We start from the raw sequence: 121,896 nt of genomic DNA on the forward strand, positions 1-121,896 counted from the left end.
TTTAAATCTCTCTTAATTAAATTGAATTCAATTTCCAGTTTAGAATCATTGAATGAAAAAATTCAGATTAAAAAAAAATCTTTATGATTCTCGAGGAATGAGAAGCAAAGAGAGTAGTAGAAAAAAAAACTCCAGTTATTGTTCTTATTACAAGATTGTGACTGGGTCAATGCATGTTTGGTAAAACAAATCTACGAGAATAATAAAAAGGAGGAAAGTATTCATTTGAAACATGAAAACATGATTAAAGTTGTCATTGTTACTTTTTAGTATTAACGTGGATGGAAGGAGAAGTTTCTCGAATTCTATTTATTTTTATGTTTTTAAAAATATTTTTAAAAAAAATTAAATTTTTTTATTTTTTTATTTTAAATTAATATTTTTTGATATTTTTAGATCATTTTGATACATTAATATAAAAATAAATTTAAAAAATATAAAAATATATTATTTTGATACATTTTTGAGTAAAAAGTACTTTGAAAAACAACCATAATCACACTTTCAAATAAAAATAATTTTAAAAAAACTGAACGAGAAGTCATATAAGATAAAAATATCATATAAGGTTTTGTAGTGCGGTAAAGATGATTTTGAATATTAAAAATTAAATTTTAAACAAAATTCAATGTTTAAAAATAATATAAAAATAAATTTAAAAACAGTAGCTTTGCCTTGATACATTAAAAATAAGAAATTAATGTTAAAAATAATTTTTTAAAATATTTAATTACTTGCTTTTATCGCTTTTATCTCTTTTGTTGGCAGCAACATGCATCACTATTGGAACCTCGACCACACCATCATCAAAACATTCTTCTCTTATCTTTTCTTCTTGTCCCATTGTTATCCTTGAATTTGTGGCTGGTGTAGTCGTGAGAAAGTAGAAAGGTATTAGAATTTGATTTTATGAATTATTTGTCGTGATGCCAGGGAATAATAATTTGAATAGGATGAAAGTGTTGAATGTAATATATAAAATAAAATGAAATGAATTCAATAATAAAAATATATTCAAAACATGAAATTTTTTTTTTTAAAAAAAAAACTCCACTCAAAAAATGATTATTCGCGAGTTGCAGCACATAAAAGAACACAAAGTATTGACGAGCACGGAACAGGGCCAAGGGAGATTGAAATTCACGCCTTCAAAAATGACATCTGATAAATTTCCAAGATGGAAATTCAAAATTCGAAAGTTCTAAATAAAGTTTTTGGATTTTTGAATCAATTTACTTGTTTATTTTTATATTTTAAAAATATTTTATTAAAATAATTTTTTTTTATTTTTTCAAATTTTAAATAATAACCACCGTGACAATAACAAAATTATCACAAGAATACAAACACGAGCGGTGGGCTAGGGAGCCAGACAGCAAGAAATTTTTTTTGGAATCTCATCCAGCACATCATATGACCTGTTATACCAGACTTAGTGTCAGTCATGGGTCCTGATCACTAACACTTTCTTTCCTTCTATAATTAAATAATTTTAACGTCAAACAAGGCAACAAAAATGCCAAGCAGGACTTTTGTCACAATTTACATCATGGCTAGGCGATGAGTATTAAAATTTAACATGCTTCGTAATTAGGTTGATATAAAAAATATAATATTTAATAAGTTAATAGTTATAATAGTAACATGTAATTAGTAGCTGGTATTTGTAAAAGATTTATTTTTATAGATGTGAGGATTTTTTATGGTAAAACCAATAATTTTGATGACAAAGATATTTAAAAAATATAAACTCTAAAAATAAATATATTTAAAAAATTTAAAAATAAAAAGATTTTGAACATTTGAATTTTGAAATTTCTATTTCATCAATCTTATCATTTTTTTATATTTTTTATTTTTTAGAGAGTTTTTATATATCTATTTTATTTATTTTCAAGGAACAAAAATAGAGTAATTCATTTTTTAACTTCTTTAATTGAAATATTGACATTAATATATTTTTTAAAATTATTAATTTTTTCCAATACATCATGTTAATTAGAGAGTGAATTCTAAGATTTAATCTTGATTAATATGTAAACTGGTATGAATATACTATTATTGTTAAGTAAACTCAAGGTTATTATTATTTTAATTTTCATACCCTCCTTTCATCTAATAAAAGCAATTAGAAATTATATCAAAATTAGCTAGGAGTACAATAAATATGCATGGAGCATTGCTGTTGAGATTAAAGGCAGTCCAAAGTTTGGTACGGACATAAACTAAATTCACGGTGGATGAATATCTTTAAGATTTTATTAATACTCGTATAATTTATTTACTTATTTCATTTTATATCATTACTTTACTAACATACCTCTTTGATAACTGGAGTCTTTTCTTCTATCTATTCACAGAAAATGGAAGTGGAAAGGTATGTTTCCAGTGAGAAACTAATTAGTTTACAATACCATGTGATTTTTAATTTAATTTTTGATGTGTATTTTGTGTTTTGGATGATTTATGCCTCATTTTTATATATTTATTGTTTTTAAAATGAATTACCAAATGATTTTTACTCTTGTAATGGAAAACTATAATAAATTACATGTTTTAATTTCAAGCTTCAGTTAATGGTAAAGTGTTGTGCAATTTTATATTTTTTTAACACACTGTTTGTAAAATTAATCTTATTTTATAAACTCCATCTATCTTTTTATATAAGAAACAAACATTAACTCTTAAATCAACAAAAATAACAGAAAAGAATAATAAACATGGCGTCCCTCCTCTACTCTGTCGAATGGGTTTAAGTTAACAAAACCCGTAAAAAAATAGAAAAGAGAAAAACACAACAAAAGGCCCATAATAAGGAGCCTAATTATTAGGCCCATGTACACATCAAAGTTCAAACCCGCTATTTAATTTATCCGCGCGCCGAATATGATCACGCTCTAACGAAACTCTCATTTTTAACTGCCTGAAACCCAGAGAGAGCGAGAGGGAGAGGGAGAGACAAACGCAAAAAACAATGTCCACATTTGCCGACTCGTTCGCACAAAGTGAGTCAACTCGTCCGTTTGACGACGACGATTCCTACGCAGGTTACAATTCACAGCCCTTCGATGAATCATTCGCCACCGGCGACGATGTTTTCGAGTCGCAGCCACAGATCTACGGCCAGTTCTCACCTCAAGAGAACGGAGAGTTTGGTGGATCGGAGGAGGGTCGGATTTCTCTGTCACCGTCGGAGACGGAGGCTGAGCAGGGACTTGCTCTCATAGAATGGAGAAGGTACGTCTAATTAATTTGATTTATTTTTTTTGGCCTTTGTTTGATAATTTCTGTGTGACTCCTGAGAAGATTAGAAAGGAAAAACTAAAGGTAATTCGATTAAAAACTGTAGATATGTTTTAATTCGTTCTGTGTAGTGAAATTTGAGTGTTCATTATAATTAGGAGTTCTGATCACTGAAAATAATTTAATACTTGTTTCAATCAGTGAAACATCAGTGATTTTTACTGATCAAGAATTATGTTTGAAATGATTAAAGAAATCTGTAATTCTTTTTATATATTTAATTGTGTTCTTGTATGATTCAATCTGATGAAAGTGCGTGCGTGTGCGTGTTTGCTTAAATAAAGATGATCTTAATTAATCATGGTTGCTGGTTTTTTGAAACCAAGGCAAAATGTGATACTATTGGAGGACAAGGAGAGGAGGGAAAAGGAGGTATTGAGCCAAATAATCAAGGAATCTGAAGATTACAAAGTTGAATTTTACAAGAAGAGGCAGTTCACTTGTGAGAATAATAAAACCACTAACAGGGAAAAAGAGAAGGTCAGGTTTTCTCTGAGCAGATGTTGCTGTTTTCTTTGTTCTTTGTTTGAGAATGTTTGCATCTCGGCTCTGTTAACTTTTGGACCCTGGAGTGGTGCAAATATTATTTTTATTGTTATTTAAGCTTTCATTTGAGCGTGCTGTATATTCCCGGGAATGTAAAGATGTTCTAAATCCACTTTAGAGGTGTTGTTATGTGGTATAGCATGTGCAAGAAAGAGCTTGGTTAAACCATTTTTTGGTGCAATATGCCTAAAAGTGTAACGTGGCATGTTTGTTTTGTGCTTCTGTAACTTCTATGTGGCTAGGACTCTAATATGATCATCGGAAGAATTAGAAGTCTGGAGTAGTTGCATTGGATGCATTCAGGTTTTGAATTATTGTGATGATGTCATTCTCCGAGAGTAAACATAGTGCAACATGTAACACTAAATTTGCTCTCCTGGTAGACAATGTGAGTTAGAATGGGATAAGAAACCAATTGATTCCTACTCAAGGATAGCTTGTTGTGACTCGATTGGATTCCTGAAGGGCTAAGCAAATTAGGATCTTGTGCTCAAGATTCATAGTACTATATATTTGAAATCTGGATTATTATTAATTTAAAACATCTATGGTAAAGGAGGTAGGGCCTATATAGTTTCACTCCATCATCATTGAAGTTGTCCAAGTTATTATCACATCTGTAGGTGCTACTTGTTTCCATGCCAAAATTTTCTATCAACTAATCCATAGTCATTTATCAATTGGTTCATACTAGTCATGTAATCTTTTCACTGAGGTCCCAAATGTAGAATAATACATGTTAGTTCAATATTGTCAAGCAATTGATTTTTACATGTGCAACCAATTCTTGGCAACTTGAAAGGAAAAGGCCATGTTTATAAGCAGAAAGCATCTAACAAGGTGTAGAAACTATGCACACCGATGTAGCATGGTCATAATATAATCTTCAGAGTGATCAGATTTGATATTTTCTCCCAAAAAATAAATGTATATATAAATATAAGTTGTCTATCTAGCCTTTTCACTTTTGAAGATTCTGTTTGGCATTTTCTGGGTCCACAACTTCCTTTGCAGCATGACTACCAAAGCTACCATCCTTGTCCTCGAAAGCTCATTTTATGCTGCATAGTGAAAGTAGGTTACCTGTTTTTGATTTTATAGATTATACTCCATGCCCATTTATTTAGAAGGGCACTGATCTACTGCAAACCGGGAAGGAAAATGATTGAAACTAGTATGGTAGAACTTGCACTTTTACACGCATAACTTTTGGAAATTGATATATTAAAATAGATAAGTGGATGTTATTTCCATGGCTAGGTTGGCTGCTCAGTGCTTAACGTGCTAATGAACTTAAATCACCATTTCCTTTGGCTGAAAATTGAGCGGTGAAATTTGCTGTTGTTAGGAAATGCTGCACTGCCCGTAAAGTTAGTATTTTAAATAGAAAGTCTTGGTTCTGATGTCTGAAGAGTAATTAAACAGTGAATAATATTGTTTTCTGACTTGCATCTTCTTCTTTGTAGTTATTTCTGGTCAACCAAGAAAAATTCCATGCTGAGGCTGATAAGAATTATTGGAAGTCAATTGCAGAGCTCATTCCTAATGAAGTGCCAACTATAGAGAAGAGGAGAGGGAAGAAAGATCAGGAGAATATTGCTGTGATCCAAGGCCCAAAGCCTGGGAAACCGACTGAACTCTCAAGGATGCGGCAAATACTATTGAAATTGAAGCACGATACACCTCCTCACCTGAAGCATTCCCCAGCAGCAGCAGCAGCAGCATCCACTGCTAATGCTGCTAAAACCTGTGATGCCACTGGAGTAACTACTTCCATCAAGGCTAATACTGTGGTGACTGCTCCTGAGCCTGTAGCTGTTGCTTGATAATTGTGTTGTTGCTTTCATTCTCCATTTATTGAAAGAGGTGCAAGAGCTCATTAGAATTTGGTTAGTTTGGCTAACCTTTTTAGATATGGTTCCAGGTTATAGTAGACTGCTATTTTATTTTATTTTTGGCTTTATTGTGCACACAACTAGGGCATTTGAGCAGGTTTATGATTTGATACATTGCTTATAAAATTTCACAACAGCTTTTTCTAGCAGTATGCTGTTATTCTGAGGTTGGAGACTGTAAAGCCGGATGCCCCAGGAGCACGAAGTTTGGTGATTTCATGATTCCAACAATCCAGTTCATCTGTTGTCCTACGCGGTGGATATGTGTTTGAGCTTGAAAAGCTCTTGGGGGCGGTGCAATCCTGTTTTTATCATATGGACGTTGGCAAGCTAATGAATCTTTTAAAGCAACCATGGAAAATCTGATGTGTTGGGCCGCTGGGTGGCGCTGTTTTTGTGGTCCGACTATTTGGTTTTTATTAGTTGAGTTATGTGGTCTTGCTACCGAACGACCTTATCTGGAAAAAGAAGATAGTAGCTTCCGAAGACCTATTTCTTTGGGGATTAATCTTTACTTATATCTCATGGCTATGGGTACATGAGTAACATTACTGCATGTGGTCCAGCTTCCAAGCGCTGGAGTTGGAAATGACGCTGCTTGCAAAGCTTGACCCCTTTATCTTCTTATCCTAGTCTCTTTTGTACAGCTCAAAAGTGTTCTATTTGCCTGCTTCGGCGGTTTTAATCCCCTACTTCGCACTTATCGTGGGTTTTTTTCCTTGAAAATGATTAGTTGGAGGAATGGAGTTACAAGCAACTCCATCTATTCTGCAAAGTTTGAATCTATGCCTCGCCAATGGGCTGGGAGTTGATGCTCTCTGGTTACGTCTATGCCTACCTGCAACTGGACCTGGAGTAGATTTTGCCTTAAAACTCGTCCGAGTAACCGCAACCCAGACTAGGCTCACTCGACCACAAGTTCCAAGTTCGATCCCGGGTACCCTGGAGGCCCAGTGCCTCCAAGGAGCATATGTTATCGGTTTGGATCCCTGAAGGCTTTGGTGGTCCAATGAGTTCAAAGCATGCCATCTTCAAATGCTAACATCCTTGGACAGAAGGCTCCAATCAGATGCCGTTGAGCCATCCAAACCTCAGGACAAGATGGTACACTCAACATACTGTTCTCTGGTTAAACATGCTATTTGTCATCAACCAAAGGAACAAAACATACATGCATCTAAATGTGAGCATGCTTGTACAGGTGTCATCTCAAGAATCGGTCTAATAGTCATCATCAACGGTTCGCAATCTACCACGCCTAGATTGAGGACAACTTTCACAGTGGTCAACTACATTTCTAGGTATTTGTTCCAAAATAGTTCAAAATTATAGATGATAAACGTAAAGACCACTTTATCTATGTACGGTCACACCCACACGGATCCAAAGCTATACACATACACAACCTTGAACCCACAAAATAGGTATTTCATTCCTTTCTTTTTTTCAACCTTAAATATTGTTATGCAACCTACACCCACATATACAGTCTTACAAAGTTTCTCTCTTTATGGATAAAAAGCAATTATCATCGTCGCTGCGTCACTACCCCTCCTCTCCAAGCATCCTTACCACCACAACTATAATTATCATCACCTCATCGCCCACCTCTACAAGCATCCTCACCACTACCACTACAACCACTATCACTACCATCATTTTATTAACTTAATAACATATCATTACCATTCTCTCACCATATTTATTTCTGCAGCATTGCTTACCGAGCATCCTAAATTTTTTTCCGTAGCAAAACAAACGCAAATGAAAGGCATCGAGCATGGATAATGATACAGCATTATTAACCTTCAGCGTTAGTCACAAAGTAGGTAGGTAAATGTGAGCCCACTTACCCAAAAATTCTGCTGTCATTTTTCTTGACAAGAGTGCTGAAATCCAAAACCAGTAAGCATCAGAAATTTCTTATAACCTCGTTCGTTCTATTCATATTGGAATGCCAGATAAGGTACACAAAAAATATTGAGATTAAGCAAGGCAGAGGTGGAAGGGGGGAGGTGGTTTATTCAGAATACCCCACCTGTAGAAAATTAGCAATAAAGACTGTTCTGCTTATAACTGCTTTTCCTAATTATACAAAGGCAACGGATTACATAAAACTTAATCGCCAACCAATCTAGCAAACTTTACATCAAACATAGAAAGGCTCTGGTCAGTTTTTTTACTTTTCTTTTTTCTTTTCCCTGGAAATAGGTTCCTCTTTTAAGTGTCAAGCTGGTTGAGGACCCAGAAGAATACACGTGGTGATTAGAATGGGAGTTCATAAATCAAATGTTTAATTCTGAACATCACCTGCCTCGTAGAGGAGAACGCCCACCTCTCCCACTGCCAATATCATTTTCTAATTCAATCCCATCCAAACAAAGACCATTGTTGTTGACACTCACTTCTGAACTAGCATTACTGCTTGTGGCAAGCGGAGAGTCTGAAACACTAACTGTTCTGCTTCTTGTAGGCCCTGATCTCACACTGTACATCGAAGATGCTGGGATATTGGTCATCAAAGGCCGTAAATTACCAGGAATGGTGCGCCTTATGTCCTGCGCAGACAAAACAAAATCAGAAAAAATAACTGGATAAATAAAGCACTTAGTTGCTTGACTCGATCTCTCTATCACTTTGGATGAATATCGTCTCAAGGAACTGAGAGAGATGTGGAATAAAATAAGAAAAGAAAAGAAACTATGTCAAATTTTGTTTGACTTCATGAAAACTGGAAACAAATCAACATATAGAAGAAATGAAAGATAGCTATCTCGTGAAATATTGATGCAGTAAAAGGATTAGAAATTATCCACTTGGAAACACTTATGTTCTACTTCTACTTCTACCACCTAGGGTTCTTGTCTCCAGTTCAAAATAAAAAATAGACTAAATGGACTATACATACCATATGTCTAATGGCCATATCCAAAGATTTCTTTGAGAGTGTTCTTCCAAAGCCTGAGCTGTCTGGAGATGAAGACTTTCCAGTCAGAATACGAGGAGAATGTTTGTCATCTTGCTTGGGAGGTGCCAGCTTTCGCATATTTATCACTCTGTCAACCATTTTGGTTCCAATGACGACAGGGCTAACATTGTCATTAATTTTAGAATGCCCACGACTAAATGCAGGAACAGAACTCCCACTGGGGTGCATAATGCCATTGGGGCCACGTCCTCTTGATGGAGAGCATGATTGTCGTCTTGGACGTCCATTAGGAGTAGGCTCAACAGAGGAAGATCGAGCACTGGGTGCTCCAGGCCTACCCCTAGTAGCTGAAAGTGGCCGTTCAGGTACTGTAGTTCTTAAATTTGGAGGAGCATCAAGTGAAAAACCAGGCATCTCTGAGGGCTTCCATGGCCTAGATTTCACTGTTGGTGAAGAGCCACGTGATGGGACAGGATTTCTAGCAACTGTGGGAGCTGACTTGGTAACTGTAGGAGCTGACTTGGTAACTAAAGATGATGACTTAACAGGAGGAGCAGATAGGCTTGGTGAACTAGATGGAGTGGATGGCCGTCGAGTTGGGGTTGCAGCCCTTGATGTCGACTTAGATGGGGGTATAGAGGGCCTTGCAGTCGGCGTTGAAGATCGTGTTGTAGACCTTGATGGTGTTGAGGATCTTGCAGGAACTGTGGACTTCATTGTAGATGTAGTCGATTTAGCTGCAGAGACGGTTGGTTTAGCTGCCGAAACTGTGGGCCTAGATGAGGACAGAGTGGCCCGAGAGGTAGGTGTTGATGATCTTGAAGGTTTAGAACCTGCAGTCAGCGTGGGGCGTCCAGTTGGTGTTGAAGGCCTAGATCCTGGACCACCAGATGATGAGGGCCTGCGCATTGCTGCACCTGAAGAGTTCAACCCAGGGGAGGAAGTGGGTTGTTTGGATACCAAGTTGCCCCTTCGAACAGGATCTGGCTGATGGCTAGCTAGCTATGACCACAATGAACAGAATTCACTTAGCATATTAGTTGTGAACTCGAGCATCATAAGACCAAAAAGTTTCTAAAAAGAAGATAAAAATGAAGACCGCTTTCATGAATTTTAAGTAACTTTTACTTCATGAGAGGAAACACCAAGCATAGCTATGGTTTCAAAACTCTTTAACAATTATCTTTAGTGGTTAATGTTCAAAACTCTTTGTTTTCTTCCAAAATTGGATGTTTAAGCTAACACGGTCTAGTGAAATCCAGAAACCAAGAATTCAAGGCAAGTTTGTTGTTTGTCAAGGAAACTGGTCAAATAAATGAATACCAGAAGCTTCAATTGTTTCATAATAAACTTGCATAGTTTGACTAGTTGATAATAAAAATGGATATGGAGCAATAAATTCTATGCAATTCAGATGCTTCTAAACACAATCTTTTCTTTCAACTAAAACCATGACAACAATGCACTGTGCCTGTTTTTCCTTTAACAAAGTGGATTGCATAAATCAACTTTAGTAACATGCAACTATATGAACAATAGTGCTCTTACTCTAGATTTCAGAGCAGTCGGGCAGGCCTTTGGAGTGCCAATCTGACTCATAATGGTCTTTTGTGATTCCACCTCCAAAGAAGGAAAAAGAGGGGTACCAGGAGGTGTTAGGAGCCTGAAAACAGATGATAAATCTAATTAACATCAGTTTACTGGCACTGTTTTTAGCTCATTACATCTATGTGAAACAAGGAATTGAATTTTTAATATACAAGCTCCACCTATGAAATTTATGTTGCGTAGTTAGGCAACAGAATATGTCTATCTACTGATTATACAATTGTGGCAGTTTATCAAGAAGTCCACAAGCTGCTGAAATAAGATCAAACTCAGAAAATAAATTGGAGAAAATTGATAGTTTGCCTATTCCAGAGAAGCATGATCAATCTTTGAAAATATGATTGGAGATCTTGAATTTTACTTTCTATAAATAATGAGAAACTGTCAGCTTTCTCCACCTTACAGAAGCCTATCCTCCAGAACAAGAAAATGGTCTAGGCCCAACCTCCTCTAGGATTCATTTTGATGTCCATACAGCTTATTCTTCGAAAAGATAGCAACTTAGATTACCACAACTCCAGCAGTAAGATTTTTGCATCGGTTTTGGATTCTATAGTAGAAATCAAATTGTCACATTCCTTCCACCAAAAACTTCGGATCTCTCTTTATTTCCAATTAAGACAGGAATAAGAGGGATAAAATGCATCGTACAAACTTTCTACATCAACATGCAGCAGCATTCAGCAGTCATAATTAAGACACTCTATTGAAGGAGATACATGAATATTATCAAGTTGCAATCAGCAAGTTATTATGAGTTTAACCAGAGTATTATTTCAACAAAAAAATAATGTGCTTCTATCAATGCTTGAGGATGGCAGGAATTTCTCCAACGATATGAAGTATTGCAAAGTTATCATCAGTCACATCTACAAAGTGCATCCACTTGAAGGAAAAAGCACAAATTATCAATAACTAAACGCGTTTTCTTCCTTTCCCATCTCTTTTTTTTTCTCTATAGATAGTCCCTTTCTTTCAAATCTTTTCTTTATAATAGACCCGAGCTAACCAAAGACCAAGTAAAACCAGAGCAAGAAAACAAAATGGAAAAGCTAATACTAAGCAACCAAAAAAAAAAAAAACGGAGGTCCTTGAAGATTTCTAGCCCTAACAGTTTTATTCAATTCTATTTTCTTAATAAACTGATAATGACTCTTGAAGCTCGCCGAAACAAGACTTGGAAATCATATGAATCCACGAATTAAACCTTTTAAGAATACATCAAGACCAAGAAAAGGGAAAAAAAGAATGAGCTTCTAGCTACCTACCAGTCATAGTCATGTTTATCATTCTCGGAATTGAGAAAATCATCAGCTCCTGTTTTCCTCGCTGGCGTTGAAGAAATATTAAATATCGGAGAAGTTCCGTGTCTTGATCCTGCAATTTTTATTTTTTTTTGGTGGGGGGGGGGGGTTAGCAACATCCAGAACATTAAATTAATTAAAAATTTGAACCAAATAAACATCTTTCACCAAATCAAATCCACACAAAAAAAAAAAAAGAATTATTACCAAATGGTGCTTCAAAATCTTCAGTATTGTTGATTAAAAACAAATTATTCTGCTCTTTTTCACGCTTCTTCATTTCTAAAAACAAAGCAAGCTCTTCTTCTTTTTCTTTCATCATTTTAGCTCTTAACTGCTGTCTTTGCTTCACCACTGCTGCTTGCATTTGCATTTGCGCGTCCTGTGCCCTAAAACTACGATTCATTTTTTTCAAATCTTAAGAAAAAAAAAAGTTAGAATACCTCTCCAACCAAAACACACTCAAAATTTCACGGATCGAAAGCTAAAAACAAGCTTCGTTTCTCATACACGCCTTTTAGATCTGAAATTGCATTCGAAACGCAGCATTTTGAGGCAGCTTCGCTTCACAGAGCTGAAAGCTACAGAGACAGAGAGCACAGCTTCAAGAGAGCTCCATTGTTAAGTCAAATCCCTGAGAGAGAAAGCTGAAGCAAGTAACGTTGTTGTTACACAAAAGCTGAGAAAAGAAACACTTGCAGAGAGAGAAACACTCAGAATTTCTAGAGAGAAAATTTTGGAAGAGAATGAGAGCTGGAGAGAAAAAAATGAAGAAGAAGGAGAGACGATGGAGAGAGAAACGGGTGAGTGGCAGTGAGTGTGATTAAGGGTAAATGTGAAGGGTGAAATGGTAAAAGAAAGAAGAGAGAAAAGGTAGCGGTTTTTTTAATGATAATGGGGTGTGGTGTGGTTGGAAGTTGGAGGTAGGAAGGAGTATGGTATACACTTTTTATTTTAAAAAGAGTTAAAATAATATTTTTTTTTATTTTTTAAATTTTATTTTAATTATAATAGATTAAAAAAATTTTAAAAATTAAAAAAATTAAAAAAATTAATTTACAATAAAAAAGGTTAAAACTCACTTAAAATACACTTTTAAAAGAAAACAACTGTAACTATAATAGAGACAGTGAGGGAGAAAGGACTGCTAGTTGTTGTTTCTCTTTTCTCTCACTTAAAGCCTACGTTTCAGATTTTCTTTTTTGTTTTTTTAATTTTTTTTAGGTGGGTGGATTATCACGATATTACCCCGTCTTTCTTTAATGTTATCGCTTTTAATCTCTCGGATTGGTGGGTTTGTTTTGCAGTTGTGCCCTTGACTTCTTTCATTGTTATTGTTAATGCCTTTTGTTTGGGGAGCATTTTCTTTTTGTTTTTAATTATAGTTATTTCTAGATGTCTTTTTTTTTTTTCCTTTACTGGAATTATCAGGAGCATTTACATACATAATGTAAGAAATAATAATTTTATGAAACCTCGTAGTTATAAAAATAAGGATTAATGTAATATAAAATCAATATGAAACAACTATTTACATCGTAAGAAGTTATTTTCAGTGATCATATACATTAATTTGTTCGTGATCATTGATTTTTTTTTTAGTGGAATTTTATCTTGTTTCGTTTGCCAAGTAGTAACTGCATAAGAACACCAACTATTGAGTGTTTTTTTTTCCCAGGAGGAAAGAAATTGTTTAAAAAAACTAGTTTGTATACTCCTTTTATACGTGGAGAGACAAGATATTTTTAAATGCAAAAAACAAATGTTCAAGTTCCAAGAAACTCTTCAATGTTATTATTAAATATGAAAATTCAGTCATTTTGAATAAATCTTTTCAATCAATGTAATTTTTTTTTATTAATGCATCTCATGTTTCCCTTAACGAGCTCAATATTTTAAATTAAAATCATTGTTTATCTAAAAATATAATTATTTTACATACCAAATTTGTTTTAGTTGAGCATAGAAGCCTACCGTAGTAACCAGACAACGTCAATTGTCAATCCTCCAGCTAGTACATGTCCATTACCATTGTCGATGACACTTGTAGCTGAAGTATCGTTGTTGTTTTTATTATTATTATTAGCCTGAATTTAGTTTGTGTATATTTTAATTAATTTTATGGATTTTAAAGTTAATAATTATATAAATTTTAAATAGTTTTAGGTTTGTGAAATTTAAATTAGTAATTTTCAAAAAAAACTAATTTAAAATATAATTAATTAAACTATACATTTTAAAATTAATGAGGTTATTATACCTATTCCTATAATGGAGAAGTTATCATTGTTCCTTGAAAAATATAAAACTGGTTGGCGAAACAGTTTACTCGAAAGAATCTTCATGGAAAAAAAAATAGTATTTGTGGAATAATATTCTTGATATGAAATTACCGTAGCAATCAAGTGTCTCCACTTTAGTTTGTTTTTACCTGTTTTTTTATGATTTGAATTTTTTTTTGGAGATTATATAATACTATCAAAAGTCAACCACACAAATTAATTTGACGTTCAATTTTAAAATTCCAAATAATCAGATAATATAATGGAATTTGATGCTGATCATATGAATAATCAAATCCCATCTTTACAAAACCCTCCACGGTCTGTTTCCTCGCACCTTATTAAAAATCAGAGCGGACTGCAAATCAAAAGAATTTAATGCTTTTTTTTTTCTTTTCTTTTCTTTTTTAAGGAAACCTCACCCCTTGAAAAATGTATTTTATGGGTCCAAATAAACAAATAAAACCCTGATTATTCTAAACTTTTACATAAAATAAACGTCTAACTCAAACTCAAAATCTATTATACAAATCTCAAGTCTTTTATCATCATGTCACGTTTCCTGCGAACAAAAAATCACATTTGATGCTGATCATATGAATAGCATAGTTGGTGCAAGGCTAGCATTTCTTACAGGAAGAGCAATAAATACAAGGGTTGAATGAGCAACCCTTTTGGTTCTCATGCCTCTCACTGCAGCTAACGGTGGAAGTTTGAAGACAGCAAGCAATACCCATTTTGATTTGTCTTCTTTGAGAACGAAACCTGAAAAAATTGAAGCTGAAGGTGAAGAAATAGTTAATAAAAATCTTGTTTGAAGACAGCAAGCAATACCCATTTTGATTTGTCTTCTTTGAGAACGAAAGCTGAAAAAATTGAAGCTGAAGGTGAAGAAATAGTTAATAAAAATCTTGTTTGAAGACAGCAAGCAATACCCATTTTGATTTTTCTTCGTTGAGAAGGAACCTGAAAAAATTAAAGCTGAGGGTGAAGAAATAGTTAATAAAAATCTTGTTTGAAGACAGCAAGTAATACCCATTTTGATTTGTCTTCTTTGAGAACGAAACCTGAAAAAAATGAAGCTGGAGGTGAAGAAATAGTTAATATCGCCATCGCCGAGACCATCGGTTCTATTGCTCTCTTCAATCTGTTTATGTATTTTGCTTCTGTTAACAGAAGGCTATTTCCAGCATCACATAAATAGAATCCATCCACCAGCCCAAGACATTTCTTCAAAAAATTTGTATCGTATAGATTATTTAATCATTAATTTCTTATCTAATCTTGGACGGGTTTCTTTTTCTTCTCATCCCTTTAATTATATTTTTAAAATATTTTTATTGGTATCGCATCCTACCTCCCACGACAATACTTTTTAATTATGTTTTCTTGTAAAAGCATACAGAATATAAATAATAAAAAAAATAATCGTGCTGTTCTGTGGTGAGTAATTTTATCTTTCAATAAATCATTAAGTAATGACATCATATTATTAGTCAGCTGTTTTTTATTATACAAGGTCAACATGTGATTTTTTAACTTTAAGAAATAGGTTTTTATATTTTATGTCATTCTAATTAAATATAACAATTCTTACAACAACAAAAAAAATGTTTGAGATTGTTAGTTCAATTTTTTAATATATTTCAAACAGTATAATTAAATTTAATTGTGTGGTTTAACATTTTATTCTAAATATAAAAATTATAGTAAGTTATTAATTAAATACTAATTTATTTATGAATTTAATTTAATTGAATTTTATATATGATTTGATTCAGAATAAGGAGAACGATAGTGGACAGTGGAAAACTTGAAGTTACAGTATTAGTAGATAGTTCAAGTTGGCCCATTTCCCTTGAGCCCAAGAGCTGTGCTACAAAATGCACAATCTAAAGCTTAGCCGTGGGGGGAGCGGACTACTTCCGGCCAGGCCTTGTCTACTGGTACTTGAACTTTCAATTAATCGGACAAAGTACACTTTAAAAATACTGTGTAAATTATGTTTTTAAAAATTTTGAAATTTTTTTAAAATGAATTTTTTTATATTTTTATATTTTTTAATACGTTGATATCAAAAATAAGCCATACGAGCAAGGACAGGATCTAGATAGCGATGGAGTGGCAAGCAAGATACACCGTTGAGAGGCACCTTCCTTCTCAGGCTTATAGATTTGCTGGGCTTTAAATCCCACGTTCCAGGACCCGTGCTGTGCCTTTTATGAGATGTTCAATTTTTATTTTTAGTTGAATATTTCCTCTATCAATTTTTAGTATGAATTAATTTAATGTGTGAATTAATTTGATCTTTATTTTTATATATATAATTCTTGAAATTTTATTTTATTTATTAACCTAGAGAAAAGTAAGAAAAAAATTGTTGTTAATAACTTCTGAATTAAATGAAAAGATTGTTGTAAAATTTAGAATTCCTTATCTAATGAGTTATGAAAAGTGACTTTTGCGTTGAGTTAAAATGATTTTCATGCTAGAAGTATGTCCGGTAAAAGTTGCTCGCTGTAAGTTTTTGAATGGTAGATATGATACAAGTTAAAACTAACAAATTAGAATTTTATAATATTTTTTTATTTAAGTTAAGAGTTAATTTAATTTAGATATATTTATGATTTTTTACACATCAGAGATTAAAAATTGCTTAAATCAATGTACAATCGAGTATGTAACTCAGCTGGCAGCAGAGAACTCCTCTCTTCAATAAATCTCGTGTTCGAGTCTCTATTTTATAATAATAATTAAAAAAGAAGAGTATTCTCCATGTTTAAGTTGTTCGGTTGGAGCACCAAATGCATTTGTGTTTTTAAGCACGCAGCAGCCAATTGATTGCCTTGTTAATTCCGCTACCCTCACCTTGCTGTCCTAATTAATGCTGTCACTGCTCATTACGAGTTGTCGGTTACACTGCACGACCAAATTGTTATTATTGAAATACTTGAAGGGATGCAGCTGAAATTGCTGAAATTTGATGGCCCTATCATTCATGGCAATTATATCGAGTCTCGTGACTGCTATCACCATTCGAGTTATCAACTACACGGCAAAATCAGAATTATAAGCTTATAGTGTGCTTGAATTATAAGCTGGTTGTATCAAATATTTCTTTTATTTTTATTTAACAGATAGAGAAGTAAAGGGATATTTGATGATTTTATTCTGTACTGAAATAAAAACTAATCAACACATGTAAAGAAGGAAACTTGAAATATTCAGAAAGTCACGGAGAATTTTTTATCAGTGTTTATATGGTTTGTAATTATATCCTCAAAACTTTACATGTTTGATATTTCTGATTCATTAGCTTCTCTATAATGTTAAAATTTTGTAGGCGTTCAAAGCAAAAATCTTAAGAGATACAAATCTATAACATTTTTGTTATGAATTGTTTAACAATATTATTGACATGTAGCTTAATGAGTTAAATGATCATTTTATTGAAACAAGTATTGAGTTACTTCTTTGTGTGGCATGTTTAAATCCAAGTAATTCTTTCTTTATTTTCAACAAAAAAAACTTATTCGTCTTGTTCTTTTTTATCCCAAAAAATTTTTCTACATTGAACCTTATTGTATTTGGTGACCAACTTGATACTTATACTATTAATTTACACAGTGATGATGAGTTTTCCGGTATTGAAAGTATTGTTAGTCTTGCAGAGAAAATGATAAAAACAAAAAAGAATTTGATATTTTCATTTGCTATGTATGTTTATCAAATTATCATTACTTTTACCGGTTGTAACTGTTACAGTAGAAAGAGTTTTGTTTTGCCATGTATATTATTAAGAGTAGATTGCAAAATAAAATAAGAGATAAGTGGATGAATGATAGTTTAGTTGTATGCATTGAGAAAGATATCTTTAACTAGCTTGACAATGAAGCAGTTTTAAAATATAAAAACTCGAAAATAATAATTATAATGTAAGTTTTTTTTATTTTAAAAATATTAAATTAATTTCATTTGATAGGAGTTAGTACATATATTTCAAATTAATTTCTCTATATAACACATGTCTACATAATACATGATATCAAGTATTTGTTAATAATTTGTTCTTTATTTAAAAAAATCTTGGTTTCACCACTGACGACCCCCCTCCTCCCGAGATTGGGTTTGAATCTATTATTGTTGGGTAGAATAGGTTATTCACATTCTAGCTCAAAATACCATAAAAAAGATAAAATTACATTCTAACCCCCCTTTCCACTAAATGACAAAACTCGTGAACTATAAATATATACCATGAGATATTTAAAACAAAGATTCACAAATTTTCATTATCTACTACATATATATTTTTAGAACATCTTTTTCTCTAGAATATTATTATATTCTCTCTTTGAAAATATATTAATTTAAATACTGAAGGGTTCTTATCTCCATCAAATAAGATTTTTTGCATATATAAATTATAGATCATATTGACCTACCAAACATCAAATATAAATTATCAATTATATTAATTCAAAAATAAATATAATTATTAGAACTAACTAACTAACTGATGATTTGATTTCTAGATTATTTGAATTTTTTTAACTTTATGAGCGACACCTTCCGTGTAAAAAAATATTTAAAAGCCATCAGTTTTTTCCACAACATGCACATACAATATTGAATACGACAACAAAATGCTTAAGATGAACCTTAAAGCAGGACCGCACAGAGAGAAAAGTTTCACCATTAACTTAACACGGGCAGCATCAAGTGATGTCATCATTCATCCCCCCAGACAACACATTCATCGAACTAAAGTAATGGAAAATTTATCGAGGTTTTTTTTAAAGTCGTGACATACGGGGTCTGTTTCTCATGGAAAATGGATATGGAAAAATAGGAGAATAGAAAAGGAAAATGATGGATACATACTGATCCATTTAATTGTTTAGTTAACAGGACCGGAAAAAAAATAAAATTCCGTCTAGTTTAAAGTAAATTGTAGATTATAAATGAATGCATTAAATTTCTGTCTCAAAAAAAAAAAAAAAAAGACTTCGCTGGAACCTTTTTATCTATACACACACGTGTATTTGATATAATGATATATAATATTTTTTTAAAAAATTTATTATTATTTTTTTTTTTAATAATAACACGTTAAAATTATAAAAAAACTAAAAAAAATATAAATTTAAAGCAAACATTCTTTCTACAAACAAGCTAACGAAGTCCAAACGGAGGTAGCCAAAATATATTTAAATATCAAAACAAAAACGACCTAAAAAGAAAACAGCTGTACAAGTTGGATTTCCAATTCCAAATTCACTGCACCTACGCATACGCGTACCTTTTCTCGCATTTGTCATTCATTTCTCTCTGAAAGAAAAAAAAAACCAGTAAAAAACGAAGAATCTTTGAGAATTGAAGCTGATACAGAGACAGACAAACTTGATCGGGCAAGATAGACAAACGGCGTCGTTTCATAGTTGATAGTCGTGAATTTGGTTTCGTGACCAGGGGGAATGGAAGGGAACACGAAAAAAAGCAACGCGAACAGCAGCAGCGGTAATAATAATCGAGGAGAATCCGTCGTTTATGATTATGGCCGCCTTAAAAATTCCTGTGGTTATTGTAAATCCACTGGTAGCACCAGCATCTTTCACGGTTTGTGTTTCTTTTTTTCGAGCAATTGATTGACGAAGTATGGATTCTTTTGAATTGCCTGGATTCTAATTTTCATCATCGTTTTTGTTAATTTAGGCCGTTTTCAGATTGTTTTTTTTTTTGCTAGATATATTTGATAAATTAATTAGCGTCTGTGCGTCTGTTTTCCTTTACAACTGACCAAAATATTAGCTCAGTCTAGTATGTAGTGACGAGGAGGTCAAAATTGGAGCTAGAAATTACTTTGGTTCGTTAATTTATTAAAGCTGGTGATTTCTTTTTAAATCCTTTTGCTGTACACTTAGCCGGGCTTTGTTAAGGAATGCAGTCTCCCTCTCTTTGCCATACAGAATTTTGAAATTCTGTTTTGTTTTCGCGTAACTACAGCTCTAATCCGTATTTATATGCTGTATGCTCGATAAGAGTACCAAATGAATTTGCTATATATGTATTTCAATCATAGCCGTTCCATATATAATTTTTTGCATCTGGATTTGATTAATGAAAAATCAAACTTACCTTTTGTCTTTCCTGTTTTCCATGTTGCAGGCTCGTGGGCAGACAGCATAACAGTCGATGACTACCAAGGTTAGTATATATGTTTTTTTCTAGTTTTTCTCATTATTTATAAAATTTGTTTTGCTGCCGCAATCAGATTTGATAGTATGTGATGTGGTAAAAGGTTATAAGGTGTCAGTTGTCATCTAAAAGGTGTGTTACTACGGTTTTTCTTCTTTTGTTTTTTCCGGTGGATATTCTAGTTTTGTTTCATTTGCCTCGTTTGATCCAACGCTTCCTTGTCAGACCTTCTTGACAGAGGATGGAGAAGATCTGGTTCTTTACTTTACAAACCTGAGATGGAAAAGACCTGTTGCCCATCTTATACTATCCGTCTGAGGGCAAGTGATTTTGTTCCGTCAAAAGAGCAACAACGAGTGTCTAGAAGAATGCAGAGGTATGCCTTCTATGTCCTAATTCAGTCTTTTCCTCTTAGAACACAAGAAACAAAAAAAAAAATATTCCAGTTTGTCAATTGGATTGAAGACAATTTTGAGCTATTCGGTCACAAGAGTCCAGAGTAATGTTGTCCACAAAAAGCATTGGGTTTATGATGCCCTTCATTAGAGTTACTGATAAAGGGAGATTCCAAAGTTGATATGTGATTGTGTCAAAGAACCATCTCAATTTAATAGTTTAAATTGTCAGGTAAGATCCTAAAATATGATTTATATTATTCTCTAACAGATTGAGATTTTATGGAATGGCTTATAAAGCTCAACTTTTTCATTGGCTAATCAGTTCGTATGATATTCTTAGGATAAGATGTGTTGAAAGCACTTTTGATTCATAAATCTTAGTTCCTTATTGAGTAGTAACCATTCTACATGCCTAGGTTTGTAGATGGTGCATTGGATGTGAAAAAATCAGTGGAAGCTGTAGAGGATCCCGGTATTTGTGCCAGTGCCTGTAAAGAAGTTTCAAGCTTAGGAACAAAGGAAACCTCGTCTGTTACAAAAAAGGAGAAAAATATGGGAGACCACATTACTGATTATTTGTCAGAACAAGTGGACAACGTGGTTTGGACATGCAGAGAAAGTGGGCAATTTCCTTGCAGTGTTCAATTACCAAAAGCTTCTGTTAAAAAGGTTTCACAAGCCAAAAGAAAACTGCTAGTGGAAGGAGCAGAAAATCTCATGTATTCTAGCAACATTGCATTTCAAATAGCAGCCACAATAAGACAGGTGCAATCAATTGCTAAGGATGCAAGTCAGAGTGCAGAAGATAACCCTCTGCCTCCAAAAATTATCGCAGAAAAATTAGCTGCTTCTTTAGATCAACTGGAGAAAACTAACAGCCTGTCAATCAGAGCTTGCAATGGGCATATTAATTTTTATACTGCAGCAACTCAAGCTTCTTCCAACAAAGATAGTCATATTGCTACGATCTCCCAGGAATCTGCAACCGGGAGAAAAGGCTGCTCTTTGAGGAATAGCTCCTTGCATCCTAAGGGAAAAAGGCGGAGGCTTGAGATTCGTTTGAAAAGGTCCAGTTTTGATCCAGAAGAGTTTGCATTGTATAGAAGATATCAGATAAATGTGCATAACGATTCTCCTGATGATATTTCTGAAAGCTCATATAGAATGTTTCTGGTTGATACTCCTTTAGTACCTGTTCAACCATCTGGTGATGATAGAGTCCCCCCTTGTGGCTTTGGCTCCTTTCATCAGCAATATGTAATTGATGGCCACCTAGTTGCTGTTGGTGTGATCGATATCCTTCCTAAATGTTTGTCGAGTAAGTATTTGTTTTGGGATCCAGATTTTGCCTTTCTATCACCAGGCAAGTATTCAGCCTTGCAAGAAATAGGATGGGTGAAAGAGAATGAAGTCTACTGTCCCAGTCTTCAGTATTATTATCTTGGCTATTATATTCATTCCTGCAGTAAGATGAGATATAAAGCAGCGTATCGCCCATCTGAGCTTCTTTGTCCCCTTCGTTACAAGTAAGTTGCTCTAATGAATCTTGCAACTAACTAGAAAAACAATGGGGCATGGAAATTTCTCCTTCGTTTTTAGTTTCTTTACTAGTGCATTAATCTGAAATCCACTTTGTCACTGTTAATGGAATTTGGACTCCAGAATATAAGGATTCCTTTGGGCATGATGATAATAGATCTCCTAATCTTACTCGCAATGCAATGATGAAATATAAAAATTGTATATATTTCAGCCTGAAGATATCTTAGGTAATCCTTCTCTTCCTTTACTGTATTTTTTTTTTTTTTTGGTTTTCACAGCATGTTAAATAGTTTTGAGCATTAAAGTTCAATAGTTTTCTGGGGTCATCATTCGAGAGCTTTTTTATAATATTTATTCTGACATCTACCGTCACTCTTAACTTTTTAGCAAGGATGTATGTTCCCTGTTATGAGAAGTAATAATATTATGGTAAATTATAAGCTTTTAAATAAGCTCCGGTACCCAACTTATCTCCTATCAATTTAGGATCTAGAACCTGTTCGTAAAAATAATCTCCTACTCTGCTTGAGAACATTCCTGAAAATGGTTTGTATCAGAGAAAGAAAAGTTGGATAGCCAAAAAGATTACTTGGAAAGGAACTTTTGTTATTGACAAATTACAGTCAATATTTTCGTGCTCTACACGTGGTCCATTTATGGGTGTTCAACTCTCATTCTACACTTACACTGCAAGTGCAAGTTTCAATTATGAGGCTAGACTTTTGGTTTCCTGCTTATTTATCATTAGTTGCCTATAGAACTTAGGTTGTTAGTCTGCTGGTTATTCGCAGTCTGACGAGCTGATGTCTTATCTCCAGATGGGTTCCATTTGAAATAGCACAACCTTTGCTTGACAAGAAGTCATATGTTGTCTTGTCAGATTCTGTGCTTTTACAAAGTGGAGAGTCGTCACAGCCTCTTGTCTCCGGAAATGTCATGGAAGAACAGGATGATGACAACTCTAAAAATGTTCTGATAGATGTTGAATGATAAATTGACTGGACCTGAATTTGAAAGTTCTGATGATGATTCAGTCCGGAAGCCTTTGGTCAGGCATCAGCTGAAGAAGACGAAATTTTTATGTGTTTGGTTAACTTGTTTTTGTAAGTGTTTTCATTAATAAAATTACCAAAAAGAACATGTTAAATTTGAAGAAGAGATGGGTTACAGTGTTTATGTTATCTGATGGGGAGGCAAGTAATGTACAAGGCTGTAAAAAAGAGCAATTTCATGCTGGTTTTTTATTTTATTTTGGAACAACTTTTTACATCAAAAACATATAAAAGGGTGGTTGGGAGAAAACACAGGAGCCACCACTCTGCCAGACACCCTCTTAAAAGTGAAATTTAGATTTTAATTTCAGAAGAAGGAAAAAGAGCAAGAGGAAGAATTACAGTCACTGTTCCAGTAGAGCCATGCTCCTCCCATCAAACGACGACTTGGATCGAAAGACAGCTAGCCGTCCCCCTCATTTGAACGAGAATGCTGTATATCTGTACCTTAATGCAGTTTAACATTATTATAGCTTTTTTCCCTTTTGTTTTCCCACCAGATTAGCTTCCATGAATTGAAATTCAAATTCATGTAGTGTGATTAGAAGATTCCTGGGAATTTTCTTTCTGACAACAAGAGATTTCACGATTTTGAACTGTGATGGCTATAGAGAGGACACACCTCTTTTTCACAGCTTTTACCTGTAACTATCACAATTAATTTTTTGAAACTGGCACAACGTCAGGTGCATAGGGTTAACTCCCGGTTTGATTATTCGTCTTCCAGGGAAGCCTCTTTTCTTTTACCTTACTTTCTTCTCTTGGAAATTTTATATTATACTCTACAAAGTGGATCGCTTCTCATTTTTTTTTTCCAGGAAATTGCAAGAATAATGGAACCTTAATATAATTACGAAAAAGGGCTTTCTACAAGAACCCTTTTTATCGAAGCAGCTGGGTCATTTGTTAGATGGGCTGCCGGGAAGGAAAACGCCATGGAACAAGTTGATTATTTTATTTTTGACAAGAACATTAATTGAATTTTAATTCTACATAGTTTTTGACATAATAACTAACCACATTTTTAACAGTGCGACCCATGCGATCAATTTGTTCTCATGGACCTCAACAATTGCTATACATGAACTGACGTACGAAACTGGAAATGAATTCATCAGAATCAACAATCCATGTTTAGAATCAATTATTGACAGCTGGTTGACAGAGCTGTCCAAATGAGGAATTCAGTTTTTCATAGTTCATGGTTAAATAAGATCAGAAGAGAAGAATGTACAATATAAAATGGCAAGACAGACGATCAAACATCGTCTGCATCACTTCCACCGATGTGGTGGTGTTCATGATTCACCCAGTAATGGCTTCCATCAGGACCAGACACCTTAAACCTGCTCAACAACAAATCAAAATGCAACCTTAATTTAGAGGATCATTTCAACCCAGAATTAGAACTTTCTCCTAATGTAGTTATCCACTGACCGCTCAAGCACAGATTTTCCTTCCTTGTACTTCTGACTCCTTTCATGTGCAGTCTCCTGAAAGAAACCATCCAATTAACTAATCGCAACAAGAAACATTCAGAAACACATTGAATTCTTTTCGAATCTTTGCCTTCTAATCTTACATATTTCCAACCCACAATTGATCCACACCCGACACAGAAAATGTCAGCAACGGTATGCAGCCCGGTAATCATCATTCTCTCTTCCTTCTCTCCCACAAATACATTCGCTCTGCCATACAGAGTAAGATGATTTAAATCTGAAAGGACCATGAGTGTGAATATATAATGTCTTCTGGCTCATTCTAGCATGAAACAATGTGTCTGAGGATGCTCTGAAGATCATACATAATCAATCTAATTCCCCATTCAGCAAACAGAAATAATAATTAAATATGATCACCGCAGGCAGCCCAAGTATGACATTCATCTGTCTTGCTCTGTTCAGTAATACCCAGTCTACAACAGCATATCGAGGACAAACAGTTTAATGCTTGGAGAGCAATTATGCTTCTCTTCTCACTTGGTGAACATACATTTGAAAGCAAATTTTAGACTGATTTCTAAGATGTTTTACATTGCCCCCTTAAAAGGGCCTAGACTAAAGAATCCATCTCAGATTGTACTATTTTAGTTTGCCATAAACCGAGCACTCCACTCCCCTTTCCCACGGCCACAAGTAGAAGCCCATGCCATGACAAGGCAAATGCCAAGTGCATAACTACCAACAGATGTCCTGGCAGACTCAATGTCTGGTTCAGATGTTACTTTCAAACAGCATCATTCACAAAGAACAAATAATATATATATTGAGGCACTTGGTATGATGTGAGTGATCGGAATCTTGTGGCATTGACTTTAGGTTGTTGGTCCAACATAGAATTATCTCCATATTTAATGAGTGTATTAAAAGGTGCCCGAAGCCCAGAAAATAAAGAAAAACTTACACCTTATTGAAGAGATAAGCTTTCCCATGCCTGCAGTGAAAAGACTGAATAAAAGAGCAGAGGCAAAACATGTAGTCAGAGCACTTGCATCCCATTAAAACCCCAAACAACATTTGCTGGACAGAATGAGAAAAGTAAAAGCACAATACAGCCCGATATGCTGAGCTATCATCAAGAAATATTTTAAGCACATCACTGTCCAAGTCTCACTTTGACAATTACCAAAATATAGAAAAATGCTGTTTGTGATCTCACTTAGAAGACTTATCTACTGTCATATAATAATCCCTGTGACAACTTATAGGCATGCAAATACAGACATGCACATAAGCTACTTGATTGATCAAGGCATCCGAAAATCAGTCACTTTCCATGGACAAGGATGCCTTCCCAAGTTCTCAAGCTACTTGAGAGCATCATCCATGATACTTATAGAATGTTCCTTCTGCAAATGGTTTGGGGTGTGATAAGCTTCGCCATTTGCTAAAAATGCCTTTAACATACATCATATGCCATCCAAGGATGAAGTGGACAAGCTCCACACTTGGTTGCCTGGTTGGTTCCTTTATACGAGTATGGTTTTGAACCAAGCAGAGCAAAACGAGAGCAGTGTTTAAACAAAATGGAATATATACATTTCAGTTATATGCTGTCAAAATTTTGTCAATACCAAAGGGGATACAGCATCCAAGTAACTCGACTTTAGTGAAGCTTGAATGCAGAAGAGGACAAAAAAGAATATCATTTTAAGCAAAAAAAAAAAATCATCGTGAAGACCAACAAAATATAATCATCACAAAGTGCCAAACAATAAAGATGTTCATACATCCCACCACATTAAGCAACAAATTCAATCACAAACCAAAAACAACTGTGAAACGCATTTTGTTTTCCATAAATAGATCATACACAATTGAAATCCTCTTTACATCCAGATATGGCATCAAGTGCAGGATTCTAAATGGTGCAACATGTGAAGCATTACCAAGCTTCCAAAACAACATATATTCAACAGCCTAACCAGCCTAAGATCCTAACTAACATGTTATGGTGCTTATTTAACGGTTTCAACCATTAAATGATAAAAATTGCTCCACTTGCAGCAGCATCTATTCTTCGTTTATCAAGTCGAGGCAAAAGGATTTCACCAATTAAGCATCATCCAAATAAACTCGAAATGCACTATATATACACTCTTAAGTTTTTTTTTTTTTTTTTAATATTCTCCTAATGAAAACTGGGATATCATTACAATGACTAATCGAAAACCCCCTTATCCAATCCAATCCAATTCAATCCATTCTTCATATCTAACAAACGAAACCTCTTAAGATAACTTAATTTAAGATCATCATAACTTAAACACAGTCAACCGTCAAAAAGCACCCAAATTTTCAAAAAAACAAAACAAATTCGCAAAACCCAGATAAAAATACCACGAGATAATCACGAAACATAGAGAAATCAATCAATGAAAGGTCGAAAAAACAACCCTTGAAACAATATCGTCATAAAGAGCAAGATGGGTCCTGCAGTGCTTGCAACTATATATCTTCCCTTCAAGTTCCACAACAAACAGCCTCCCCATCCTCGCAGGCAGATCTTACACAAAAATCTGTGGACTAGTAGTATCAATAGGGAGAAGAAATTCAAAATCCTGATTGACTGACGAGAAAAAACAGAAGATTCCTTTTTTTACAGGGGGAGAGAATGGAAACGGAATGGCTAATATTAATGTTTTGAATTTGTTTGATTGGATTGGCTACCTCTTTGTTTTTTGCTTCTAATAAAGTTGTTGTTGGTGCTGCTGCTGCTGCTGCTGCATGCCTTCCAAGAATCGTAGACCGAGAGGAAAAGAGAAGAAAAGCTATCTACATTTCCACCATTATATTACCTTTTTCTGCTGAAGTCGAACCTGACAAGACGTGTATCTACGGTTTTTTCCCTTTTCTGCTTTCCTTTTCCTTAGACAACTGGGAGGCGTTTCGCATTTCGGCGAAAACGCTGTTGGCACATAACATGAGTTTTTTCTAAAAAAGAAAAAAAATAATTTTTTTTAATATTTTTAAATTGTTCTCATGGTTTAAAATTAAAAATAAATTTTAAAAAAAAATTAAAAATATTATTTTAATAAATTTTAAAGTAAAATTATTCTTTAAAAAATGATTACTAAATAGACTCTATACTACTTAGCGCTTAATGATTTTTTTTTCATGTTTTCTATTTCTAATATTTAATTTTAAGGTTATTAAACCCAATTAGATTTTAGTATAGGGTAAGTTCTGTATTATAAATTGGGTGAGTCATAAATCAAGTGAGTTGACCAACTTAAAAATATCAACTTAAAATTAAATATCAATTTTAATTTTAATTTTAATTGGTTTAATTTCATCTAATGCTAAGAATGCCTAAATAATAATATATATTTTTTTAAAAAAGACATAGATTGTATGTGATCGTTTTATCGTGATATTTGAAAGAAAAATAATCTAATCTTGATAAACAATTAATTAATCTAAACATACACTTATGAGATGGTTAAGCTGGTCAAGGTCAATTTAGGCTTGTATTTCCAATCATGTAAACGTGTGCTCATTCAAAAAAAACGAAAAAAAATGATCGCTTAAAAAACGCAAACACTATGTTGACGAGGTTTGAGAGACATACCCAATCCATCTTCATAGCAATCAAGTTAGCTCTGACATGGCATATAATGTTATTAAGATTATCTGTTAGACTCGAACTGATGGATAACGTTATTTGATATCGCTGTCAGAGCTAAATAATCGCATATTGTTTATGATAAATAACAAAAAACCTTTTCTTTCAACCAAAACTTACTCCATGGTTGTCTACTTTTGCTACGGTTGGAAGGACACCGCTATTTTTAGCGGCCATTTGGTGGCTGTGGCGCCAGCGCAGCATGGTGGTGTATGCTGAACATTATGCAGGGGATGGCTGGCTTTTAAGGAAAATTTATGAGATGGAGGGTGATTGCGTTAATTTCTTGGCTTGCAGTGACGGCACTTCAAAAGTTCAAAGATTGGTGACCTGGAAAAAACCAGATGATGGGTTTGTTAAGTTGGATGTAGATGGCAGCTTGCTTGGAAATCCAGGGAGCTAGGTTGGGATTTGGTGGTCTCCTCAGGAACGATAGATCTCGAATGATTGATGCAAATGGACTTCCGTGCCAGACTCGACATTTGAAATTATCCATCAACTAAAACAATGAAGGTTGTCGTCGGCGAGGCCTGTTGATTTGCTGTGGTATGCAGCAGCTGCGAAACGATGATCGGTGATTACCAAGAACTATCCATTACCAGGAGAAAGCCAACTTGAGCTTTTTCATTTGCGTAAAAATGTACCATGAATATAAAAAAACTAATTAATGCAATGTGTTTAAGCAACGAGACTTTAATTAAATGTATATATATCCAAATATATAGGTTTCGAAGAAAGGAAAGAACGTGTGATGATAATTAGACCGCGGCATTTTTCTCCTCAAAGTTTTATAGAATTACAGAGATCAGTTGTTGAAGGTAGCCACGAAGCTAATGGGACCTTTTCCTGTAAAAGCAGCTTGAATACCAAATATAAGGAAGGCCACCATAGCTAGCCTTGCATGCTTAATCTCCGCCAGTTGAAGGTTCTCTATCTTTTCAGGATCAGATGCTAAGCCAAGAGGATCAAAGTAGCCACCAGGATATAGCCTTTTCTCTGGGTCAAGCTCTGCATTTCTTTGGAACTCGATGTACCCAATTACTATCACCTCAATCCATATCAACGTCGTCAGGGAGAAGGGAAGTGGCTGGCCAAGGTAGGATGACCCCTCAATCAGCTCCACCTGGAAAATCAAATCACCGAAAGAAAAAAAAAGTCATCAATTTACTTAATTAAATTCATGAATTTATCACATCGTCAGTCGTGTCAGTTTTGTTGTTATCGTGATCAACACTGTCATGCATCTTGCTTGGATAGCTAGAAGACACGAATAAAAAAACTGGTTGTGTTGTTGCTGTCCACATCGTATTTCTCGAGTGTTTGTCTGGACCTCTCACAATATTTCGAAGAGAGCTACAGGTTAATAATATTAGTGTAAATTGAGCTACAGGTTAATATTGGATTATGCTAGTATTTTTGATGGATGTGTATGATTTTTTCAGACTATATATGTTCTGTTCAGCCATACTTCTCTCCCATGACCCCATCTCCATTCTTACGTACTAACTTCATTTTCAGCATCCTGTTCATTAAAAATGAAAATCATATACTTTCAAGGTTCTGCCGGAAAAAAGTACTGTACCGGTGGACAAAATCAACCGGAGAAAAAGAAGAAAAAAGATCAGTCCATATTGTTTCATCAAAACATTTATCACTGCATACTCCAATTTTTTAGAGTTCTTAAAAATCAATTTCTTTCTTTCTTTCTTTATTTCGCTAGAAAGAAGGAATCTAAATGATTTTATCAGTTAAAACGTACTAACACTATATGAAAGTTTAAACTTAGAAAGCTGAACGCTAAGTGCGTATAAATTTCATTGAGTACTAGCACGCACGTACCTTTCCTGCATCTTGCCATGCAACACCGGTGAGAGCCTCCACAGCAATGGCACCAAGAGTACCCAACATTGCCCACCTTCCATGAATAAGTTCGCATTCTCTAAACCTCTGCAGCCCAAAAACCTCAGAGTATGGCTGGAAGGGTGTTGGTTTCACCTCCGTGGCATCTACCCGGACTCCAATAACATCACCGGCCAAATTCTTTGCCAAGTTCTGGTCCAACGAATCCAAATCAAATTGCAAGTACTCTGCGGGCTTACCAAGAGCGAATGGGTCAAAGCCGCGGTCTCCAACCATGGTTCCATCAAGCCATTCAGGTGGGGTTGCACCAGGGAACCATACAAGCCGCTCTTCAAATTGTTTTGGGAAGGATTTCTTTGGTGGAGGAGGAGGAGGCGATTTCTTGGTTCCAAACCCAAACAGGGCTTGAATTTTTCCTGGATTTTGTTTTGTGTATTGAGTCCGGGTCCCCAAAAAGTAGGACGCGGCAACAGCAGTCGTTGCAGCCATGTTCGGGTCTAAGGAAACTGGCGTGTGAAAATAGAAGTTGTCCTAATTTTATAATGGATTATTTGTTTAATTTCAGGCGAAACTGCGCGAGGAATTAAGTTTTTTTTATTTTTATTTTCTTTGCCAATGGATGTATGTGAACCAGAATTGCCTGGGCCTTATCCTTATCCTCTAGTGAGTGATGTTGGATGGTTGATCGTTGATGGCTTCGACACCTTTCTTTGTAGGATATTGGAACCTGGACGTGCGTACCTAATTCTTAAAGCCAGTGGGGTTAGCTACAAAAGAAATTAGAGTGGCTCTCTCTTCCACAATGAACAATTTTATGAAGTATATACCCTTCATTTTACATAGATATACCGATAATTTGATCTTAAATTAAAACCATTAAATACCCAAAAAAGAAAAAAAGCGTCAAACCCAAGGTATAAAAAGAAAAAAATCACATCAAACGTAAAGATAATATACAAAATTAAATGTTATATAGAGCATTCAGTTGAGTTTTGGATTCTTTTTAAGAAAAATAGATAGATATTTATAGTTATTAATTCTATAATTTTAGTTAAACCATTAAATGCTAAAGTTACTGTTGGTGCTGCATTATACTCTATAAAATTACAAACAATATATAAATTATTGATCTCGGATACATAGCAATATTTTCAAAAATAAAATTTAATTTATATTAGTCTTTACAACATTAAGTTTTTTAGATTATGATTTTTTAGTAGAGTGACTTTCTAAAATAACTTTTAATCAGAAAGAAAATTTAATTTGTATATGTCTTTAATTACAACAATAACTTTTAGATATGATTTCTTATTAGAGTGACTTTCTAAAACAACTTTTAATAAATAAAGTGATTTATGTAACAAAGTCTTATTCTCATATATATATATATATATATATATATAAAAGTAAAAAATTCCCTAAACATTTTATAACGTTACAGTTAATATAATAAACTTTAATCATGCTTAGAAGCAACTTTAAAGAAAGGGTTACTGTGGCTCCTCGACAAACTCAAGAATGAGAATTTTATCACAGAGAGAGAGAGAGAGAGAGAGAGAGAGAGAGAGAGAGAGGGAGAGAGGGAGAGACAGCTCAAGAGGTAAGAACAACACCACCTTAGAATTTAAGGATAGCGCGATATCATATTGAATGATTGGCCTGCGGAAGGAGTTGGGGAAGCCTCTCTTATAAAGTTATAAATTAGGAAGAGAGGGCAAAGAAAGAAGAAACAAAATTCGGAAGAAACAAATTTTATCAGGAGTGTTTGGACCGATTTAAAGCACTCGAGGTTGGAAACACTTAAGAGCTGAAGCAGGTCTAATTAAAACATTTAGAGTTGTTTGAAACCTGTGAAATAAATTTAATTAAGAGAGTTATATGAATTTTTGTGTCTTGAACTTTTTGAGAGTATTAATTTTAACTTTAAATAGAATTTAATTTATAAAAAAGATGTAAAAGATAAATCGCATGCAAGAACCTCTAATTTACTACAATAATCTCTCTTAAAATTAATATTGAAAAAAACATTCCAAAATCACTCACATAATAAAACAAACCTTATCTTTACTCCTTTTTCTGTTATTCGCCTCTTTCTTTCCTCTCAAAAACTCTTGGCAGCAAAATGTTCTTTATTTCTCTACCTGGCATCAATTTTCATCAAGATATTTTTGTTTCTCAGGTATGTTAGTGATTTTTATTTTTTGGTTTTTGCCTAAACCTTGCATTTTCCTTCTTCTTCTTTTTTTCGGTTTTACTAAGTCAATTATACGAGGATGATGTTTGATTGATATATAAATGTGTATAAATTAAAAATAAATAGAGATTGAAAAGTAATATTTCAAATTATAGCAAGTATATAGGAACAGAAAATGTGTAACAATTATTGATTACTTTATATTTTTTAGGTAAATTCTATCATCCATATGAAATCATTTATATTATCATGGTATCATTTGCTTATCTAGTATGTGGCTTGTAAAATGATGGAATTTTTTTTTTAACAATATATACAAGTTTTCCAAAAAGATTTGAACAATTATTTAATAAGAGATATGTTTATTTATATCTTCTATAAAATGCCTATATTTTATAAAATTTTAAATGAATGTAATGATCCTTATAATAAAAATAAATAATTTATGTAACAAAAATGATTTGTAAATTAGAAGCAAAATAGTTGATATTGTTAATTTAATTTATTTCTATTGGTGTTTTAATCAGTATAATTAAATTCAATTTTATGATTTAATATTTTATTCCAAACATAAAAATTATAATAGATTATTAATAGGTAAAAAATGGATAAGAGGTAGGAAAATATACCTAACAATTCATTGAAATTCCCCGAGATTAAATGCATTTAAAAAAAAAAAACCCTTTTCAATGCAGTAAATATTTTTCAATTATTAAAAAAAAATAAAAAACTAAGGTATTAAAAATAAAAAAAATAAATAATATCAAACAAGGCTAGCACGTTTTAAAAATGAAAATAATAGGAAGATTATGACAATAACTTCAAATAAATCTTGTTTTTGAAATCTAAGACAAGCTCGTAAATTAAACTTGATCTTGATCCGTACTTTTCCTCCATCTTCTCTCGTATAATTTGGAGAGGTTAGATTTCGGTGGAGCATGGTAGAGTTTCCTCGGTACTCTCCTTCCCTTTAACTTTCTTTTATTCTTAGAAATAATTTAAAATGTATTCCTTCAATCTGTCCCAAATTCTCTCTCCACTCTCGGAAAAACAATATTAATGCAAACCCTTAATAACTATAACTACAAATTCATAAAAAATAAGAAAAAAAATTAATATAATGACAATATTTTGAATTATAATGTATATAATTTATGTATTATGTTAGTAAAAATATTTTTTAATACGATAATTTATGCTAATTAATATAATTAATTTTATAATGTTGCTTTTAGTGTATATATATAAAAATTTGATATTAGATCTCGCATCGATGCAAAATGATATTAGGGTAAACTAATTTTAGGTTTTCTAAGAAAGTTTCAAGACTATTTCAAATTAATTCTTCATTACTAATATCTCCAGTGGGAGGCAGCCCCTTCCATCAGACAAATACCTGATCGACACAACACGTATGTGAATGATGAAAGGAATAAATAAATAAATAAACTACAATACCTGATGAAGAATTTTGTGACGAATAAAACAGAAAGTAGATTGTACTGTACAAAACCCTGACTTGGACTGAACATCACATTAACCAATCAAAATCCAGGTATCCCACTCACAGCCCAGACAAAACATTTTCCTCAACTTCAAGTTCTGTCAGAAAGTTTCCACGTGTCCACTCATGGGGCCCAGTACAAATATCTTGTTGGCATCTCTCTCTCCTTACTTTTTAGGACTGTTTTTTTTGCTCTGCTTTTGTTATTCGTATTCCTTTGTTATCGTTCCTCTCTTCCACTCATTAAAGAGGTAAGCGATCCTTTCTAGATAGCCTGTTCTTAGTTTTTCCTCTCTCTGTTTTTGTTTTTTTCAGTCTTGGTACAGCTTCTTTTCTTTTTTTTTCCCTTTTGAACAGTTTTGATATAATTTCTGATTCTGGTTCATTAGTTGTTAATTGGTTTTTCTGTTCTATTTTTTGTTTTCCAGTTGAGTTTTCTTTATGATCATTTGAAGTAGTGAATTTTTCTAGTTGAGTGTTTTTCCTTGTGGGTTTTCTGTTATCGTTTTGCTAGTTTGTGTCTTGATTCCTGTACTGTATGCATCGTCTGTGTTTGCTTATGGGTGAAGTAAACAACGCTTGAAACTTTATGGCTTGTGTTTTGCTTTAGTTTCCGAGAAAATGGAATTAATCTTAAATTAGCGTCTTAAATTCTGTCAGCGTCAACCAGAAAGTTTTCTTGTTACCAAAGTGGGTATGCTTTGTGAAAACAAGTTTCTTCTTTGTGGGGAAAAAAGTGTTAGCAATTCTGTTGTAACCCCTATTCTTAGTCTGCCAATTAGGTTAATTATGGTTTGAATAGAGTAAAATGTTTTTTTAATCAAATAATGTTATTTCTTAACATTGTTAATAGCCATGAAAATTGCCAAGGGCAAGGGGGCAGCGAGGACGGAAAAGAAGGAAGTATCACTCCCAGTTGAGGACAGGTAAATATTCTGTTTAGTTATAGCTAATTCATTCTTTTCTTTTCTTTCCTTAACCAATCTTATATAAGAATCACACGGCTGTTATTCGTTATTTGTTTCATTGACTGGTTATGGTATAGATTTTGAGTGAATGGTTTGTCATGTATGCATTTATTTCCTCTTTCAGGAAGATTGGAAAGCGAAAGGCAGCACTAAAGGCTACCGAGAGTAGCAAGAAACGAGCCACGAAAGAAAAAATCACCAAGAAGGACCCTAACAAACCCAAAAGGCCTCCGAGTTCTTTCTTTGTTTTTCTGTATGTCTCTCTAAATTTGATGTGGTTTAGCAATTATAATATCATTTTGAAAATCACCTTATGGTTATGCAATGTAACGAACCGCAGAGAAGAGTTCAGGAAGATTTACAAACAAGAGCACCCCAATATGAAGGCTGTCTCAGCTGTAAGCAGCTCTTAAACACCTCGTGTTTATTACGATTGTGGACTTCTTATAGCTGCTGTGATAGATCAGTTAATGTAGACTGGAATTTTGACTACTGGATCATGTGATTGAAGGTGGGGAAAGCTGGAGGAGAGAAGTGGAAATCCATGTCTGCTGCAGTAAGTCCTAAAACCTTCCTTTTCAGATTCTTGAATCGAGTTGGGTCTTTGAAAGACAATGAATTGTGCTGCTTTTGACTGGATAGAATACTTTAACTAGAACGACGGTGCGGATTCTGTTTGTTAAGGTGTTGCAAAAACCTGGAACTGTGGCTCCCACTGGACCTGGCCGTGCACCACGCACATGTTCGATGACTTTGGAACTTTGTCTGGTTAACCACACCAATGCCGGTGTGGTGTAGACTGCAGGGGCCCTAGATGTTGGTACTTCTAGGGTCTGAAGATTTAAAAGGACTGAGTGGTGGAATTCAGATATGTTTCCCTTGACTGATGTTGCAAGTTGGACATGTGCACATTCATATATATATATATATGATTGTTTGAGTTAGTCAAAATAACTAGTGTGCAAAGAGTATTTTCAGTTTTTAGTAAGTTATATTCTCTGTCTACTGATTGCTTCCTGGCTTTACAAATGGCATGCTGATTGTATTCTTACCTTCCTCTACTGGAATTGGATTTGGCAGGAGAAAGCTCCATATGAAGCTAAAGCAGCAAAAAAGAAATCAGATTATGGGAAGCTTATGACAGCCTACAGCAAGAAACAGGTGAATCTTTTGAATGTTGCTTTCTTAAGAATCAAACGAACTTGCCTTTTCTTTTCCCAGTCTCATGACTACATTATGCCTCTCCCAGGAAACGGATGATGGTGGTGCTGACGAAGAAGACGATCACAAACATTCTCACAGGTCCAAATCTGAAGTCGATGGCCAAGATGACAGCGACGAGAGTGTAGGGGTAATCTTTTGTCAGCCTCTGATATCTCACACTATCAGATATGTTAAATATTAAGCAACTCTTGCACTTGCACTGCATTTCCATCCCCGTAGTGATATCATGAGAATGCACACTTGAAACTTCATAATTCAGACATCTACTCATTGTTTTTACACGGTTCAATCCGTTGTCTAAGTTAATCGACACTGTAGATGCCCCACGTTTAAAGAGGCCAGGTTCTTTGCTCTAAGATCCATTTAAAATACAATGCTTTTCCCAGTCCAAGAGAGTTAATAACTGGTTCTTTTTACATGCAAATGTTCTTGTGCACTAATTCCTGTCAACAACTGGTCAAGATTAAAAGAAGACCTCATTGTTCCACGTGCTAGTATGCTTTAGGTTATAGGGATTAGATTATTCGTTTTAGGTTTCACCTGCTTGGGTCCTCTGCTCCTGGACCTTATAATTTCCTGAACTTGTCAGATTCTTACCTCGTTAGTTTTACTGAAGAGAATCATAGCGAGATTACCTGAGTTCCAGATAGAGCCATTGATGAATTTGGCATTGTTCTATCTTCAATTACTTTATTTTTGTATGCGGTTGTGTGGGAGTTATTCTGCAATAGATGGTTTTTTCTTTACTTCTGTTGATATAGATCGACTCATGTCCTCCCTGCTGACTATCAGTCTTCAATTACTCATCAAATAAGTGCATTTTCTTTCATTCATACTTCTCTTGTTTTCTTTAAACTAGTCCTAAGATAAGTTGTAATTTCAATTTTCAGGAGGATGAAGATGACGAGGATGAGGACGATGACGATGACTGAAGTTGGCATGTGGGCTGATTTAGCCTATGATTGATCCAGGCCAAAAATCCTAGACTTAGTGATTGAAGCTTTCAGGTTATGTCTTGTCTATGGTGGTGATTTTCTGAAATTTTCCAAAGTTTCTCTGCTTTTATTGGTGCTGCTAAGTAGTCATGTAAGATTTACTCGTACCTGCCACGCATTTATCTGACTATCTCAGTTGAATCATGAATAGATCCTGAGCGCAACATACATTTTGCTTTGGTATGCTACCTGCAAATTCAGTATTGCCTGGTGAAGAATAGCGATGAATAGAATTTCTGTTTGTAATATGCGGGCTACCGGTATAACTACATCTCTACATATGCTAGGGTTTTGTTTTTTGGATTCTTAACTGCAGTCCATGGTGAACAGTCATATTTACCATCTCCTACAAGCAGATAAATATTTACCCTGCAGTTTACTGCACCGGAATTACAAGTTCCCTACCATCTCTGTACTTGGTGGTTTCTGGAACGATGCTGTAAGTGTCCATGTTCTACCTGTTTGTCTTACTCAGAGTAGCCTGGAAACCAGGAAAAGTAGTTCACCCTTTGTCTCCTTTTCTGTACAACTAATATGCGTTGCTTGACAAAATTGTAACCAGACCACAAGCCTTGATGTATCGGTTAAATTGCAGTTGCGTTGTATCTAACCGTTGCAGATAATTGACATTAAATCTAATCGGTCTTGTGCCAAAAAATGGGACAAAATGCTGGTTATTGCACTCTCTCTGAAGGGTATCAACTCCAGGGCTTCTGTAGTAGCTACGACCAGGAGGATATTTACCCACCTCTGCAATTGGTTAGAGCACACGCTTTAACACTTTTTTTTTTAAAAAAAAAACCCTGAAAAGTTACTAACATAGAGTCATATCTGGAATTTATAGCGATTTTGGTTTGAAAAAGATCCCCAATTTTTCAAACAGGATTATGGAGGACGACTTTCATTTTGATTTTGGGCTCCAAGAGAAGCCAACTGGACAGATTTAAGTGGACTAGAATCAAACCACCTCTCCAAGAGCAAGTGCTCATGAATATTTTCTTAAATAGAGAACTTTCTATATTTCTATAAAAAAATAATTTATACGAGGTTTGATTAAAAAAAAATGCTGCCGTTGACTACAAAATAAAGTCCAGATTCCTGCTCTCATTAGTGCATGGCTGTAGCAGATAACAGTCTGCTGTGTTTTTTTATTTATTATTATGGATGATTTCTTTTTCTAATTTTGTGTAGGATTCATATCACACACAATTTTAATCTCTGTACAATTCTTGGATCTAAGCTATTTCATCCCTGTACAATTTCACCTGTCAAAAATTAAAAAAAAGTAACCTGACGATCTCTCCAAGCTTTATTTTACCGCACTCGGTAGTAGAACAGTCCAGTTCTATTAAAACCATGTAGTTTTCATGGGCTGGAAAGAAAAGAACTTGAGATGGAAGCATGTTTCATACGTGTAATGTCGGAACATGTCGCCGGAAAGTGAAAAATGTGATGGTCACATGCTCGCGAGGGACACGCCCAAGTGGGACTACAATTGCCCGTCATTATCATCATTATAATCAACATCAACACTAAAAGCAACAAGTTGAATCTTAGAAAAGGAAAGCCATAAAATCAATGAATAGGTGCCCACAATTCCTACATGAAACCAATTAGCTTTCATCTTGGTGTTCTGGTACATGATTTTAATCATGGTTTAATTAGCTTTTGTTTTGGTGTAAGATGTTAATCATGGTTCAGCACATAACAGTACATAACTGAATTTTTTATTTACTGTTTGTATGGCATTATCTCCAACACTAATCATGTTATGATGTCAGTTCTCGAAGAATTTAAGGCCTCCGTTGTTGGTGTGTAATGAAATCTCTTTCTCTTCTTAATGATGTCGGAACTTTGTCGCGGTAATTCACGCATGCACGTGCATGTGCGGGGTAAAGATCATATATAGTTTGTTTCTTTGCCGTGTAACTATGGAGTAGATCTTAATTATACCAAAAAAAAAAAATTATGGAGTAGATCCGTGTACCTAGATTTTGATTAATGCTTGAGATATTCTACACTTACCCAAGTTTATTTAACTTTGCTTACCCAGTGATATCCTATTTATTAGGAAAATTTGCTCAGTTTATCCTTTGCCTGAATAAACCTATTAATTTCAATTTATTTTTATATTGTAGATCATTTTTCAATCCATCCTTATATTTTATATAACTAAAATTGAATTAAAAAAAGAAGAAGCTAGATCACTAGTTGATTAGTTCAACCGATTTAATGTTTTTTTTCTTTTTATATTAATCGATATATTAAAAATAAGCTTAGCCATTTAGAAAATAACAAAAAAAAAAAAAAAAACAGGAACAGGAACAGAAACAAGAACAACAGAATGAAAGGGGAAAAAAGGCAAGAATTCCCAGATTACAATGCAAACCTTACAAATCTAGTTAATTACTCCAAAGAAAGAGGTCATTTGCCCTTTGCACAGGTGAAGGTTGCTGTGTAACTAAAATTCCTGACACCTGATTTTAACCCCATAGCCAACCTGTGAAGAATGAAGTCAAGACCGATGGAAGGGTTCTGTTAAGTCACCGTGATTCAATTACAAGGTAGAGAAAAGTGACACTGCTTTTCAAACCATTCCAGAGAGTTGTTGAATCGATAACTAATAAAGAATCGAAATCAGGTAATTATCAACAAAGAGTTGAAAAATAGGGATCAGAAGTGAGCATAGCCGTCAATTTAAAAGGCTATGACTGTCACCTTGATCATCTATGAGCAGCAAATATCCAGAATTAAATAAAAGAACCTGCAAAAACCAACACTTAAAAAAGAGAGAAGGGTGACAGCTTTTTTAAAATCTTTTACCATGTCACTTTTGCTGTTTCAGCCTCTTTGTTTTTCTTATTTCAAGGTATAGAGATTATGAATGATAAATTCAGGGAATCGAGCTTATTCACAAACTGCGCCGGTCGATTAGTGAGATGATTGGTGGTGTGAAAAAAGTCTACAAATTAATGCCGAACCACTATAAGCTAAGATATGAGGATTGAAAGACAGCAATAAAGTGGGGTTATGTGCATTTAATTATCAATTAGAGACAAAAGTAAACAAGCACCAAAATAACCAAGGGGGATTTGGCCGGCAATATCAATCAGGATTTATCACTTAACAGGACTGCTTTTGTCGGTATTTTACTCGAGAGTTTTAGGAAGATTTTGCTACATCTAAACACCAATGAGGAAGCCTCCAATCATATCGGTACCAACTTAATTAGCACCATGCACCTCACCATACAAGAAAAACATCTTTAGAACATGTGGCCGGTGCAGCCGAGATTATATCAACATCAGGGGAAAAAAGTTATCTGGTGGGGCCGCTAAATTGTCTCTTCCACTAGCCATATATTAATTCTTACAATAGGATCTTTTACCTTTTATTTACTGATCCTTTGCACTTCTGATTCTGTTCCCTTGCGATTTTCACTTCTCTTTACACGCGCGTCCTCTCTTTCTTTTGGTTTTTTTTTCCCAGTCATGTTATAGTTTCTCTCGTCCTCTTCTGAAATCAACTGCAGCTTTTGGAACACTCTCAAGTAACATTCAAGCAATATAAAAGAAGGTGATGAGCCATGAGATTTAAGTTATTTTACAAAATTCATCAGGCCGCACCTTATCTAGGTTGCTAATCCCATAAGAGAAATCCTAAGCATGCACTCAACCTCTCTCGATCGATGGTCAAGTCCTTTCTAGCTACCACTAGGCCGCACCTTGGCCAAAGTCCTCTCCATGTTCGGTTATGCGTTCCTCGTATTGGTCTCCATCCCTCCTCAATATATGGATTGGTTGCGCTTCGATTTTGGTAGACTGCATGTGCAACCCTCCTTGCAGACCGGTCATGCATCTTTTCTCAAGCTTTATACTCTTGATCGTGAATTAGGGAACATATGATGTATGTTATTAATGCTACTGCGTATCATAACACATGACATTCTCTATATTTATCATATGATTACCTCGAAAACAAAATTATATTTTTAAAAATAGCTTTACAATAGTCTCATATATGTTTGCGATCTTATTCTTTAATCTTTATTTTGTCCAAATCTGCGTGTTATCTCCTCTGCACTTGTCCCACTACAAACTCACATAGGCTAAATTAAGCCATATAAAGGGCATTAAATCCCAAGACAAGGGGTCTTCTCCATGTCTCTCAATCTAACTCTCCAGCTAGAAGATTTATTCGCCTTAGTTATATTTAAACTTTGCTGTGAGAACACACGTAACCCAAAGTGACAGTTTTTTACTATCACAAAAATAACAGAATCCCTTACTATTTCAAAAATCTTCCCTTCATTCTATACGTCTTCCCTTCGAACAAGAACTTCAACTTCTCTGTAATTTCACTTCAATCTAAAATGGAGTGCATTAGTTTTAATAGATCTTTTTTTTCACATCCTTTCTCCAAACAGTCGCTGTCTTGACATTAACTGGCACCACACGTGCAACCTCTGACAAAATTAACCCACATCCTCATTCATGTGGACTGACCGGAAAATATATCGGGAAAGTGCTCACCCTAACACGTCTGAAGAAGAAAGTACATTCTGTCACAAATCTACATCTCCACAGCGCGCACGAGCGACTCAGACCTCGTGTCTCGTGGATGACCCCGGCCAGAAAATACATTTCAGTGTACATTTTTTCTTCTTCTTCGTACCATTAAGACTTTTCTCATCAAAATTGTCTGTTAAATTTTGTTGAATGCATATCATATGTGATTGTTAAGTTGATAGAAGCATGTTCACCAAATCTGCATAAAGCTCTTGAATTTATTTATAATCGGGTGTTTATATACAAATGTCTCCTGTATCAAACAATTAATTACTCGACGGAGGGGCAGATTTGTCTCCCCATATCGATTGACCGTTGTATACAGGATACAGGTGTACTTATCGGATAAGATTGACCATACATATTATCTTTTGTTAGGTTGCTCGAAAATATAGGTGGAGGCATGGCAAAAGCAGGGTGGGTTTTAGTCTAGGTTAAGATTATATCAATATTTTTTAATTAATTTTATGTAAAAAAAATTATAATTCTCAATTTAGTTGTCAAAAAATTCTGAAAATTTGCGTGAAGCCTTCTAATATGATGCTTTAGTTTGAGTTAAAATTTCAGAATATTCAAAGAAATTTAGAAATTTGATGAAAAATCACAATTTGATCAGTTTTACGTTATTGGACGTAATTTTCAATCCGTCCATTAGACTGAGTTGAAATTTTACGAGGGATCTTAAAATATATTTAATAAAATTTATTTAAGAGTTTAGGATGAACAGAGCTTGGTAATACTAATAAAAAAAGAACCATCAAATAAAAGCAAAATGACTCATTAAGAGTAAAATAGTTATTTGCCATTAAAAAATAAAACAAATAAGCTCCTCCTTCCTTTTATATGTTGCCGACTGAGCAGAAGCAGAATAGAAGAAAAAAGAAAAGAAAAGGCGAGAGAGAAATAGAAAAAGTAAGGAAAAAACATAAAAATATTTCAAAAAAAAAAATAAGAAGTGAGAGAATAACCTTGTAAACTAACAAAGTCCAACTTATAAAAAACTAATCTGAGGAAGAATCAAGTGAAGGAAGAAGAAATTAAAAGAGAGAAAATTTAATTACTTTGTTTTCCAGTTGACATGAGATTGTTAATTTATCCCGGTTGAGGGGTTGTTACAATATCGATTCAGATTCGATTATAGATGAATTATATTTCACAAAACATCGAAAGATGTAATTTTAATAGTAAGTTTATTTTTACTTTCGCTTTAATTTTATGTATTTTTCAAATTTATTTTTTAATATTTTAGATAGTGTATTTAAATTAAAACTTTACTATTAATTTTAAAAATTTATATACATAAGTTAATAATCCATCTTAAAAAATATTTATATATTTATTTAATAATTCATGATAAAAAAAATTTCTGCCCTTGCTCGAAAACCTACAAGAACTTTTTGCACAGTTCAGTATTTTTATTAACCACACCGGCATTGGTGATTAAAAAGATTAAAAAGGGTAGCAGTATACTTTTTTCTAAAAGCATGTCTGCTCAAGAAATTAATGCTCCTTAAAGGCATGGAGCCTGCTTGATGAAAGTCAATACTCCACGGTTGTCAATGGACGTGTTATGTACCGGATCCATGTATCGTTCAGCAGCAGGGGCAGTGATTGAACACGAAATTAGAAAAACAAAGTCAAATTTTGTATTGTCAAATCCAAGTTCACGCTGAAGCTATCTATGTTGGTAGGGTATTCTTTCAAGAAACGCAGCTTTTATTGAAAGGCGTCATCGATACTAGATAAGATGATAAAGAGTAAGTTTTTTACAAGATATTTTTGGTGGTTATGATTTTATAAAAATAAATTTTTTTAAAAAATATAATTAAATATGGTTAATTAAATTTAAATATATATTTGGTAAAAATTATGGTTGAGGTTTATATACAACAAAAATATATATATAAAATATTTAGTTATGATTATTTTTCAAAAGTGTTTTTTATTTAGGAATATATCAAAATAATTTTTTTTTAATTTTTTAATTTTTTTTATATCAACGCATCAAAATAATATGAAAATAAATAAAAATTAAAATAAAAAAATTTTAAAAAATACTTTTGAAACGCGAAAATTAATAGAGTTTTACAAAACTCGATTAAAAAAATATGTAAAAACTGTTTCACAAAAACTACGTTTCAAACTCAATTTTTTGATGAATCCTATAATATAAAACATAATTTAATATATTACTAAACATCTGACTGTATTTTTTACCACAAACACAAAAGCTAAGAATAAACAAACATATCCAAAATCATAAACCTGTAATATATTTATTCACATAGTATCATAAGAGGTGGTTCAAGTGTTTAACGAAAAACAAAAGATAAAAACATGCTGTTTAAATATGTCTCAGTCTCGAAGAGTATATTCTCTTTGGAGATTAGGAAAAACAACATTGTAAATTAGTCTGGATGGATCTTGCAAAATAAATTCACGTGATACTTGTTATACATGAAATAATCTATATTTCCATTATCCCTGTTATTTTGTTATCAGGGATCAATATTTTTATTGATTTTCTTATTTCACTAAAGGGAAAAGCAGATGCCTTCATTGAATAAATTATCACCGCTAGCGAACATGACACACCTTGAAGAGAAAAACATGATTTTGAATTGTGAGCTTTGAATCAACCGAAGTGAATCAATAGATTGGTCCCCTTCGCAGAAGAATTAAATAGGTTTCAAGATTTCTTAAGATCGCGTGGTCCTTTTTTTCATATCATATAGGTGCAGCAGTATATTTATCGCCACATGATTTTAACATATGATGCCGTGGACATTGTGGTCCAATGATTAACCTTCCTCAAAGTATATTTTCCTCTGCTCCTTGTTTTGTTTTTTTTCTTTTTTTCCTTCCCGGTTAAAACTTAAAAGTCACAAATTATTGACTTTAAGTCTGTATTTAATATTATAATAGTTTATATATTTCAAAGTATTATTTTTTATTTTTTTAAATTTTATTTTTTAACACATAACCAATAATATTTCCAAACATTTTCTAAATCGAATAAGAAAAGGAATGTTCAAAAGATTAAAAAAAAAAATACAAGTTGACATTGTAAATCTGTCACGTTGCAATTTGTAAGTAAGCTGGAGAAAAAGAGACGCTTGATTGAAATTCCAATATCCTCCCTCGTTCCTCACCTGCATACCTTGTAAACTGTAAACTATTATGTTTAATTAGTTGGAGAAATGGGTTTGCATATTGTAAAACTATTGTATTCATGCAAGCTCGTACAGTACCTCGTGTTTAATGACTGGTGGATGGTTAGAAATGCATTTTTGGTGAGCGATGCATGAGATCCAATTAAGGGTGATTATTACGACAATTGAATATACCTATATATATTGCATTTTAATCTATGGAATAAGTTTTTCTCTCTCTCCTGACATGGATAGAATGCTAGAGCCACGACGAGTATTATTAGCTGGCAAAATAAAAGAGTGGTTTTGCTACTAAAGTACAATGGATATCGAGCCAGCACCATAAAGTTGATAAACTATGGTAATTAATTAATAACCTTGTTGTGGTCTGGTGGGTATTTTATACTCCATTAATTCTCGATAGAAATAGCTTGAATTCGCAGTCTTTTTGCATTTGGTATGAAGCTTACTGTTACCAGACTAAAGATTAATTGGTTAGCTCTATCGATCCTCGTCTGCATTAGTGCCTCACTGTTCGATTAAGAAAACACATGGTGTGTAGCATTAGGAAGAAGGCAGTGAAACTTTCCTCTTTTCGCACGTAGTCTTTCCTTTAACTTTTCTTCCACGGAGAAACAAGTTCTGCTCGAGGAAGCTTCAACCCATCAAACCATGAATGATATATATTGCAAAGCTCGGTATGTTTTTTTTTTTAAAAAAAAAACTTTTGCTTTAACACAGTGACACGGTACTGTGATATGAACTCGTCTCGAATCAAAAATCCGTTAAACATACATTTTGTGTTAGTATATGTGAACAAATTTGGAAGGATATTTTCATAATATCGAAATAAAATCAAAGCTCAGGATATTAATTTTCATGAACTAGACTAATCGTATATAAACATGTTATAACATATCAAAGTCAAGACTAGAACTTAAAATTAATCTCAGGTTGAATAATTCGAATCTATATGTGAAGACACTGTAAACCATTATAAAAACAAAATATGCTTCTCAGAGCAAGAAAAAAGTAGTGGTTTACATTAATTCATCCTTACGCTTGATCAAGTAATACATTGTTTTATCGTAAGCTTGATGGAATGCATTAATTAATGATTGATATATACATCATGCAATCCTAATATTAATATACATGGTTAAGAAGATCTGTTGTTCTAATAATTTTAGAGTTCAAATTCTTAAATCAACACTGACAGTTTTTTCTTCTTAAAATACGACTAAATTTATATGATGGATACGGTATTAAATTAAGAGATCGTATAAAAAACATTTAATTTTAATCAAGTTACAAATCGATTAGAAAATAACGATGATGATTATAAATAAAGAGCGTGCATCTTAACTTTTTCAACAAATAAAATGTCGGCAGGGGAGTGCATAGCACACGCGAAAGCTAATCGATGGTGCTCTGCATGGAGAGCAATTAATTGAGAAAATCGTGCACTCTTAGATCTAGAAATATTCGATCTCCCCCTCGCCTTTATCTTTGACTATAAATGCCTTCCAATTATCATATAAAAGGATTTAACTGACACATCGAAGAGCTGAGAGCATGCACGGATTGCACCCACTTGGACTCGCTACATGTATTGGTGGGACAATCATTTTTGATATAGACGGACCAGCTAGCTAGCTAGCAGATAGTTATAATTATTGGTGTTGTTGCTCATGCATCTCCGGTCTCCCCTTTGGTCACTGAAAAATCTGGTTGTCACGGTGGCGATCTCTGCCGAGAAACCAAGTTGTGTATGATTTGGGCCATTACGAAGGACTAGTAATTATCCCCACCCTTCCGTGGACACGTCTGGCTCTGGCGATCTGCTGTCTTTTCTTCTGGGAATTAGAATGTATCAACTATACTCTTAGCAGGAAAAAACGAGAGTACATCCCCACTTGTTCATCTTCTATGCACATAGACATGGTCACATCAAACGTGGGGCGACATTAATTATTGATTTATCATACACTCCAATTCCTATCCCAGTCATCATCAAATTGGCGTCTTTTCAAATCGGTTATGAATTTTGTATTGTATAAATTCTAATGATAAGCACATGTGTATGCGAAAGAATCTAATTAAACAATTAATTGAAAACTAATTTTAGCTGGAACATCTACTGGATAAACAAAAGAAAAATTGCCTCGTATCTTCTCTTGGAATTTGAAGCAAATAATCAATTTCATGGAACACCAATTGATAATTAGCAACAGGTATATGATCTGAGGAGCAAACCAAGTAACACGCCAGTTGATAATTATTTTCGAGTTGCAGCTCGAAGATGGTGTTGGATAACTCAACAATGCATGATACTGGACAAACATCTTAATCAAATTTCATGACCTTAAAACAAATCCAAATTCTGTCCAGATCCCACAAATCAGGGTCCTCATATGTCTCAAAACAGCTAACCTACCTATGAACCTACTAGTAAATACCTGAGCCATCGAATCCCTTTTGCGTTAATGGGATGGTGACAAGGTTTGATCCATTTAGAGAGAATGTTTGATTTAATGTCAATTAATTGTGGGAATTAAGAGAATGCTTAACTGAAACAAAGGCAACGAGAGGTAACTTCAAATTGAACTGAATAAAAATTGATGTGGGTACTTGCTATATAGGTCATTATTTTATGGGTTGTCTGGTGGGTGGAAAGCTTTGATGCCCCTTATGGGGACCATGTGGATGAACATGGTATCATAACCTCATATTTAAAAAAATCAAACCCTATAATTGCATCATACTCGTCATTATATTTAGCCACGTGTCTGATGGATAAGCTTGCATTGCATTATCTTCTTGGAAGCTTCATCTGTGGGAGCTCACACCCATCTTGGCAAAATGGATGATGCGGCATGAACTTGATTAGTTTCTTTCCTGATGATCATTTCAGTTAATAATGGCATCAAAAAGGAAGGGCTTCGGTGGTTTCGGGGTATCAGAAGACAATTACAGGTAGCCAACAGAATGAATCGAGTGGAAGAAGTAGGCAGCGCCTTAATTACAATGACATTTTATCGGGTCTGAACCTTATAAATTAAACACCATGTACCTTTATTGAAAATTTCACAAATCGAAATATGCATGGCTCCATGATATCGAATTTATATAATATATAGTGGCAGATCCAAAACGAAGATGCATATTAAAAAAAATCAATTTAGACCGTTTTTTTTTTTTTCAATTTGAATCTTACTATACTTGGGAATTTTGTTAAGTGGATTTTCGTTTGCGACCGAAATATCTCTTGTTGTTTGTTTAATTCAAGGATATCACAAATCAGAATTCTTGATATTTATATTATATTTATTATTAATCAAGTAAAAACATTAGATATTCATAAATAATATATTGGGTTTCGAGCATATATATGAATATATTCATCATCTACTGTTATTTATTATTTAATAAAAATAAAATAGTTGATACACACACACACTTACAATATATGTATGTTTATTAAATAATAAATATTATACATATATGTGTGTTTTATATCAATATTAAGACATTATATATTATATTATATTTAAAAAATCTAAATATTCTATTAATATATTTATATAATATATATATATATATATATATATATTAAGTTAGATTTGGATAAATTTCAAATTAAAATTAACAATAATCATATTTTATCTATTATTTATCATATTAAAAAAAACATTCACTCATTTAAATACAATATTTATCATGTTAGGATTGAATTTATATATATATATATATATATATATCCTACATTTAAGTGTGACTAAACAAATAGTCCACGTGCTCAGAGGAAAACGCTTGTTGCAGAACGGAAAAGGGATGCTTGGAAAGTATGGATGTTGTTGTCCCTCTCTCCACTGAAACCTCTTTAAAAAAATCAAGGAAAAAATGAGGGATGATAAGAACTTTGTGCGAGCAAAGGAAAACAAATATATAAAAGCGACGATTGCAGGAGCAAACAACTACCGTAGGGATTGCATTGATAAGATTAAGGTTTGATATATATGATCTTTGCTGGCCTTAGTTTTGTGTTCAATTCATCCTACGTAAGGAAATCTAGAAGTAAATTAAATCAATCAAGACATTGATTGATTGGAAATCGGAATCTTAAGAAAATAATAATAAATATTGCCATCCTAAGTAGTCATTCAACTTTTTTCTTCCTAGTGTTCTAGCAGATGAGTCTGCACTGTGAGATGCTTAATGATTGATTGTTACTGTGGATGAGTTCTGGTAATGAAAAATGGGTTTTTGAATCCGGGATTTGAAGATGTCGGGTTGAAAAAAAATAAAAAAGAAATAAAACTAAGAGTGGAACAAGATGGAAAAATTAATAAAATCTGAATCCCACGGAAGATGTAGGGATGAAAATAAGAAGAAAAGAGAGAGATTTATTTTCAAAAAAAAAAAAGTGTATTGTTATTGTTCATGATATAGCCATCATCTGATTAGACATTTCTCTATTATTATTTTTCCTTAGAAAATGATATATGAAGGAACTTTTGTTACATCTAATTCCACCCTTATCTCTAATGACTAAAGAAGGAGAGGCCACATCCACCCGCTCGATGTTGGATGAGATGATCTTATTTTGTTAATGTGGCTGCATACGAGGTTAAAGCAAGTCACAGTATTTTTGTATTTGGTTATATTTTAAATTTAATTTTATTTTGGTGGGACCCATCAGCACTTGTGACCGAATCTGTAATTTAACAAAAGTTGAAAAAAGCAGCTTGGCAACAACAATAACCTCATTTTTCTCTTATTCTACCGTGGAGAGCGTCTCTACTATTCACGTGAACAGTAGAGACTATCTCTACTGTTATGGCTGGATCGGGCCCGATCCAAAGTTAAATGCACTAAACTGAATCCGACCCAGTAAAATAAAAATAATTAATTTTATGTATTAATTTTTAATTTTGTTTTATTAAAAAAAACTACTGTTTAATATTATTCAATAACACTATATAAATTAGAATGAGATCGATTGATGACATAACAAAATTTAATCATAATTTCAATTTTGCTCATGATGATATTTTACATGTTGTTGCTGTGCATTTAAGAAATCAAAAAAACTATAGCCCTTGTCAGATGGATTTTATACGTGATGAAATTGTAAATAGTTTAATGGAATAATAAAAAATATTTTATATAAAGTATTATTTATTTTATAATGTAATAGCAGTAGTTAAATTTATAATATTTAAATTAAAAATTATCAACATTGATATATATATATATATATATAAATTATTTTATAACTTCAATTTGAAAAGTATTCTTAACCAAATACATTAAGTTAATTTTTATTTAACCACAATTTTAACCAAACATATATAAATATCAAACCAACCTAAAAAAAAATATTTTTTATAAAATATTTTTTTAAAAATCATAACTATAAAAGCTACCACAATACCAAATACAATTCACTCTCCAAGAATAGCATTGGATCCCCTGGTAAGCATAATCTATTTCTTTCCTTGGCTTCGGCTTTGTATGTTTTTCTGCAATTAAACATGCATTAATATATTATTATTAAAAATAAAAATATTTTATTTCAATATATTTTTAAATAAAAAAATATTTAAAAAAACAATCATTTTTAAATATCATGTTGTTATCTTCCAGGTTTCCATCTCTAATCTACTCTGACCCTTGACAGAAAACTTTTCTTGCAAAGTTAATAATACTTCAGCCCTCGACAACCTTTAAAAGGTTGTTTTAGAGAGAGGTGTTAATCATCCTCGTTTACCACAATTTTTGAGTGCTGGGTGGCTCGTCCTGCGACGTAGACCGCGTCAGTTTTTTCTAACGTGACAAAAGACAGACTCATTGTTAAATAAAAAGACTCACAACAGTAAAAAAAAAAAAATATAATGACTAGAAAAATAAGGTGTTTTTTAACATTATAAAAATATATTCTTTAAATACTATTAAAAGATCTCGATCATCTTATTTAATATAAAATAAAAAAATAAACAAGAATGGAATAAACTTATAGAAAAAAAATATACGAAACTCAATTACAACTAAATCAAATATTAAAAGACAAATTATAAAAAATTAATTTAAAAACATAATTTTAGTTAAAATATTAAACTCATGACCCACTTGTGAGATTGGCACAACCATGTCATAAAAAAAAAACAAATAAAAATTAACTCTCACGCGAACTAAATAGTAAAAGGCTAAAATAAAAAAAAAACATTAACTGAGAAAAACATTGAAAATGAAATGATTAATTAAGACTAACTTATAACACAAAATATAAAATAGAAATGACCACATAAAAAGAAAAGTGACAATTACAAAGTTATAGATCTAATAATTTAATGTTAAAGGATTATTTAAAAAAAAACCTAAAAAAAAAAAGTAAAATTAAGATAATATTTAAAATTTATAATCCAGGTTATAAAAACAAGGTACCCTGTAAAAGAGACCCAAAAAAATCAATAAAAAAATTTCAAAAAAATAAATATTACATTTTTTATCTATCATTCAGTCATTGGTAAGAACTACGGTTTTTTCTCACGATAGAGGATCCTGTTGGACGTCTTTAATTTTATTAAACGAGGTTCTTTTATTGGGTTAAAATTACAAGTACATCAACTTTCCACAATTTCCTTTCAAAACTGGACATTTTGGTCAGTGTGGGCCCGAAATAATTCCATCGCCATTCCCGAGTACTCTTTCTTTTCCATTATTTTCAAGAACAAGAGAAAATACGATGCCGGGGAATTCTGAGGGAAAATTACTTTTCTTGAGGAGAATTCCAAATAAAAGTTGTCAAAGCAGATTTCTAAGATTGGTTTTATGATCAGGGACGCTGAGCATGTAGTTGACGATGGATATAATGTTTTTAATGAAAAAACCGTAGAGAGTTTGAGATATTTGATTGAATATTTGTAAAATTAAAATTAAGTAATTTAAATTTGAGTTAGAAACAATTGTTTTTCTTAGTTATTGTTGTTTTTATTTAGTTTCCAAAAAAATATTTTCCTGTTTTTATTTAGTTTAGAGAAAATTAAATATTTGTGATTAATAATCTTATTTTTTTTAGTTTAATTATTTTTAAAATAACTCAATAATTATTGTCTGAGGAAGATCAAAAACTAATAATATAAATAAAGTTGTCGAGTTTATACTTCTATGTAGCAGCCATACTGGGCTTCTTCTTATATGTGTTTCGTCTGTCTGTTTCAAAATATCTTGGAATCCCTCTCCATTTTCTTATCCCCTACCTTTCCCTCTTCCAAAACACACAGCGCTTGCAGCAAAGATCAACCTAATCTCAGCAGACGCAAAAGAAAGAAAGTTTTCTTTTTCGCTTAGGATTTGTTTTGGTGACAGGCAGACAGACAGAAAAAGAAAAAATGATGCCTCTTCCCTGAATCCTACTTGAAAGGAAAGAGAAAATAAAAGCTGTCAGATACGGAAATATCCAACATTTATTTCATTTCCACAGGCCTCTTAATTCTCATCAGATACCCTCCCCTCGTGTGCTCTCTTCTCCTTCCATTAATGCTCAAACTATCTTCTCCTCTCTCTCTGAAATTAACCCCCGTCATATACATATACACATACGCCCTGCTACTCGTGTGAGCACACAATACCTCTAGATGTTACAGCACTAAGATATCCATCACAAAGCTCAATATCTCATGGCGGTTTCTGTTTGCCTTGTTCTCTTTATTGTTCTCCCGGCGATAGTCTTTATCGTTCACAGGAGTTCCCGGTTCCGGAGGCTCCGGCTGCCGCCGGGGAGTTTGGGTCTGCCCTTTGTTGGAGAGACTCTACAGCTGATATCTGCATACAAGACTGAGAACCCTGAACCGTTTATAGATGACCGGGTGAGGCGGTTCGGTTCGTTGTTTAAAACCCATATTTTTGGTGAACCGACCGTTTTTTCTGTTGACCCGGAAACGAACCGGTTCATTTTGCAAAATGAAGGGAAGCTGTTTGAGTGTAGTTACCCCGGTTCGATAAGCAACTTGCTGGGAAAACATTCTTTGTTGCTGATGATGGGTAATCTTCACAAAAAAATGCATTCCTTAACCATGAGTTTCGCTAACTCTTCAATCATCAAAGACCATCTCTTGGTCGATATAGACCGGTTGATCCGTCTCAATTTAGATTCTTGGTCCGACCGGGTTCTTCTCATGGAGGAGGCCAAGAAGGTAACTTCAGTTATTTTATCTTCCTTCCAATTAAGAAACTCAGGACGCCTGTTCCCAATGATGCCACTGAGTTGACTCGGCGTTGTGTCGTTCCAGTTTACTTGAATGATATTATTATTATTATGGTTCTGTCTTGTGATTTACGTTACAGGGAATTAAACTGGTGGGTGACAAACATTCCAAGCATGTTAGCAGCTTAGCATATAAAATTAAACCAGACTAGTAGTGAAGGTCACACGAATTACTTTTATTCCCTTAATTAATCATGCTTCTTGCTATTATTAATTTATTTTTGCTGTTATATACTTGGTTTTTCTGCAGTTAGAAGGTTCCATCAAACGAATTGCACACCATTAATTAATTAACATGCACTATACTAATTTTATCTGGGCCACGCCGTCTAATATTTTCCTTCTTTGATCCGTTTGTCTCATTTTATTGTCTTGGGTATATGTTATTTGCAGACTACATTTGAGTTGACAATGAAGCAGCTAATGAGCTTTGATCCATGTGAATGGACCGAGAGTCTGAGAAGAGAGTACGTGCTTGTTATTGAAGGCTTTTTCAGCGTGCCTCTACCCATCCTTTCCCCCACATACCGCAGAGCTATCAAAGTAAATATTCTCCTTTTTTTTTTTACCCCTCCACACTTTTTTCCATTTCAATCACATTTGTATAATCAATGGAAAATGTCGTTCTTTTTTTAAAAAAAATAAAAATTGACTTAGGACGAATGTGAAGTAACCAAGATCATTGTTCGTTTTTTTTCCCCTTGATTTGTATTGATCTTTTAATTTCTCTTCCCTTGGATTTTTGAAAGGAACGGATCAAGGTTCGCCTTTTCTTTTTCTTCATGAAAAAAAAGGTTCTCACTGATGTTACATATTAATCCTGACATACTTATCTGTTGAAACTTTGTAGGCTAGGACTAAGGTGGCAGAGGCTTTGAGCTTGGTAGTGAAGCAAAGGAGGATAGAGAGTGAGTCAGGAGAGAAAAAGAAGGACATGCTTGGAGCTCTTTTAGCTTCAGATGATCATGGAGGCTTGTCGGACGAGGAAATAGTAGATTTCTTGGTGGCTCTGCTTGTTGCAGGCTATGAAACTACATCTACAAGCATGACTCTTGCTGTCAAGTTCCTCACCGAGACACCTCTGGCTCTGGCTCAGATCAAGGTAAGTATTGTTGAATCACGTCTTCCATTATTATTTTTCCCTTATTATTAATCCTAACTAAGCTTAAACCTATTTTCCTCTCTTTGGGGGTGTTCTGGGGAGGTTGTATGGCAAAAAAGTGAAATACCATTTTTCTAGTGGACCCAGATTCCTATAATCAATCATCTTGTTGGCCTCCATAGAAACCTTCTTCTTTTCTTTGTTTCTCCTTACATCATGTCAATTCTCAACCGTTCACATTGAGTGGTAGGATAAAGAGAGAACAAAAAAGATGAAACGGGTTGTTTCCTTCCCTCGCACGTGATCTATGCGAAAACTGTATGTAATAGGACCAAAACCCTTTGCCACACGAGTTCATACAAAAGGTCTCCTCTTCTAGGGGGTGGTAAATGTAATTCATCGTGCATGGTGTCTTTTTTAAGAGATCGGGGAAGTCAGAGAGTAATTCCATTGCTTTAATGCGATCAATAAGAGAACATCGATCATTTAAAATATAATATAATAGTATTATAGGAATTAATATATGAGCAATATTAGCATTGTAACAGCCCTTCGAAATAATAATGATTATATGGCTAGTAAATAAGCAGTGGAAATGTTGTTCACACAGGAAAAAGAAAGAGGATTTTGAGATATATCAAAACCCTAATTATAAAATTATCAATAAATTCAACGACTGCATCATCAACAGTAATTATAATGTGCCATACTTATCTTGAAAAACAAGTGAGACACCACCTTCATCTTTAAATGACTTCTATAACACACTGTAGTCATTATTGGTAATTTTTTGCTGTTGGGTTCGTCTGGTAAAATCAGTAATGATATAATTGAAATTTAAGTGCGCCTCCAAGATTTTTTTTTTCTATTTTTTCTTGTTGTAATAATTGAGTCTATTTTATAATTTCCATGAAATGCTCCATTTTTTAATGGTGATAAGTTTGAGTGTCGCGTGTTTCCATTCACTGCAGTGTAATTTCTCTCATTTTTTTTGAAAAGTGTTATTTTATTTTTAAAAAATTACAAAAGTAGTATTTTTTTTTTCTATATATATATATATCAAATGTGTACCACCATTTTTTTCCACAGTAAAGTGACTGTGTTAGGTTTCTATGATGACGGTCAAAAGTAGATGCGAAAGTACATGAACGTCGTAAAGGTCAAAGTAGAACCCAACATTTGTCTAAGCGGACAAAATGATACCTTCTGAGAACCTGACTGCTACCCTGAATTCCCTGTTCTTTTGACCAATTTGTCTTTCCCTAAATGACCTATAAGTCTAGAACACCCTTCATCAAATGATTCTCTTCTGGGTGGGTTGTTTTTCCGGTTGCTAAATATGCCCTTCACCCCGGCGAGTCGTAGTGGGATCATCGGAAATCACTAGTCTCTGATTTCGATGAAGATGATCATCCAACGGCGGTGACCGATGTAATGAAGTTTTTTACACCTAGTCTTGCAAGCGTGTGAATCTGACCTTTTTTTTTATTCCTAAGATTGCTTTGCTCCTTTGTGGCTTCGGTGTGATGGTTTAATCACAGCCGTTGGGGTGTATTTGAATCAGGGTGGCGTGGGTCCGTGAGGGAACCGCATGGTCACTGTCACCAGTTATCAAATTGGGCCTAGAAAACACTTTTTGAGTCATTTGGATAAGACTTTCCCGTAGCTTAAGATGCCCACAAAAGCCCGCGGGCCACGCTTAAATAATTATTTATTTCATTATTATTATTGTATTTGAACTTGCAGGAAGAGCATGAACAGATCAGAGGAAAGAAGGGTGAGGAGGAAGCTCTTGAGTGGAGTGACTACAAGTCAATGGCCTTCACTCAGTGTGTAAGATACATTTACATGACTAATTAGACTCATTAACAGGACTATAGGAACTTGATCTTGATTTAGCCTTGCTTAACTCTATTTTTTGCGTTCATGCTATTTTTTTTCCAGGTTGTTAATGAGACTTTGAGAATAGCAAACATAATAGGTGGGATATTTAGACGAACAATGACAGATATAAATGTTAAAGGTGGGAAGATTGTTCGTGGCATATTTATCTTTATAGTATAATTTACCAGCAAACAATATCTTTATCCTTAATCCATACAGGTTATACAATTCCTAAAGGATGGAAGGTTTTTGCATCCTTTCGTGGTGTGCATTTAGACCATGAATACTTCAAAGATGCTCGAACTTTCAATCCGTGGAGATGGCAGGTAAATCTCTTTGCTGGTTCATGTATTTCCTCTTTTTGATTACTTCAACAAGTCACGAGCGAGTGTTTTCAAAATATAAATATTGAGCAGGGCAACTCGGGGGCAACATGCCCAGCAAATGTGTTCACTCCTTTTGGAGGAGGGCAACGGTTATGCCCAGGATATGAACTTGCTAGAGTAGAACTCTCTGTTTTCCTTCACCACCTGGTCACCCGTTTCAGGTATCTCCTGCAATCTTTTTCCATCTTCCCCGTGCATGTAAGCCTATAAATATAATCTGTGGTGCTAACTTTTGTCCGTGAACTTGTATTTTCCAACAGTTGGACCCCAGCTGAACAAGACAAGCTGGTTTTCTTTCCAACTACGCGGACACAAAAGCGATATCCCATCAATGTGCAGCGTCGAAATCGTGTCGAAGCCATGTAAAAGTATTAGGGCAAAAGAGAAGTGATGTAGAAGAGCTGTAGTCCTTTTAATGATGGGTCCAATAAAAGCAAGTAATAAGATAGAAGCTTATTTTGAGTTCTGGTTTAATGGATACGATGAGTAGAGGTCTTGGGCTAGAGACGATTACTCAACTCGTACGGCGTCTACTCCCGTGCAAATTGACGACTATACCCTTGAATAGAAACATTCTCCCCGTTGCTCAGGCCACCCGCCCCAAGCTGTAACCGCCACTATATACTGTCAGTAATAAATAATTTTCTTCGTTGTACGCAGCAACCAGCTAGTGTTTAAATCTACTATGTTAACTAAGCCGATGTTTCCTTGGAAATATTCGAAGTGGCGTAAGAGTGAGCTTGTTTTTCCAATTTAATTAGAATCGGCCGTTTCTTTCTTCTGGACTGACGTTGTGATGAATCTAAAATCTTAAAAAGTTGAGAGTTAAGACGTCTGGTGCACCATGTGATCTACATTTTAATGCTACTGTTCACTGGATGGCAATGCTTGCAAGTTGCAGCTCAAGATACTATGGGACTCGAGCGTTTTTTTTTTTTTTTGGTTCGGTGCTGGTGATTGTGTGAGTTTTAGAAGATTTGTGGTTATGGTTGATTTTTAGAAATGCTTTAAAATATGTTTTTAAAATTATATATCAGAATGGTTTAAGAAAACACTAAAAATATATTAATTTAAAATAAAAAATAAAAATATTTAATTTTTTTAAAAAAGTTCTTTTAAAATACAAAAATAAATAGTATTTTTAAAGAAAGACTAAAGAGAGTGAGTGGGGGTGCAATTATAGCGTGAGTGCGATTAGCACCTCCTCCGGAGGGCAGACCCGCTTAGTGGAAGCCGGGAACCATCGCTCTCTTCTCATGAAAGATTGGGTTATCGGCTCTCTGGGCAGGTGGGACCTGAATCATCACATCACATGCAAACCTCTCACTCCATGCTTCACCCCCAAATGTAACTTACCTGCTGCAATTACTAATTTTGCAGCAGCTCTAGCCACAAGTTGTAATCATTAGATACAACTTTGCCTACGAAAATATAGACTCCACCTTACCTGGAGCCTGAGTAAAATAAATAAAAATAGGAATTGGATTATTCAACCATATAGACAGTATTTGAATTTGCTCGTCATGGATTCGGTCAAAGTACAAAATAAACTAAAAGCCTACTAAATATTATGATCGAGCAATTTATGCGTTTTGTAGGTGCAGCATCTTCTCCTCGAGCCCCTCGAGTCCTGATTTCTCTTTATGTTGGACCCAGATCATGAACTCAATCATTTCTTCACTGGACGTATGCTATGGGCGGATAATTTTATTCGACACTACAACCAGATTTTGAACGAGGACAAGAAGCAAACAATACGGTTGCTTTAGGCTGAATATGCGGAGCCCATCTTGAAAATCCCATGATTTTTAGCATAACAGATATGCAAAATTTCAATTCAAAGTTGCAGGTACAAAGTTCCCCCTGTATTGCCATCCACACGTCAGTTTGACCAGTCTCTAATCATAACCACCAGAGTACAGAACTTTGATGGACATTTACTGATTGTTGTGTCTTGTAAGCTTAACAACTACGGTAGAAAGAACTGGCCGTGCAGACATCCTAAAGTGACGTGCAAATGGTATAATTGTCATGAAACATCACTAAAATCAAGATGTGATGATTCTTCTCAAAAACAAAAAACAAGTCAAGTTGAAATTACTTTTCCCACATGCATCATAGCTCCAATCGTATGGATATCCTAAAAACTTATCACGATCAGTCATGTGAAGACGTAAACATTGATAATACAATTAAGGCTCTGACCTGAATGTGCTTTACTGCAGAATGCAAAAGTTCTTGACCAAAGCATCGGCCACTAAGGGTGCTGAAAAAGATCACCAACTTTAGGTGGGCTTCGTATTTGAGGCTGAGAAACCCATCATCTACTGCTTTCCTGATTTTTTAACACGGATTCAACAAGCTTAACTTTCTTTGTATTCTCACTATTGAGAAGCGAGAGTTTCGCAATTGAGGATTTCAGCTGCGATATTTGGGCATCTAGAGCATAATTCCTCCCCCCTATTTTCATTTGCTGATTTGCTGCATCACCTTTCGAAGATTGGGTGAACCTTCTCAGCCTTGCTCTTAAGGTATCAATGGAAGTACGCAAAGCATCCAATTCAACTCCTGTAAAATGGTCTGCAAAATAATTAAACAATACAGAAAAGTTTGTGAGGTGACGGCCACACTCGTTACAACCACCAAATGACAAAAGTGAATTGACTTCAAAATACTACAAGTACTGTTGTGTGATAAAGGTAAAAGAAAAGGATTTGACCACGGAAAGGAAATCAAAGTTCTGCACATGAAACGGTAATGGATAGGCCAAAATAAGAAATGTCTCTCAGAAATTTGCATAGTTTCATTAAAATAGTTGCTGTGAGCATAAAATTGATTACCAAGCTCAGACTTAAATTCACGTTCTGCTTTAGACAAAGGCTTCTTATGAGCCCCAGGCAAGTTCTTCAAGCAATGCAAGCGCTGTTCCAGAAGATTGTGTTGGTGCATTGCATTTTTCATCCTGTCCTCCAATCCTGACTGCTTCTTCCTCAGTTTTGAAAGCTTCTCCTGTGCTTCACCTAATCGAGCATGCTGATCATCAACGATTCTCTTCAACCGGGGGCCATGATGCTCCAGTTCAAAGTAGACCTACAGTCATGAAGGGTAGCATCCCCATACAACTGATTAAAAACCCAGTACTGATCTGACAGTAGCATCTTAATAAAACTTAAATGTCTAGCCAATCTACCTCTTAAGTAATTCAAATATAAGCAAACTGAAAAGTCTATCTTAATTGCCAAAGGCCTAAAAAATTATTATTATAATAACAATTGCATTCCTGAAACTTAAATGATAAACCTCCGTAACATGCCAGCAGAGAGCATCACCAGATCTCCAGTGCCCGTGGTCCTCTTCGACAGCAATTCAGAACGCAAAATCATAAGGATATCCTAAAAGTAGTTTTCCTTCTGAAACAAAAACTACCGTTCAGCTATGGGTCAACTCCTAATACTTTTTGGTTGGCAAACAAGCCTTAACCATGCACTCATCTTATTCAACTATAACTTGCCTAGTGGTTCAGAATTGATGGTTATACATGAAAATAAATTCCATTTCACAAACTAGAATGAGCAGAGTGTCTAGTGAGAAGAGGCAGCAACAAAAGTGACCAAAATGAGTGAAAGGCAGCAGCAGCCAGTATATTCCGTGGGGGATTCTCACCTTATGTGCATACTCGACATAGTTTTCATGGAAAAGGTTTAGGTACTGGTGAAGAGTTGACCAGCCTTCAATAGAATCAGCAGCAACAGATCGAAGATTTGGTGAACCCTGAGGAACAAGAACCACCTTAGGACCAACAAGTAGTTCTTTGCTTATGATGTCTGGAGGATTTCTATTTGTCCATTCTTCCGCAGTTTCAGATTTCTTCTCCATGTCAACATGTACAGGTAACAATAAATTTAATGTTCTCATTTCTAGCACAACACATTCTTGATTGGAAGTAATCACTGCAATCCACGAGTACCCAAATGAATCTGACAATGCTATAAAGCCACAAAGAGGAGAAGGTGTGGAGTTCTCCACCTGGCATGTGCTAAGGACAGGATGCACAGAGGGGGTCCGGACCATCTCATCCTTGCCACCAGACTGACTAGTAAATGGAAGAAAATGCAGAACAATTGAGTCTATCCCTCCATCATGAACAGAATATATTCTTTCAGGCATAACGGGATCAACAAACATTGAAATATATGACCCACTTTCTGTTTTCCTTGGTAAGGCCAAATCCACAATTGCAAGTGTCAACAAAGGTGGTGGATGACCTAACCAGACAGTATTATCATGTGGTTGATCAAGCTTCACAACAGGAAGCTCACCTGAGATAGACTCACAAAGCATTGCAAGACCGATAATATGGTCTTGGGAATTAACACGAAGACGAGGTGGGCTACCAACCATCCAGACTGGCTGGATTTCATCAGCTAGGGCGTCTATTTGCATCTGCCCACCACTCCAGGCAGTCACCAGAATTGAGTCTTTGCTGGCTAAATCATAGAGAAAACTGATTGCACAACCTTCACATTCTGCAACACTAACTGCTGGGTCTTCATCTTCCCCACCATGATGTACTTTGCGTAGAGGGCCCTGGAACATCAAAACAAACTTGTTAGATTCTCAAAGATGTTAGCACTGCAAGATCTGAGCAAAAACTTGACATCTTCACAGAAAAATCGTAACATGTCCAACCAGAACCAATCAAAATACTCCTCGAAGTAGCCATATACAGAGATGAATTCTCACATGAAAAGAAAAAAATAGTGTCTGGATGTTTGACATTAATTGAGAAAGCATTCTGGGGAAACATATAAACTTCCCGGTCATTTTTCTAACTTTTCCTATTAGTTGGCTGTCTGGAAGAAGCAAGTTCAACCCAAATAATCTTACCCTTACTCGTCTCAATAGTTTGCAAGAGTACTTCAGATGTTCTGAGCATGGGATGTGAAATGTAAGAAATAGAATGAATATTACCTGCAAACAAAGTGATGCATCAAATACAGCATAAGGATGAGCTTTTAGTGTTGATAACCCCCCCTCCTTTGTGTCATGGGCTAACTCAGGAAATGTTGCTTCCAACCAAGAGATTGCCCGATTTGAGTTATTTACAGCAACTGGATTTGCTGATTTCAGTCCAAATGTTTCAGCATCACTATATATCTCCAACACAGATTCCCATTTGTAGACACTGCTCCAAAATAAAGCACTTAATTTTAGCAAACATCAAATTTAAAAATCATCTAGGACATAAGGGAGAAGTTTGATACATGCACTTTGATGTATAATTGACAATTTATAGTGTCATGTCCATATAATAGCAAAAGTACAAATAAGAATAGAAAGAAAAAAAAATTCAAAACCATTGATCAAGCAATGCAAGCATAAGAAAGCATCAAGATGGTAACATAAATACTTGTAGATCTTTATGGTCCAACTTTTTGAGTATCATGATTTTGTAAAATGTTGAGAATGCAGTGCCCATCTATCATGAAATCCAAAGAAAGCTACAAGCTAGTTATAAGATATCGGACAAAATATACCTTCCAAATGGAACAATTGGGCAAAGAATGTAAACTGAACCATCACTAAATAATAGGAAAACCTGCAGGATGGAAAAAAAAAAACGAGGAATGAACAAAAGATGAAACTACTGCATGGCATAAAATACCAGTCTTCAAACCTAGACATGAAAAACATGCAGCACCGTGAAAGATGACTCTACCACACAAAAGTCGCTATTTACCAGGGCAATCAAAGCATATCAAGTTGAAAGCATCATAGAAAAGCATTAAGACTGCAGCCAATATTATAATTAGGCACACGCATTAAACACCAAACCCGAAACTGAACTTACACTAAATCTGTCCCACAAGTGATCGCCCCCAAAAGAAAAATCAACAGGACAGATTGATGCAGCATTCCTGGTTCTACCTGGTTCAACAGGCTGTAGATAATATTCCTGCTCTGGCTTCAGGACATCTGAAGACATGTCAAACAATCTGGCCAAAAAATAGAAAGAAGTTAAAAACAACAAAACAAAGTTCTAGTCAAACATAACAGCAAGCATGATTGACAATAATTTCCATACTTCTACATCAATCGAAAATAGTTTAACCTAACCATGAAATTCAGCACGTGTTTACACTTTCACAGATAATACTTTAATCCTAGAATGAAACAATCAACGTTATAGAATTCCAAACAGAAATTCGTGTACCGGAAAACTGAATCAGAAGAAAGAATTCCTAAATGCGTATCACTGTAAGGATGCCACGAAACTCTTCGCGTCTGTATTACATTGCTCTCGTTAAAATAAATTTGTGAACCAATGGACACGGTCCTGCGCAGCAACAAAATTATAGTCATTAACAAAACAACCTGAAATTAATCTAATTAAAAATAAATAAATCAGAAAATCTACCTGCAAACAATGGCGTTATCTTTACCAAAAGAGCGTCCATACAGATACATAACACATAAACCATTGGTGCCGGAGAGAAGCATCGCAGAGCCATTTCTATTTATAGATATTTTATTAACCTCAAAATTAATCTCCGCATCAGTTTGCAGTACCTAATTGTGCAAGAAAAAAGTAATAAGGGACTTTTAAGACTCGATAAGATATCGCAGTTACAATTAAGCTAACTATTGAAGTGTAATTACCTTAGAAAGAGAGGCAGCGAGGACAGAGGAAGGTTTGGGATCGCCGAGCCGAATTGAAATTCGATGGAGGCAACGGAGGTTTGAATCCCAATAGTAAATTCTAGAAGCGCCGTCCCAAGCTAGTAGATTAGATGGTGATTGAGGTGCGGTGTCTTCGTCGGAGGAAGCGAATAGCGGGTGGTTTTGGAGTGGGACCCATTGGATATCTTCTTTGGGAGTTAGGGATTTTCGAGAAGAAGAGTTTGGGTTTGATTCTGTTAAGTCGAAATTGAATCTCATTTTGGTTTGCTTGTTTTCACGTTCTCTTGCTTTGCTGGTGGGGACTAGGAGGAAGAGATTCGGAGCGGGAGGAATCAACCCTGTCTCTCTCTAGTCTGGGAAGATAAAACGTCGAACGATGCCGCTTCATGCAGGAGGAGACATTTATTTTTATTTTATTTTAAGTTTAGTTTAAATTTCCCCGGCGAAGAGTCGGAGACTGTAGCATTCAAAACTTAGGAAATGGGCCTAGCTCAGAAATGTGGTCAGTACAGATAGCAAGCCCGTTTATTTTTACATTTTAAATTTTAAAAAATAATAATTATTTATTTAAAATTAATTATATATATATATTCAAATAATTTTGATATGCTATTATCAAAAATAATTTTTAAAAAATAAAAAAAATATTATTTTAATATATTTTCAAACAAAAACATTTTAAAAACAATCATTGTTACATTTTCAAATGCATACTTGAAAAGAGACAGATGAAATTTATTTGTTTAGAAATGTAGTTGTGGTTATTTTTTAAAGTGTTTTTTTACTCGAAAATGTATTAAAATATTATTTTTTATTATTTTTTTTAAAAAATTATTTTTGATATAAACGTATCAAAATAATCTAAAAACACTAAAAAAATATTAATTTAAAGTAAAAAAAAAATAAAATAATTTTTTTTTTCAAAAATATTTTTAAAATTTAAAAATAAACAGGGCATGCCAGCTTTAACCGGATACATTATTTGTATTTCCAAATGATAGCTTATCTAGTATAAATAAAAAATGGGTCTTAAGAATGAGGTATCTCCTTTGCATGATGATTTGTAGCAGATTGTTTTTTGTGTTTCCATGTGATTTGATCGAACAATGAGAGCCTTGGCGGGTGTTTTTGTGATGATTGAGTAGTTTATTACCATGAAGTAATGCAAGCCAAAACGACCTCACTCGCGCACTTTGCTGCATAACAAGTGGCTTGGCCAGTCTCCATCTAAATCCCTTCACCTTTCCCTTGTTAATTGTTATATATACCAAAAACTGTACATTGTTACATGAAAATAATGAGACGTGGTAGGTCTATTCTCTGGTCACGTAACCTCTATGGTGATTCAAAACCAGACAACCAGTAGTATATATGTTGAGCCCATGACATATACAGTGATCTATGGCATATATAATTAAATGGTTGTTTACTAATCCTAGCCGCCATGTTAGTTTTGTTTCTTCAATGATCTCCAGGTTGCAGGTTTTCTCGATTAAACCTGTCCACAAAAGGCCAGAGATTGAGTTAGTTGCTCGAGTTCAACGAATTGATCAGGGAAAATAAGTCAAAGTTTGGTGCTCTTGGTGATGATGGAAATCGGTTAAAAAGCAGACAAAAGGAGAATTTAAATATTACCTGCAACCTGACGCTGAAGAGTTTGGTTAGCCAAAGAGAACAAAAGTCTCTTGCTTTCAGATGTTAGTGTTCATCGCTTCACTCTTTCTTCCAGCAAGATCTTATGATACCTAGGAAACACCACGTTCTTGCAAGCTGAAACCTGCAGCACACGGCACAAATCACATTTAGAACCATTTTAATCCAGCACCAGCTACTGCTTTTAATTTTGTCAAAGCATTTTTATTTATTCAACATAGAAAAACTGTGCTAATTTTTGTGGTCTGTGGCTGTTTGGTGGTTTCATATCCTGATTTAACAAATGTGGGCACCATTGTAGATTCGAGAAAAAAAAATCATATATGGTCAAAAAACAAATTCTCCATCACCAAGGGCGGCTGCATGACCAGTTTCTCTTGATACGAGGTGCAGTGTTTGTTTTTTGACCAGGAATATGGAGGGTGGATCCAACATCCAAGTGAAGAACATGGCTCGAGAACACATTAAAACATGTAAAAAGATATCAACATTATGATCACATGCTACCTGAAAATTCGTTTAGATTTGCTCGTGCTTTTCCCCGTGTCATTTTCAACTCACTTACACTAGTCGGCTCTAATGCACATGGGGGCCTCGGGAAAGGGTTTTCGAGAGGGATCCAATGAATCTAGTGACCAAATCATGGCAGAATTAGTCAACGAAGAGACGGTTAGCTTATGCTACAGAGCTTTTCAAATTAACGACCGCTCGCTATCTCTCACGGCCGCCGCGTCAGGTGATTTTCTCAGAATGAACAAAATAAGTTTCTTTCCATATTGATAATAACCTTAATAGTTAAGCATGTTATTTCTCCTCTGTTTATGTCTAAAATTAGCCAACGACCCCCCCCCCTCCCCGGCACCGGTAAGAAGGACCAATTCAAGGAACTTTTTTGACCTTTCAGAAGATGAAATACTTGACCCTTCTGCAGTTGAATTAGGTGCTGGCAAATTGACCAAGTTTATTAATAACAGAGAAAGTGCGATGCGACAACCCACGACTCTGATCGTCCTACGTTACGTACAGTTGTAAGCATAATTCGTTTTTGTAATCTTTTAATACTTCCATTTAATTAACAGCTGGAGCAGCCTGGCTATTACGCTTAAATTTATAATTTTGCAATATGAGCATCATCAACATCGTCATGATGCAGTGAGAGAGACAAAGAAGGGAGGTGAAGACTTACAGCTTCAATGTCAATTTTGTACACCAAAAGCTTTCTTCTTTCCCTGCAACTAGTTCTATACGCCACTGCAATATGACCGATCGATAAAAGCAGAGAGCAGATAAACAAGGCGATTTCCATGGCTATAACATGCTCTCCTCGATCCATACTTGAAACTCTGAACACACGTGGTGCCTTAAACGAAACGTAAATTAGTGATGACACAGAACACATCGTTGTAATTCCCAAGTATGGTCCTCTTGAAAGCCTTGGTCCATCACACAAACTATAAACACCTATAACAACAGTAAACAAAATTACTAATTTTGCCATAAAAACAGGAAAGATTTATAGAACAAAGAATAAAATTGATTGGTTAATGATACTTACAAATGATGACAGCTGATCTTATAATGGATATGAGAGGTATGTCAACGAGGGAGTAACGAAAATCATAGTTATTGAAAAGGGAAGAGAGAGTTTCTAATGATAAAGAAGAAGGAGAGAGAGAGGCGGAGAGGAGAGAGAAGGGAAGGAGAGTATCAGCTATAACAAGAAGAATAGGAGCAGAGAAAAGGAGGAAAGATATCAACATGGTGATCAAGAAGAACAGAGTCTTAACTCCTCTCAAAACTCTTTTTGATTTCTCTTCTTTTGCAAAACCCATCTCTTCTTTTCTGAGTTTTTGTTGCTTCTGCTTCCAACTTGTGAAGGGTCTGCCAGGTTATGTATGTACACAGAAGAATTTAAAAGGGTTGTGGAGACTTGAGAGAGTCTTGAGAGGGAAGGGACGTGAAAGGAGATGGTTGAGTTTACATGGATGTAAAAGAATATTAGAAGGGAGAAATTGAAATGAAAAGAAAAAAATTGCCATCGAAGGAAGGTGCTGCTGGCGGCCAAAAGGTTCAATTTTTTTTACTTGACTTGTCCACTGGGACAAGGATGACATGGACTTTGGAACTTTGCACGCGGTAGTTAGCAGTAAGGTAAAGAATTCTGGAGGGGGGAAAAAAGATTAACGGAAATAACCATATTTGTATCAGAAGACAATTAACGACGGTTTTTAATGTTTGTTTACTTATTGCATACGGTAAAAGTTTATGTTCAATTTTTATTCATGGTTATTGGATAAAAGAGGTGTTTGGATGTATAGTAATTATTGTTTTTTTTAAAAAAAAAATTTTTAAAATATATTAAAATATTTTTTAAAAAATTAAGTATTTGATTCAAGATACTGAGTTTTTAGATAAATTTAAGAGTTATTAAATTAATTTTGATTAATCATTTTTAATAAAATAACATTATTATTATTATTATTATTATTAAGATACTAACCTAATCAGGTTAATTGTTACAAGTGAAGTTAATTCGGTTTAACTAAAAACTCAACTTGAATCATGCTTCAACTTCAAGTTTTGTAGGTCAATTCAATTGATTGGATGGAGTTCAATAATTAAGATTTTTACTCGGTTTTGTCTGTAGTATATTGTTCTAGTGACCCAGCTAGGAGCGAATAATAATGGGTTTATTCAGGAACCTAAAAAACCAAGAACAATATGACCATGGGGAGATTTTAAAATATTCAATTTTTATTCATTAAAATTTCATTTATCAAAAGTTATTACAACTTTTTATATGAAGAAAAACACTAGAAAACTTTAATGGATATGAATAGAAATATATAAAAATAATAATTTAAATAGTGAAGCTAGAAAAGCCTACTAATATTAAATGAAAAAAAATAATAAAAAAAAAAACAATTCTAACTAGAACGGAAAAAATAAGAATAATTTAGAGAAGATATTTAATTTTTTGAAAACGCTCCCCAGTCATCTCCCAGAGAAAATGCAGAATTTGTTTTCTAATTATTAAAACCTAATTTGTCTTAAAAAAATAATCTTAGCTCCTTGGAATTGTTTATTGTAACAGTATAATATCATTTTTGTCACTCCACTCAAAAGACTTTGCAAGGTTTTCAAAGGGCATTAAAACCTTTTTTATTTCATAACTCATTTGTTATTTTTAAATTGATTAAAAACAAATAAGTATTTTTTTTTATCTTAATTACATAGTGAAGTAACCACGATACCCTTTGAAGCAAAGATAAATATGGTATTAAAGGGTATTTTTATATTTTTATAATAATTGTTTTTGTTATTATAATCTAAGAAACAATTTAGTATTTGATTATATATAAAATAATAACAAACACTTAAAACGCGTTTAACAACAATTAAGACAAGAAATATTTTTCACAATGCGCGCTCACATGTGTTCAGGGACTCCTTTTGTATTTAACTAAATAAAAAGGCAAAAAAGTCATTGTTTTTCTTCTTATTGGTGCGATGCAATAATGGTCATGAGAGTAGCAATCCATCATCCAGATTTGGTCTTTCCACGTTACTCCTTCTTCTTCTTCGTTTCGGCTCCTGGCAAATAATACCTGTTATTTTATGGTGATAATCAATTTGAGGAAATGAATCAAATAACGTAAAAAAAAGTGACCTTTGAGTGGCATGGCATATGTGATCCACTATGGCTATTATTAATGATTTCTCGTGATATTCTCAGATTCATGTTATTAAAGTTTTTCCGATAATATCAGACGTGTTGTCCTTAAACATTGGTGCACCTCGAAGATCTCGTTTATTTATTTATTTGTTCTTTTCTTATTTTCTTTTTTCCTTCATCTCTTTTCTTTAAAATTTAGGTCAATCTATTTTAATCTTCTATTTAAAATAATGCACTTCTCAACTGAACTTTTTAAAAAATCATGGTTATCATTTAAAGAACCATCTTAATCAAAAAAATTAAGCTGTTAAGTAAGATCACAGAATATAATTTATATTATTTTTTGACACATCTCATCAAGTTAATTATAAAATTAAGCACAAAATAATATGAAACTTGCACAGACATACTTTACCTTGTGCTTAATTTTGATCAAAATAAATAAGAATTATAAGATTCAAACTCATAATCGCTATCTATCAAGACTTTAATACCATATTAAAGAATCATTTTAATTTAAAAATTTAAACTGTCAAGTGATGTCTTATAATATGATTTATATTATTCTCTAATAATTACTTATATTTTTTATCCAACCTTACTATTTTTCACAATTTTGTTAGTCGGTGCTTAGCTTGTGAAAAAAATCAAACCATGTTAGAAAGGGAAAACACCCTATTTTTCTTAAGAGAAGTAAAAAACTTTATTCGTCTTTTTTATTTATTTTTGGTAATAAACAACTTCATTTTTTTTATTCTGCACCAATATATAAAACGTTCAGCGAATAGCTCGAATTGCAGTTAATTCATTGATTATTAATTCTCCAGTAGAAACGTGGCATTAAAAGTAGAGAATTACATAAAATCCAATCACGCTGATGCTTCTTTGCACGGTTTTATGATCATGCTGCAAAGCTTATGGTTTGGTTACCGACTCACTCGATCATCTATGCTTCGGTTTATTCGTCCATGCCACGTGTTTTTTTTCTAAAAGCCAGCTTCGTTTATGATTAGCTGGCTTATCTCTTCTTTTTTTTTTTTTTTTCCAATCTACCGGAAAGCAGATACGTGTTTGGTAGTGTGATAGCGGTTGCTTTTCAAATAACTTTTCGTGTTAAAATACATATCAATGATGTTTTTTATTTTTTAAAAATTATTTTTGACATCAACACATCAAAACAATTCAGAAAATACAAACCGCACTCAATTTTAAAAAAAATAAAAAATAAAAACTTTCAAATATATAGTGTGTTTGGTAATGTATTTTAAACATATTTTTTTAAAAAAAATTATTTATTTTTAATTAATATATTTTAGATGTTTTTAAATTATTTTGATGTATTAATTTAAAAAATAATTTTTAAAAAATTAAAAAATATTATTTATAGTTTTCTATTTGAAAATCAAATTTAGGGATCGTTTGGGAACGCGGTTGAAATCATGTTCCTACAAAATTTAATTTATTTTTTTTGCTAAAATTTAATATGATTTATATGTTTTGAATCGTTTTGATATGCTGATGCCAAAAATAATTTTTAAAAAATAAAAAAACATCATTGACATGTATTTTAACATAAAAAATTATTTAAAAACTAATCGCTACCACACTGTAAAACACACTATCACATGGCCTGCTTTTGCATTCTAACCCAAAGGGTAATATTGTACTCTTCTTTCCCGAAATAGATTTTTTTTCACCTGCAAGTCGATGTGATATTTTGAGTTGCCAACAAATACCGTAGCAGCTTTTTTGAGGTTTATCTCTGAGAGGATATTTCGATGGTGAATATTTATAATTTTTATTGTGGAGATCTTAGCTGTTCAATCCCGTGATGGATGGGAGAGAGATTTCAGAGATGGAGAGAATCACTCTCCATTATACTATACACTAGAATGCTAATTCCAAACAAGTTAATTACATCGTACATGTATCATTTGCTCAACGAGGTGTGTTTGTAATGAAAATGTAAATTTTAGAGTGCTTTTTAATTAAAAATATATTAAACTATTTTTTAATTTTTGATATTAATATATTAAAACAATTTAATAACATTTAAAAAATAATCCAATGTCTTTTTATGAAAAAAATTATAAAAAAAACTTTAAAAATCATGTTAAAATAGATTGACTCTCGTTTGATTTGAATGAAGTTAAAAGCATGGCAAAACTTGAATTAGCAAGTGAATCCTTGCTGGCTCCTTGCTAAACCATTTTTCAATTTGATTTTTAAAAAATAATATATATTTTTTTTAAAAACCCAATTTAAAACGCAGGCCAAACAACCCGTTAGTAGATAAGTATCATGTTAAGGGTAAGATCATGAAAAGCCAACACAATCGAATCGGACTCACTGTCATCTCTGATGATTGTGCCTTGCAATGCTTATCAATATCCAAATCTCAATTGAACAGAAAAGAAAAGATCACGCTGAACTTTTCTGTGCTATTTTCTATCTGAAACCTTAGCTTATCCAATTCTTTTAGGAAGGTCAACCAAGCAGGAAAAGTTTACACCACTCCACAGTTTCAGAAGCCCGGTAATAGCCGTCTATCACGTCATTGCCCGTTGCTTGCTGCATGAATCCAGTTGCGGTTTTTGTTTTTTTTTTTAAATATATATATATAAATTTATTAAAATAATCTTTTTGTTTTTAAAAATTATTTGTAATATTAATGTATTAAAGTAATCGAAAAATATTAATTTAAAATAAAAAAAACTTCAAAATTAAAAAAACAAACAAGTATAGTCTACGAACACCACACAGGATAGGTACTCCGTATCGAACAGCATGCACACATATATCATGGTACACACGCTTCATCGTGTCACTCTTTTGGAGTCATCCTTTTATTACATCATTGCTTACAGACAAAAGCAATAGAACAGGATACTTATAAGAAAAAACAGACAACAATGGGACGTAATAAACAGGATAGCTCACGAAATTTCAGATGTAAATCATGGAATAAAATCATCTCTGTCTTGCGTGCTCGTGTAAGTTTTGTTTTTTTAATAAAAAAAAGTCGTAATCGCACACTTGAAAAACTGCAAAATCACATCTTTCTTTCTATCTTCCGTTGCCAAGCATCTTTTATTATTCTCGATTTTTTTTTTTTGTCAAAACCTAAATAGGTTTGATTCACATTATTTTCAACTTCCTTATGAAGATGTTTTGCTTGTAAGCCAAGTGGTCAAGTAAACATCGGTCTTTAAAAAAAAAAAAATTGTGTTCAAATTAAAGTTTCAACAAATCCTGAATTATTATTTTATTTAAATTGTTTTAATGGATTAATATTAAAAATAATATCAATCAAACAAGTAAATCGAAAAGCTATATGTATTCAGTATTCTAGAGCCGCATATAGCTGAGTAACAAGTCAAATCTTGCATGCACCTACTAATTCTAGATTTCTATAGCTGACATTTTATAAACATGGCTCACGAAGCCAACATGTGTAAGTCGTAATGTTTCCTGGCCAGAAGCGACCATTATCGATGGGAAGTTCGGGTTGAGAAAATATCACAAAACTGCAAGGAACACTTCCAGCTCTTCAATGGGACAGTTGTTTTAGCAGTTAAAATTGTATTTCATGATTTATTTAAAATAATTTATTTATATATTTTTAGATCATTTTAATATATTAATATTAAAAATATTTTTAAAAAAATAATAAAAAATTATTTTTATATATTTTCAATAAAAACAATTTACTATAACCACGTTCTTGAATACTTTCTAATCAGCTGGCATTGCCGGCTCATGACCGCTAATACTGGTTAAATTCATCAATCGGAGAATAGTGATTTTTTGGCCTACATGACGGGACCAAATTCCCAAGACATCAATTTGTTTTTTCCTCTCTCACAAAAGCAACAACACGTACTTCTTGCGAATATCAACTAAGTTATTATAAAAATACGTGGAAGTTATTTTTTAAGTATTTTTTATTTTAAAATATATTAAAATAATAATTTTTTTAATTTTTAAAAATTATTTTTCACATCAAAACATTTAAAATATTAAAAATATATTATTTTTTTTAAAAAAATCAATTTTTTTTTAAAACATTTACAGTCACAGTGTTTAAACACTGTCCATATCCGACTCTGGTACAAATCTTAGATTTGTATGCGAACATATGGCAATGTGTTTTGAAAATAAATTTTTTGTTTGAAAAACTAGTAATCTTAAAAAAAATCGCACTTCTTGATAGAATAGGACGGTCCAATAGATGGTGCGCTGGTATAACAACGCAACTCTATTTTTTTAAAAAAAATATATGGAAGTTTTTTAAAAAAAGATACTAACCATGTTATTAAAAATTAAAATTAGCGGTGTACCAGAAAAACATAAACTTAAATCTCGTCCTTGCATTTTCTAAATAAAACTATTTCATCATACATTAATGATGTACTAGATAAAGAAATTGTTTTTATTTATTTATTATTCTTAATATTTATTTATTTATTTATTAATCAATTTTTTTATCAGAGTTTATTTTTTCTTGTTTTTTTTTTTAAAAAAATTTATTAATCAACCTGCTAGTTTAAAAATCATATTAAAACTCAAATTAACTATATATAACTAATTTAGGAATGTTATTGAGTTTTAATTTGAATACAACTAATTATTTTTATTAATAATTATCATAATTATTAATTAATATAATAAGTAAAGTAATCTTATTGAAATTTAAATGGATTATTTTTTAGAATAAAACGAATAAATCAGTTATTTTGATTTGTAGAGGATAAATATTGTTTGAAATTTAAGATTAAACTTAACAAAATCTATTAAATTGTGCTATTGAAAACATTATAAACCATGTGTTTATAATATTGTAGAACACAACACAACCTATTAAATATATTATTATCCAATTATTTTTCTCAACACGTACTGTTTTTCCAAATCTTTTTTCTTATAAAAAAAATTAAACACACAGGGAAACCGTTGCTCGACGTTTACTTGTTAAATTGCGACTTTGGCTTCAGCGGCAGCTTGATGATGTACAAGTTTCTTTCTTTCCCTTCCTAAAGAATCTTCGGAGTAAACTATTCATCACGGCAAAAATAAGAAACCCATGTACTGGAAGGAAATATATCACGCCAGCGATCTCACATTTGTCACGGGTTAAGAAATTGTATGGAATCTTCCAGGGAGGGAAAAGAATCTGGAGTTTAGGACAGCACCCTTAGCTTCAAGCTATCTAGGTTAAAAAAGATAGACTTATTTTCAGAAACCAAAAAAAAAAAAAGAAAAAAGAAACTACCTTCATCAAACAACAGGAGAAAAAAGAGACCGTGACCCCTTCCTACGTCTTTGGGTACCCACGCGGAGAAATTGGGATACTTGAATACGATGGTTTTGCCACGGTTGACACGCTACCTAGCTCTTCTAGAAATTGCAAGGAAAAAAATGAAGAAGCTAGTTAGCACTTCTAGAAATTCCTACATTAACAACAGCCAAAGCACCTTTTATTTTTCTTCTCCTGCTTGAACAAATTTTTTTTTTGCTGATATTTTTTTTATATTGTTTTTATTAGTGTTGTTTGTAAGTTTGTCAAAGATAATTTAGATTGTCTTGGTTATTCCAGTTCGAGTTTGATGAAGGTTTTTTTTAAAATTAAATTTGACTTTTTTATAGTCTTTTTTTGTTATATAGTTAACAAAATAATTTTATAGAAAAATCATGTTATTAAACTTTGTAAAGTAATAAAAACTAAAAGACATGGAGAAACTATTGTTTACCCAACAACCATTGCATTATGAATTACAACAATAATCCATTATTTATTTATTTTGAATTTTTATTGTGATTTTATTTTCAAATATATTTTTATCAATTTTATCTTTTAAAATTGAGATTGTTAAGGATTTAATTTTATAATTTATTTTTTTTATTTTATTTTTATATGAGATTAGCGTGGTTTATGGATTTATTAAAGTAGTCTTATGTTTATGAGTTATATATATGTTGTCTTTTTTATTTTTCATTGAACTTAATTTTTTTTATATTTTTTTTTCATCTAGTTAAAAATAATAATTTTGAAAAAAATAAATAATTAAATTTTATAAAATAATAAAGATTAAAAGATATGAAAAAAAACCACTTCACTCGCATATATTATAAATAACAATAGTAATCCAATCTCCCCTTCATCGAACTACAGGAGAGAGAAAAAAGACCGTCACCCCTAACTACATCTTAGGGTACCCACGCGAATTACACGCGGAGAAATCGGGATACTTAAATACGATGGTTTTGCCACGGCAGGCCGCTAACTAGCTCTTCTAGAAATTGCAAGGAAAAAAAACAGAGAAGCTAATTAGCTCTTCCAGAGATTCCTACATCATTAGCTGTTTACTGAGTCAAATGTTTAAAAACAAATTAATTATTTTTTTATATTTTAAATTGTTTTGATGTACTGATTTTAAAAAATAAAAAAATATTATTTTGATGTATTTGATATAAAAAATAATTTAAAAAATAACCATGATTACATTTCCAAACAAGATATCATTAAATAAAATACATTGGTGATGGCATGTCATGAAGAGAACCATACTTTTATGGTATGCCCTACATAGGATGCCATGTGGTTTTACCAACACAGAGCTTGTGTAGATGCAAGGAACTGATTATTTTCTAAAGAACATTGGATATCTACGAGGAGCGCAGCACTAGAATTATCAAGTCATTGACATGCTCCCACTCATGAAAACTAATGGGAATTGCATTTCTGAAAGGAATAAAGCCAAATCCGAACAAATACACCGAATGAATTCATCTGCCAGACTGTGAGCCTCGATCACACGGTTCCTGTAATCTGGTAAATGTTTTTCCTTTTCTTTTTCTTTTTTTGCAAAGAGAAAAGAAATGGAATCTAGTCCGTACCCAAAATTCTTGTCTTAAAATCTGTCTTGGAACTGGCTCAAAAATATCTTCAAACCCTACAACATGGGTTTCATAACCCATCTCGTAAAAGCCCACTCTACCAACAAGGCCTATGTTTCAATAATAATTTTAAGACGGGCCTTGCTTCAAAAAAGCCTATTTGTATACAAGGAACTTGCCACGTCTAGAGAGCCAAGTCGAGGTGAAGCGTTGAAGGCACACAGTAAGAAGATGCTGTGATAAGTCCCACCATCATGATACAGAACAGGTGCTTCTCTTTTCCACACTGACTTCTGCTATGATGTTCTTTTCTTGTGTTTGTTTGATTTTTTCTTTCTTAGGTATAAAATGCGTTTGAATTGTGTATCTAATTAATTGCAGGAGAAGGGACTGAGAATTGCTTGGCAATATAAAAAATATTTTGTTGAAAATCAGCAAAGTATCGATGGTCATGGAGGTAAGCCTTTTTTTTTAATCATTTTATTTGTAGGGCTTAATACACTAATTATGCCTTGCATCTTTGCTTAAAAGTGATGTCAAGAGTTAAATTGTCCAAAGTTCACAATGAATTATTTTCTAGCAAGTCTGTACAGGATAAAACTGTTTTCTGAGTGTAAGTTCACCAAGACTGCACTTCCTTGCTTTGATGACAAGGACACTATTATGTTTTGTTATTAACAATTTAAGCATTTATGCTTGAAAAGAAAAGAAGAGTTACCATACGCATACATTTTAAGTTTCTCTTAGACTTTTAGGGATTCAAAAGAGTTGATTATGAGACAATAATGGAGAAATTGAATGTTTAGGTCAGGTTTAAGAGCAAAATACGACTTCTTAAATAAAAAAAAAGTTCTAAATTTGTTGTGTCCTTGCCAATCTGGTCCAATAAGGGATCCATGTACAAATGGTCATGGAATTATTGACCTCAACAGGTGAGGTATTGAATCTGATTTGCATTTAGCTTCTGTTTAAGAGTCTTTTAGTAAGAACATGTCTACTCAGTGGTGGGAATGATAGGGAATAAGTCTGGCATCCATACGTTGTTATATTGCAGATAGTAAGCAAGATTTTTGTAATGATTTTGACTTGCGGAAACCATTGGAAAAAACATTTTGGATTTTACCAAAAAGTTAAACATCTGGACAAGGTCTGCAAGATATCTTGATAGCTTGACCATCTTGAGTGGGGACATTATAAAGCTTGCATGCAGATATAAGCACGTGCATCTAGGTGTCTGGGTGAGTGTGCTTTAAGAAATAGTTTAGCATGCTGCAATCTCTGTTTGGTGTTTCTTCATTTGTCAATACACTTCCTCTTGCATTTTCTTTGGCAACTAGAATTGGAAAATGATCAAATGTGCTTGTGCTTAAGTGCGTGTTTCAAGAAATACCTTTAGCATGCTAAATAATTTCACATTTCTTCGTTTATTTGTTATATTTCATTGCTTATTCACTCAAGAAGAGATCGGAAAGCTTCTCAAGCTTTTTCCTGTTTTGAGGCTTGTTTGATATAGTAGCATGTGGACCACTATAAAATTGAATTTTGACTCTCTGTTTTGGGTTTCCTTTTGATTTATCTATTGTTCTAGTTTTTCATGTATTATTATTACTGTTTGTTGGTTATTATCTCCAGAAATGATGGAAGCGTTTCTTGCATGGGTCGTATCGCCATTCAGTCATTACGTGCTCCACAATGTGACCATTCTAACATGGTCAGTGGCAAACACATTTTGCACTTGAACTCTATCTCCTCGCAACTTTAGTTTAGGATTTGCATTAATTTAGTTTATTCAAGTTCGTCTCCTCTTTGGTAAGGTTTTCTTAAATCGTAACAATCTTGTCCTTGACATCTTTAAACATTTTGAAGAATCGTGATTGCCATTTATCTTTTCAAAATCAACTATGATTCTTTTTTGTGACTCATATGGAATTCTGTTAACTAATGTTATAGATCACCAGGCAAGTGCTTGTCAAACCAACACCGAGAGTTAACCAGGAACGGAACAGAAACATTGTTGGTCCTTGCAGGCAGAACACTCGAGGGTTTTTATCATTATTAACTGGCCTAGCAGCGCAATCGTTGAATATGCTGTCGTGGACAATAATCCAGCCTTGGATGCAAGAAAGAGGGCCAGTCTCTGCTGATACATCCCTTCGGATTTTCGGTGATCTGTTTTGCTGATTGATTTATCCAAAATGCTGGCAAAGACAGAACAACATTAAATCAATCTGGTAGTTTTCTGTGTTAGTATTGGTTTGGTTTGTAATTAGAAAGATAGCAGATTTATAGGTAGTTGGCGAATCTGAGGAATTACCTGACATCATAGTTTGTCGTTAATCCAATTTTTTTTGTTAACCGAAGTCGTTTGGCTGACTGCAAGCAGTTATATTGTAGTCGAACTTGTAATATTGTTTTTAATATGATAAATGACGGTCGAACCGTCAGATAAATTTATGCAGAATTTAGCTATACCTGGGTTATAGAATAAGGGTTTTTCAATAGCAGTTGCGTGTTTTCACAAACCTTCACTGCCTGGAGAAGGTTCTTCAAAATGAAAACTGAAAGTGAACAAATCAATCTAATTTTGCTACATGAGAATGTGGTTGGATTGTGTTTTAAGTTTTTTTGTGTTTTTTATTTTTTTAACGTCTTAATATTAAAAATAATTTTTTAAAAAAATAATAAAATATTATTTCTAAAAAAATACTTTTAAAAAATAATTTCTGACATATTATTAAACAGGCCATTAATTGCTGAATGCCAGTTTTGCGTCCTTTAATTTTATTTCTGAACAGATGCCTTGTTTTTATTACCATGGAACTCCGATGAAAAACTATTAAAAAAATAGTGAGTGTGTGTGTGTGTATATATATATATTTATATTCTAATTATACGGTTTTCTATTTTCTAGAACATGCAGTGATTTGTTTATTGGGCTAAGAAGTGCCCCGTCTCTCTGATTAGTTTTCAATAAAAAATTTTGAGGTTGGCTTTCTTCAATTATATTTTAGCTTTTAAATCGACTCATCTAGTTATTTGTAGAATTCTATCTAGGATTTCGCACTTTTTTTGCGCGTGAGTGCGAGAAAAATATTTTAAAATTAAAAAAATTAAGATTAGATCAATTAAAAAAGAAAAGAAAAAAAGCACTCCATGAGCATTGACATAAAATGTTTTATTAAAAAAGATAATCGATGGTTTTATTACAAGGTCTTGCGATCTATCCTTGTCCAATTTTTTAATGGGGAAATAAAATTGAAGGATGATATTTTCCGAAATTGCTAGTCCACGTTTAACGTCCTGTTTTGACCAAAAGGGTGGATTTGTTTCAAGCTCTCAACTTCCATAGGTCTTTTAATTTATGGGTACATGGACCATCGAGAGTTGTTTGCGCTTGGTTGCCGGGACCGTGTGTTCTATTTGTATACATCACGTTTTCTCCCAAACTTACGAAAACACAAGGGAGTATGGCAACGCGATCCTTGTGGCGCACCCGAGGGAAGCTCGCGGTGGCAGCCACTGCGCTTCTAACTGGGGGTGCCACAGCCACCGTGGCCACTTCCGAGGATCCAGCGACCGCTTTAAAGCTCTGCACCGCCGTCCCTGTCCGCCTGTATCGCAACACTGTCACTGCCGCCTCTATTGCCTTCGGTACATATCTTCAGAACTTCTAAATTCTCTCTTTTTTTCATCACCAATTCACAGAGATACGATTCCATCGTTAAATTCAATTTTGGCTTAGATTCTGCACTTAGCGCTAGAATTATTATATTTATGATAGGTGATAATTTATAATTTTAAATATTCTATGCGGTGTATACAATAGCATTTTCTTAGATAACCTTGGATTTTTTTAAATTTGTGATCGATGAATATCGAGAATTGTTGAGATGAATTTATAACGACGATGGTGTTTGTTTTCTGCTTTGTCGATAGATTATGAATACTCGCTGTGGGGGTTGTCGGAAGGAAGTGTTGTGAAGGCGAAAGTTAAACATGAAGTTCACTTAAGGTCTGCACGGAAACTTCAAGAACTTTGTTTTAAAAATGGAGGAATTTATATTAAGCTTGGGCAACACCTTGGTCAGCTGGTATGCTTTCGATCTGCTTCCTTTAGCATATGCATGAAATTATACAGAATATCTGCTCTGTCAAGTTAATGTGCTAGATGGGTTATTTGTCCGTTGAGTGATTAATCAGTTGCGAGTATTATTAGTTGATAATTTGTTGTGCAAACAGGAATATCTAGTTCCCGAGGAGTATGTTCAGACAATGAGGGAGTCAATGCTGAACAAATGTCCAGTTTCTTCGTATGACCAAGTGTGTGAGGTTTTCAAGAAAGAGCTTGGAGAGACACCGGATAAAGTATGTATCATAACGTTGATTTATTTTAGGATGGAGACTTGGAACAGTATGTCCTGAATAAAGGCCTCTTATATGCAGATTTTTGAAGAATTTGATCCTGTTCCAATAGCAAGTGCTTCCCTTGCACAAGTTCATGTAGCTCGAACACTTGATGGCCAAAAAGTGGCTGTGAAGGTCTCCATTGTTGCCCCTTTAATTGAAAATAAGTTTTGTATTTTTTTGGTGGAATTAAGTTTTCAAGTAAACGTTTAGGAAATGATTTCTAGGGTTCGCCTTTAACCTCCATTTTGTTTTATGGATATTCAGGTTCAACACACTCACATGACAGATACTGCCACTGCAGATCGTGCCACTGTGGAAGTGATTGTGAATACCCTACATGGTGTTTTTCCATCTTTTGATTACAGGTAGCATCATGGATGGTTCCATCCTATGGGATGTTTACCTGTTCTTGTATTTCATGATAAGTTGTTCACTTTATGGATATCCGGCATACTAATCATGCACGATATGCAACCATGTGCACTTGGATTTTGGTTTTATGTGAGATGCACATTTTTTTCTTTTCTAAATGTGCAAATATTCCTTTCTCCTATCTGTTTATAAGTGGTTTTTCATGGTCTTGAAGAGCTATTTTTAATTGAGATTTCCTTGAATTACATGTGCAGATGGTTGATTGATGAGATTCGTGAAAGTTTACCCAAGGCAAGTTTCTGAAAATTTTTGTATTCTCAAGTATTTTTTACACGCACAAAGTCATTCTGAAATTTGCAAAAGCAATGTAAAGTACTTGTCGAATCATTCTTTAAAATAAACCTGGTTGGCCTGATCATAGTGATTGCAACTTGCTGGTTTTTATTTGCTCAGTTGGCTTCTTATGTTCTTGCGGTCACAAGAGGAAAGATAAAACTTTCTGCTTCAAATTAAGTCAAAGCATTTGTAAATGTCCCTCTTTTCTGTTAAGCTACTGCCATTGTTGCTATTCAAGTCTGACGAATGTATCGGTTGCACACTTTAGCACAAAGTGCTATTTTGCTAACAATAATAAGTTACTGTCCTTTTCCTTTACTGGAAGTGAACTGCCCAGTCTGTTGTAGGTATCCAATCATAGTATATGCAAATTAGTAGTTATAAGTACCAAAGATCATGCAAATTTAGGACTAATAATTTAATGTTCAACTAAAAGTAAGTTTTGATTAAAGATTCTATGTAGATCAACCCTAATTATTATGACATGTTGATGTCAGCAGGTTAACCCTTTAATTAAACCTTGTTGAACCTTTAACCCTGACATTTGTTTTTTATTTATTTTTGTTCAATGACAGGGTTGGTTTTCAAAACACTGTTACCAAACATTAATTGATGCCTAATAAATATATTTTCCTGTAGCCTTAATGCATGTCTTCAACATTAATTGATGCCTAATCCGTAGTTTTTCTTGTAGCTTTAATACATTTCTTTAACATTATTTGATGCCTAATACATAGTTTTTGTTGTAGCCTTGAAACATGTCTGTGACTTGATATAGATGCACTCTTATTAAAATTGACCGTGATTTTTTTATTTATTTTTATTTTTTCACATGGTCTTCAGGAATTGGATTTTTTGGTTGAGGCCAAGAATAGCGAGAAATGTTTGGAGAATTTCCGGAAGCTATCTCCCCATATTGCAGAATATGTTTATGCTCCAAAGGTGCATTGGAATTTAAGTACTTCAAAGTTATTGACCATGGAATTTATGGATGGTGCACACGTGAACGATGTGAAGACCATACAGAAACTTGGGATTCAGCCTAATGAAGTTGCAACATTAGTAAGCTCATAGCCTTGATATTGCAGGCTTGTTTTATTGGTTTAGAAGTCAACATGATTGAGAAATTTCCATCTCCAACATTCTTAAAATTAAGCTATGGCTTGAAAGTAGGTCTCGGGAAGAGTGGCCTGGCCCTGGTTAAAACATTCATTGTTTTGCATGAACTGGCCACCCTTGAAACTTGAAATCTCATTTTCTTGCTTGGCAGCCAATTGTTTTACCATTTTCATCTACTAAGCTTTTTTTAAAAAAGATATGGTTCATCCATTTTGGCTGAAGGAGATGTGTTGTAATAAACTGACTTCATCTCGTGAGCTTGTTTGAAGGCAGTCTATTATCATTGAACCATTGGGTTCAATTTCCAATGACTAACACATGTTTACTGAGAAGGAAAACAGTCGATATTTGAGTTGTGAAGTTTGAAGATTTAGTTTCCTTGGGGTGACATTAAGACGGTATAAACTTTTCTTTTGCAGGTTAGTCGAGTTTTTGCAGAGATGATGTTCAGACATGGATTTGTGCATTGTGACCCACATGCTGCTAACTTGATTGTTCGCCCTTTGCCATCTGGTAAAAGGACCATTCTAGGTCAGGCTTCTTTTTGCTGAGATTGTCTTTGACCATTTCTGTAAAATTTCATTGGCTGGTCAGCTGCTTAAGTAGTTTCATCAGTAATCAGGAAGCAGTTAGTGTTAGTTTATTTTCCATTTTGTTATTATCATTTGTTTTTCTTTAATGCTCATGATTATGCATATCCTCTCTGTGTTTCCAGGTCCACTTTCATTAGTCCTAGTAGGCATAGCACCTATTTTATTTTTACACAAGAAGAGCACTGTAACTGATGAACCATTATAATACTACTGGAAATCAACCTCATTAGCCAATTTGCTATTCATTTATAATTGCTTACCTTTGAAATTTGTGCTAGTGATCCTGGATTTAATGTCTTCATTCATCTGTTTCAGTCAATTGTAACAACACTATAGAAGTTTTACAGGGTGATACTCAAACTTTTCTGCTCACAATCACTTTGAAAATTCTGGTTTCATGTATATACTTGGAAAGGTCAACCTAATATCCTCAAGATGTTTGTGGGCATTATTTGACTCACAGAGAACCTAAATCAGGGGATTTTAGTGCACAGTACTTGTAAAACTCTAGGAAATGCCAGCAGGTACCATATTTCTGGAAATCTGTAAATATGTTAATGGTTTAATTTCCCTCAATCAATACTTCCTAGGTAGTGTTAAGGAATAGAAAGCTTGTAAAAATTCTGGCTACTTTTGGTAAGAAATGCTCTCGTGCATAAGCTGAAGAGAGATCCATTTAACTATCTCTGTCCCTCCATCCTGTTGGAAGGGGTGGGGGAGAAGGATCTTTGTCCTGGTGTTGGTTGGATTGTTATCTTTTGTATTAGAGGATGCCTTTGATATCTTGTGCATTACCTGCTCATGGTTCTTGAAAACTACTACTCTTCAAAGCTTTTCATATCCATCGACTAGTAATGGACGTCAAAGAACCTTCTCCATGCAATACTCTCTTTTATATAGCAGTTTGTATGTATAACTAGTTGGTTTCCAGAAACACTAATGTCTCAAGTTTCCCATTTGTACAGGCAAGAGAAAACCACAGTTGGTACTCTTGGACCATGGTCTATACAAAGAACTTGATTTCACAACTAGGTTTAACTATGCTGCCCTTTGGAAGGTGCATTTTTACTTCCATCTTCCATCATTATTCACTTGCATCTTTCCACCGTCGATGGCTTAATGCTGGTATTCTGATGTTATGAAATCTGTCACAGGCATTGATTTTTTCTGATGCTAATGCAATAAAGGAAAACAGTGTTAAATTGGGTGCCGGAGAGGATCTATATGCACTGTTTGCTGCAATTCTTACCATGAAGCCCTGGAATAGGATCATTGACCCATCCATTGATCATTTGGTTATAAAAGGCGATGACAGCGAGCGTTCAGAACGGCAGGTCTGTCAATCTTCTTACAAATACAGATATGCTTTGGGACGTATCATTGTGCTTCTCATTGACAAATTATAGTTACATTGTCCACATGAATGCTTTCCATGTATTTATTACTTGCTTTACAATTTGTAGTTTTGTACCCTTTGCAGATGTACGCATCTCAGCTTTTTCCTCAAATCTCAGAGCTTCTAAGGAGGCTGCCACGAGTAATTCTGTTGATGCTGAAGACAAATGACTGTTTACGATCAGTAAATAGTTGTCTGGTATTGTGCATTATCCTCCCTCATTATTGTTGCCATTTATTATTGCGGTCTTCTGGTTGAAGTTAATTACAATTTATTGTTAAGTAAATCTTGGAATTGCTTGTAATCAAAATGAATTATGGTCAGTTGCAAGGATCTTCTGTTGAGACATTTTTCATCATCGGAAAAGTTTCCTCCAAGGCAGTTGTCGAGGCAAAGAAGTTGCAGCGAAAATCCTTACTAAGCAGGTTAGATGTATTGCTGGAGGAAATCTTGTTGGAAGTTAGACTTCTTGGAATGCAGATAGCCCTGTGGCTTCTACATCTAAGGAGAGCTTTGACGGGATGAATACAAACATCGGACATAGAGCCTGTTTCTTTTCTTTTTTCAAATTCTTACCGCACAGCGACTTCATATTCTTTCTCTCCGCTGTCCAGAAGGAGCTTTGGGCACGGATTGATACCGTGATTTTTTTCTTAAACAGTTAGAAGGAAAAGATGTATCATTCGATCCAATAAGAAACCCGGGATGATAATTTGTGTTGAAAAACCCCTCAATGGGGAAGGAGAAATTATAAGACACGGACGAATGAAATTTAATTTCCTTCTGATTTTGGAAATGAATATCTTGTCCATTTGAATTGTTGTCTTGAACACATGTAAGCTGTCGATGTAATTTTTTACGTTTCTTCTTCACGGGGAATCTCGTGTCCGTTGTGAGGGACATAATAATAGTGAAACTAGTCTTTTTACCGAGCCAGATCTTTTTAAAACATTAAAAAAATTATAAAAATACTAAGGAAGTAAAAAATTTGTTGCATCTTGGTCAAAATATTTTTAATTGGTGGCATTTTAGATGAAATATTTTTATAGAAAAAAAATTGAGATGTATAATGATAAAATTATGGAACTAACACGAAAAAAAATTAGAAAATCTAATTATAATAAATAAAATATTGAAAGGAAAGAGCAAATAAAATTATAGAATTAAATGAAGGTTGAAGCAAATTTTCTTGGAAAGAAGTAATAACAATTAAAAAATAAAAATCAAATCTAAAATTATTTTAAATAAAAATAAATAGTAATTAGAAGGATAAAAATTAAATCTAATTAAAGAATTGAAGGATTATGAAATTAAAAATTTAATTTATAAATTATCACAAATAAAAAAAAAATAATAAAAAATAAATTGGAGAGTTGTTTTCAAAAAATTTCAAGGGTAAACATGAATATAGATAGAATATTGATTAAAACAATTATAAAATATTAGAAATAAATCAATCTAATATTTTTTAAAATGAAATAAACCCAACATGGTTAGAACACTATAACAAACAGCACTAAACCTTAAAGTTTTTCAAATGCAATAGTCAATTGAGTCAGCTACGCTCCTCAAAATCATATGATGGTATGGGCTGTTGCGTGACAGTGTGGTGTCCTGTACCATTTGACTGTCATTTTCATCCAGAAACTATGGAAACCTCATATAGGTGGACTGGTGGAGTGGTTGGGTTCGTGGGAGCTGTAGCAAGCAGCAACCACTACTATCAATCGAAGAAAGTGAAGCGCAACAAACATTACATCCTATCAATCATGGCACATTGCATGCGGTCTCTGTCAGGGTCTAATCTTGTCTCGTGGCTGGGCGTGGGGCTCGGCGGGGCTGTGCAGCTGGTTGGATATGATCATGATAGTTGACCTGTTTATGGAGCTCTCTTCCATGCCAAACCCACCAATTTGGTGGCTCAATCAGTTTCACCGAATTTGACCGTCAAATTTGGGTTTATTACGTTAACGTTCAGGGAGGGAGTCTAAAATTGCGTTTGTAAATGCGTTTCGTCAAATTTTGAATTTTTTTTTTTGCTAAAATTGAGTTCGGTTTGTACTTTTCAGATCGTTTTGATGTGCTGGATTTTTAAAAAATAAAAAATATCATTGGCATGCTTTTCGGCACGAAAAGCTATTTGAAAAGCAACCGCTACCACACTACCAAACACGCTATAATTACACAATTCCAGTTGAGAAGGAAGACGCCTCGTCTTTCTTTAAAGAGAGCGATCCTTTTGAGAGTTTAGGATCATCTGGCGGCTATGGATGGTCCAGGTCGCAGCAGGAAGGTTGCATTAATGGGGAAGCCATCAATGGGTGGCGTGGTTCTGTGGTGGGGTAATGGCATGGTGTTTGCATTTACTTCTTCAAACGCGCATGAACTTTACTCGCCAATTTTCGCGCGAGTAGGTGGAACCTATAAACTCGCCTTTTGCCGTATCATTTCAAGTTCTAAACTTCACAGTATAAGAAAGCCTGGAATAATAAAAACACAATCCTTCTTTTATTTATTAGGAGATATTTGTCATGTTTTAATGATTTTAATTATCTACGTTATATCTAAAATTCAACGCTTTAGATGATATCTGGCATTGCCATACAATTATATTTTTTAAATTTTTTTAGTTTTAATTATTTTATTATTATTTTAATGTAATCATATAAAAAATATTTTTTAAAATATATAAAAATAATTATTTTAATAAATTTTCAATCAAACATAACTTAAAAAATTTTTTTTTTTAAATGATGTTTTTTTTCATATTTGAGTTGGGTTATTTTGTATATTCCCATTGAGTAGGACTCCAAAAGTTGTGGAGGGAAGAAATGAAAGAAGAGAGGAGACTCTTATCGTCTGTTCGAAACCAAGTAGTGGACGTGTATCTATCCATCTTTAATGAGGGTCATGGGATCGCTTAGTAAAACCCGTCAGTCTTCGATTTTTACTCCTTTCTCTATCAACCTCCTCCGCTCATAAAAGGAGCGTAGAGCCACTGCCATTTTCAACCTTCACAGCCAGACACGAAGAACAAAGAGTTTTGTGTTTAAAGAAAAACAGAACGACCAACGGATTTGTCAAAATGGTGGGACCGAGTAGACCGCAATTTGTTCTCTTTGGATCATCCATTGTCCAACTCTGCTTCAGTCATGGCGGTTGGGGCTCCATTCTCTCCGATATCTACTCTCGCAAAGTATTCCTCTTTCTTCATATGTTTATTTTATATTTCACGTGTTCTTTGAGTGTTGCTTGATTTGTTTCTTTTCTAATACATATAAATTGAAATGAAGATTTTCCCTCATGATAGTTATTTCACTGTTTTTGGCCAATTAACCTCAGCACTGATTAGTTGTCATTTTCATCTTCTGATTAGGCTAATCTTTTTCTGTTTGCAGGCAGACATATTATTGCGAGGCTACTACGGATGGAACTCGCGGCGTGCTGTCCAGGTTCTCGATCAAGTTTTTCCCAAGGTATTTTCGTTGATATAATAATTTCTTTTAGGACCAGATTAGACGTAAAAATTGCTCTATTTGAGGAATCTCATCTCTAAGTTGGTGAAATTGATCGTGCTAATAGCTTGTTATATGGGTTTTATGTATTGTAGGATGCTCCTGTGCAACCAGCTCTGGTGATAGTTTATTTTGGTGGTAATGATTCAATGGGGCCTCACTCATCTGGCCTAGGCCCTCATGTACCCCTTGACGAATACATGGAGAACATGAGAAAGATTGCAGTTCACCTCAAGGTTTTCTCCTGGTTCTCAAATAATACGATCTCACTGTATATTTAGATCATGGTTCACATGTATATTATGAATGATCAAAGCAATTCTTCTCCTTATTTGATGGATATTGCGGTAAACTTCCTTTTTAAGGGGAATGAAATCTGGGAGGTTTTTATGCTGCTCTCGAATACCTTTAAATGATCAAATGCTTGTTATTCATTTCCTGATTGCTGTACTCTGTCCAGTTATTCTTTTGCTGTGTATATTTTGTAATTTAGCCCTGCAAGAACTCATCAGAGAATGATGTTTGATGCTTCATCTAACACTAGATATTTGAAAATCAGAGCCTCTCAGATACTACCCGCATCATTTTTATGAGCTGCCCACCTGTTGATGAGACCAGAGTTAGTTCAAGCACAAGGTGCTCTGATTCGTTATTTTCTTTTCCTTCTTTTTTTGTTTCTGATCATAGAAATTCTGAACCGTCTGTTTCTCTAAATTCAGTGGAATTTTCAGTGAAGTGGTACGAACAAATGAGTTGTGCCAAATATATTCCAATTCTTGTATAAAGCTATGCCAGGAATTGGGAGTGAAGGTTGTTGATCTTTTCTCTGCCTTTCAAAAAAGAGATGGTTGGACCACTGCTTGCTTTACGTAAGTTTTCTTCATCTTCCTTCTGCTAACAAGATCAATGCTCAGAAGTGTATATAATCTCATGTATTGTTTGGTCTCCCTCATGTATCTTGTATGCGTTTTCTATATAATGCTTACATGTGGTGGTATTTTCGTTGCACACAATTATCGATGAGGCTTAGTTTCCGTTACTCTCATATTTGGATTTATTTTTAATTATAACTTTTTTTTTTTTTTTTTTACCATATAGCCCTGGCTAAAAAAGATATTGGGATATAACATAATTTGATAAAAGTTGTAGTTGGAAAAGGTGACTTTAAAAAGTTGCGGTTTTCTTTAAAAATTGTTAAAATGAAATGGCACAAATTTCAAGAAGGAGAAAGATGAGAGAAAAGAAAAGGAAGGAAAAAAAAAAGTGATTTTAGAGACACACTGAGCTCCGATAATAATATTTTTGTACCATTAGAAGATCTCGATGACACCTAAAATCATCAATGGTGATCGAAGTGAGCCACACACACTATTCAAAGGAAATTAAGCCATCCACCGTCTTTGGGCTGCATGTGTGGCCCCCTCTGACCGTTATTGATGACCTTTCTTGGTGTCATTAGATTTATCTTGTTAAGATTTTTTTGATGATACTATACTGGGGGTGTCATCATCGAAGCTTCAATGTACCTCTGAGATTTTTCTCTTTCTCTTTTCTTCTCTCTCCTCTTTCTTCCTTGGAATTTGTGTACTTCCATTTTAACCATTTAGAAATTGTTTATCTTTATGGACCAACTAGGCTTTTCATAAATTTTGATTTATTTTTTTTGTTTCAAATTAATTTTTTTATAGCTTTTTTAGATCATTTTAACATGTTGATGTAAAAAAAATTTATTATTTTAATGTATTTTTTAAGTGAAAAATACTTTGAAAAACAACCGCTATCACAATGCTAAACACCATTTTAATGACACAATTCCCATACGTGAATTTTACCAAACTATGTTATTTTTCTATATCATTTTTGACGAGTGCTAGTGCCATTTTTTTTTCCCAAACTATTTTAGAAAAAAAACACCCTCGTATTTGTTTGTGTAGATAAAATTCCAAACCTTCCGCACTTCGCTCTTTTTTTTTTGTTAATCTGGATAATAGACTCCTTGATTGTTTACTTTTGTGGTTATAAGGATAGTTGCTCGTATTGTTAGGATATGTGTAAAAACATCAGGTTGAAATCCAAATGCTTGCCTGCACAGTTTGCAGTATGTTGCAGTGTCATTTGTCTATGGGAACTCACGGGCTGCAGATATATATATGTAATCCAGGGACTATATGCAAAAATCAGATAAACGGTCCCCATTTTCAGTTTTTGCATTGCCGTGAAAAGTTAGGCCATCATCGTGTTTGCTTTCCCATGATGAAAAGATATTATTAGCCAGCTTTGATGGATTAGATTATGTTGTTGTTTCGGATGGTCTTCTTAGGGCTAAAACTTATCGAGCCACCTTGAACTATCAACCGTTTTGATTGACACTCTTTTTTTTTATTTTTTTTTATTTTAATATCTAGACCATGGTGTGTTTGAATTAAGACCCCCTTCGTTAGGTTCCAATCACTTTTGGCAGTGAGACCACTGTCAAATGAAAGTTTCAATCAACATGATTTCATTCATTCATGTCTTAAACCCAACCGTCACTGGATTTCAGTGTTCTAAAGGTTGGAAATTTCAGATTGAAAAACTAATAATCAAATTTTTGAGCTTGATTTGAGATTCAAAATGGATTTTGAATTTAAATGTTGTTTTCAAGGTTGAAAGGGGTTACTTTAATGGTCTTTTTGGGTGGATTTGGTGGTCATAGTGATAGAACTGATCCTAATCCAAACACTTCATAGTTCATGTATTAAAATTAAAAGAGAGAAGGGTTTTTCCTTTGTGGTTTAGTAGTCTTTTAAGCATTGGTCTTTCTTAGTGCACAACCTAGAATATGTTCTATGGACTCATCTAACTTGAATTTTACTCTGTTGAAACTTGAGAAGACTTCCTGGTTTTGGAATTTGGATGCTAGATGTGCACTGTTTTTGGATATTGGAGTCAGGTATATACGAGCGAAACCTGCAGTCCTTGTTATCTCTAAACAGATGGTCTCTCCTTCATCCTATATGGAAAGGCAGGCCGTGCTGGTTAATTTAGCTCACAAATCACTACATATTTCCTCCTTGCTACAATTTTTACTGGTTAATGTTAGCTTCCACTGGGAAGTACCGTCATGATTTAAGATTGTCAGGTTGTCTTCTCCTTTACCACGACAATCATAAAAAACGTGAATCGAAAGTCTTTGGTTGACTTAAACTGGTAGTAACGTGTTTCAACTTTCAATTTTAAAGTTTCCCCCTTCACTTTTTTCCAGAGATGGCATTCATTTATCAGCAGAGGGGAGCAAAATAGTTGTGGAGGAGATTCTGAAGGTGCTAAAGGAAGCTGAGTGGGTTCCATCTCTTCATTGGAAGTCCATGCCCACCGAATTTTCAGAGGATTCACCATATGATCTTGTTGCTGCTGATGGGAAACAAACTCTAAATCCCTCCGAGTGGACATTCCACAGGGAGGTTCATTGGGACTAGGTTGCAAAACTATCTTTATGCCTTTTTCAAATACCGGAGCTACAACTAGAAATTGAAGGAAACAAGCATCCCTTCAGTCTATGAGTGGAATAATTATAATGCAACTCATTCTTGTCGACTGTTTCTGAACTCCCTTCGTTTTTAATTGAATTGTTCCTTGTATAGCCATGGGTTTTAGCAGTAACATTAGTCTCTAAAATGGCATGGATGGTGCTGTTTTGAATAATATTCAAATGCCATTTCTCCCATAGACTGTATGGTTTCAAGACGGACCCATCACAGGTGGTTCCGGTGCCAATTTGTTCCTTGATTATCATTACATGCATGGTTTCAGCATGATTTTTCCATCTTAAATCTCTCTTCATCGTGCCTTTTCTTTTCGTTTTTTCATTCGCAAGAAAAAGTAAGATGTTACTGTCACGTTCCATGTCACAAGTTCTTTGCTTTGAGAAGTAGTGTTTTTCTGCATCCAGAGCACCAGTCTAGCGGAAAAGAGGCCTCTTGCGAATAAGGATTCCTGGTTAGAATCTTATTTCTTGTATTTCTAAACGGGTTATTTTTTATGATTTGATTTTTGGAATTGACTGTTCCCAAGTGGATGGTGTCCACTACTATGGTGATGGGATCATTTTTTTTTTTTTTTTTCAAAATCAGCTCTACCATAATTTACAAGAGTTCAATTGTAACCTGTAGTTTAGCAAAACTAATTAATTAGTTCTTGTGGTTTCACGAATTACATACTTAATTTTTAATCCTTTCTATCCATTTTCCGTCCCCTTCCAGTAAAAAGAAAAAAAGAAAGCTCCCATAATTATTTAATTTTTAATGTTGCAAGAAATTAACGAACTTGTTTTAATAAACTACGAGAACTAAATTATGATTAACTTGGGTTTTGAAGAACAGGACTGGCGCTGCTTCCACTGCAAGGAAGTTCTCAGAAGCCACGAAGCATAAACGATGCAAAAATTGAATGTTCCGTTGTCCCTGAGATGCAATAGATATGTGTTTTCAGATATTATGATTAATTCTTAAGATTCTTAAAAGTAATTGATGCGCTGTAAAAACTAAAAACGGCTAAAACTTTTGACCATTTTCAAGTAAACATCCTCCCCCAATCTAACTAGCAAAACAAAGTGTATATACTGCACCAAATCCAACCTCCAGCCCTCCACATCAGCGGCATTAGCCAACACGTACAGCATTTACCCTAGCCTCTCTTATTCTCTCTCTCAGCCGTTCCACAATCAACCACCACCAGCAGCCCTCTCCTCTTTTCTTTTTTCATCCACCGACGGCGTCCTCTCGACCAGCCACCTTGAGATCCAGACAACAACAACAGCGTCCTCTCCACCAGCCATCGTAAGCTGTTCTGTTTGTTTTTATCCTGTGAGGTCATAGTGGGGAGTTGCATATAAGATTTCCAAGAGAGGATCAAGAAATTGCTCTAACGGTTTGGTTTTTCAACTCAATTTCTTGAATTGCTGTTTTGATTCTTTTGCTCGTAGGAAACCTTTTCTTCTTTTGTCCATGTACACTTGTAATCTTGGGCATTTTAGCTATTGAACAGTCTTTTAATTTTTTCCCTTCCCATCATGCACTGGCTAGGGACCAACTAAACTAATACACTGTGATATAAGAGTGGTGACACTGACTGGGGTGGAGAGGGATCAAGGATGATGCATTTCATAATATGTTGTGATGCATTTCATATAAAAAATTGGGAATGGGAGCGTTCTGTTTGAGTATCACAAAGAATGACAGTAGTGTTGGCAGAACATGTAAAATTGATGACCAGAAGACTCGTTTCAGGAGGTAAAAAATCTCATTCTGTTTTGTTGAGTTTGCTTCCTTAGAATATTTTCTTGAAAATCTTTGGAAAATCTCTTGAACCTTTTTCAAAATGGGACCAAGACTATAAAGAAAATTTTCCTGATTAGTTGGGACAGTTCTTAGTCATAAATCCTAACAGTATTATTTGCTGGTTTTAAAAAAAATTTTCTTTCTTTTTTTAAAACCAGCAAATAATCCTTTGAGTAATCCTGCTTGTCAGTAGCCTTTTAAAGAAAGAAAATATGTTTTTTTAAACACCAGCAAATAATCCTGCTTGTCAATAATACCAAACTAAACAGCTAGAGAAATAAAAATAAAAGACTGACTTGATAAGTAAAATCTTGTAGAGCGTAGATTCCAAGCTCCATCAATCTAGCAGTTGCCCCGCTGCTTTGTTTCTGGTCAGATTCAGAACAATTGAAACAAGATCTAGGAATGTTGAAAATAAATCAATTTTATTACAATTTTTTGAAAAAATCCAATCTATAAAAGAGATGGGTAAATAGGGCTGCAATCTATAAAATACAATATAATTATGTTTTATTTGCAGCCTGGAGGTAAACATGTGAAATTGCTTCTGCACTAGAGAAGCTAGAAGACCGATAAAATTGATAACATAAGACAATGGCAAATTACTATGACATCGATAGTATTCTCGTGGAGGAAGAGGTGAAATTTTTATCCTCGCCTTATATTGTAACTCCTAAATCTCATAATCCTAACATAATCACTTTTCTATCGTGTGTTCACACTGTCTTGCAGTTTGTCCCAGTTGTGTTTCAAAAGGCTATAAATGGAGTGAAAATCGATGAAAGTACTGAAAAAGGACATGTAAGTTTTAAGTAAAATAGCGTTGGAGAAAGATTTCACAAGTCAAATTACTTCATTTATTCACCTTGTTTTTGACGTGTTAATTAAAAATCAGGTTGAACAAGGTTCAAAGACAGAGCTACCTTTCTGGCTTGCTCATGAATTGAATATGAGGCAAGCTGTATCGATAGGTGTTCCTGCCTGTTTTAATCAAAAGTAATTGCCCTACTTGCTCAAAGCAAATATTTTTATTTTACATTATGGAGTTATAGAAACTTTGCTCAAGTCCTCTAGGAAATCCCTGATTTTAGGTTTCGCTATCAGGGGTTTATTTAAATTAATTGCTCGTTATAATAGTCGAGTCCCCAAAAAATCATCATATGTGTACATGGAGAATGGTTTGTCTATGCTGTCATCCAACATCTATTTACTTGTACAGTTGTTTTTATATCTTATAGATAGTATTTCTTTTTCCTCACCAGAACAAGGCTGGAAATTCAGGCAGATGCTGCTTGTGTGGACCTGAGATCCCGCTGTCCATACTTTTATGAATTTGGATGCAAGCTAGCTCCACTGTGAGTCTCCTTCCCCTGCCCATTTGTTCATGTGTGTATACAATTCCCGTTGTGATGTCTTCTTTTCGTGCCTTTTGTTGAACTACCATGCAAGAGTACCTGCATAAAATGGTGTCCTGCTTGTGAAGCATTTTTTGCGAAGTGATGCTTTCTCGATTTGGAGGAGGAAACATGCAGCTCGATGTGTTCAATATTTTTTTTATGACCTTCCCTAAGTGATGCCTTAACCTTTTGACTTTCTCAGTCTGTTTAATCAGATTGACAATTCCAAAACAATCCAGTTATTTGTTGGATACAAAGTTACAAACTAACACATCATGACATCCAAAAGTAGATCATTGTTTTTAGATATAAAAATCAAATGCGGGCTTCTCCTATGTCAGAGCAATAAAGTTAGCAACCAACCAGAAGATTATGGAGTGCTTTCAATTTTAGGATATCTTCAGTACTGTAACTTGAAAATATCATTTCATTACCAATCTGTGCCATTCATGAATTTACTAATGTCTATCCTTGTCCACTTCATTAGACTGTTTTAAAGAAATTATTTGGATAAGAGTGTGGCATTCTTTTTAGACCGAGACAAGTTTTCTGTTAGTGATTCCAGGTTGCTTAGTTTTATCTAGGTTTCATTTGTTGGTAGACTTCAGTGTACCTGAAGTCTAGAAGCAAAAACTATCTGTTTTCATTCTCAAGTCCAGGGATCAACTGAAGGCCCTTATCGAGATCCTTGCAATAGAAAGGAAACAAATGGGAGAAGTAAACTGTCAAGATGAATTACTTCACTCTATGCATTCTGATTTCTGTTTAGCTTTGAGAAGTTATATGTTGTGAATGGGGTCAAATGCTTGACAATCAATATTGTTCATGGGCCTTTTTACCTTGTGGTCAAACCCCAAGGCTTTAGACATGCACTGTACTGAGGTTGAGTTTACATGTTGTGAAGGCTGTGCTTGGCAATAATACATCCAAATTTACTTTGGCATATTTGCTATGATTTGTCTTATACAATGAGAGATTGTGCGTTGATGTCCTGGTGAAGGCAAAAGTGCACAATTGACAAGTGGTGGTCGAATGTCGGTCATACCTATTGACAGTAAATTTAAATGTACACCAGCAATCTTTCGTTTGGCTTACAAGCTGGTGGTCATCAAGCTTTTTACCTTTAATTTACGAGGACTTATTTGGTTATTCATAATGATGCTTAGGTGTGATAAATCCATCGGATTGTTGCTTGCATATGCATTTCGAATCCGGTATAAGGAAGTCCTACACAAGGCACACACCACAGGATTTGCAGCGGCTTCCAAGTTCCTGACGCTCCTAACTAAAGAAGAAAGTTATAGTGAGATTCTTTTACTTTTGAGCGTATATTTTCTGCTTTCATGCCGCACATTTATGTTGCAAGGACAGTAATTTATTTCTCTGCATGTTTAGTGTATGAAGCAGCTCAATCATCCATGGCAGCCTTTAAGAAGTGGCGGATGGGTGGCCCCAGATTGCAGAGAGCTTCAATTCTTGGGAGGAAGAGAAAACCAGCTGAATAGGTGTCCATTTCTAACAAAGCACGTCCTGGTACTATGATACTTCACTCTCCAGTTTCGTTTTCCTCCTGATAATTTTAGCTTGATATTTAGCCCTAGAGGAAGTTGGGGGCAGGGGTGAGGCTGTTTGGGGTGTTGATGCAACTGCAGTCGCAATTAGACGGAAACTGACTATTTGCTGCCATGGTAATTGAGTTGATGCGATACATTTCATCTTTAATTCCGTGGTTTATAAAAATGATCCCTGCTCAACTGTACATCTATTTCTCTGTGAGCCCAAAACAATCAACCAAAAACTTAAATGTGATCAATGTAGGCAGAACTTCTGCATAAGATGTTATACCATTTGAATTTGGCTACATGATATGCTATAAATCTTTCTTTTATTTAAATGGTGAAATTTAAATTCCTAATTAAAAACATGAATTTGGCCAGAATTTTCTTTTATCATAATAAAAAACATGATGAAATTCAATTCCTAACACCCTATTAATACAAGTCCTTGTTTCCCTGATTTACGAAGTTTAGAAGGTGATGATTACTCGTTGCAAGCCCAGCTTTCTATTCTTGATACTGCTGCATGCCCTTATTTTTCGTGGCTAAATGGATGAATGCTGTGCGAAGACAGATGATGGTAATGCATCTCCTAGTGGGCACACGATCATCAAAACTACTCCACTCCGATAATTATTTCTAACTAAAAATGACAAGATGATGAATTGAAAGTTCTACTAAAAATCTGAGGAAAATCCACTGTAAACTTCATGTCCAACTCAGAAATTCCTCTCTTTTTTTCCACTTTTTTGTTGGCCGATGACCAAAGAATTTAAATCACTAGAATCTCTAACCCATAACTTTGTTGCTATCAATGGGATCAGGATCCCATTGTTTGAGTTTAATCAGTAATGATAATACGGCATCGTTCAACATGATCCTGATCCCTCTGTAGATTATCTCTCCCACCTCTTATTTTGAGAACTTGGCTGTTGATTGAAAAGGAAAGAAATGGTAGCACGTGATGCTTAGAGTATCTGGTGAAGGATAGGGAACTGAAAGAAACCATCTGATGCGTGCATGATTTAATAAATAAATAAAAGAGAAAAAGGTAGGTGATCTTTTGCTGTCGTGGCAAAACTGGGAACCTGTTACGATCTTTCTTCTGATCCAATCCATGTGCAGCAATAATTAATATACGAAAAAGAAATCACAGGCGAGATATTTCTGCAACTTCTCTCGTTTATCTGCTTTGTAATAGGAGGTCCAGATATTTTTAAGAGTAGTTTTTAATTAAAAATATATTAAAATATTTATTTATTTATTTTTAATTGTGGTATATTAAAATTATTTAAAATATTTTAAAAAAATTAATTTGGTTCACGCGTGTTAACCCCCAAATTTCATCTAGCAACTTGTCTCGTGTTAGTTTGAGTTTTGCAATTAGATGTATAGTGTTTTTTTATAAGTGTTTCTTAATTAAAAATATATTTAAGTTATGTTTTCTATTATTTATTTTTAATATCAGTATGTTAAAATAATTCAAAATATTTTTTAAAAAATATTAATTTAATATTTTTTAGATAAAAAATAATTTAAAAAAATAGAAGCTATCATGATGCTAGACATGCATCCTTTTTTTATAGTAACAAGATTTTTTATTTGGTTTCACCATTTTCGTCTAAACACAAAATATATTATCTTAGTAAAATTTAAATTCATTAATTTTTTAAATAGCTAAAAAAATAATTGTCAATTTTAAAATTTTAATTTCATTAATATAGCTATTGCAATGTAATTGAAGTTTTGGGGTCTTTTTTGCACAACTTTTAACAATATTATATTGCATTTAAAATTTTTTTTTTGGTAAAAAATATTTTTTTATATATTTTGAATAGTTTTGATGCGTTGATCTCAAAAATAATTTTAAAAATATAAAAAAATAATTTTAATACATTTCAGCATGAAAAGCACTTTAAAAAACAATCACACTCCTAAACATACTACCTATTTCATCTAGAAATGGGTAAAAAAAAATACAGTACTTAAAAATTAAAATTTATTATTTGAGGATCAGAATTTGAATTTTTTTTAAACAAAAGTGAAAAATTAAGAAAAAATTACTCTTAGCATCTTATAATTTTATTAAAATTGCACTTGCTTTCTTACTTTTTAAAAATTACAGATTATATTATTAATGATTATAAAATAAATTAACTGCATAATAATATTTATGATATAAACTAATATGCAAACAACAAAGTTCATGTTATAAAATATAAATTTTAAAAAAATTGATAGGCAAGTACAATACTACTAATAAACCATATAATGACGGAGTAATTTTTTCCAAATTTAAAGATGAAAGGAGTGTTCGCTGCCTACTCAATGAAGAGAGAATTACAAATTCCTTGAGTTTTTAATAATTGTTTTGTGGTGAATTGAATCTAAAACTGGAATTTGGATAGCACCAAGCACATATCCATTCATCGCAATATATTTTTGAGTAAAATAGCAAAAGACCATTCGAGTGATTATTCATTCGAGGGAGGGACAGGAAACAAAATTTCCTGGACTAATTTGAATACAAAGCAGAGGTCTTTGACTTATTTGAGCTCAATAAATTTAATTAATTTAATAATATAATTAAAAAATATTGATAATAAATAAAACAAATAAAAAATATTAACAGTAATTAACTTAAAAAACTAAGTTGTCAATATTATACTATGAAGGAGAATAAATAAAATCCAGTAGAAGAGTCATCATATCTCTACCATAAACATTGTCTTATCAACAAAAAGAGTTCACCGAAATAGTTCTAACTAAGGGTGAGTAAAAAAACAAGAAAATCAAGAAAAAACTGAACCGTAAAAAAAAACTGATTTAACCGATTTAAATTTTGAAAAAACCGACCGGTTTGGTTCGGTATCTGTTTTATAAACTTAAAACCGAATCGAACTGAAAAAACCGAGCCAAATCAGAAAAAACCAAGCAAACCCGGAAAAAACAAGCCAAACCCAAAAAACCGAGCAAAACCGGTTTGAAAATTTTTTTCCCTAAAAAACCAAACCGAACCGAAACTGGCCTGTTCAAACCGGTTTCGATTCTGTTGTGGTTTTTTTAAAAAAAAAATTCGGTTTGATTACTTTTTTTTATAAAAATCAAACCGAACCGAATTTAATCATATCTAGTTCTAACACTACCATGAAAGGTTGCATGATGATATTAAAAGAAACCACATGCGACATTAGAGCAATAACCTGAAAAGAAAATAAAAAAAAATATCATGATATGAGCATTTTTTCCTTATATTTAATTAATTAAAAAACTAAAATTTATTTGGAAAAGGCTAAATTTAGCAAAAAAAATTAAAATTAAAAAGACTTAAAAGAACCAAGTTATTTTCAAAAACCGGTGAAAAACCTATAATTTTTTTTTTTTAAATAATGGAACTCAATATCCAATTAAAAAAACATTAAAGGAAGAAACTAAAACAATAAATACAAGCTTAAAAAAAAAAATCAGATGAACCTCTTGGATCTAGGTTAATATTCCAAACTCGTAACTCATGAAATCCTAGACCTAGAATTAATTAAGAAACTCATTTTCCAACTAATTTAATATTGAATAATGAAATTAAAAAAATTATCAAAGTAAAAAAATAGCAATTAAAAAAATAATTATCAAATCTTTCAATAAATAAAACTTGAAATGGGATGAAATTATAAAAGGATTAAATTTTAAAAATTATTTAAAATAAAATAAATTGTAATTAAAAGAATATAATCAAATATAATGGGAAAATAAATTGAATGATTGCTTTAAAAATTTAAAAAGTTAGACACTAAAAATTGAGGATGAAAAAAAAAAAAAGAAACAGAAAAATAAGGTTGCCAGCATCAAACCACAAGTCTATTGGCCGCATGCATCTTCTAAGGATGGAGGAGTTGTTAAGACAATTAGAATATCACTGTGGAAGCTATTGTTTAAATGCCAGGCCACATGCTAGCCATTTTTGGCTTATAAATAATATTTTATATTTATTAAAATATCAAATTAACTCTCAATTAATCTTATTAATTACTCGCTTGGTTATAAATAAAAATTCAGGATAAAAAAAAAAAAAACCCTAGATACTAGTTTATTTTTTTTAATCTAAAATAGTAATTTAATTATTTTACCATTCTTAAAAAATATTAAAAGGTCAAGCTGCTCCTGATCGTACTATCTCTAAGTAATAATAATCATTACACTGTTCTAATCAATAATATTTTATATTTGCATTCACAGTGAAACAATAAGTTGTTTTAGGTTTTTATTAATCGGAGCTCATATTTACTGGATTAAGACATTTTTCAATTGAAAGATATTTTCTAGCCTTTTAATATCCAAGTTGCATAAAAAAAGGTAAAACAAAACAAAAGAATGTGTTCTTTTTCTATGACTTGTTGTTGTCCAAAATCATTGACTTCTCCGATATTTTCTCTTCCATCCAAATACGGCCTAGGATGAAGCGGAAAAAATACAGTAAAAGATTCTTCTAAAAAGAAATAAAAATAAATAACCGCTTAAGATATTTCAAAAAATCTGCACCCCTTTTCGCACTTATAGCGCGTGGTTCACCAAAACTATTTTGGGATATGTTTCCGTCTAAAGATTTATATTTTTGCCTTCTAGAATTACCTGATACCGTTAAAAATATAAAAAATATATATTTTTCTTGTTGTAATTTTTTTTATTTTCTTAATCACAAATTGAAGTATCTATGTTATGTCAAATTTTAATTTGAGTTATTATACAATTAAAATTTGATCAAGCATGTATATTTATACTATTTTTTAAAAAGAATATTAATACAAAAATAATATTTATAAAAATCTCTTTAATGATTTAAATGTAATTACAATGAAGCGAGAAAAGTCTAGAATGTGATGTTTTTATTATTTTTAGTAGGATATAGATTTGATTTTTCTTTTCTCCTCTATGAATTTTTTAAGTAAATAATGTAATTACTAGTTATCCAATTTATAACATTAAAAATTATGGATAATTCAGGTAGTTATCTGGATTTTTTTAACATACCAATAAAAATATTTGAGTTACTACATTATGTTTTTTGTATTAATTATTAATTTTTTTATATTTTTTAAATTAATTATTTTTAATTTTTTAGACCTAATTTTGACTTATTAAAAATTTTCTTTGAGTTTAAATTTAGCTAGTTAATTATATATATATATATATATATAATATTTAAGTCAAGAAAATCAACTATGATGTAATTGTTTTTGGATTACTTGAATTATTAGGATAAATAAAAAAATCCCATGATTTAAATAATTACCGAAATAGTAATTTTCATTCGAAATTCCCCCTTATTTTCTCTCAAAAGTAGTCGAAGACGTGGAAGTTACAGTAACAATTCAAAGTTACACTTCTCTCTCTGTCATGTCTGTATTGTATGCATCACACTCTCTCTCAAATCGCGTAGACTCATAAAATCCATACATCATCATCATCACCCACATCCACCGTCTCCTTTTCTTTCTCTCTCCTTAAAGATCAAAAGGCTCAAAGCCAACAGGTAATTTTCTTAATTCTTATAATGTATCGTCAAAACAATTTTATTCACACATGAACACCACCCTCGATTCATTCTCCGCTGCCGAATCGAGCATGGAAGACACCTCCAATCCCTCAATCACTACCAACCAAAACGCCAACAAAGAAGATGAAGTTGATGCAGAGGTTTGGGCAACATTCAACAATAGTTTTCGACAAGTTCAGTCGGTTCTGGACAGAAACAGAGTTTTGATTCAACAAGTGAATGAGAATCACCAGTCTAGAACTCCTGACAACATGGTCAAAAATGTCTCTCTGATTCAAGAACTTAACGGCAATATCTCCAAGGTTGTTGGGCTTTACTCTGATTTGAATTCCAATTTCTCCACTGCTTATCATCAGCGAAACCACAACGGTAAAAATAACGGCAAGAAGGCCTGAATCGGTTTCTTAGTTGTATCTTATTTATTCAGTGTGTGTAATTTGGGGGTTCGGGTTTTTATTGAGGGTAGAATTTATGTTGTGTCCTGTCGTGGTTTATGTTATATAAATGAAAGACCACTGTGCTCTTGAGTTTGGATTAATTGAATATTTAGTACTTTCTACTATGTTATTTTTGCTGATAAAAAATTATGGAAAATGATTTACTAGAAAAGCTGAATGGTGAATATTTGTTTAAGGTGAATTCTGGAGGTATTTGGATAAGCAAATTTAGTTGTCTAGAGATTCAGGTGAGAGCAAGTTGGGTATTTTTGTGTGGCAAACAAGAACTAGAGCTGGAGTTTTTTTGAATTAGATTTATAGGGGCAAGATCATTTTGGTTCTTTTAGGGTTTTCAGAAGGTAGAATCGGCACTGGATCTTTGTTCATTTGATTGAGATTTACCCCGACCTGCTCAGGTCCACTTTGAGTTCCTTCAAGCTTGGTACTCATGTTCAATTGCAAGCTGTTGGGTCATTGCCAGTGAACTTCTGTGTAACAATTATTGCTGGGAGAGTGATTTGACTGCATGTTGTTTACTTTGTTCTATGTGTTTCTTTCTATTGATTGAACTACAGGATAAAGGTCTCTTCTCGATCTAGTTTGGTTGTTTGCTGCTGTTGGACTCTGGGATGCCTTTAAATTCTGCTACATCCATGATTGTCTACCATATGTCATGATTCACGAACTGAAGGAAATGTTACTTTTTTTTGTGAACCTGAAGTATTACCGTGTTACTGTAGATTTTCCGTTCAAATTGGCTGACAACAATGTCACACAGATTTAAGTTTAGAAGTTTCACATGTCTTGCAATTTTGACCCTTTTAACACCCTTCGGCTTCATTATATATAGTTTTTCTTTCGTTTTAATTCTGTCCGAGCCAATAATTGTCTGGCTTGCCCAAGTAAAGTCCTGCTCTGTAATTCCTCCTCTTCTGAAATTGCACGGATGACTTGCAAATTGGATACGACTTGTTGGAAATTTATAGTTTCCTTTGATTATTACTGTTACCTTTTCTCTTTTGAGTTTTTGCTTGTGAGTATTTTTTTTTCTTTCGATTGTTTCCTACTACCAAGATCGTTTGTCACTTTGTTGTTCTTCATTTCTCGCTCTCGCCTCGATTACCAAGCTGGCGAGACGGGAAAGTTTTCATGTTGGCAGATCCATGCATCATTGATCTGGAAATGCATGGTAGATAACCCCAGCTTCCTTTCTAGTATATGCCACTCAAGAGCTGATGATTAATTTGGACTGCTCCGAGCATAAAACCAGGAGTTGCGTTGTAAGCTTTCCAGGGCCCAGTTTTGATATATCCCCTGGGTCAGGAGGTGAAGTCTGATAAAAAAAAAAAAAAAACGCACTTCAGAGTGCTCCACCAAAATAATTAAAAGGTGATCTGAGTATAAACTGTGTTTTTCTAATATATTAAAATAATATATATCTTTTATTTTTTAAAAATTATTTTTAATATTATCACATTAAAATAATATAAAAAATTTAATTCAAAATACAAGTAAAGCCTAAACGGCCCTAAATAAGCATTTGGAAAGGGATGAAGCGAACCCAAATATGGAAAGAAATGGAATGCACGCTTTGATCAATCAACCATTTGCGTGACGATGTCCCTCCGCTCCATCAGATATATATATTAAAATAAAGTGGATTAACTTTAATAGTGAAATATATATGTGTGTATACACAAGTATATTAATAGTAAAATAGCATTTGTGATTGAAATCATATTTTTTTTAAATTATATTTTTTATATATTCTTAAATCATTTTGATATGATAAAATAAAAATAATTTTTTTTTTTAAAAAATATTATTTTAATATATTTATATAAAAAAAACCCTTTAAACAACAGCCACTGAAACACTCACAAACACACCTCTAATTAAAGTGAAGTGCTATTATAAATTGAAATTGATGGAGTGCGATCATCAACGTGTCCGTGTGACTCTTATAAGAAAAGAATTTGAATCGTGAAGCAACATCCAAGTCACAAATGGAGCGCGTCTTATAAATGATGTTCCCAGTCTTCTGACAACACGAGGAAAAACTTAAAAAGTTCGGAGTTCATTTCATTGTCTTTCTTCCCTGCATGTGCGTTAGGACAGAAGCCCAAATTCCTGGTGTTTCCGTGTCCCTGCTTTTCCAAAGCAAAAGGGGGAGAAATCTGCTGATACCAGTTGTTAGCTGTGCAGCACCTTCGATGAAAAAATGATTAACTCAGGAACCCACCGATTAATAGTATACTAATTGCCTAAATATATCAATGTGTTAAGTGAAAAAAAGTAAAAATAAGATTTGGAAACGTGTGGGGATACGATTGCTAACAGAGTTGTATGCGTTGAAACACAAAAACTGGAAATTAAGACATAGCAGAGGGTACAAAATCTATCTACATTGGTATTGATGAGTTTGCAGGGAGATAGACAGCTGATCGACAACAAAGAGGGCAGTCACAAAGGCATTTTACCACTGTGTAAAACCACAATTTGATGTTTTGGCACTCCATTCTGTCTTCCTTCAGCTTCAATCTTGTACACTGTATCCATGGCAGAAAGCACCTTGCCAAACACAGCACGGTGGCCATCCAATCTTTCAAGAAAAACAAATGCTTGCATGTGAGTGCAGAGACCTCATTAGGTTGATTAAACAGGCCAGTCTTTGGCACAAATCCATGCTCCCTAGAACACCTTTTAATTACATTTGACAGCAGCAGAATAGGATATTGAAAATCTGAAGCACTGCAATTACAGTTTCGTAAAATGGCGAGACAAGCCCCACCGAAGACAGGAATACTTACCAGCTAGTCACTACTGTGGTAATGAAAAATCGCGATCCACTAGTAAGTGCATGGTTTACAAAATAACAAGTCTCAAGGACAAGGAGCACATGAGGTAGCATTGCTTTTGCAGTTAGGCTCCATACCTACGGTCTTGGGAACTGTTTTCCCAAAAAGGCCCATAATAATTACCAAAAAAACTAAATGGGCTAGTCTTTTACTGGATTTCTGTAGAGAAAATTATTCTTGCTAAGTTGGAGGAGGAGGAGGAGGAGGAGCCTCTACCTGGCTGAGTTTGTTGCTAACAAGTATGGGATACGACGAAAACGCAGCATCGCCTAACCGAATTTATTTTTATCGTTAATATTTTTGTTGACAGGTGATTAAAATTATAGGACATTGAGTGGTTCTCTTGGGAATTAAAGTAATGTTTAGTGATTTCAAAGTATTTTTTTTTTAAATATATTAAAATAATATATATTTTTTATTTTTTTAAAATTTATTTTTAATATTAGCATATCAAAATAAAAAAAAAGAATTAATTTTAAATAAAAAATTAGAATTCTTACTAAACAACATTTTAAACATGTTATCAAGCACTACTAAATAAGTAACTATTGCTAATGAATTCCGTGAATATAGTAATTAAGAGATTTTAAACATGGATGGGTTAATTACTCTTGGTGGAAGTCAACTCATGAATCTCATCCCATCAATAACAGATAATGTTTAATAGATTAATTGACATAAATATTTCGAAATATAAAATCACGCTATTCTTAGAATAAATTCCTAAAAACATCGTGTAATTGCCTATTTGGAGTTGAAAGTTTTCATTCTCTAATCTGAATTTACTCGAAATTGCTTTGTTTAAGAAAAATGTCACCTCACATGATTGGCTTGCAGCGAAGGCATCCTAGTACGAGAGCAGGATAATTGTGACATTTGATATTAGTCAGCAACAACAACAACAAGAAGCCAGATATGAAGCTGGTACTTTTGCTTTTATAGTCTCCTACGATAGATAGAGCTACAAATTCTCCTGTTTTATAGGCTCTCCTCAGTCTCTCTCCCTCCCTGTCTCCCAAATCTCCAAGCCAAAAAGGTTCTGGAAAATACAACAAAAAAAACCAGATAGCGTGGCAGAGAAACTCAACGATGGGGAGCTACAAGAAAGACAAGCATAGACCATCTCCACTACCAGAATCTAGCAATAGCAACAAAGATGAAATGGGGAGTTATAATTACAAGATGTTTAATCTTTTTAACAGAAAGTTCAAGATCACGGAAGCTGAGCCACCCAAAGACGTGAAACAACTTTTTTCCAAGTTCTCGAATGGTGGGTCCCACATGACGGCTGATCAGCTCCGGCGCTTCCTGGTTTTGCACCAGGACGAGCTTGACTGCACGCTGGCGGATGCACAGAAGATCGTGGAGGAGGTCATTAACAGGAGGCATCATTTGACGAGATACAGCAGACATTCACTTAATCTTGATGACTTTTTCCATTTCTTGCTTTATGATGATCTCAATGGACCCATCACCTCTCAGGTTACCCCTCTCCCTAACTCTGTCGCTAAATGTATTTGGCACGTTTACGAAATTTATAGTATCACAATTGTGATTTACGCTTTTAAATCATTTTTTTTTTTAAATCATGGATAGGGTAAAGAAAGCAAAATCTTGTGCAGTTGATGCCAAACCATTTCTTTCTCAATTATTTCTTGTTGTAATTTGAACTTTAGAGAAGCTCGGAAAATGTGGTTAGATAAAGTTTGTAATTTTTTACAGCAAATGATGAGTCTAAATATTTCCTGCATTTTAGTTGGGATTCCAAAGGTGGGGTTTTCTCTCTTCTCTCTCTCTCTTTTTCTCTACATTTTGTTTCCTGGCAATTTTGTATTGTGCAGGAAGCGGGGCATTTACATTGTGGACTCGGTGAAAGTAGCACTGCACCACCGCCCCCTTTTGTTGATTTTGTTAGCAATTAGAATTATACATTGCTTAAGGTGTGTGGGCCTAGAAACTGGCAGATAGGATTTTTTTTTTTTTTGTTATGATCAAGAACCAAAACAATAACTTCTCTTTTAGAAATTACGAAAAGATTCTTACTTACAAGTCTTACGAACAGGATCCTTGGAGCATTACTTATCTGCATCTTTGCCATGTTTTATCTGGGTATGCTTTGAACAATTTGTAAGGGGACCGTGTTAAGTATGCCCCTTGACAAATTATGTCATTCCAGGTACACAATGATATGACTGCTCCATTGGCACAGTATTTCATATATACAGGGCATAATTCCTACCTAACTGGGAATCAACTGAGCAGTGATTGTAGCGAGGTGCCAATTGTAAAAGCTTTGCAGAGAGGTGTAAGGGTAATTGAACTAGATTTGTGGCCAGGTTCCGCAAAAGATGAGATTCTTGTTCTTCATGGAAGGTATATATTGATTGCAATTTTACCATTTTTGCGAATGTGAGTACTTTCTTTTGCCTTTATGTATTTGTGGATATGCATATCCACTACTTTATACATGGATGTTAGTATTTGTGAAGCAGAAGCCTTTCTTTAAATTGAAAGCAACATTTAGCGAAATGTTTAGTTGCTATTACAAATCAGAATGAGGAAGCTTTTGGAGGCACAATATTTCATTGTTCTGTATAACTCATCTTTCTCTTTCCTGAAGCATGAAGGACAGGGCGTCTTTAACTTTTATTTTATTTTATTTTTTGTTAACAAATATAATATAATGAATAGAATTCACTGAATGGATTTCATGCAAAAGAAATTGGAGTTGCTAAATAGTGAGAGAGAAAAATCTATGTAGGGATAGCATGGATTGCATTTTGGAAAGCAGAAGCTAATGAAGTGTTATTGAATCGAGTTATAAGTGAGTTAAAGAAAAACACATTCATTGTAGGAAAGACATACATGGATGTTATGATTCTGAATCATTGTTTCTCTGACTAAGTTATATCCTGATTAATCGTAGGACCCTGACCACTCCAGTGCCACTCATAAAATGTCTGAAGTCCATAAGAGACTATGCTTTCGCTAGTTCTCCTTATCCAGTCATCATAACTTTAGAAGATCACCTCACACCAGAACTTCAGGCTAAAGTTGCAGAGGTTAGCTTTCAATTCATTTTCAAGGATTTGAATTTTCAGCTTCTCTGTTTCCTATTTATCTATAACCCTCCAATACCTTTGCACGTAGATGGTTACTCAAACATTTGGCGGAATGCTGTACTATCCTGAGTCAGATTCCTTATTACAGTTCCCTTCTCCGGAGTCATTGAAACATCGAATAATCATTTCAACCAAACCACCAAAAGAGTATCTTGAATCTAGTGGCATCAAGCGAAAGGGACCTTTATCACCAGGTGGAAGGAATTCATCCGAAGAAGATGACGAAGCATCAGGGATACCATACCATACAGCTGAACTAGAAGCGGATGATAGGGTGAGCATAGAGGCGAATCTTGCCTAGTCTAAGTAAGATTTTTAAGGTGTTTCGTTAACTTTTTCACAAATGGCAGAGCGACAGTGATCAAGATGATGTAGACCTAACCGACTGTGACAATAAATCAGGCCAGTTAGGGGCACCTGGTTATAAACGTCTAATCACAATACACGCTGGGAAGCCAAAGGGTTGTTTAAAGGATGCTTTGAAAGTTGCAGCTGATAAAGTTAGACGTCTTAGTTTGAGTGAACAGGAACTTGAAAAGGCTGCGGCAACAAATGGAACTGATGTAGTGAGGTATCTATCAAACATTACTGATTACAGATGCTTGAAAGAAGTTTCTATTGCTACTTTCCATCTTAAAACCAGATCGATAGTGCTAATATATGCTGTTGTTCTTCCCAGATTTACACAGAATAATATTCTGAGAATATACCCTAAGGGAACTCGGATCACCTCCTCTAATTACAAACCAATTGTTGGGTGGATGCATGGAGCTCAGATGATTGCGTTTAATATGCAGGTTTGTTTCCAAAACCATTTGATGTCAAGCAACTTTCTTTCATGAAGGAGGCATTCATAAGTTAAAAGACTATATTCTTTATGAACCATGAGTGACCTGGATATTCCCATTAGTTAAGCAATCCAAAGCTTCATGTTCTTGCATAAATGATGATCACATAATGTCAGCCATATAAAGTCCTCGTAACATGTGAGCTTTCCTTTAACAGGGATATGGAAAATCACTTTGGCTGATGCATGGGATGTTTAGGGCCAATGGAGGTTGTGGTTACCTTAAGAAACCAGATTTTCTATTGGAGAAAGGTCCAAATAACGAGGTGTTTGATCCTAAAACAAAATTACCAGTAACAAAGACATTAAATGTGAGTGTACTAGTCTTGCTTGAAATTGAATTTCATTTGTCTGAAGCTCTCTTCCCGAACTCTATTTTATCTATTAACAGGTGAAAGTATACTTGGGTGATGGATGGCGCCTTGATTTTAGCCACACACACTTTGATTCATACTCACCACCAGACTTCTACACAAAGGTTGGTTGGTTTAAGTATCCTACTCACATGTAAACGTGAAATTTGTCATTAAACCTCGTAATACTTGAGCATCATCATTCCAACCTACGAATGAGAAAAAGACTTTTCAATATGTTTTGGTTAACCTGCCTTATCCACAATTGGCCGAAACACAATTCACTCTGAAGTGAATAAAAGCCATTAATGAGCAAACCATATCTATTTTCTTTCACATTCTAGTTTAAGATCGAAAACGATGTGTGATGACAAGTAAATGAGCATTTGACTTGTTATCCTCAAGGAAATCTCTAGATTTTGCAAATAAGTTTGAATCACCAGACTTGGAGATTGGTATCTGTGATTAATTGGTGAGGGTTTTGAGGTTCTGATCCTGCCTTATTCTGTTACATTGCTGGCATCTGTCTCATGTTCCTGAAGTATCTATCTCACGCATGCTTTCCTGCTAATGAACTAATAATCCACACTGCAGGTTTACATAGTTGGGGTACCGGCTGATGCAGCAAAGAGAAAAACAAAGATAATCGAGGATAACTGGTCTCCAGCTTGGAATGAGGAGTTCACATTCCCCCTAACCGTTCCCGAACTGGCTTTGCTTCGGGTGGAAGTGCAAGAGTATGATATGTCAGACAAGGATGACTTTGGTGGTCAAACATGCTTGCCTGTCTTGGATCTAAGACCAGGAATCCGATCAGTCCCTCTCCATGATAAGAAAGGAGAGAAACTCAAGAATGTAAGGCTTCTAATGGGGTTTCAGTTTGTATAACCTCTACAGTATTATTTTCATTGAGGGCACATGCTAGCTTCAGCCCTTGTTCCGAGAACAACAGATATGTCCAACAGTAGGTGTATAATTAAATAGGCTTGATAATTAGTTAAAGAAGACTGAACCTGGCCCGAATGCTTATGCTTTTGTTTTGCTTCAGACCGACGATAGGATATGAAAAGTTACAAGGAAAGTTTTTTTCCCTTGACAATTGACATGGACAGCCTTAGCTGTTGCTGTAAGGTCCTTTCTTCACTGTTGAGATGTCACAGATATAATCTTTCGTTTTTAGGTGCTTTCACATTACACTTGGTGATTAGTTGTGGTCACGTATTAAGAAGCTTGCCTGGAAGCATCTTTAAAAGATTATTTAGCGAACGACTTTTGACCTAAGATGATTTGTTCTTCAGTTATGGTTAATTTTGTCCAAAAAGTTGGAATAACATATCATCTGTCTTGATGTATCCCAAAGTAAAACTGTTATTTCCCCCCCTTAAATGTAACCCAATCGAGATACAAACCGTAATAAAAACAAATAATATTCCTAAAATCCACTGAATCTAACCTCGTTCTGGATGGAAAAACTCCGGTAGGACCAATCACTTGTATGAGGCTCCGAGCCTCTTCCTTCATGTGTATTTACAAGAAAAATCCTGATCTGGACTGAACGGTATATATCAAAACCTTGTCGGAAAAGTCAAGGTGCAAATCAGGAACCGATCAACAAGCAGTAATCATGGGGCACGACGTTTGATCATCCTTCCCACATAAAATTTATCATCATTTTAATGGCGGCTCTGAAAGTGCGCAATAATAAAATATGATGGGATGGCTTGATGGTTAAAGGCGTGCTTTTTAATTATCAGCTACTCTTCAAATTTCAAGGCAGGCTATCGAAGTTAACTTCAACTTGTTACAAAAAACAAAAATCTCCAGTAAGTGAAAGCTGGCCCGAAAGTCGTAGACTGCAAGGAAGTTCTCGTAATGCCCTTTCAGAGCAGAAGGTAGACATGACAATGGCCCAAGCTATAATTAGGTCCGAATATGAGAGATCCTAATCCAATGTGGAGCCCGTTCAGCTGATTTTTTTTGAGCTGTGTGTTTCATCAAATAACTTGTGAGAGAAAACCTTGATGCTGTGGTCCAATACTGCTTCAAAGGAGTATCTTTTTTTAGCAGAAAGATATTCCTTTTCTTTTGGTCCAGGTAACTATTTTTTTTTTTTTTTTTTAAAGTTAAGAATTATCATCTAATTGGTAACTGAAAAGAAGGATATTGAAGCCATCAACTTATTTAACGTGTTAACAGTTCCTGATTTCGTGGCATATACTGTGCATCTAAGCAGCGTGTCACTTTAACCTCGTACAGTCGTACTTCTAGTTGTTTAATGTAAGAAACAAGAAACAAAATTACAGTAACAGCCACAAACGATCAAGTGTGAATAATAATAATTAAGGACCCTTAGCCGGGAGGGAGGAGAAAAGTTCAAACGTGTCACCTTCTCTATAAAAATTAGTGGTACTCACGTCCCAACTAGAAATAGACTTCTCAATTTTCTATTATTTTTTTTTTAATATAGAAGGGAGAGTAGAGCCCATCAAAGCCTCAGAAAGGAGATCCAAACAGCATCAGCTAGTAAAATAAAAATGGAGTTGAATTCCAGGAAGGGGACTTTGGCAATGCAGAAGCAAGGTGGGCTGTGGAAACCCCTTCCGAGCACTGAAATCAGTTTTCCTGTCGGAGAGGACGGAGGAGTTATTCCTACAATTTCGGAGGATTCAAATTAAAAAAAGCTTATCCTCTCAAATTTATTAGTGTTAGTCAGCACATAAAGACTGATATCGAATAGAGGGGGGAAAAGAAAAACATCTGAAATTCCAAACACCTCTTCACCAAATTGTTCATTTCCTTCCCTAGCACTCCATAAATTTATCGCGAGACTTTCCGTAAATTAACTTTATTCTTTCCGTCACTACGCGAGCATTGTCACTGTTTGTAGCGTATGGTCAAAGCTACCTGTCACCAGCCATGCGCGTATAATTTAGCAAATGGATCAGTGTGTAGAGTATTGGATTCCTGTCACTGCCATCACGCCCATGCCAACCGTCCAAGAGAAGCTATAAAGGTCAATCTGGCCGCACGCAATGTCAGCCAAATTTCTCTGGAAACCATCACCTTTTATTGCCGACAAACACCATCCTCGAAAAAATAGCACTCTCTCTGCTTACATACAAATGGCAACAATCTTGTAATCCTCAAAGACTCAAATAAAAACAACAACCATCTTTCTGCATCTCTCTCTAAAATTCTCCAATGTCCAAACAGACATACAGAGTTTGCTTCTGCTTTCGCAGGAGGTTCAAGCTAGCAGTGGCCGAGGTACCGGATGAGATCAAGGCCTTGTTTGATTTGTACTCGGCGAATGGCATCATGACCGCTGATCATATCCACAGGTTCTTGATCGAGGTTCAAAAACAAGAAAAGGCCACTTTCGAGGAAGCACAGTCTATTGTTGAAAGCCTCAAACATTTGTCTCTTTTTCACCGTAAAGGGCTCCATCTTGAGGCCTTCTTTAAGTATCTTTTTGGCGATACTAACCCTCCTCTTGATCTTAAACTTGGGGTAAGTTTCCTCTCTTTTTTTTACCCTTCTTTGTTGTGGCTAAATTTTGATTCTTCAATGACTTATGCTAATCGGGTCTTTCTTTCTGGTTAAATTTGGTACTTATCATACACATAGTTAGATGGATTTTTTTTTTGTTTCATATATATATATATATATATATTGCTTTGGTAGCTAAAATAGGAAGTGGGCGGGTTTTTGTGTTCCATGTCTGGAAAGAAAGTGAAAAACTCAAGCTTATGACTTTTGACTGAATGGTTACTAATAAGCTGCATTGATTTAAATATTTCACGATTATAAGAACTTGTCAATTAATGCTATTGGATTGTGTATTGCTAATTATCTTTGAAACGTATGATTAGATGTAGAGAGTCTCATGGGATGCTTGAACTTGTCCATGTCGCTAATTAACTTTTGCTATTTAACGTTTCTTTAAAAGTGGAATGCCTTCCATTTCCTACCAGGAATGTAAAAATAAAAGCTTTCAACTATTGTCTCTTTGTCATGGTTTATTTTTCTAATTGATTTTTTTTGGAATTACTGTTCTGTTTCAATTTCATACGGATATCTGCATTTTTCTTTTTTGTATTTGCTTACATATTTTACTCTTTGGTTTCAGGTGCATCATGATATGACAGCACCCCTTTCACACTATTTCATATATACTGGCCACAATTCATATCTAACTGGGAATCAGCTTAGTAGTGATTGCAGCGATGTTCCCATCATAAATGCTCTGAAAAAAGGTGTGAGGGTAATTGAATTAGATATATGGCCAAATTCTGACAAGGATGATGTGGAGGTACTTCATGGGAGGTATGCTGTTATTGTGCTAATAATGGTATCTCTAAATAACTATAGGATGTGCAATTGTTACTGCGAAAGGAAACGAAGCAGGAACCAATAATTGTACAACAACTTAATGGTGATCTTTTTTTTGCCCATTAAGTTTTGATTTTGATCTTGCTTTGGTGATTTGAATCATAAAGAAGCTTAGTGGCTTCTTCTTTTTTAACGGGAGATCCATATGTGCTAATCTGCAAAAAAAAAAAAAAAAAAAACTTGCACAACTTGTATCCTTTAATACTTTGCCTTGAGTGACCTTTCAATCGTGAGTTATGAGAAATCATTGCTGCTAACTTCAAAATACTTTTGAACCATCCTTCCATGGTTTTTAACCAGTGGTACTTTGTACTTTGTTTAGGACTTTGACAACTCCGGTGCAACTTATCAAATGTTTGAGGTCAATTAAGGAGCACGCTTTTACTGCATCTGAATTCCCTGTTGTTATAACTCTAGAAGACCACCTTACTCCAGATCTTCAGGCTAAAGTGGCTCAGGTGAGTCTTTGCTATTCTGTTGGGATGGGAAGGACTTACAGGCTAATGATTTAATATTCTTTCAAATGGTTTCTAGATGGTCACTCAAACATTTGGAGACATCCTGTTTACTCCTGGCTCAGAATGCTTGAAGGAATTCCCTTCCCCTGAGTCTCTGAAGAGACGGATTATCATATCAACAAAACCACCAAAGGAATACCTTGAGGCGAAGGAAATTAAGGATAAAGAGAGTGATTCCAAGGGGAATGCTGCTTCCGATGAAGAAGCTTGGGGGAAAGAAATCCCCATTCTTAAAGGCCATATTCTTGCTGATGACAAGGTATTTGAAGACACTTACTAGTATTTAGTTTGCCAGGTTTTTCTAATTTCTTTCCAGACTAACCTTCTTGGAGCAGAATGAATCGGACAAAGATGATGATGATGCAGAGGAAGATCTTGATGAAGGAGATCACAAGTTGCAGCATGATATAGCACCAGAATACAAACGTTTGATTGCTATTCATGCTGGGAAGCCTAAAGGTGGATTAGATGAATGTCTGAAAGTAGATCCTGATAAAGTGAGGCGTCTTAGCTTAAGTGAGCAACAGCTTGAAAAGGCTGCGGAAACCCATGGAAAAGAAATTGTCAGGTATAAACAAACCCTAAAGCATTCCGTTGAAAGAACTCATCTGCAGTAGTACATTTGCCTTTATTTGCTGCTTGAAACCTTACTGTCACAGGTATTATTTGTTCGATTGTGCATTTAATAGTTCAATGCTCATGGTTGAGAATGTATTTATTGGTGGAGTTGGAAGGATTTGAATGACTAGAAACATTGGCTTTTAATATTCTATGTGGTGGTGTTTATCCAATCCTGGCTTCTAAATTTTGACTCCTTTTCTGGCATTATCATTCCATTATTATACCAGTAATTAGCTTATGTGCTTCATAACCGTATCCTATGCCATTATTATACCCTTTGTACTTGGATCATTAGAAAACCAAGTTCCAGTATGTCTGATAAATGGCTTGCTGTACAGGTTTACCCAGCGGAATATACTCAGGGTGTATCCAAAGGGTACTCGTGTGAACTCATCCAACTACAACCCACTAATTGGATGGATGCATGGTGCTCAAATGGTTGCTTTTAACATGCAGGTTTGTGTTTCAAAATCTAATGATTGAGTTCCCAAGCATAAACTTTGAGGGTTAGAAAGTAAAGGTGGGAGGATTTGGTGTTACATCATTCTAGTTTTTTAAGAGTTTTGGCCTTTTGTTTGTAAATGGATTGCTTAACTGAATAATTTTATTCAAACTTGTGTTTAAAAAGTACTAGATTGATAGAAGAGAAAATCATGATGAAGTCTTTTTTTAATATAGTTATCTCATATGATACTGGCTGAGCAATGCATTACATTTATCATTGTTCTTTCAAATTTATAGAAGTATGTGTCTCAGCCAAATACTAAAAGCAGGTTTTTCATTGAAGGGATATGGAAGATCACTCTGGTCGATGCAAGGAATGTTCAGAGCCAATGGTGGGTGTGGATTTGTGAAGAAACCAAGTTTTCTACTGAAGTCTGGTCCACATGGCGAGGTATTTGATACCAAAGCTAAGTTACCTATGCAAAAAACTTTGAAGGTGAGTGCTATATTGTCAATGCCTTTGGCTGGAATGGACTTTTTTCCGGACCCATTTAAAATGTCCATGTAATGTTTTCTTGTGCAGTTAATTTTGCGTAGATGAATAATTGTAATTTTCTTATTGCTGAATAGGTGAAAATATACATGGGTGAAGGATGGTTTTATGATTTCCAGCACACACATTTTGATGCATATTCCCCACCAGATTTCTATGTGAGGGTAAGTAGATACAATCTTATGGCCTTGTTGTCTCCTCTTCTCAAGTGATTACGTTCAATCCACTGCACAATTTCCCTGCTACACAACTATAGTCTAATCCTAGTTTGGCTTTCCATCAAAAGTCTCATGTTCTTGTCATGGCTAAGGCGTTGTTGAGATCTGTAGCAATGCAAGACTTTACCGTAACAGTTTTTACCTTTGCTGTTATTTGTTCGCTAGATTTTTGCAGTTTACTTTTGATTCTGTATTGCTTAGTTCTTCTTTTTGGGCCCTCCTTCCCCTTTGTTCCCAATAGGTATCTGAATCAGTGGCTACTGCCTAGATCATGAAAAATAATGGATGATCAAGTGCAGTTTAACTTTTTTTTGTGCAGGTTGGGATTGCCGGGGTCCCTGCAGATACTGTGATGAAGAAAACGAGGGCTCTGGAGGACAGTTGGATACCTTTTTGGAATGAGGAGTTTGAGTTTCCATTAACAGTTCCAGAACTAGCTCTGCTTCGGATTGAAGTTCATGAATATGACATGTCAGAGAAGGATGACTTTGGAGGTCAAACATGCCTTCCTGTATGGGAGTTAAGAGAAGGGATTCGAGCAGTTCCACTCCATGACCGCAAGGGAGAGAGATACAAATGTGTAAAGCTCCTTGTGCGCCTTGAATTTGTTTGATACCAGTGGAAGTTCCACCCTAAGTAGAAAACTACGAAAGAGAGATGTACAAATCTGTGAAGTCCATTTTGATTTCTTTGTTGTTGTTGTTGTGAGCTGGTGTGATTATGTGATTTTTTAATTGCCGTGTGAACATAACAACATCTGCCCGGTGCTTTTCTCTTGCTGTTCGTTGTGTTACACGGTAATATTGTAAAGAAAATGATGGAAGATTATCATATTTTATTAATCTCTGATGAGAAGGTATTTTGCAGTTGACTCAAAACAATAAGAAAATGATATATAATCTTTTCTCTTTGATATGTTGTGTGATAAGGGAAGCAAAAATCAGAAATATTCAGGCGTTCGTCAATTCGGAAAAATTAACTAGGTGGTCGTTATGATAACTATCCCTGTCTCGTGGATCTCAATTCTAATTGCTGCTGCTAGTGGGCAAGCAAACAATCCACCACCAGCCCTGAGCCCAACACTCCATTATTCCAGATGCTCACGTGGATAACACGTGACTGCATCACCCCGCCCTCTGTTCGTTCTTCAATGCCCAGCCGAACCAAACCCCACTCCTGTTCCACTGCTCCAGATTCCAGCTTCCCAAATTCTGAAATGTCCTCTGCCCACGGCCACCATCAACACCGACAGCTGTTCTCCGAATCCGTCACCACCACTCTGCAGATCTCACAAACTCAATTTTCAAATCCTATCATGTCTCATTTCTCTCGAAGCATCAAACCATCCGATCCAACCTGGTCTTCCACTTCTCTATGCTACGCCGTTTTCGACCTTATCTGGTATCCAATCCTCCGATCTCTCCGCTCTTCGAGCCTCCACGCGCCTCCCTGCCTCCCCCGATAAAGCCGCCGAATCATCCACCTGCTTCTGCCCTAAATGCCGCTCTGAATATTCCATATCTCAAATTCCAAGAAGTTACCTCCGTTTCTGTGGCAAAGTGGAAAATCCACCACTTGATAATCCCCGGATTTTACCTCACTCTTGCTGCGAAATCTGTTACCGACCGTTGAAGAATAACTGTGGTTATTTCTGTTTGTTACTTTGCCATCCCGTTCCTGCCCATCTTGCCCGAAACTTGTCAAAACGACATGTTTTTGTGGCAAAACGATGGATGTTAAGCTGCGGTTATAAATTGTTTTCCTGTAACAATGTCTGTAATAAATCATTAGATTGTGGGATTCATAATTGTAAGCAAATCGCCATGATGGAACTTGCCTGCTGTGTAATGCCCACGGGGTTTATAAATGTTTATGTGGAAGGAAAGTCGAGGAGAGGGGAGTGTTGTGAGAGGGAATTTAGATGTGAGAATCCGTGCGGAAAATTGTTAGCCTGCAGAAAACATGTGTGTGAGAGAAGTTGCCGTTTTGGGGAAGAGAGTTTACGAAGGATTGGCTTGTGATGTTGTTGTGCCGCTTTGTGGTGGTACTTGTGATAAAATGCTGAGTTGTGGTTTGCATAGGTTCCATGAGAGATGTCATCGAAGGCATTGCATTGAGACTTGTCGAATTGCTGTCCTCAAGTTGTGTCAGTGTGGGGAGATGAAGATAGAGGTAAAAACTTTATTTTTTCCTGCTTTCTGATCCAATTCAGTGTTTTATGAACTGTTGCTATTAGATTGTATTCGTTGTTGCAATGAAGATGATTGGTTATAATGCAATAAACATTAGTATGTTCATTTGTAGTGAATCAAAATTTTGACTTTTGTTTTTTCATATTTATTCACCGTGTGAGTTCAAAATTGGGAAGATTTAACTGAATTTAGATTGGGTTCCTAGCTATCAAGATTCGGCGTGCGAGAGGGAGAGCCAAAGATTGAGAAATTATGGACGGCATGCTTGTAAATGTAGGTGCATTTCATAGTGCTTGGTTGCTTATTATTTATCCTGAAATTCAATACATGTTTGAAATTCCAGATTTGTGGCAAGAGGCTTCAGTGTGAGAATCACAAGTGTCCTGACCCATGCCAGCGGTATGCTTGTCCTCATCCTGCCTCACTTGCATTTCTTCTATTCACAAGAATGACCATGAGTTAAATAGGTATATAAAAAAAGAAAAAGATGAGAGCCAAAGTAGCTATACTATGCCACTGCATTTTAGAATGCTTCACGAGTTCACGCACATACTCATTTGTTCGAAACATCTTTGATTGAGTTTCCGAAACTGTGGATCAGTCTGACAATATACTTCATAATGGGGCGTTGTTCTTAGTTATCTAATTAGATCTTATGCATTATGGATATTTTTATATTGAGGCAATGTCTTGATGGTTGGTTTTGTACTTGTATGTAGAGGTGCCTGTGCTCCTTGTACTGTCATGTTTACAATTTCATGTGCATGTGGAGATACTCACTTTGAGGTGAGCGTTTGCTTATTCTGGATATCTTTTTAATTTCATGCAGCCATTATTTCAATGATTTCTAGAGTAGCCATTAATTCTATTTAAAGCCATAGTTATTTATTTAAACATAGTTAATTACTCGTTTAAATAAATAACTATTAAATGTTGACTCAAGGTTCAAAATCAGAAAGTCAATGAATGGAGTCCATCAAATCTATCTCTCATGATTTTAAGACTCTTTAGCTCCAATAGGTAGAGGAAGCAACAAAAACGTTGACAAGAAAAGAGAAATGTTTCCAAATGGTTTGATGATTTGGATTGTGCCAACAGTGCTGTGACATGAGAAGTTTTGCTTTGTTGGCCTAATTGTACACAAATGCCTCTGGCTTATTATTATATATTTTGACTTAAAGACACCGTCATGATTAAAAGCGTGTGCATCGGTAGCATATAAATTGTGACGAATGGGGAATTGATGCACAGGACTATTCGTTCTTCAGAATTATTTTGAAATAGCTTCTTACTGTCTATAGATAAGGTAATTCATGCTTTAGCTTAGGAAACATTATCAGCGATGCAATTGGCAATTTTTTTTTTTTTTGCATCGCATTCTATTATATGGTTTTTGGATCTTGCATATTTGTTAGAGAAATGATCCACGCTATTTTCTGTTTCCTTATATATATATATATATATATATAATGAAAGAGTTCAGACTAAGAAAACAAAAGACTAAAAATAGACAAAGCTGTCCCAACCATAATAGCTAATAAAATTGATGAAAAAATAACAGGGAAAAGCCAGAGGTCACCAAATAAAGTTAAAAATTTCAGTCAACATTGAACACAACTTGAAAATGTAATAAGGAGAAGCAAGCAACACCGCTAGCTACAACTCACAGTAAAGAAAAACACACAAACACAAAGTCCAAACTTCACTCGGACTAAAATAGCAGACCAAGCTAGATGAGTGAAAAAGAGAAGAACCCAGAGTTAGGAACTTGAAGAGAGACATGGGAAGAAAAGAAAAAGGTGTGGAGAGAGAAGGAAAAGGAAAAAATAAAGGAGATATATTGAAGAGTGAGAAAAAAGATGAAAGGATTTGGCTTCAACTTGAATTTAAAGATTGAAAAATGATAACTGAATTTTGAAATAATGGTTTAAATTTTGACAATGGTTCTGCATTGATAAAAAAGAAAAGCTGCTAAATCATCCACCTAGAACTGCTCTAAATTTTGACAAGCATGGAAATTTTTGGAGAAATTGATTTCTAGAGCAGTCATTATGTGCTACAGGCTGAAATCTGAAACTTTTGAAGTTTTGAAATTTTTAGAATAATTTTGGTGACATTGGGGGACTCAAAATGGCATAACCTCTTAATGATTTGCCACCTTGAATTGCTGTGAGAAACTTCAGAATTGATATGATGTGCATGAAATTGCATGATTGTCCACATTTATGTCACGAGACATGTTGTCCAGGTCAATGCCCATCACCTGACAAGTGCACCAAAAAGGTACTAATTTCTCACCTCATCATAAAACGATTAGTGAAAAGGAACATTTTGTTAATGTACAAAACGTTAAATGTTATTTCAGCTTCCAGTTATTAACTTGATTTGTCATACCAAGTACCAACTCTATACAAGGTCTCTATTCATTATCAATGACAAGCCTTGAAAAAGGAGATGCCATGTCAAGAGGGTTTAAGCAGCATTTTGCAAAGCAGGCTCTGATCCCAAAGATATATCTGAAAACCATTTTGGACCTGAACTTCTTCCTTGGAATTCTGCTTGCAAAAGCACAGGTCGTGGATCAGGAATTGCATTTGTGTAAATCCAAAGATTTGGAGGTACTATTTATTCCAACCTGAACTGTAGAATTCATGCTCCAGAACTCTTTATGCTTGAGCTTATGGTTCCAGATAGTAATATCAATAGCTTTCTCTATAAAAAATTTGAAGTGTCTATTGATTTAATTGCTATCAGAATAAGCTTTAGCTTGGTCAACTAATGCAATAGTAGCCTGATTGTTTATGCTATCAGGACTCAGATGTAGAACTAGTTCTCGCTTCCGTTTCTACCAAGGGGTTATCTTGGAAAATGCTCCTCTTCGTAAACTAGTTGGTGCATTTTTACTTTCTAAAATGTGTGGCAATTAAAAGACTCTGTTATTGAAGTACGCTTAGTGGTTTAACTTATGGTTACTTTACTATAGGTTATGTGATGAAACAGCCAACTGGAGATATTTCCATTACAATAAGGAAAGTTGTTTCATTAAATGATACATTAGGTAATGCTCAGATGTGGAACTAATTCTTCCTTCAGTCTCTACTACAAGGTTATCTTGGAAAATGCTCCTCGTCATAAACTAGTTGGTGCCTTTTACGTTCTAAAATGTGTGGCAATTAAAGACATGGCTTCGCCTTTCCATTATGGAATGCTTAATAAAACCACCATCATGGACATATATTAATTACATAAATGAATCCACTTTTCTGATGCACAAGCACAATGCTCTTTTTCGGTGCATGGGGGCTCTTGACCTGAAATCTTATAGCATTTTATGATATTTAATGAAGGAAAAGGTTCCAGCCACTAAAATTCATGTACCTAAGCACCAAAATCGGCGTGAACGACTGCAAGAGCAAAGAAGACCTCACAAATGCGGGTATGTTACTCTTCAGAAGCAAAGACCAAGTTTTTTAACTGCTTTTTTGTCATGATGGCTTGTTTTGAAGCAGAAGATGCTGCCACTATGAGGTGGCTTTTTCTAATAGTCACCCTTGTGGTGACTCTGGTGGCAGCAGCATATTTTGGTTACAGAGGTCTCGTGCTCTCTGATTGGATGGATGAAGTTGAAGAGCAACAAGACAGAGAACCATGAATCTAATCATTGTCAATGTTCACTTGAGTCGTCATCAAGTTACGTTGCTTGAACTCTGATAGGCATTTACTGGTTACCATTATTTTTTTACAACAAATGGCTGTCTGGTGAATGTACTGGGGGGTTTGTTTTCCTTGTTAATAGTAGTCTTTCCGCCTCACATACAAAAGCGGCAAGCATCATCTGATTTGGGCAAAAAAACATGCGATTGATTTTGACATGAATTTGGAACATGGATGTGAGCATGGACACAACCGATAATTCTGTCAATACATATTTGATTTATGAAGCGAGACATGATTCTGGTGTTATTGGAACTTGATAAGATGGATTGTTTAAAGTTATTTGTACATATTAGGTCGATTTCATGTGCTGTTGCAACCCAATTTCCCGAATGATTTAATTGATGTGATGCAGATCTTTCTCTATTCGGTGCATCCAAGAAAAAGAGCTTTTTAGCATCGGCCAAACTACTTGAAGAATCAGCCATTTGGCTTTCTCATGGTTTTCAAACAAGAAGCTGGATTGGTCTACAGTTTTGTGTTGGACAAAATTTACCATTGAAACAAGACTGCAGGGACGAGCACGCGTCTGACTTGCTCTATTTCTTCACCTTTTTTCAGCCTTTCTTTCCTCCTATCCAGGTAAAACGTCAGCAAATGCATGAATATAACAGAAGTTGTGCTTGGATGACGGTCAACAGCAGGGATATTGTGAATACGATATGATTGGATTGGATCGCGCCCAGAAGATTCGGGTGGTGGTTGAAAGGTAGAAAAGGGAACTCCAAGGTGGTGTTTTTGCCTACGTGTGCGAGAGAGCGGGGATGACAGGTAAGGCGAGATGTTATGGTTTGTAACAAAATCAAATCAAATCAATTACTTCTCGCTCATTTTTTCAATAGATAGAATCAGGGTGAGATGCTATTAAAC

The 121,896-nt window shown here is 34.3% G+C and overlaps 16 protein-coding genes and 1 long non-coding RNA gene across 29 annotated transcripts; 12 read left to right on the forward strand and 5 right to left on the reverse strand.

Moving 5' to 3' along the window:
* The first annotated feature begins 2,907 nt into the window (after positions 1–2,907).
* Positions 2,908–7,976, forward strand: LOC118055873 (clathrin light chain 2). 2 transcript variants are annotated; one of them, XM_073411065.1, is made up of 5 exons: positions 2,908–3,237; positions 3,630–3,783; positions 5,316–5,738; positions 5,882–6,848; positions 6,946–7,976. In XM_073411065.1, the coding sequence occupies exons 1-3, from the start codon at positions 2,975–2,977 to the stop codon at positions 5,673–5,675; spliced, it is 777 nt and encodes a 258-aa protein (XP_073267166.1). In that variant the 5' UTR covers positions 2,908–2,974; the 3' UTR covers positions 5,676–5,738; positions 5,882–6,848; positions 6,946–7,976. The 2 variants fall into 2 exon arrangements, with proteins under 2 accessions (XP_073267166.1, XP_073267165.1); XM_073411064.1 differs by having other exon boundaries at positions 5,316–6,848.
* On the reverse strand, positions 7,712–12,400 carry LOC118055872 (uncharacterized). The gene is made up of 6 exons (XM_035067897.2): positions 12,100–12,400; positions 11,793–12,002; positions 11,550–11,658; positions 10,222–10,336; positions 8,653–9,675; positions 7,712–8,302 (listed from the first exon to the last, which is right to left on the reverse strand). Exons 2-6 carry the CDS (start codon positions 11,989–11,991, stop codon positions 8,051–8,053), a joined length of 1,698 nt encoding a protein of 565 aa, XP_034923788.1. The 5' UTR covers positions 11,992–12,002; positions 12,100–12,400; the 3' UTR covers positions 7,712–8,050.
* A 6,673-nt stretch (positions 12,401–19,073) lies between these two features.
* Positions 19,074–23,254, forward strand: LOC118055871 (arginyl-tRNA--protein transferase 1). Of its 5 annotated transcripts, none has more exons than XR_012170458.1 (6): positions 19,075–19,486; positions 20,036–20,074; positions 20,291–20,441; positions 20,880–21,989; positions 22,126–22,232; positions 22,886–23,254. XR_012170458.1 is itself a non-coding variant. In XM_073410750.1 (6 exons), exons 4-6 carry the CDS (start codon positions 20,344–20,346, stop codon positions 22,993–22,995), a joined length of 1,380 nt encoding a protein of 459 aa, XP_073266851.1. In that variant the 5' UTR covers positions 19,437–19,486; positions 20,036–20,074; positions 20,169–20,197; positions 20,291–20,343; the 3' UTR covers positions 22,996–23,254. The 5 variants fall into 5 exon arrangements, 4 of the variants coding, with proteins under 4 accessions (XP_034923785.1, XP_034923783.1, XP_034923786.1 ...); XM_073410750.1 differs by lacking the exon at positions 22,126–22,232 and adding an exon at positions 20,169–20,197 and having other exon boundaries at positions 19,437–19,486; positions 22,824–23,254; XM_035067894.2 differs by lacking the exon at positions 22,126–22,232 and having other exon boundaries at positions 19,074–19,486.
* Positions 23,255–24,167: 913 nt separating this feature from the next.
* LOC118055870 (protein yippee-like) lies at positions 24,168–46,179 on the reverse strand. Of its 2 annotated transcripts, XM_035067890.2 has the most exons (7): positions 46,169–46,179; positions 27,230–27,277; positions 26,956–27,078; positions 25,464–25,507; positions 24,640–24,748; positions 24,495–24,550; positions 24,168–24,403 (listed from the first exon to the last, which is right to left on the reverse strand). In XM_035067890.2, the coding sequence occupies exons 3-7, from the start codon at positions 27,049–27,051 to the stop codon at positions 24,316–24,318; spliced, it is 393 nt and encodes a 130-aa protein (XP_034923781.1). In that variant the 5' UTR covers positions 27,052–27,078; positions 27,230–27,277; positions 46,169–46,179; the 3' UTR covers positions 24,168–24,315. The 2 variants fall into 2 exon arrangements, with proteins under 2 accessions (XP_034923781.1, XP_034923782.1); XM_035067891.2 differs by lacking the exon at positions 46,169–46,179 and having other exon boundaries at positions 26,956–27,085; positions 27,230–27,449.
* Positions 28,862–30,611, reverse strand: LOC118055868 (chlorophyll a-b binding protein CP29.3, chloroplastic). The gene is made up of 2 exons (XM_035067888.2): positions 30,024–30,611; positions 28,862–29,307 (listed from the first exon to the last, which is right to left on the reverse strand). The coding sequence occupies exons 1-2, from the start codon at positions 30,531–30,533 to the stop codon at positions 28,990–28,992; spliced, it is 828 nt and encodes a 275-aa protein (XP_034923779.1). The 5' UTR covers positions 30,534–30,611; the 3' UTR covers positions 28,862–28,989.
* LOC118055867 (high mobility group B protein 3) lies at positions 33,874–37,239 on the forward strand. 3 transcript variants are annotated; one of them, XR_012170630.1, is made up of 8 exons: positions 33,874–33,993; positions 34,596–34,668; positions 34,835–34,963; positions 35,051–35,108; positions 35,222–35,266; positions 35,353–35,694; positions 35,791–35,871; positions 35,960–36,020. XR_012170630.1 is itself a non-coding variant. In XM_035067886.2 (8 exons), exons 2-8 carry the CDS (start codon positions 34,598–34,600, stop codon positions 36,864–36,866), a joined length of 528 nt encoding a protein of 175 aa, XP_034923777.1. In that variant the 5' UTR covers positions 33,889–33,993; positions 34,596–34,597; the 3' UTR covers positions 36,867–37,239. The 3 variants fall into 3 exon arrangements, 2 of the variants coding, with proteins under 2 accessions (XP_034923777.1, XP_034923778.1); XM_035067886.2 differs by lacking the exon at positions 35,353–35,694 and adding an exon at positions 36,825–37,239 and having other exon boundaries at positions 33,889–33,993; positions 35,960–36,061; XM_035067887.2 differs by lacking the exons at positions 33,874–33,993; positions 35,353–35,694 and adding exons at positions 33,994–34,062; positions 36,825–37,239 and having other exon boundaries at positions 35,960–36,061.
* Positions 46,180–51,813: 5,634 nt separating the features above from the next.
* Positions 51,814–57,005, forward strand: LOC118055866 (3beta,22alpha-dihydroxysteroid 3-dehydrogenase). Its single transcript, XM_035067885.2, has 8 exons — positions 51,814–52,847; positions 53,312–53,461; positions 53,769–54,020; positions 55,767–55,853; positions 55,965–56,043; positions 56,124–56,230; positions 56,321–56,451; positions 56,551–57,005. Exons 1-8 carry the CDS (start codon positions 52,332–52,334, stop codon positions 56,654–56,656), a joined length of 1,428 nt encoding a protein of 475 aa, XP_034923776.1. The 5' UTR covers positions 51,814–52,331; the 3' UTR covers positions 56,657–57,005.
* Positions 57,006–57,754: 749 nt separating this feature from the next.
* On the reverse strand, positions 57,755–63,398 carry LOC118055865 (nuclear pore complex protein NUP88). 2 transcript variants are annotated; one of them, XR_004688718.2, is made up of 10 exons: positions 62,951–63,398; positions 62,709–62,860; positions 62,505–62,627; positions 62,142–62,286; positions 61,828–61,889; positions 61,262–61,475; positions 59,954–60,877; positions 59,131–59,380; positions 58,496–58,870; positions 57,755–58,153 (listed from the first exon to the last, which is right to left on the reverse strand). XR_004688718.2 is itself a non-coding variant. In XM_035067883.2 (9 exons), the coding sequence occupies exons 1-9, from the start codon at positions 63,227–63,229 to the stop codon at positions 58,611–58,613; spliced, it is 2,409 nt and encodes an 802-aa protein (XP_034923774.1). In that variant the 5' UTR covers positions 63,230–63,398; the 3' UTR covers positions 57,755–58,610. The 2 variants fall into 2 exon arrangements, 1 of the variants encoding a protein (XP_034923774.1); XM_035067883.2 differs by having other exon boundaries at positions 57,755–58,870.
* Positions 63,399–64,199: 801 nt separating this feature from the next.
* On the reverse strand, positions 64,200–66,649 carry LOC118055864 (uncharacterized). Its single transcript, XM_035067882.2, has 4 exons — positions 66,180–66,649; positions 65,811–66,085; positions 64,607–64,748; positions 64,200–64,469 (listed from the first exon to the last, which is right to left on the reverse strand). The coding sequence occupies exons 1-3, from the start codon at positions 66,454–66,456 to the stop codon at positions 64,677–64,679; spliced, it is 624 nt and encodes a 207-aa protein (XP_034923773.1). The 5' UTR covers positions 66,457–66,649; the 3' UTR covers positions 64,200–64,469; positions 64,607–64,676.
* An 8,683-nt stretch (positions 66,650–75,332) lies between these two features.
* LOC118055863 (uncharacterized) lies at positions 75,333–77,650 on the forward strand. The gene is made up of 4 exons (XR_004688717.2): positions 75,333–75,465; positions 75,579–75,654; positions 76,830–76,908; positions 77,148–77,650. It is a non-coding gene; the product is annotated as an uncharacterized lncRNA (long non-coding RNA).
* An 876-nt stretch (positions 77,651–78,526) lies between these two features.
* LOC118055862 (putative ABC1 protein At2g40090) lies at positions 78,527–84,250 on the forward strand. 2 transcript variants are annotated; one of them, XM_073410724.1, is made up of 13 exons: positions 78,527–78,710; positions 78,741–78,848; positions 79,134–79,288; positions 79,437–79,562; positions 79,641–79,736; positions 79,869–79,969; positions 80,231–80,267; positions 81,156–81,374; positions 81,851–81,962; positions 82,990–83,081; positions 83,179–83,358; positions 83,505–83,618; positions 83,745–84,250. In XM_073410724.1, exons 1-13 carry the CDS (start codon positions 78,665–78,667, stop codon positions 83,943–83,945), a joined length of 1,587 nt encoding a protein of 528 aa, XP_073266825.1. In that variant the 5' UTR covers positions 78,527–78,664; the 3' UTR covers positions 83,946–84,250. The 2 variants fall into 2 exon arrangements, with proteins under 2 accessions (XP_073266825.1, XP_034923771.1); XM_035067880.2 differs by having other exon boundaries at positions 78,529–78,848.
* Positions 84,251–86,223: 1,973 nt separating this feature from the next.
* On the forward strand, positions 86,224–90,747 carry LOC118055860 (GDSL esterase/lipase CPRD49). Its single transcript, XM_035067879.2, has 6 exons — positions 86,224–86,616; positions 86,819–86,896; positions 87,031–87,171; positions 87,495–87,571; positions 87,655–87,804; positions 90,180–90,747. Exons 1-6 carry the CDS (start codon positions 86,506–86,508, stop codon positions 90,391–90,393), a joined length of 771 nt encoding a protein of 256 aa, XP_034923770.1. The 5' UTR covers positions 86,224–86,505; the 3' UTR covers positions 90,394–90,747.
* Positions 90,748–91,488: 741 nt separating this feature from the next.
* On the forward strand, positions 91,489–95,544 carry LOC118055859 (DNA replication complex GINS protein PSF3). Of its 3 annotated transcripts, none has more exons than XM_035067876.2 (7): positions 91,489–91,752; positions 92,774–92,892; positions 92,986–93,054; positions 93,149–93,249; positions 93,516–93,608; positions 94,817–94,953; positions 95,046–95,544. In XM_035067876.2, the coding sequence occupies exons 2-7, from the start codon at positions 92,848–92,850 to the stop codon at positions 95,153–95,155; spliced, it is 555 nt and encodes a 184-aa protein (XP_034923767.1). In that variant the 5' UTR covers positions 91,489–91,752; positions 92,774–92,847; the 3' UTR covers positions 95,156–95,544. The 3 variants fall into 3 exon arrangements, with proteins under 3 accessions (XP_034923767.1, XP_034923766.1, XP_034923768.1); XM_035067875.2 differs by having other exon boundaries at positions 91,490–91,843; XM_035067877.2 differs by lacking the exon at positions 91,489–91,752 and adding an exon at positions 91,855–92,205.
* A 5,117-nt stretch (positions 95,545–100,661) lies between these two features.
* Positions 100,662–101,319, forward strand: LOC118055858 (protein EARLY FLOWERING 4). Its single transcript, XM_035067874.2, has one exon. The coding sequence runs from the start codon at positions 100,784–100,786 to the stop codon at positions 101,150–101,152; it is 369 nt and encodes a 122-aa protein (XP_034923765.1). The 5' UTR covers positions 100,662–100,783; the 3' UTR covers positions 101,153–101,319.
* Positions 101,320–104,780: 3,461 nt separating this feature from the next.
* On the forward strand, positions 104,781–109,464 carry LOC118055857 (phosphoinositide phospholipase C 6). The gene is made up of 9 exons (XM_035067873.2): positions 104,781–105,534; positions 106,229–106,425; positions 106,979–107,114; positions 107,203–107,448; positions 107,525–107,745; positions 107,854–107,971; positions 108,180–108,332; positions 108,413–108,499; positions 108,969–109,464. Exons 1-9 carry the CDS (start codon positions 105,142–105,144, stop codon positions 109,260–109,262), a joined length of 1,845 nt encoding a protein of 614 aa, XP_034923764.1. The 5' UTR covers positions 104,781–105,141; the 3' UTR covers positions 109,263–109,464.
* Positions 109,465–111,100: 1,636 nt separating this feature from the next.
* Positions 111,101–115,988, forward strand: LOC118055856 (phosphoinositide phospholipase C 2). The gene is made up of 9 exons (XM_035067872.2): positions 111,101–111,884; positions 112,504–112,700; positions 113,089–113,224; positions 113,301–113,543; positions 113,620–113,852; positions 114,244–114,361; positions 114,693–114,845; positions 114,980–115,066; positions 115,440–115,988. The coding sequence occupies exons 1-9, from the start codon at positions 111,576–111,578 to the stop codon at positions 115,731–115,733; spliced, it is 1,770 nt and encodes a 589-aa protein (XP_034923763.1). The 5' UTR covers positions 111,101–111,575; the 3' UTR covers positions 115,734–115,988.
* Positions 115,989–116,638: 650 nt separating this feature from the next.
* Positions 116,639–121,261, forward strand: LOC118055884 (NF-X1-type zinc finger protein NFXL2-like). Its single transcript, XM_073410830.1, has 5 exons — positions 116,639–117,292; positions 117,656–117,711; positions 118,032–118,098; positions 119,678–119,930; positions 120,660–121,261. The coding sequence occupies exons 1-4, from the start codon at positions 117,083–117,085 to the stop codon at positions 119,756–119,758; spliced, it is 414 nt and encodes a 137-aa protein (XP_073266931.1). The 5' UTR covers positions 116,639–117,082; the 3' UTR covers positions 119,759–119,930; positions 120,660–121,261.
* The last annotated feature ends 635 nt before the right edge of the window (positions 121,262–121,896 follow it).

This window comes from Populus alba, chromosome 8 (genome assembly GCF_005239225.2).
Source record: "Populus alba chromosome 8, ASM523922v2, whole genome shotgun sequence".
Lineage (NCBI taxonomy): Eukaryota > Viridiplantae > Streptophyta > Magnoliopsida > Malpighiales > Salicaceae > Populus > Populus alba.

What these genes read in the sequence shown, in the direction of transcription:
- LOC118055873 (XM_073411064.1), top strand. Translation starts at nt 2,975, where the DNA reads ATGTCCACATTTGCCGACTCGTTCGCACAAAGTGAGTCAACTCGTCCG. An exon ending in GCTCTCATAGAATGGAGAAG is followed by an intron (nt 3,238 to 3,629) that starts GTACGTCTAATT and finishes TTTGAAACCAAG; the next exon opens with GCAAAATGTGATACTATTGG. An exon ending in CTAACAGGGAAAAAGAGAAG is followed by an intron (nt 3,784 to 5,315) that starts GTCAGGTTTTCT and finishes TCTTCTTTGTAG; the next exon opens with TTATTTCTGGTCAACCAAGA.
- LOC118055872 (XM_035067897.2), bottom strand. Translation starts at nt 11,991, where the DNA reads ATGAATCGTAGTTTTAGGGCACAGGACGCGCAAATGCAAATGCAAGCA. An exon ending in AGATTTTGAAGCACCATTTG is followed by an intron (nt 11,659 to 11,792) that starts GTAATAATTCTT and finishes TAAAAATTGCAG; the next exon opens with GATCAAGACACGGAACTTCT. An exon ending in ATATGGCCATTAGACATATG is followed by an intron (nt 8,303 to 8,652) that starts GTATGTATAGTC and finishes TTGTCTGCGCAG; the next exon opens with GACATAAGGCGCACCATTCC.
- LOC118055871 (XM_035067892.2), top strand. Translation starts at nt 19,345, where the DNA reads ATGGAAGGGAACACGAAAAAAAGCAACGCGAACAGCAGCAGCGGTAAT. An exon ending in AACAGTCGATGACTACCAAG is followed by an intron (nt 20,075 to 20,290) that starts GTTAGTATATAT and finishes CTTCCTTGTCAG; the next exon opens with ACCTTCTTGACAGAGGATGG. An exon ending in CTTTGTCCCCTTCGTTACAA is followed by an intron (nt 21,990 to 22,823) that starts GTAAGTTGCTCT and finishes TCTTATCTCCAG; the next exon opens with ATGGGTTCCATTTGAAATAG.
- LOC118055870 (XM_035067890.2), bottom strand. Translation starts at nt 27,051, where the DNA reads ATGGGGAGGCTGTTTGTTGTGGAACTTGAAGGGAAGATATATAGTTGC. An exon ending in CAATTGTGGGTTGGAAATAT is followed by an intron (nt 24,551 to 24,639) that starts GTAAGATTAGAA and finishes GGTTTCTTTCAG; the next exon opens with GAGACTGCACATGAAAGGAG. An exon ending in GGAAAATCTGTGCTTGAGCG is followed by an intron (nt 24,404 to 24,494) that starts GTCAGTGGATAA and finishes GTTGTTGAGCAG; the next exon opens with GTTTAAGGTGTCTGGTCCTG.
- LOC118055868 (XM_035067888.2), bottom strand. Translation starts at nt 30,533, where the DNA reads ATGGCTGCAACGACTGCTGTTGCCGCGTCCTACTTTTTGGGGACCCGG. An exon ending in CATGGCAAGATGCAGGAAAG is followed by an intron (nt 29,308 to 30,023) that starts GTACGTGCGTGC and finishes TTGATTTTCCAG; the next exon opens with GTGGAGCTGATTGAGGGGTC.
- LOC118055867 (XM_035067886.2), top strand. Translation starts at nt 34,598, where the DNA reads ATGAAAATTGCCAAGGGCAAGGGGGCAGCGAGGACGGAAAAGAAGGAA. An exon ending in TCACTCCCAGTTGAGGACAG is followed by an intron (nt 34,669 to 34,834) that starts GTAAATATTCTG and finishes TTCCTCTTTCAG; the next exon opens with GAAGATTGGAAAGCGAAAGG. An exon ending in CAGCCTACAGCAAGAAACAG is followed by an intron (nt 35,872 to 35,959) that starts GTGAATCTTTTG and finishes TGCCTCTCCCAG; the next exon opens with GAAACGGATGATGGTGGTGC.
- LOC118055866 (XM_035067885.2), top strand. Translation starts at nt 52,332, where the DNA reads ATGGCGGTTTCTGTTTGCCTTGTTCTCTTTATTGTTCTCCCGGCGATA. An exon ending in TGGCTCTGGCTCAGATCAAG is followed by an intron (nt 54,021 to 55,766) that starts GTAAGTATTGTT and finishes TTGAACTTGCAG; the next exon opens with GAAGAGCATGAACAGATCAG. An exon ending in TCAATCCGTGGAGATGGCAG is followed by an intron (nt 56,231 to 56,320) that starts GTAAATCTCTTT and finishes AATATTGAGCAG; the next exon opens with GGCAACTCGGGGGCAACATG.
- LOC118055865 (XM_035067883.2), bottom strand. Translation starts at nt 63,229, where the DNA reads ATGAGATTCAATTTCGACTTAACAGAATCAAACCCAAACTCTTCTTCT. An exon ending in ATGTCGAGTATGCACATAAG is followed by an intron (nt 59,381 to 59,953) that starts GTGAGAATCCCC and finishes TCATGACTGTAG; the next exon opens with GTCTACTTTGAACTGGAGCA. An exon ending in TGAATTTAAGTCTGAGCTTG is followed by an intron (nt 58,871 to 59,130) that starts GTAATCAATTTT and finishes ATTATTTTGCAG; the next exon opens with ACCATTTTACAGGAGTTGAA.
- LOC118055864 (XM_035067882.2), bottom strand. Translation starts at nt 66,456, where the DNA reads ATGGGTTTTGCAAAAGAAGAGAAATCAAAAAGAGTTTTGAGAGGAGTT. An exon ending in AAGATCAGCTGTCATCATTT is followed by an intron (nt 66,086 to 66,179) that starts GTAAGTATCATT and finishes CTGTTGTTATAG; the next exon opens with GTGTTTATAGTTTGTGTGAT. An exon ending in ACAAAATTGACATTGAAGCT is followed by an intron (nt 64,749 to 65,810) that starts GTAAGTCTTCAC and finishes CGTGTGCTGCAG; the next exon opens with GTTTCAGCTTGCAAGAACGT.
- LOC118055862 (XM_035067880.2), top strand. Translation starts at nt 78,665, where the DNA reads ATGGCAACGCGATCCTTGTGGCGCACCCGAGGGAAGCTCGCGGTGGCA. An exon ending in GGCAACACCTTGGTCAGCTG is followed by an intron (nt 79,289 to 79,436) that starts GTATGCTTTCGA and finishes TTGTGCAAACAG; the next exon opens with GAATATCTAGTTCCCGAGGA. An exon ending in CTAATGAAGTTGCAACATTA is followed by an intron (nt 81,375 to 81,850) that starts GTAAGCTCATAG and finishes TTTCTTTTGCAG; the next exon opens with GTTAGTCGAGTTTTTGCAGA.
- LOC118055860 (XM_035067879.2), top strand. Translation starts at nt 86,506, where the DNA reads ATGGTGGGACCGAGTAGACCGCAATTTGTTCTCTTTGGATCATCCATT. An exon ending in CCGATATCTACTCTCGCAAA is followed by an intron (nt 86,617 to 86,818) that starts GTATTCCTCTTT and finishes TTCTGTTTGCAG; the next exon opens with GCAGACATATTATTGCGAGG. An exon ending in AGAGTTAGTTCAAGCACAAG is followed by an intron (nt 87,572 to 87,654) that starts GTGCTCTGATTC and finishes CTCTAAATTCAG; the next exon opens with TGGAATTTTCAGTGAAGTGG.
- LOC118055859 (XM_035067876.2), top strand. Translation starts at nt 92,848, where the DNA reads ATGGCAAATTACTATGACATCGATAGTATTCTCGTGGAGGAAGAG. An exon ending in GTATTCTCGTGGAGGAAGAG is followed by an intron (nt 92,893 to 92,985) that starts GTGAAATTTTTA and finishes ACTGTCTTGCAG; the next exon opens with TTTGTCCCAGTTGTGTTTCA. An exon ending in GGATGCAAGCTAGCTCCACT is followed by an intron (nt 93,609 to 94,816) that starts GTGAGTCTCCTT and finishes AATGATGCTTAG; the next exon opens with GTGTGATAAATCCATCGGAT.
- LOC118055858 (XM_035067874.2), top strand. Translation starts at nt 100,784, where the DNA reads ATGAACACCACCCTCGATTCATTCTCCGCTGCCGAATCGAGCATGGAA.
- LOC118055857 (XM_035067873.2), top strand. Translation starts at nt 105,142, where the DNA reads ATGGGGAGCTACAAGAAAGACAAGCATAGACCATCTCCACTACCAGAA. An exon ending in TTCAGGCTAAAGTTGCAGAG is followed by an intron (nt 107,115 to 107,202) that starts GTTAGCTTTCAA and finishes CTTTGCACGTAG; the next exon opens with ATGGTTACTCAAACATTTGG. An exon ending in AATGGAACTGATGTAGTGAG is followed by an intron (nt 107,746 to 107,853) that starts GTATCTATCAAA and finishes TGTTCTTCCCAG; the next exon opens with ATTTACACAGAATAATATTC.
- LOC118055856 (XM_035067872.2), top strand. Translation starts at nt 111,576, where the DNA reads ATGTCCAAACAGACATACAGAGTTTGCTTCTGCTTTCGCAGGAGGTTC. An exon ending in TTCAGGCTAAAGTGGCTCAG is followed by an intron (nt 113,225 to 113,300) that starts GTGAGTCTTTGC and finishes AATGGTTTCTAG; the next exon opens with ATGGTCACTCAAACATTTGG. An exon ending in ATATTCTTGCTGATGACAAG is followed by an intron (nt 113,544 to 113,619) that starts GTATTTGAAGAC and finishes TTCTTGGAGCAG; the next exon opens with AATGAATCGGACAAAGATGA.
- LOC118055884 (XM_073410830.1), top strand. Translation starts at nt 117,083, where the DNA reads ATGTGTGTGAGAGAAGTTGCCGTTTTGGGGAAGAGAGTTTACGAAGGA. An exon ending in GTGGGGAGATGAAGATAGAG is followed by an intron (nt 117,293 to 117,655) that starts GTAAAAACTTTA and finishes TTGAAATTCCAG; the next exon opens with ATTTGTGGCAAGAGGCTTCA. An exon ending in GTGGAGATACTCACTTTGAG is followed by an intron (nt 118,099 to 119,677) that starts GTGAGCGTTTGC and finishes ATGTTATTTCAG; the next exon opens with CTTCCAGTTATTAACTTGAT.